The 109,411-nt window shown below is 45.5% G+C and overlaps 1 protein-coding gene across 4 annotated transcripts; it reads right to left on the bottom strand.

Annotated features, from left to right (window-relative positions):
• Positions 1 to 606: 606 nt before the first annotated feature.
• On the bottom strand, positions 607 to 72,247 carry Itga6 (integrin subunit alpha 6). Of its 4 annotated transcripts, XM_087646495.1 has the most exons (27): positions 72,175 to 72,247; positions 71,863 to 72,099; positions 39,350 to 39,474; positions 37,559 to 37,638; positions 35,936 to 36,191; positions 33,568 to 33,699; positions 30,182 to 30,392; positions 29,230 to 29,423; positions 29,005 to 29,093; positions 27,871 to 27,989; positions 23,379 to 23,477; positions 23,077 to 23,138; positions 19,008 to 19,168; positions 18,727 to 18,870; positions 16,726 to 16,841; positions 16,441 to 16,630; positions 16,266 to 16,349; positions 16,088 to 16,167; positions 15,861 to 15,938; positions 15,671 to 15,773; positions 14,316 to 14,489; positions 11,678 to 11,776; positions 11,476 to 11,586; positions 11,292 to 11,390; positions 9,110 to 9,235; positions 5,375 to 5,504; positions 607 to 3,133 (listed from the first exon to the last, which is right to left on the bottom strand). In XM_087646495.1, the coding sequence occupies exons 2-26, from the start codon at positions 72,042 to 72,044 to the stop codon at positions 5,397 to 5,399; spliced, it is 3,222 nt and encodes a 1,073-aa protein (XP_087502621.1). In that variant the 5' UTR covers positions 72,045 to 72,099; positions 72,175 to 72,247; the 3' UTR covers positions 607 to 3,133; positions 5,375 to 5,396.
• Positions 72,248 to 109,411: the final 37,164 nt, after the last annotated feature.

Below are 109,411 nucleotides of genomic sequence, written 5' to 3'. Positions count from 1 at the left end.
TCCTGAGGTCCTGAGTTCAATTCCCAGCAACCACATGGTGGCTCACAGCCGTGTGTAATGAGATCTGGTGCCCTCTTCTGGTGTGTCTGAAGACAGCAACAGTGTACTCATATGAATAAAATAAATCTTAAAAAAAAAAAAGCAAACAACAACAACAACAAAAACCTTACCATGTTTGAGTCTTTGAAGCAGAGTATCAATAAAAAGAGACGGTTCCCATTTTCTAGGTATTGTGAATAAACCACCTGTAAGACTATATTTCTATGTCTTCTTTAAAGAAAACGCTCACCTATTGCCAGCAGGTAAATAAGAGATTCAAAAGAAGATTAAATACAAACAAACAAAAAAAAACGCAACATCTTCAAACAACTCAGGAGGCCAGTAAGACGGCTCAGTAGGTACCTGCCACCAAGCCCAAGGCCCAAGCTTGAAGTTGGGTAGCACATGGAGAGAAAGAGCCAACTCCCAAAAGCTGACCTCAGCATGTGCTCTGTGCCCACACAAGTGTACGCACTAGAATAAATAAAAGGAAAACCCTTTAACCACGTTTACACTGTATCACTTTAGGTTTCTTTCGCTGCTCGGAAAGTATATGGGACACTGAACAAACATTGAAAGCTTTACTTTGGCTGCTGAAATACAAAGAAAGGTAACTCGGGTTGTCATGTATAATCTTAGATTGTGGTTTCACATACATAGTGCTGTGTTAACAAGCGATGAGCACTTTCATAAAAAAATTTATTTCACACTTTTATACAAATATCCACAGGTGTTTTCTAATTATGAAATAATTTTACAATGCTAGTTAGTATAAAAACCTATCAAATGCAAACAGACCAGTGACTTGACTTGAGATGACATTTTAAACAACTCTAAACTCAAACAGCACAACATTCTTGTTTCCTCGTTGTTGAACTCCCTCCTAACCCTTACCAGGACATTCATTTTTTTTTATAACAAAGGTCTACAAACACTGTCAAGATATCAGCTTCCTGGCTGTGTCCTTTAAAGCCAGTGTGCTAGGCTCCAAGATACCCAAGCAAGAAACTGACACTTTACACACTACTAGAACCTGTGGTAGAGAACTTTTGTAAACAAGGCATCATTTGTAAGACCATTTTTTGAGTGAAAAAGCAGAAGTAGGACCAGAATGAAAGTCTTTAATATCTTAAGGTTGTAATGTTTTATGAAAGGAAAAAAAAAAGAATTAAAACTCAAAGCAACGGTGTCACATTTAGCAATGTTTTGTTCTTTTAAAAGATGGAGAAGTGGCTGGGATCTAGCTTGGTCGCCACAGAGTGCTGGCCTGGCATGCACAAAGTCTGGGGTTCAATCCCAAGCACACACCTGCAATCACAGCCCTGGGGTGGGGAGGTATGGGGATCAGAAGTTCAAAACTATCCCAAGCCACATAAGGAGTTCAAGGCCAGCCTGGGTTACTTGAGACCAAGTTTTAAAATAAGATCGAGAACTGCTTATCCAAACCAATTAGCACCAGCTCTCGGTTGCCTTCCATATAACTTAATGATTGTAAAACACAATTTAAAAAAAGTTTTGATAATATATTCAATCTCTGTTGACTATATATAAAAAAAAATAATTGTTTTCCCCCTCCTATCATTTTTACAACCAACCAACCAAGGCGGGCCCAGGCACGCTAGGCAAGCACGTTTGCAATGAGCTAAACCTCCTGCTCCAGGCCTAAAAGTCTTATCATAGTAGTCACAAGTCACCTGGAGGAATTTAGATTCGGTGAACGATTAGGAAAAAAAGCAAACATGGGGCTTGCTGGTTGAATGAGTCCAATGATATTTAAGAAGCTAGGTGCCGTGCGTGGCATTCTGTCTGTCTGGTACGGCTGTTTTGGCGACAGATGCTCTTCAGTAGTCTCACACTGGATTGGTCTGGATCCACATGGGTACTCACGTCAGGTCCTGAATACACAGTGTTGGCAGCATTGAGCACACAGACCCTAGAGTTCGGTGAGCACGCTCACCTCTAAGAGTTCTGAAAGTTACAGCACGAAGTTCAGAAGTTCCACACAGGGCTCAAAACCATATACCCAACGCTGGGGAAGGACGAAACGTCCTACAGTCAACCCCGCTTCGTCAGACTTTCTGGGTTGGGGGGAGGGCCTGCCAGAAAGGAGATGGTATCATTTACAGGTGAGTTTAAGTTATTCAAACAACCCTTGCATGTTAATAAAGAACTTTTTCTTTTTGCAGTAAATAGTTAAGGTCAGAACAAAAAAAAACGACCTCCCAGGTTCTCTTCTCATTGCTTAATCAACCTGAAGCATCTTTGGCCTACTAGTCAACAGCAAGATGGCTTGAAGAAAAAATAAATATCATATACAAACAAGTGTAACTAGCATTCAAGTCTGTCGAACCTGTGCCTTAGTGACAAGGGAGACAGGAACCTGTGTGCATTTGGCATCAGCAAGGGTCCTCACTTCTAGGAAATGGAGAGAGAAGGCCAAAGGGTAACAACACCTTCTACTGCATATTTAATTTAAGACAGAACTTTCAATAGAGGCAAAGCTATCCATTGGCAGAGTCTTGAGCCAAGAAACATCATCTTGCAGGTTCTCCAGTCTTATGAGAAGGATGCTGTGGGAGCAGGCTGGAATGGCCACTCTGTTAGCACAGATGATGGCGGGGAGAGAACGTCCCGGGAATGCAGATGGGCAGGCCCTGCCCCAGTGTGTGGAAATCAGCCACATCAAAAACCAAGGCAATCCGGAAAGTTAAATTAAGGCAGTTAAAGAAAAATCCACTCTACTAGTCTTAAACTTGGCTGTGCAAAACAGGAGCCTGAGGTGTAACAATATCCACAGTTGAAACTGTAGGTCCGTCCTGGGTGTAGTCAGTCTCATATATGGGGCGCTGAGCAGGCTTTGAAGTCACCTGGATTTCTGAGCTGGGAAAAATAAGGGGGGCTTTGGGCAGTGAGGCTTTCTTTCCTACACCCTCCTCTATGAGTAACTTTCGTTTTCATTCCACTTCGGGGGCCACTTTTTTTCGGGGTTATCAGTGTGTTTCTCGTCGTTGATCTCTCGCTCTTCTTTCCGAATCCGCACCGCATGGTATCGGGGAACACTGTCATCGTACCTAGAGCGCTTAAAGAATCCACACTGGGAGGGGGTGGGGGTGGGGCAGAAAAAAACGAGATGGAAGTTAGTTAATCTGAACACCAGGTGCACTACAGCAGAACATGTAAGCACTCGTGCAGCTAGGTCTATCTCCCGAGTGCTCAGAAAAGACACTGTTTCCTTTAAAAAAAGAAAGTAGCCAGTGGGATATGCAGGGAGAATGGATGTGGACCTGGCAGAACAGCTTCCGCTCTAATTCTTGACTAGCAATTTAAGCATTTTGTGAAACAGTGCTTTAAGAGGAAAAATAAAACCCACCCTATAAGTAAAAGATCAAAATTTCCTATCACTAGATTGTTATAAAACATCTTGTATTTGTGTGGAAGAAACTGGACCTTGCGGTGTAGCCAAGGTCTGCCTCAAACTCATCATCCTTCCAGTCTGAAGCTCCCCTCGATATTAGGCCTGTGCATACCATGATCAGTCTAAGGGCATCCCTCTAAGGGTGTGAAGAAAAAATTACTTTCTATTTTTCACCCATGGATAAACTGTACATCAGATCACAAGTAATTTTACAAACACTATTTGGTATGCCACGTTCTAACGGGTCCCTTTAAGACGAGTCTCTCTTCCCTGGGCTTTACATCCCCTGTCACCAGGTAGACTCACACTGCAGTGCTTCCAATTTAGCAGTTTTGTTAATGAGTTACAAAGTAATTGTGTTGCATAGTAACATCAGTCAGTCATGAATCTCATGGGACTCAAGGACAGCATCACCACACTGAATTGTAGAGCACTCCCCAGTTTCTCCTCTTCCTTTAAAAACAGGAAGGAAAGAAAGGGGGGCGGGCTTTTGAAAGGGAGGGGAAGTAAAGCCAAATTATTAAAACTTATTTACTTAAAAAAAAACTAAACCAAAGTGCATTTTAAAAATATGCCTAAAATTTTTGAAGCGGAATTTTAAAACTTATAAACAAGAATTTACATTTTTTTTCTTTTTTAAAGGAGTCTTTTCAAATTTAAAAATGCAGTTCAGAAGTGGGATCTATGTAGAATGCTCAGTTAATGTCCTTATTTTGTGACAGCAACACGAATATTATAATTATATTGGAGAATGTTGTGTTATAAAATTGCCACGAGGCAAGGCAAAAATCACAATTCCAAGAGTTTTGTTTAGGCCATTTCTCCATGGTCTCATTTGTAATTCAGTGCAGAAAAAGCCACTATACTTATTATAAAATATGACTATTGTCTGTCCCATTTAAAAACAGAAGGAAACGCAGTTGGAAATGTGAAATCAAAATGGCCACATTGGGATCACTGGGTCAATGCCACGGAAAGGAACTGTAGCAACAACTGTAATCCCTCTTGCCCATAGAAAAGAAAGGGGGAACTGCCAACAATTCCTGTTTCCATGGGTTTAAAAAATCAAAGGAGAAAAATATGAACTTAAAATCAGCTGAGAGCCAAGGTGGAATAAAGGGGCTATGCATGTGAAACCCAGTCAAATGCCATTACAACATGTTGAAATAGAACCACCCTGGCACTTGGGTGTTAGAATTTTTTTGCCTGCTGATGATGGTCACTTGGGCAAAGGGCCACATCCTGAAATACTCAAGAAGCCCATATGCTGACAATGACTTTGTTGTAATGGCTTTGGCCCAGAAGAGATAGAGAGGAAAAGGAAGACACATGCTTAGCAGCGCAGGACCACGTCCAAGTCGCAGTAAGCACCCCAAGCCTGGAGCGAGGACGACAGTGAAGACAGAAGAAGAGAGCCTCTTCCCAGGAGACACACAAGCTCTCCCACATGCAGCAGGCTAAGCAGGCAGTGGACAGAGCCTCTGTCCCTGGGAAGTTCCAAGACGAACAAGAAATCTGGGCCGATTTCTCATGCGCTTTTGAAAATTCCGAGCGGGACACAACGTTAGGAACACATGGCTGGCAAACTGGCTGGCAACAGCTCTCTTAAAAACCTAATCAGACAAGCCAGCGTGGCTGCCTTCATAGCTGGGGTGTTGCTCAACAAGAGCACAAAATAACTCACCTGCCACAGAAGATTCTTTGTGCAACAACAACAACAAAACAACCACAACTGAGCTTTCAAATAAAAATAACATAAATCAATCATCAATCAATCAATCAATCAATCAATCCAAGCAAGGCAAGACACCTGGAAACAACTGTTAATGGGACAGACACAGCAAAAGCTGTCATTCTTAAGTTAGCCACCACAACCACAGCAGGTCCCACAGCTAGCGATGAAAAACATTGATCAATTACCAATTAGGGAAGTAGATCAATACTATGCATCGGAAGTAAGCCTCTCTTTATCAGACGGCTGAGTGTGGATCTCAGCCTTGTGGTAGGTGGCATCGTAATGATCTTTCTTATTTCTCTTGAAGAAACCACACTACAAGGAAGCAAGGCATTTAGTCAATTTTATAGCTTTGGGTTTGAAAGCTAAAGAAAAGAGCATCTCAGACTTTAACCTAAGGGAACAGCCGTCACCCTGTGCCAGCATTTAACAGAGTCGGCCACTCAGTGTCCCTACATGAGGACAACACGCACTGACTAACTGACTTTCTATTTACAGCAGAAATCTTAGGGTCATCCCAAAAGGAAAATATACATGCACATCTGGCTGGAACTTAGGTGATTTTTTTTCCTAGCAGGATAGACTCTAAAACGTCAGAACAGTCACATCTGCAGTCTAGTGAGACGAATGACGGGAAACAAAGCCCGTAAGATTCAGTAAAGCCAAAATAAAACATAAATACGGTGTGTTTATCTGCTTCTGTAGTTAAATTTTATTGGAACAACACTGTCTGCTGGGTACCTCTGGACCAACTGCTAGCGTGAATCACAGAATAAATTCCAACGGAAGAGTAACTGATGTCATTTCCCCTGGAATCTGAACCACCATGCAACCCTTAAGCATGAGGAACTCATGTTCCTCCGTTTAGGTCACTCTAGATGAGCATAAAAGTGTAATTCCACTCTCTGCTCTTGCTCCCTTCATTCAACAGTGGGGAATTTTCCTATTCACTTTCATCGGGCTCACAGGCTGTGGAGCTAACATTTGAAATACAACTCGGTCAGTGTGGTGGTTTGAATACGCTTGTCCCAGGGAGTGGCAGTATTGGGAGGTGTGGCCTTGTTGGAGGAGGTGTGTTGTTGTGGACATGGGCTTTAAGACCCTCTTCCTAGCTGCCTGGAAGCCAGTCTTCCTCTAGCAGCCTTCAGAACAGATGAATAACTCTCAGCTCCTCCTGCACCATGCCTGCCTGGATGCTAACATGCTCCACCCTTGATGATAATGGACTGAACCTCTGACCTCGTAAGCCAGCCCCAATTAAATGCTATCCTTAAAAGAGCTGCCTTGATTGTGGTGTCTCTTCACAGCAGCAAAATCCTAACTAATAGCTAAATAAATCTCCTGGCGAAATTGTGCCTCCCAGTCTAGCAACTCATAAAGGAAAAAAAAAAAATCTACATCTGCCTATTGCAGGGTGGGAGCCACCGACTGTACATGGTTACTCAAGCTGAGACAAATTTAAATTGAAAATGCAACTCTTCCACTGTACCAGGCAAAGGTGACTCCTGGTGATCAGGGGATGCTGCCGCTCTAGGACAGTTTCATATTACAGATCGCTGTACTGGGATACAGTGACTTAGCCTATCTCGTGTGTACTTGTGGCTGTGGCTGTCAGGGTGATACATAGCGAACACAGCCAAGTTGTAGTCACAAGAACTAGTAAATAGGGCAGAAGAAAAGTAAACCAGAACGAAGATTTGTTTCTTTTGTTTTTTGTTTGACAGGGTTTCTCTGTGTAGCCCTGGCAGTCCTGGAACTCTCTGTAGACCAGTGGGCCTTGAACTCAGAGATCCAACTGCCTGTCTCCCCAGTGCAGGGATTAAAGGCATGTGCCACCAGTGCCAGGCAAAATGAACAGTCCTAAGATCCCTGAGGACTTTTGTCCTTTACTTCTAAAGGGACTCCTGTGCAAAAGGCAGCATTTATGAAAGAGATAAAGCCAGGATTCCTCTGGTTAGAGTGGAGCTCCCCAGTAGCCTTTGACATTGATGTAGATGGACAAGCTCAGGTTAAAGACTGCTGAACTGTATAGCTTACCCAGCATCCCTCCACAGTGGCGGGGACTGAAGCCAGAGCCTAGCACAGAGTGTAAAGCTTTACTGATAAGCTACATCCTTAAACCCTAGAACCCTTTCTGATCCTTAAATTCCTTGTTTTAAATATGAATAATTTTTATAGAGAAGAATATGAAGCAGTAAGACTGATTTCCATGTGGAGGTTGAGGAAGGTATCTGATCATTTTAGAATCTACTTCAGGGTCTGGAAATTAGAACATCAAAGAAGCCAATGAGATCACTTAGTCGGATCCAATTATTAAACAGCTGAGATCCAGGGGAACGAAAGGATTTGCCCAAAATTGTACACAGCTCAAGTATCTTAACTCTGCGTCTACTGTCATGACTACCCAAGGATTCAAGACCACTAATAAGATCTGCTCTGGGAAAAGACTGGCCTTGTAGCCTCTTCCAGAGAATACAAGAACACCCACAAGTATCAAAACCCCCAATTAATTTTTAAGACCAAATAATTATACCAAGAGCCCTAATACTCATTGGCTGTATTTGACGAAGAAACCTACTGCTTGAGATATAGCTGAACAAAACATTAAAGAATCTGTGTATCAGGAAGGCTACTGGTATGGACGGATGCCAAGCCTCAGAGTATCTCAGCCTGGCAAAGGGGAAGTTGTTTGGAAGAATGGTGCGGGGCAGGGGTAGACTCACTCAAAACAGAACTCAGGAGTATCCTTTATCTGCCATACTCTAGGACACGATGGGAGGAAAAAGGTGGTTTGACCCTATCACATTCTTACTTCACCCCAAACAAACCTTCTGGAATAGACAGACACACCGGGAAGCACTCTACACGTAATGGCACTGCAATTCATGAAGCCAAATCGTAAGGCTGTAAATATCGTCCCCTCACATCGTATCAGGTTCTACCAAGTCAGTCATCAAGATGTCAGTTCCCAGACATTTCTGTAATCCGGCACTGCCCATAAGGACAATAGACCTCCATTACTCCCTGGGACTCACATGAGACCTACAGAGGCTGTAATCTATTGACCAATGCTCATAACTATTTCCTACATACTCTTTTGATGGCATAGACTCTTCATGGGGAGGAAGCAGGGAGAGATTATCGCGCGCTGTGCAGTCAGAAGATCGGGGTCTAATGAGGAACACCACATGGAGCCTGGATGTTCTCCATGTTTGTTACATGCGAAAAACCGTGAGATGGAGTATTACTCTGCCATCTTTTCCTACTACTAATCTAGAGGTGCGGGTGGTGATTCCCCGTGGCTGACATGAAGGCTTTTACGGAAGGGGGAATTAGCAGGAATTTATATTCGGATCGAACTGTTATCTGTCACTTTGGCTTAGATTTAGGGTTTGATCTTAGATACAGAGAATGCTAAATAAAGTAGTAAAATTCAAACTGTCACTTATCAAACAAGCTGAATTATATATAAGACATTAAATGTATTTTAAGAAACTTTTTACACACAAGTAATCTTTAAATGTAAATTATTATGTAGATGTGTGGGTAATTCCTGTAAAAAGTCTCCCAGATTTGCCATAATTTTATGATAAAATGTTGAGAAAGGGGGCTGGAGAGATGGCTCAGCGGTTAAGAGCACTGACTGTTCTTCCAGAGGTCCTAGGTTCAATTCCCAGCAACCACATGGTGGCTCGCAACCATCTGTAATGGGATCTGATTCCCCCTTCTGGTGTGCATGAAGAGAGCAGTATACTCCCATACATTAAATAAATAAATAAGTAAATAAATAAATATTTTTTAAAATGTTGGGGAAAAGAGAAATAATGAAAAAAGGAACTACAAGCATGTCAATATGAATCCTCGTCTATAAAAAACATGAAATTTATATCCCAAACTCAAAAGTGACAAACATGACTTACCTTCCACAGTAAAAACACTAATAGAGCCAGCATCAAAATCCCGGCAAGCACAGCCAGGAGGATGATCCACCACGCTATCCCTGAATACTGAGCTACCGTCTTTGAGGGAAACACCGTCACTCGAACCTGCAGGGCACACAAGAGAGGCCACTATAAACCAGATGTTCACACAGTGGGCACACAAGAGAGGCCACATAAACCAGATGCTCACATCAGTGGGCACTGACAGCTGCTGTTCTGCTCAACTCTGCTCTTGTACATGTTCTGAATGAAGTGTTAAGGACAGACAAGTCACTTCCTTTGACAGCCATTTCTCACAACAGAATACTGCTTCAATGGTCTCCCTCTCTCTCTGAAGATCTTACCCAGAGCCTGGGTGTGTGTGTGTTTTAAAGAAAAGTAGAGAAAACTATACAATGATGTACCCATAATTCCCTTTTGAGTCTGAACAGCTATCAGCAGCTAACTGTGTTTCACAATTACTTGGTTTGGTTTTAAATCTTGCTGTCCCACATGTGTAGTAAACATTCTATCTCCAAACTCTGCCTCCAGCCTTCAACCTGCATCCTTTTGAGAAGGATCACACTTTTAGGCAATTTTCAGCAGCGGAAAGGAAAGGGCAGGTTTGGGTGCAATTGTTCTACAAAGCCCAGATTCCAAAGACACTGAAAATGAGGGGTGAGCTTCGTAACAAAAGGGAGACATTCATTTTTTTCCCCTGGGCTATCAAACTAAAGGCCCTCGTAACAACACAATTTCCTAAAATGACTTGCTACCATGCTCTTAAAACAATATGTATGGACAAAGTAGGTTCCTTCAGGTGTAATGCAGACTCAAACTGTAGCAATGAGTAGTAACATAGTCTAAGCATGTGATCACTGGCAAACACCCATCAAAAATGCTTACCCCCAAACCTAAAACATCTTCTCAGCGATTTGTACTGAATGTCTACATTTCTTTACAGTTTTTTTGTTTTTTTGTTTTTTTGTTTTTTGAGCTGGGGACCAAACCCAGGGCCTAGTGCTTGCTAGGCAAGCGCTCTACCACTGAGCTAAATCCCCAACCCGGCTTTACAGTTCTTAATAACTTTCCCCTTTGGATTCATTAAGCTTTATGCATTTTCATGGGAGTGGCTTTCTATAGGTGTCTCATTCACCGTGTGCCAAAGGCAGAAAGGGTTCACACTCTACTGGTACAGTGAGCAGTACAGAGGCTACGTCAGCTTGCCAACTGTCAAAACATGTACCCCAATTTACATTGTAAAGCCCCCTTTTATTGAACAACAGTATAAATCACCTGGCGAAGGGATTGTCACGACTTTTATAAAACTTAGTATCAAAGGCACTATGCGCCCCATGCACATAAAAGCCCATCTTATAAAGGCAAAGGAGTGATGGTTTGTATATGCTCGGCCCAGGGAGTGGCACTATTAGAAGGTGTGTCTCTGTGGGTGTGGGCTTTAAGACCCTCATCCTAGCTGCCTGGAGGTCAGTCTTCCACTAGCAGCCTTCATTCAGATGAAGATGTAGAACTCTCAGCTCCTCCTGCACCATACCTGCCTGGATGCTGCCATGTTCCTGCCTTGATGATAATGGACTGAACCTCTGAACCTATAAGTCAGCCCCAATTAAATATTGTCCTTACAAGAGTTGCCTTGGTCATGGTGTCTGTTCACAACAGCAAAACCCTAACTAAGACAACACGTGTCTGAAGTTCTCTGAATTTGAAACCCCTAGAACGAATATCTCATTGCCCAGAGAGTGCCGTACTGACTTCCACCTGGTGTGTGTGTGTGTGTGTGTGTGTGTGTGTGTGTGTGTGTGTGTGTGTGTGTGTGTGTAGCACTTGGGATTGAACCTAGGGTGGTGGCAGGAGGCATGAGCCACATGCCCCCTTTAAACATTTTATTTTGGAACAGGGCTCCACTAAATTACCCAGGCGTGCCTTGACCTCACTCTGAAATCCACACAGACTAAAATAGTGACCGTCTTAGCTTCCTGAGTGGGTTAATTTTTTACTTCCAACAATTCTATTAAAATACAACCTCAAACGGCAGAACCTCAAACCGTCCCTTAAGGAGCAACAGGACCTGAGGGGTATGAGTACCAAAGAAGATGACGTCAGGTCGTAGCCATCGTGTAGCGAAGTGGCCAGCCCTGAGTCTGAGGGAACCGGATCTCACCTGAGTGCCCGCATGAGGGAGCTTGATATTCTGAGCGGCGGCGGTCACATCTATGGACGCCCTCACGAGGATGTCCAAGTAGTTCAGTTTGGAATATTCCTACGGGCGACGAGAGAGGTGTTAGGAAACCGACAAATGTCCTGCCATTGGCAGTAGCAAATTCCTCCAGGAGGTAGAGCCACACCTCTAGAAACGTGCTGTTCCACAGCCTGGAGCGTAGAACGAGAGAGGCCTTGCTGTCCAGCCCTCGCAGTGGACACCTGATGTTCACACACCTCACGTTGACGCTGCAGTTCTAAAGAGGAGACTGGTGGTCAGAACCCACGCTTCTGGGAAACCATCCCTTGTTCGCACAGGGCACATCCACGGCCTGGAAAAATACTCACGAGGGTCTGGTATTTTCTTTCGGAAAATAGAGAAAACTTCCTGCTGTCGTCTATCTGTTTTTCAGGAAGTTCCCGCTTCTTTCTTGAGTTGTGAGACTCCTAAAAGTGATATTCAAAACAGACAAATGCTATGTACATCTGCCTGTTATATAAGCCTCCCAAACAAAGCCAAATTTATAGCATTGGTAGTATTCAGTCCCCTCCCTCACTGTGTGGCCCACTTCAGTGCCAGCAGCCCACAGGCATGGAGGCAATGGTTAGGAGCTACGGTTTGTTCTAGCATGGGGCACTATGAGAGTATTCACCTTCTCATGCTTCTTTTCCTGTCCTGTGATAAGACACCCTGACATAAGAAGAGGCGTGATGGTTTGTGTACACTTGGCCCAGGGAGTGGCACTGTTGGGAGGAGTGGCCTTCTTGGAGTAGGTGTGGCCTTGTGGGTATGGGCTTTAATACCCTTGTCCTAGCTGCCTGGAAGCCAACATTCTGCTAGCAACCCTCAAATGAAGATGTAGAACTCTCAGCTCCTCCTGCACCAGGCCTGCCTGGATGCTGTCATGTTCCTACCTTGGTGATAATGGACTGAACCTCTGAACCTGTAAGCCAGCCCCAATTAAATGTTGTCTTCTTAAGAGTTGCCTTGGTCATGGTGTCTGTTCACAGCAGTCAAACCCTATGACAAGGGGCTTGTTTTGCTTCAAGGTTCCATCATGGTGGAGGAAGGTGAGGAGGTGAAGGCAGCTGGACACATGGCATCCACAGTCGAGAAGCAGGGAGTAATGTATGCTTGGCTAACTTTCTCCTTTCCATACATCCAGGATCCCAGACCAGGGATTGGTGCCATCGACTCTAAGGGTGGGTCTTCCCACCTCAAGAATCATTATCAAAATAATCCTTCACAGGCATGGCCGGAGGCTAAACACCCTCTAGGTGTGCTTAGTGTCTCAGGGTCTGCGGAGGCTACCACCATTAACCATCCCATCTTCCCTCCCATCATCAAAAGCAGAGAAAAGGTAAAAACCAGCAAGTATTACGGCCATTTTAAGTTCATCAATGGGGAATCACAAGTCTGTTTATTTAAGTAGTTTTTCCTAGTGTGATACTGAAACTCAGAGAAAGAAAAAGATACCTCTTCTGATCTTGTTTCTCCACTCAACCACAAGTACATCAAACTGTTAGTCTACTGAGACCAGACCTACCCCACCCCAGCACTCAGTGTCTGCCAGAGGAGACAGCACATATGGAATGTGGAAACCCATGAAGGACAATAGGAAAGCACAAGACCCTTTGTATGATCAACTCAGAGAGGAGCATTGAAAATTGAAACAGATAAGAACTTTTAACATCATGTCCTCCGTATGCAAGCCGAGTTTCTCTTATTAGCAATGTTTAGAGCATTTTGGATTTACAATTGCTGCAAAGGGACAGTCAGCATGTAATGTAAGAATAGAAGTAACAGGTCATTACGTTTCTCAATGTCGGTGAGTCAAGGAGCATGCTGTAAGCTCCCATAATACCCAGTCACTTCAGTATTTAAAAAAAGAAGGCTGGAGATGCAGCTGAATTGGCAGGATGTGTGCCTAGAATACATGAAGCCCTGGATTTGAGCCTAGCATGCATGGCCTAGCATGTACAGGTGTAACAGCACACGCTGTAATACCGGTACTTGGGAGGTAGTGGCTGGAGGATCAAGATGTAAAGGTTCACGGCCAGCCTGGGCTATATAAGATCTGCCTCAAAAACAGCCAAGCCAGGCACCACGGTGCATGCCTTTAATCCCAGCCCCTGGGAGACAGAGACAGAGGGATCTCTGAGTTTGAGGCCAGCCTGGAGAGTTCCAGGACAGCCAGGGCAACACAGAGAAACCTTGTCTCAAAACAACAACCCTCAAACCCCAACCAAACAACAGCCAAACCCCTGAGAATCTAAAAGACAAGTGACAGCCATCAATGGACAATGGAATCATTGTGGGGTAGGGGACAGTAAAAACTATCTCAAATTTTTCTCAAGAGAATACACATAGTGCTCAGTCTGGTAGTGTCACACAGTAAGGGACTCTATGAACACTTACTTTTTTTTTTAAAAGATTTATTCGTTTACTATATATAAGTACACTGTAGCTGTCTTCAGATATACCAGAAGAGGGAATCGGATCTCTTTACAGATGGTTGTGAGCCACCATGTGGTTACTGGGAATTGAACTCAGGACCTCTGGAAGAGCAGTTGGGTGCTCTTAACCACTGAGCCATCTCTCCAGCCCAACACTTACTCTTAGTAAGAATGAAAGTGTTCAAGGTCATCTGCCTCGGTACAAAGGCCTCGGCAGTGCCTTCCTAACGCTCTGTGCAATTTACGTCCACTGCCTCGTTCCCAGGGGATGTTCTCCTTACTTAGCTTATTGGGTCGTAACACTTTAGGAACCATCCTTCATCTCAACAAGTGGACAAGTGGGTGTCCTTAGTCTGACTGGCTTACTCAGCTATGATGAGAAAACTGTGACACCCAGAGAAAAAAAGTCAACACGCCACAGTGTGGCTTCCCTAGCAGAGTCAAGTCTACCCCACGCTCTCCGGGGTGGGGTTGGGGCTGGAGGTGAGGAAGGGGGACGCGCAGGAAACACGTCAACCCGTCAACATACCTTCAGCTTGAGGAAGTTTATTTCATTGTGTGGCTCACAGACAACCTGCTCCAAACCTTTGGATTCGACCTTCATCAAATAAAGCAACCATTTGCCATTGCTAATCTCCTTGGGCCACTGGATATTCAGGGTTGCCGTGCCGAGGTTTTTAAGAGGTTTACCCAAGTTAATCACCTGTCAGGAAACAACATACATCGCTACAATATCATCCTTTTAAGGCAAAGTTAAGTAGTGCTTCCTACTGCCTACAGGCTCAATACCCGGCATAATCCTACAAATCCCGCCAATGGATCAGGAACAGAGTGTGCAAAATAGACAGCTGTACTTAGAAGACTCTTGTCATATAAACAGGAGGGGGAAATGGTCAAAGAGGAAGGAATGCTAGCTCAATCCACGAGTATCTTGTTTCACAAACTCCACAGTGCAGATGCTATAGTATGTTCCTGTCAGCACAAGGAAAGCCCTGGGCGCACGTGTGAACTCTTCAGTGAGCCGAGGACAGAGCCTCTGCTACGGCCAAGGCACCCATAACCCCACTTCTGGAAAGCCTCCCTACTGTGCAAATGAAGTTGTCTCTGCCATCAGCCACATAGGGAAGGCTATGGGGAACCGCATGACAGCTCAGAGCCAGTGCTGGGAGTCGAGCAGCTTTGTACAACAGGGGTCCAGAGTGAGCAGGCAAGAGTGGCCTGCCTGTACTACCGAGCAGAGTTCTAATCCCCATCTGACAGACTACAGAGCTCGTGTCAGCCAGCATTCCTTGAGAGACCGTGCCTCTTTAGCGTGCTGGGTTAGGGACATGTCCACTCTTGCCATTTCGGGCTTTAAGCTCAATGCCCACCAGCATTTCAGGAACTCAATCTGCACCACGCTGACCTAAGTCCACGTTCAGTGTGTTAAACTGGACCCGGAGTCGCTGTGGATGCCCACCCTGAGCCCGCCATCTGTCTGCCTCCTTTGCTGGCAGATACCAAGTCTCCTCCCACCACCACAAAATTGGGCCTGCAAGAGGGAAGTAAATGGGACTATTCCTTCAGACAAGAGCATCAGAAAGATGACTTTCTAACAAAGAAAGAAATGAATTGCACATTCTGAGGTCAACTACAAATTAACTTAGAACTTTTTCTGTTCTATAGACTCTGAGGGAAAAGAAATTTTAAGGGTTACTTCTTGTCCATACTGCATGCACATTACAACTCCCAAAAGTTACTACTCTTTACTTGGGAGGATAAGGTTTCCACTGTCTCAAAACAGGCAAACATTCTCAACTGAGTGTTTCCTTAAGATGTTTGCGACTGATCATTGATTAAAACGACATGTCGACATCGTGTCTGGGACCGATGGGTCGACCTTACCCTGAATTCATACTCTATTAAACTTCCTACTTCATCTTCAGACTTCATGGCCTGCTCACCAACAACTGTACCTCCAAAATACACCTGCGAAGGCTTAGCGACTCTGTCAAATTAAAAAAACACCCGTTTCAGTGAGAATTATAAATGGTTCTTTCAAACATTGATTTGTTATGCCAAACACAACACTTACCCAGAGACCGATAAAAGCAATTCAATAACCACTTTTGCTTTCGCTGTAATTGGAGCCAAATTATCCTGATTGCTTGTTCTGAAAATGAAAGGGGAAACAATGGGGTTTTATTTGAACAGTCAGCTTTCTCATTACAATTACATTTCTTTTATGAGTTAGATCAGCGCTAATTCAGCAGCTCTAGGGTTCTCCCAAAGTAAGAATGGAAGGGTTGAAGTAACTCTTACGTTTCCAACTTCAGATTAATATCCAGATCTGTGGTGTCAAAGGTGACCTCGGTGGTACTTAAAATCAGATAAAAAGTAACCTGAAAAATACATGTGAAGAGTTGTTACCCAGGGCTGGGCCTCCGGGCATAGCACTGGTATTCGGAACAGTAAAGCGGGGTGTGGAGGCATCACCTACACTGGAATTTCTCTTGAAAGGATTTCCGAGCTCACAGTCAGCTTGGGAGCCATTCTGGTTGGCAACACAGCTCAGCTGCTTCTCCTACGGCAGAAAAGGCTTTGGGGTCATGGCTTGTTCCTGTGCTCTGTGATACTGGTTTTTCCCTCCCTGCTGCTTCCTCAGAAACACTTACAGGGAAAGCCCTCAGCTCTCTGTAGGCGGAATATGTCAGGGTGTCTGGAAACGTTGCGATGAGTTTGGCTTCGTGGGCATCGTCACCATCTTTCCGGGGATTCCTTGGATCAGAAGGGCCGTTGGTCACCGTTATTTCCAGAGCTATATCTTTCTGATCTTTTAGGACTAATTCTGGGATGCCTTTCTGACTATTAAAAAGGAAGAGAAAGAGACAATCAACCCACGTTCGGTTCCTTTTGTAACCAAAGTCTAGAGGTCTATTACTTCTGCTTGTGATTCTTACATTGGAAGGTAAGAGAATTTGTCTTGATTTCCTTCTCGGGTACCAAATTTATACTCTAGCTTAAGGTTGCTGTTACAGACATTGTCGTCTCCACATCCTTCCTTTAAGAAGTGGACCTGGAGGGAAGCAAACACAAAGATGTAAGTTCCTAAAGGTCTTCACAGTCTGCATCCCTGTGGTCTTTTACCCTCCTTTGTCAAACAGCCTGGGTCCTACTCTATCAAAGTGACATTGACCAGGTCAAGGCGGTGGGGTGCAGCAGAGCACAAGCCCCCACCAAGCCTCGGGGAATCTGAGTTCCAAACCCACCTCTGACACCTGCTGGGCTGTGTGGCTTTAGACACTTTTCATTCTGGCTTGATCAGATCATGGTCTCACGTAGGGGAGCCCTTGAAGGGGAGCTGTTTCAGTATCACGGCCCTATGCTCCCTGAAGTGAGCTATATATTTTAACTCATTTAACCGTCACAACATTCTACAGAGACCCTATCCTTCTGAGCCCATTGTACAGATGAGGAAAACCTAATTAGGAACAAGTTCTCCTCTTCCTGTTATGTTTAACTTGGCTCAGGAGCTGGAATTGTGCACAAGAACTAGTAACACAGTAACAGTGTTTCACATCACAAGACACGAAGGGTAGAAAAACATGACTAATCCTAACTGGTGACCAAACAACCAACAAAGGGTAGCGTTAGATTGAAAGCAGTGAGTTCTTTTTCAAAGCTAAGGGTAAGGAACTGTACCGGGGCCTCAGTTACCATTTCAGCAGTAGCTGGATTTTTGTTGTTGTTGTTGTTGTTTCGGTTTGGTTTTGGTTTTTATGAAGACAGTGTGTCAGGTAGCCTAGGCAGGCCTTAAAGTTGCTATATAGTCAAAGATGGCCCTGAATTTCTGGTCCTCCTGTCTCTACCTCCCAAGTGTGGGCATTACAGGCATGGACCACCTTGCCATTTTTATGTGGTGCTGGGGATGAAGTCAAGGCTTTGTGCCAGGCAAGCACTCTACCCACTCAGCCACATCTGCATTCACCAACTGGATCTTGACAGCTAGCACGTGGTGTCACAGCAAACGTGCTAAGCATTTGGGAGGCCCTGGGTATAATTCCCAGCACCAAGACAGTGACCAAGATGATGCTAGTAATAGCCAGGCTGTGGAGGCACACGCCTTTAATCCCAGTACTCAGGAGGAGGAAGAGGAAGGTGGGTCTGAGTTCGAGGCCAGCCTGGTCTACAGAGCAAGTTCTAGGACAGCCAGGGCTACACAGAGAAATCCTGTCTCAAAACAAAATAAAAAGATGATGACGACGATGACAACAACAACAGCAGTAATAACAACAACAATGCCGGATCAAGATGTCATACTTCACTAGGCTCATTTCTACTCTGTCCTAGCGCACACATCCCATATCATACGACATATCCAGCAGGCCACGGAATACACGTTCCTATAATGACTAAGCTGCATTAGACACTGAAGTATTTCGTTGTGATTGGGTTTTTTTGCTTTGCTAAGTTTTACTCTATTCCTTAATTTTAATAATAGACACGTATCATACTGTGTTGTTCTCAGTAGAATAAAGTATGTCAACTACAGGAGAATGAAGTTTGGTTAATTATAGTCTCGGTAAGTACCAGGGACCAAAAACAATGAAGAAAACAATGAAGAAAAAGAAATCTGATCCCCAAAACCCATCTTAGGTTTTTAATCTTCACTGCCAATTTGAGAGACAACTTCTCAGAGGCCAATTATGTGCATAGAAATAAGAAGAAGTGTTTTTGTTGATTATTTTTTCTTAAGGTCTCACCTTGCACCCTGGTTGGTCTGAAATTTGCTGTGTAAATCACACTGACCTTGACCTCACAGAGATCCTCCAGCCTCTGCCTCCGAGTGCTGGGATTAAAAGCACACACACGGCCACCACACCTGGCCATACATACCTGCCACAGGAAGTGGCCTGCAAAACAAACCCAACACTGGCAAAAGAGAAAGCCAAGAAGCTCACATCTGTCTGCACTGTTTTGGCTTCATTTGAATTCAAGATGGGAAGAACTTCTGGAAGTGAATTCACCCGCCGTCGAGAGCTGGGCTCCTGGATCTCCACAGAAGCCGTGATGGGGATGGGGCGCAGCTTGTCTCTGATGTTTTCCTGCAAAGGGCGCAGTGACACAGTCAGTGTGCTCAAATGCGAACGGACCTCCAAAACGATGTCAGCGCAGAGATGAAGGTTCAGAAACCAAGCGTCCCCCAGGACACCCGAGCCCTGGTCGGGTGCCACACACTCACCTGCAGCCAGAGCGTCTCCTCCATGCATGCCCGCTGCTTCTGCCTGTTCAGGGTCAGCTCCTGAGTATACTTTGGCTCAGAACCTTGGTTTCGAAACTGAACTCTTGACGACAACCCTGACTTTCTTCTTTCTTTTTCAGCTTCAAGAATACCCAAAATTGCTAGGTTGGGATGAACAAAATGGTGTTAGCTTAAAGGGCATCTACGCACCCCCTGAGCAACAGATAACGAGTTCTTTTACAGCGCTCCGCCCCATAACCTTTGCTTCTCAGAATTTGGGGACCTTTGAGGTGTTTAATCCAACTTGTTTCTTCCCAACGCTGTTACTATTTTAAAGTTAAATTCTCACTGGACCACCTGGGGGAGCTCAAGAACAAGCTAGAACCTTCTTCTGCTGAAGCTAGGAACCAATCACTTTCTGGCTGAATTTCAGGAACTCAAAGAGTACTAAAGATAACTGGAAATAGCCAATGTTCCTGCCTCAGGACTCTTTCAGCCTGTCCTCCACGACCTTAGGTCTTTGCTATTTGAAAAGGTGTCTGAGAAAGCAGGCTCCTACAAGCTGAGCTGGTTGGTATTTGCATTTTACAGAGACACCTGGGAACAAAGGGAAGGACTGCCATGAAATCACAGCTAGCTTCAGCTACAGTGTGAGTCTGTCTGGAAAAACAGATAGAAAGGTGGATAGATAGATAGATGAATAGAGAGATAGACAGACAGAGAGACAGACAATAGACGGATGATAGATGACAGACAGATGATAGATAGACAGATGGACAGACAGACAAATTGGACTGACATTTCTTTCAGTAGCTGGAAGCCAGGTGTTTAGCATAACCCAGCTTTCATACGTAAGTCTGTAGCCTGCAGCAGAGGTGGCTGGCTGCTCAGTGCCTCGGATTATGCAGCTTGGAGGCAGGCCAGATCTGGCCGTCAGAAGCTCACTTCTGGACTCTGGAATGCATTCCTCACTGGGTCACTGGATGAGGCTACTAATTATGCTTCTCATGGGCCAATACTTCAATCACTTACATTCATTAAGCACTTGCTAAAACCATCAGAGGAGAGAAAGCGCAGGAGCGTGCACAGGAGCGTGCACAGGAGCGTGCACAGGAGCGTGCACAGGAGGTCAGGCACAGCAAACAGCCTCCAGGAAAAACTCTGTTCCAGAAAATGGAGACAGCAAGCATTCTACCATTCATGCTAGGGTGAAAGAGATCTTGTTGAGGGTTTGTTGCTTGTTTGAGACAGATTTCATGTAGCCCTGGTTGCCCGGAACCATTTCTCCTTCCTGCACATCCTGGGTGCTAGAGTTACAGGCATGCACCATCGCACCTGGTTTTATACAGTGCTGGAGTCGAACCGATGCTAGAGTTACAACAGGACTCTGTGCACACTAGGCAAGCACTCTACTAAGGGAGCTACCTACACTCCTGCCCATGAGGCTGTGTGTGAATGTCCTCTTCGTAAGCATCGGAACGGAAGTTCAAAACCATGTAGCAAGGGTCAGCAGCATCCACAGCTCTAAGTCTCTACCTGACACACAAAAGCTGACTGCTTTATACTGAAGCTTGGGGGCCAGTTCTCACTGTCCTTCCCCCTCTGCACTGGTCCCTCTCCCCCTCCTCTCTACCCTCCCCAGCTCTGCCTAACTAAGCCCTAATCCCTCTTCAGATCTTGACCCAGGCTTTATCCAAAAAGCCTGCATGGCTCCTCCTGAGTCACTGAGAAAATTCTGCCTCCAAACCCTCAGAGACTACTACACTGAGACTTCCTGTCCTCCAGTGTAGAGAAACTAAGGACAAAGACTGCATCATTCTTGTTCACCACCAACTACTACAACACTTGATGAAAATATCTACAGGACAGGTGGATGGAATGAAGTACCTGGCCCCTATGCCACCCTATGCAGGGTGTGACTGATGCATGTGCATTTGCACACACAGTGTAATGATGTAATCTATTCACATAGGTAAGACCAAAATGTAGAAGCACTGACAGTTTCAATAGCAATTTCTCTGTCCATCTGAGATATTGTTAAATGTCACGGCTGCCAAACGGAATGCTTCTCGTTGTTGGCCTTCTGCAGCCTTGACATCATCCATTTATCACTGACCTGCAAACTTCACAATGAACCAGAGATGAAAGCGCCCATGCTGAGTGCCCCTCGTGGCAAAAGTACAGGAGGGTGTGGGTGCATTAAAACCGTTTATCTACCAAACCCACGCTGACCTTCTGTAACCTCCAGACAACTCACATCATCTTAAAATCCTTGCAGGTCACCTGTGCTGACCTTCTGAGGATCAAGCCAAGAAAACTCATTAAGGCTCAATTATAAATATCTGTATGTGACGTCCCACAAGAGGACGGCCAAGCTAAAATATCACGGTCCAACAGTAAGCCTACTTGTGGGATAGTGGGGTATGATTCTGAGTGTATTACACTTCTGCAGTTTACTTCGCTGTAAACTTCCTATTACTGTGGAGGTACAATGAGAGAGCTCCTCCAAGTGAAGTGGTCCACCCATCACAGGCATCAACGAACACCCAGGTAATGGAGTGGCTGCATACTATAAAAGAGACACACATAGTGTCAGATGTTGCAGTAGGGCTAGGAGAAAGCTTGTAACTCTCTCTATAAAGGCAGTTGTTGGATGAGCACACCAGTGAGATCTGACACCTATCCTCAAACAATGGTTTAAGGGGGGGAAACAGGAACAAAAAAATGTTTTCTCAGTTCTTCTCCCAGCACGAGAATCGAGTTTATTTTCATTTCTTGAGTTCATTACAAACGCAGGTAAAAAGCATCGAGGTGAAGAAGGTGTGTGTTTGCTTATCATTAGAAAACATACAACTGGGGGTTGGGTAAATGGCTCAGTTTGTAAAGTGCCAAGAAAACATGAGAAATGAGGACCAGCTAAATCTCCAGAGTATTGATTTTAAAGTCAGACACAGTGACATGCCCGCCACCTCAGTACCAGGGAGGTGGGGATGGCTCCAATCACAAAGTGTCTACTGTATAATCCTTAGGACATACGTTTGGATCCCCAGAGCCCATATGAAAATCCAAGAATGGTAGCCTGTGCCTATCAGCCCAGCCCTGGGGCTCACCTACAGCCAGCTTTCCTAAAGCAACGAGCCTCACTTTAATAAGAGATCTATCTCAAAAAATAAAAGTGGACAGCCAGCAATTACAGAAAACACCTGCAGATGATTCTCACTTCCACACACATGTGCACACATACTTACACACGCATGCACATGCTGTTCATCATGTAAGTACATGCATACACACACACACACACACACACACACACACACACACACACACTCAAATGCACATATGCACCAATGCAAATCCTACACTGAGTACCAGAGAAAGGAAGTGGAATCATTTAAAAGACAAAGTGCCTTCCATCTGCTTTTCTCCTTGATCAGCTTCATAACCCTAGACAATGATGACTTAGGGGCATCGTTTTAACTGACAGGAAAATTAAACCCAAGGGCCAAGGACTTGTCCTTTGCTGTGAGTCAGCCAGAGCTGAAGCCAGAAGCAGCAGCCAGGTCTCTGCTCCTTTGGACAAGCCTTCAGGCCCTCAAGGTCCTGTACTGAGCACAGCTTGGGTGATGGGGCAGCAGCCTCTGTGGGAGGGGCAGCAAGGCTGGTTAACTTGGCACGTGTGCCAGCTGCAGCTGCGTTCTGGCTCCCAGAGCTATCTTTCCACAACTGCCTCCCACCACCTCACACAACCACACAACCAATTTTCCACAGCGTTCTTCAGAGACTGAAAGGAAGAAGCTGTTGTGACAGCAGACAAGTGTTTTCCCAAGGCATTCCGTCCCAGACCATCTGCTCTGGAAAATTCGATGGGGACCAAGTGGAGAGCCTCCCTTCTCTCCTCATGCCTCGCCCGCCTGATTAAAGGGGAGACCACAGACAGACTTCATCCTCTAGACAAGACTTCACAAGTTCACTTTGGCCATTGCAGTTTTGTTTTCCTGTTATTTATACGGAACTTTCAACCTGGCAGAGAGAAAACGTTTTGTTTTTTAATGCACTGGGCACTTACATATTGGAGGGTTATAACCGGAGGGCTTCGCAGTATATTCAAAACAGGCTTTAACCTTGAGGCTGCATAAAATCAAACACATATTTCTTAAAAGATGCACTGTAGCAGTGGAAGACCCCACCCTGTCTGTCCCCAGCCCTCCAGTGTCCCCACTGCCCACTGGTGAGTAAACAATATGTCCGCCGGACAGCATCTCGGCTCACCCCTTTGTCCAGCACACCTTCTCAGTGGCTCGTCAGGTCAAACAAGTCATCACAAAGCTGAGAACTGAGCTGGCCCCCAGAATCACAAGAGGGACTCACCATATCCCGCTAGGTGACCCACACATGGATTTCTGGCGGAGGTCAATTCTGCTAGGAGTCACTGTGATGGTTTTCAGAATGTTAATCACTGGCCGGGATCTGTAAACAAGAGTGAAAACCCACCAAGGCCTTTTGTTATCTTTTGAGTCATTCACACATCAGGCAGTATTTGCAACAGCCCTGCCTCTTTAAAACCACAGAAGAAAGATGTGTGTAGGTTTGACTTCTTCCCCTACTATGGGAACCAATCAACTAATGGGTATAAACAATATTATAGTACTAAGACTGTACTATATTTAAAAACCATACTAATGCATGCAATGTCTTCAAGCAAATACTTTTCCATTAAACACACTCTCACCCCAGTGATCGTGCAAGTTCTTTTCAGACATGTTATCTGTTTCTGTTACGAAAACCGCCTACTGTCAAATATAAAAATATATTCTCAAATAGGAGCTTTTTTTTTTTTTTTAATGTTAACTGTTCTTTGTGGAAGTATGTCTCATTCATTAACATCTGGGGGAGGGAACTCGTCCTAACATATAAATATGATTCATTACCTGTTGTGGTGCTTAACTACGACAATGTAATGGCCTCTATGTAATCAATCATCACCAGTAGCCATGCTAACAACACTGTACAGAAATCCGTTTACACTTGAGTTTACTTATGGATAAATCCCCAGCAGCAGAGCTTCCACGAACATGTGTGTTCAAAGCCTCAGGAAGCAGAGGCTGGAAGGATGTTATAAACTCCAGGCTAGTCTAGCCTATATATGGAGTTCCAGGCCAGCTAACAAGAATCTGCCTCACTACATAGATAAACAAATTACTTTGTTTTATTTAGTTTCCAAAAACGGATACACACATATATAAACGTATACAAAAGAGCCAGGCATAATGGCACAAGTTTGCAATTCCAGCAACTTGAGGCAGGACTGTAAATGTGAAGACTTCTTGAACTATACAAGTTCAAGGCCAGTCAGTGAGACCCTGTCTGCAACTCGATACGTACCAATCCACCTCCCCTCCTCTCCCTCCCAGCTCCCACACCCAGCCGAACTGCTGTTCAGGGATTTTAGATTGCACCCGTGAGTGAGATCATGTGACACTGTCTTTCCGTGCCTGGCTTGTTTCACTTAACACAGTGTCTAACCCCATCACACCATAGGATGACAGGACTTCTTTTTTTGGTTCTTTTTTTCGGAGCTGGGGACCGACCAGGGCCTTGCGCTTCCTAGGCAAGCGCTCTACCACTGAGCTAAATCCCCAGCCCCGAGGACTTCGTTTTAATAGCTGAACTGCGTCCCCACTGTGCATACGCACATTGTCTTTATCCGTCAGCTGACGCTTAGGTTGTTTCCAGAAACGCTGTAATTAATAAACATGGAGGTGTGGGAATCTCTTGCAACTTTCACTTCCTTAGCTGATGTATCTGCTGGCTCATAGGAAGTTCCTTTACTTTCTTTAAAGAAACAACCTCCACACTGCTTTCCAGGATGGTTCTCACCAATGTAAGCAACGCCTTTGTCTACACTTAGGCCAGCGTTCACTACCTCTGTCTTTCTGGGAAAAGCTATTCACTGGCGTACGGTAATACATGTGTTTTAATTGCACATTTTTTTTCCTTTTTCTCCCCTTCCTAGTGAGTGACAGCTACCATGGGAGGCAGGGAGCCCCAGCCTCAAGGACAGAGCAACTTCCAGGTCCCCAGCCTCAGGTGTGATTCAGCTACTGTTGCCGTTGCAGTGTAAGCTGACTTAATGAATTCCTTAACATAGACACATTCCTCCCACTGGTGCTGCTTCTCTAAGGAACCCTAGATAATACAAACATGCGCCTTCCTTTTCCCCCGTGTGCCTTCCATATCTTTCCAAATTAATTCTCGGCATTTGTGGGCTTCTATGTCAGGCTATGAGCATTTGTCACTTTATCCGTTACTGGGATAAAGTAACACGACAAAAGCAACCCAAGCAACGTATGCTGGCCCACAGTTCAAGAGGATCATCCCACCACAGCTGGGAAAGCCACAACGGGGCGTGGGGTGGGGTGAATGCACATGTTTTAATGAAAAATAATTTTAATAACCTCCAAAGATTTATACTGAGACACCTAACATGTGGCTGCTAACAGGTGTTTTCCCTGTGTTGGAATCTTCCGTTCTCCACCTTAAGAACAGATTAACATCTGGGTATGGTGGCACACATCTGCTATCTTGGCCGTTGGGAGGCTGAGGCCATCTTGGGCACATGGTTAGACTCTGTCTTTAACAAAGCCCCACAGTATCTCTGCAAACAGAAACGTGAACCCTTAACCATTCCTCATCTCTGCTGTGCTTCAAACCCACAAACAATATTCTAAGTCCTACCCTTCGGTTCTGCTCTTTACCTGAAAACAGCTTTCTCCCTTATGCTCTTCTCTGGCTCTGGTGTAGACAGAAGAAGACAGCAGAGGCTTTGGCTTGAGCCTGTCATAGGCACAAGGAGCACCAGCGCCTGGTGGCTGTGTGCATGGAGGGAGAGGGGCAGGATGGGAAGAGTCTGGCTCACCTCTCACCTTCACTGCTCCCTCCAGAACTAAGAGTGAGTATATCGTTTCACTACCATGAGGATCCAGCCAGGTCCCTGGGGAGCTTGTTTTTAATAGGAAAATGCTCTCCAAACCCCAGATAGCTCTCTCAACCCTCTGGAATCTATCTATTGGTAGCTGGAGAGGGTGCAAGCCCATTCACCGGGAAGGCAGGCACCAGGAGCATTGACTACTCCTACATACCCCATCTCCCCACGTTTCCTAGTGACCTTATCCTATCATACATTCAGACAGCTGTGGATTTCCAGGACACTGACTAGATGCACTCTTGAGTTTTGACAGCACACTATATCTTTTTACTTATTGTACTTATTCATGCATTTTAAAATAAGTTGCCATCCAGGGTTTTGCATATCATAGTATTAATTTGTTCATTAGGACGTACATTTCAAAATATTTGAACACACTTGGCTGTGAGTCTGCTTTAATTTCCGTATTTAAAACATGTAACACCTACGGGACATGGCGCATAAGCAAGGACAGAAAGTGTGTCTTTTCATGCACAAGGCAAGACTGATTGGCTTATCTGTCACATGGCTAATTTCAAAGATACTTGGGAGGTTCAGGTTGGAGGACTGTCTGAGCTGAGGAGTTTAGGACCAGCCTGGGCAGCACATCAAAAGCATGTCTCACCCCAATGAAAGTATCCTATGGTGGGTTTCTTCTCCTGGGGCGTTTTTGGAGGAAGATGATATTTTAGTTGCAGAGGCTGCCTGTACACCCATAGGGCAGTGGCAGCTCTGAGCCCACGACAGGACACTACATTGCACCTTATTGCCTGTGGGACCATAAAAGGCTCCCTGGTTCCTGGTTGAGGAGGTGTGAAACCCCTGTGACCTTGAAAGGGACGGTAGGCGTTTTGCCTGACTCTCAGGAAAACAAGTCGGTCACTAGCATTCAGCCCTCCATAGATTTGTGACCACCAGTCACATAAGGGCAATGCTCCAAGCCCCACAGGTCACGTAGGTTCAAGACAGATCTCCGTTATAATGAGGTACCTAAAGGCCTGGAGGTTTAGTCAATAACCTGTCCTTCCCAGACACTCCTCCCGGCAAAAGGTTATTTAATCTCAGGCCCACTCTGAGAAGTGGGGTTCTCAGTTTTAATCATCTACTTTCCACCATGACAATAAATGCCTTAAAATTACAGACCGCCTCTTTTCATTGGGATCCGCTGTGGGGAGCGACAGAGGAGGCCTTCGTCTACAGAGCTGCAGTCTAATCTGAAGAAAGCCATCTCCACCACCAAGCCTGCAGCCTGCAGCTGCCCAGCCCCTTGGGCCCTCACTCCGTTCTCAGCTCTTCTGTAGCATCCCAGAAGTGCCTGGGTGCCCAAGAGTCTGAGAATCCGACCACCCCAGACTCCTTGTGGGGACCCACCACATCAGCTCTGGCTGTGTCCAGTCCTCGGACTGCACTTCCCTACCCAAGGCTTCCTACAGCTCGACACCTGCTCAGTGTGGACTCAGAGTAACCCAGAGATTCCTTGATTACACTTTCAATTAAACCTAGAGCTACCTAAAGGCTAGAACTACTAGCCAGCTAGTTCCAGGAATCCGTTCCAGGGCTGGAATTACAGGAGGGGCTGCTATGCCTGCCCAGCAGTGCCAGGCAAGTGACTTGAAGCCAGAGTCATATCCCCGAGACTCGAAGAAAGGTTTTAAAGATATATTTAGGAAGCAACACTTTCCATTAATTCCAACACATTTTTACTCCAAATCAGTTCAGTATTAGCAAGAAATTACATAATTTTTATCATTTACTGTTATATCCCGTCCAAAAAAAAAAAAACCTTCAAATTTATACAAGCCTTTGCCTCGATAAATAGGTAAAAATGAATAAACAAAAACAACAGAGTAAGATCATTTTGAAGCTTGTTTAACCAAAGTCAACGGCAGCACACACCTGAAAATAGTTACTGAGTCTGAGAGGGAACCCACAGCAACGTCAGGGTAGGAATTCCTGTCCAGGTCCATGTTCCCAGCGATTGAGTAGCCGAAGAAAGGCGTTGTACCCTCAAGAACCTGGAACGCATGCACAGGCATTAGAATGAACGCTGGGCCACTAACTGAGCTGCCTGGCTACAGCTGAGAGAAAAACACAAAGGCGCCAGGGAGGCAGCTCCGCGGTACAGCACTTCCCCAGGACGGACAGAGCGGGGACTGGGGTCCCTGTCACCACCAGTAGTAACAAAGAAAACAGAGAGAGAACAAGATAAAGTTCATTTAGAACAAAAGCTGATGAACATAATTATTATATTACGTTGTAGGTGTACAGATCCATGTGATTTGTTTCACCAAAGCCATCTGAGTCACCCAGTATTCCAAAGGATAAAAGCCTGGTTTGTTTATTAAGTTAATCAGTGTAGTTTAAAACCAACTCTAACTGCCCCCTCCAGTCGTATTTTCAGAACAAGTTAGAACCCTTGGGGTCTGAATTCTCTGTGTAATTACGATGTTCTATTTGTTTCAATCCTGTTTCAATCCTGTTCAAGCACACTGCTAAGGGAAGCAGTACAGGTCACCTCCTCCCGATCTCTGGGTCGAACGGTCTTCACTCCGGGTTACCCTGATTTCCTAACTTAGCTGAGACCTTTTAAAACAAGCAGGTCACTGCCTCTGTGTGAGTGTGTCAGAGCCTTCTTCCAGGGATACTGTGCAGTTGACGCCAGGCTTGAGGGATGGCTCAGTGGTTAAGAGCACAGACTGTCCATCCAGAGGACAGAGGACCCCAGTATTATTCTTCCCCGCCTTCCCCACCACCACCAGGAGGTTCACAACCACCTGCAGCTCTAGTTCCAGGGGATCGGACACCCCCAACCTCCTGAGTATTCCCTCCCATTACCCATCTCTCCCCTCTTCCCTTCTCCCCCTCTCCCTTCCCTCCTCTCTCTCATACACATAATTAGAAGTAAAATAAATAAATATTATTTTTAAATTCACACTATTGAATACTTGAAACTGAAATGTGTCTGAAGAGTTACCTAAAGCTACATACAGGCAAAAGGCTGACACTATTTTAAAGAGGTCATCTGGTTACCTGTGTTGGCTTGGTAATTATGCCAGTCGGGGATCCATGATAGATAAAAACCTTCCCCAGATCGTCATAGGGAGCTCCAACAGCAATATCTATTGACATTACATTAAAAACAAGTTATTATTTAAAAAAATACTCCAGCATCTTAAAGTAAGATGCTGTGAGTGCTCATTAGGCACACCCACCCACTTTCTACGAATGGTAACCACTTCATAACCTATCACCCACCCGGATAGCCATCTTGATTAATATCGCCGATATTTTTCACTGCGATTCCAAACATCGAGTCTTTGGTCCCATTTAGACGAACTGGCTTCACATTACTCCATCTGCCTTGCTGGTTAATGTAGACGTACACCGCACCCCCGACTTCGCCATCCCTGTCAAAGTACTGTGGCGCTCCGATAACGATGTCTTGCCACCTAAAACACAGCAAAGGGGAGAGCTAGGGACCACTGCTAAGGTGCCAAAAGGCATAGGGAAATTACTACCAATATAGGCTCCAAGGAACACAGCACAACAGAGAGGGCCTCCAATCAGGGACTCGCGTGTCATCAATCAAAATACTGAACAGAAGATCTGTGATAGGCCAAGGAAATGGTGAGGGTAGCGATTTAAAGGTAGTCCCTCGAGTCAGAGGCACAGTACAGGAGCACTTCCAGAAAGGATCTGCCATTCCATTACCATTTCCAGCTGGCCTCAAGAACTAGGAGTCCTCTAGGCAGTGACGGTCACCACTTCCAACTTTCTGTGAGACACTTGGGATGCTCGACAGCTGCCCCCTTCCCCATAAGAAACCACAGACTGTCACGTAGCTGATGCTGATTCCCTAAGTGATTTCTTCTCCAAATTTAAATCTTTAAGAAACTTGGGGTTGGGGATTTAGCTCAGTGGTAGAGCGCCCCTGGGTTCAGTCCCCAGCTCCGAAAAAAAGAAAAAAGAAAAAAAAAAAAGAAACTATGATTCCCCAAGTGAACTCAGGTGAAAGTGTAATTTTTAAAAGGTCATTATTCTGTGTCACAAGGGTGGGGGTGGGGGGGATGAATGTCAGCTGTCAATCAATGATGAAGACTGGACAGGATAGTAAGGCATTTTTTTTTTAACCAACTAATCCACAGTCCTTCTCTAGAAGCCAGTCACCAGCAACATTAGCTGGACATAGTAACAAAGATCCGCTTACCCATCTGCATTGAGGTCCACCACCGCCACGTCATAGCCAAACGAAGAAGCCAGGCCTTCACCATCAAATATATACTCAAGGAGAAGATGTGCTGACTTCATGTCTCTTTTTAGCAAAACTACAGCCCCACTGTGATTGGCTCTTGGAGCACCAGATACAAAAGTGATGTCATCTTTAGAAACAATACCCTTCCCTGAGTCCAGAGAAAAGCCTAGAAAAACAATAGACTCATATCAACCCTGAACATTAGGAGGATACCAATGTGGTAAATAATGTTTCCCTCTGGATCCCCACACACCTCTCCACACAATCTCCCATCTACATCTACATTTACTACAGGGGTCACAGTGCTAAAGGACTTGACAGGTCAAAAGCAAAGTGCTATAGCACTTTTACTGCTTTCTATAGATATGAAGACTTTTAAAAAAGTTTTACGCTATTTAGCACTTGTATAGCTTGAATTGTGAACTATTCAACCATCTTAAGAATCAATTCAAGAGGCTGGAGAGATGGCTCAGGGGTCAAGAGCACTGACTGCTCTTCCAGAGGTCCTGAGTTCAATTCCCAGCAACCACATGGTGGCTCACAACCATCAGTAATGGGATCTGATGCCCTCTTCTGCTGTGTCTGAAGACAGCGACAGTGGACTCACATAAAAGAAATAAATACATAGACTAAGAAAGAGTAAAAAAACTCTTTAAAAAAATCAATTCAAATCCTATTTTGATATTAAAACTATGACAAAGAAAGAGAAAGCCAGATACTGAAGTCCCCTGGGAATGCTACGTCATATGCTCAGTACGTTACAGGGTTCTTCGTTGACCAGTGATTTACATGAACAGCATCTATACTTTTCTGTCTAGTTGGTAATCAGGCAAGAGCAAATGCTAACACTGCTAACACATAATAGGTAGCATCTCATTACTTTGGACCAAGTCAGTTCTCAGGCACAAACATGCAAACAAACCATGCATGGTGATTCAGTCATTTGAGAACCTCGCATCAACAGTAGAGGTGAGTAAGCTGTCACTTGGATCGGTGACATACTGTTCAATGGGTAGACCGCATTGGAATGCCCAATTATAATGCACAAAGCAGCACTCTGGGTGACACTGAGGTTTGCTAGGAAAGCAGACAGAACAACTACCCATTGCCAAAACTCTTCAAACGGATCCATCTCCCTCTATGAAAGTGGCCGGTGTTAACTTCACCCCTTTTGCTGGGTTTTATTTATCAAAAGCATCACCACTACTGTTGCAGTTCTCAAATTGTGAGGTGAACTGAAAATATGATGAGCCCCAAGTTCAGAGCAGGGAGGACATAACTGAACCCAGCGCTGAAAACCACCTGGCAAGTCGAGCATGCTTTTCGTATGTGTTTCACTTGAAATGGGAGAGAAAATAAGAAGATTTATGCTCTGTATGGACCAAAAACGATTTTTAAATGACCACGAGCAAGGCAATTCATTTGTCATCTCAGGTCACAAACCTAAGTAGCTATTCATCATCACATCAGGGGACGTGTCAGGCCGCTCCCTGGGAGGCCGTGTTTTATAAACAAACTGATCGGGGTCTGTATAAGAAAGGCTGGTCAAAAACAGCAGGCCTGGTCACGTGCATGGCATAGGAGAGATTGGAGAAAAACCATTAAGCTTGGTGAGAGCTGGACCGGGGCACTGTGTCCATCCGACAAGCGGCGCTCCTTGCTAGCTGGTACAGGCTCAGGCGGATGGATCACTGCCCCCGACACCCTCTGATCTTTTAAAATGAGAAACCTCACAGACCAGCATATATATACATTTGACTTCTTTCTCAGACTTCTACTTTTGAGGAAGCCCATTCCAAAGGAGGCAAAGGTGTCTGAGAACAAAAACGAAGTGGTTCATATCCCCCTGCGTTCTACCAGGGGTTGTGTTTATAAACCCCAGGGGCATCTGAAGGACCAGGCTGTTGGGTTGTTTACCAAAGCAAGTAATATTAGATGTACCCCATCAAAAAATAATCCCTAAATAGCACACATCCCTAAATAGAGCTTGCTGCCTAATATATGCCCATGGCAACTTTTAGTTTGCTGTTATTTTCCTTGAAGACCATAGCTCAGTGTCTTGTCCCACAAGGTCACTAACAGACCTCATGCACCCAGCCAATATCCAGCCATCATCTGGATTCATCATTTTCCTGAGTATTTCCCCCTTGCTTGGGAAATTATGAATGGCATGACCTTGAGGTAGAAAATTAAGCTCCCTCAGTAAACACAGGGAGGGGCGACAACAATCTTTAATAATACTATAGATAAGTAAAACACTGTCCATAGAATCTGACTCATAGAATGGGTGTTTTATAACCTGCTGCTATAAACGTTCTCTTTGATGCTGTCTTATCTAGTTTGTACAGGGGGTGGGAATGGTGTATGAATCAGTAAGGGTTTTTTTTTTTAAAGTAACAGTACTGTTCATGTGTATTTGCACAATTAGAATAGCTTACACGTATGTTTACTCTAGCATACTGTTTAGATGTGTTTATTCATAGCAGCTTTTTTCCCATTTTAAAACCTTCCATTGTTCCAGTAATATCTCTAGAATGTGTGTATTCCCCCACCCATCACTTTTTAAAAATAGGTTACTATGTAGCTCTAGAAGATTTTTTACATTTTTCCAAGAAATGTACAGTAATTATTCTTTATGTCAACTCACACCAAGAATTAAAGCTTTTAAAAGCCTTTGTGTAATTACCATAATGTGCAGGAATAATTTAGGACACCATTAGTAATGCAAACAAGCCTCAGGAGTTAAGGAATTGGCACTTAGACACAATCTGGGTGTTCTCCAAGCTGCGTTAGCGGGTCCTGGTTGGCCTCATCTGGGGAGCCCTGTGCCACCCACAGGGCCCTCTGACATGGAGCCTCACTCCAGTCGCAGGGCCAGGCCTCAGAGAATGGCAATCACCAAAGGAGGATCTGGAAGTCCTGACCTGATACTTAAAAGTAACTTTGTGAGTGGAGCTCTTAAGTGTTTGTCTAAAAGAGGCCCTAGAGGCTGAGGAAGAACCATTCGGCCTACCCTGAACACCCAGATATTTCCTCATGGCTTCATGAAGGGCCCGCTGCAGGTTACACAGGCTACCATCAACTCAGCAAACACAGCTCCCTTCCAAATGCGAGCGAGCATGATTTTGGGGTGATGGCAGATTCTGCCCCACTTTGCGGAAGCTCAGACCAGAGGAGTCAGTCAGCAGGCAGCCTGCTTTCCCATGAGCACATTATGTCAAGCTGAAGCAAATGCGACAAGGCCCCTGGCTCCCGCCTAGCGCATTCCCAAGGCTACGGGCCCTCAGAAGGAGAGTCCCCCAGCGTCTGAGGAGACAGGTGTGGTACTTGCTTGCTCCTACCTAGATAACTGTTAGCAGGAACGGGCACGAGACTTTCGTCATGATCAGTCTCTCCACCAACTTCATAGGGCCCATCTTCAAAGATGTTCATGTCAAAAAAAGTGTTATTCTTTTGTTCTACACGAACGATCCCTAAAGGAATGAAATGGAAAACAACAAAAAATAAAATAAAATAAAATAAAATAAAGATGAGGCAAAATAAAACAGATGGTTCTAACAAACATCCCTCATGTTGTCAGGGAGAACAGAAAGAGAAATGTAGAAGGAGAGACAGAGAATGAAGAGGTGATGTTTAAGATTCTTCAACATGGTCATACAAGTTTTTTCTTTCTTTTTTTTTTTTTTTTTCTTTTCTTTTTTTGATGGTGGTAGTAGGGTTTTGAGACAAGGCTTCTCTGTGTAGTCTTGGTTGTCCTGGAACTCACTCTGTAGTCAGAGATCTGCCTGCCTCTTCTGAATGCTGATGTTAAGGGTGTTTACCACCCGTGCCTGGCTTTCAGATGGTTCATTTTCAAAGAAATGTAAGTCAAGAGGTAAGATCACTTAAGTAGCAAAAATTAGATTTAACGCTGGTACATGTTGGGATTACCACCCAGCGACCATGTCTTTATGTGAAAAAAAATTGTTCTAAGAATCTTAAAAAATCACCCATGCATTCTAATAAACTATCTTTATAACACCAAGAAGCTAGATGAAAAATGGAATGTTTGTAATCACGTGGGAAACTAATGGCTGACTTGAACTTGGAATAAATTATTTTGTTTCCTATAATTGTCTATCAAAGTCTCCTTTTCTGTAGTGTGAAGTGAAATTAAGATATCCATCTTGGGGTTGGGGATTTAGCTCAGTGGTAGAGCGCTTGCCTAGCAAGCGCAAGGCCCTGAGTTCAGTCCCCAGCTCCGAAAAAAAAGAAAAAAAAAAAAAAAAAAAGAAGAAGAAAAAAAAAAAGATATCCATCTCTTCAAACTGCTTTAACAAAAATTTCATCTTTAGGAGATTCTACAATCCTTAAAAATACTTCATTCTATTAAGCCCAAATCACAATACGACCTTTTAAAAAAAATAAAATAAATAAATTAACATCTTAAGTCAGAGTTGGTAAGTCAGAAGATATATTTTCCATGAATTAAAATGGACCTAACTGGTGTTTTTATTGTCCTGTTTTACAATATAATGGTCATCTGCTCCTGACAAAATAAGACTATTTCTGGATACAAATGTATTTCTGGATACGAAGTGTTCTTTCAGTGAGGTCAAACAGCTCGATGGGTTTGGGTCTATGAAAGATTCTATCACAAAGGGAATGACTCCCCAGTGTTATAAAGAATGGCATACACGAGGCTCAAGGACCACTTTTAATAACGGTTGGGACTAGGAGAGTGTGTGTGTGTGTGTGTGTGTGTGTGTGTGTAGTTACAGGCAGTTGTGAGCTGCCCGATGCAGGTGCTGGGAACTAACTAAGCCTGGGTTCTCTGCAAGGCTGGTATGTGCTCTTAAGCACTGGGCCATCTCCCAGCTCCTACCCAACTCCTGCACACACGCTTTATTCTGAGGATCTTCAGAAAGTGCCAGGGCAAGCCTTGGATTTTTGATTTTCAGGCCTCAACCTTCCACATAGTAAACTTTTCCTGGCTTATGGAAATATTATGATTTATTTTTATTTCTCGAAATGTTTTATTCCCAAACCAGATGTAGTTCTCATCATTGTGGATTGCGGCTAGGCTGCCTTATTATACGGCAGTTTGTCCTAGTCCTAAGTTTTCCAGAGAAACTGATGTTTATTAAAGGAATCCACCAGACTCAATGTGATCAGAACCATGGGTAATTCCTGCCCCTTCCAGTGTCTCCTTTTCTTACCATAATATAATACCTCCAACCAGCATTGCCTCAAATTGCCTCCAATTTTTGCCTCAAAATCCCCCATCTGCCAGTCACCTGCTCTTTTAGCTTCCTGTGCTTTTCTTTTAGCAGACCATGACCTTCTAAGATAATATACAATAAAACATCCACGTTAGCACAGGTCTTTGTGTATACCATCTACTTCAACTCGGAGTTCAGAGTGAACAGTTTCACCTTTCAAGTAACAAACATAAAACAGCAAAACAAAACAAAAAAAGAAAAAAACCAACAACAAAAACCAAACCCAATTAACATTCTTTCAGAAAAAGATTAACAACTTTCACAGACAGAAGAAAAACCCCCAACCCTAAAACATTTGTGTTCCTGTTAAAATCCACAGTAGAGATTTTGTTTTAATATTCTACCCGCCTCCATAAACACCTTACAGCCCATTTAAAATGAACTAAAGGATGGGGCATATTATAGAAACTTCACTGCTGCCGTGTTTCTGTAAATACAGAGGCCATACCTTTCCAGTTGTAAGTCCCTGGGGCTCCAAAAACAATGTAATGAAAGTCTTTAGTGAAAGTAGCCGCTACTCCTTGCTGACAAGAGCCAAATTTTTCATGGCCCCTCAATCGGCCATCACAGAAACTCCAGTCTCCTCCATCCATATCATCTTCAATTCTGAGATTCTGACTCAGGACGTAACACCTTCCGAAGATGTCCCGGGACTCCTGCTTCGTGTTAACGTGCTGCCGTTTCTCGTATCGATGCGCACACGTCTGCCAAAAAGCACAAATGGTAAAGCCTGTTATTTAAAACTTGACAGAACTGGGGGGCTGGAGAGATGGCGCAGCGGTTTAGAGCACCATCTAAACTGCTCTTCCAGAGGTCCTGAGTTCAATCCCCAGCCACCACACGGTGGCTCACAGCCATCTGGAATGGGATCTGATGGCCTCTTCTGAAGACAAAGACAGTGTACTCATACATAACACAGATAAATAAATCTTTTTTAAAAACTTGACAGAACCGGATCGCTGAGCAATAATAAAAAGGATGGTTCTAAATAAGATGATTAAATGTGTCCTCATCCTGGGAGAGGATCCCAGAGCACACCAATCACCCCCCACCCCAAGAGGCCATCAACAAGACAAGACCCAGGGCTTCTGCCTTACTCTTAGAGAACAGAGCCCCATTCCAAGTATTAAAACATCAGTTCATACCCACAGGCAATTCGTCTGTAAATTCACCTGCCACAGAAACACGGGCAACACCATCTTAATTGAATTGGCTTTGAGTGGCTGTAAATAACTACGTTCTCACAGAAGCATGGACGGTATTTTCTTAGGAGATAAAGCAAACACAGCGAAAGCAAAGGTGTTCTCTTTCTCCTGGTACCATCTCCTTCCTGGCAGTTGAGTCCCAGTTTGTATTCTCTGCTCTCAGACCGTTCCCTATTACTAAAAGGCAGAATTACCTGGTCCAGAAGGACAGAATATTCTCTGTTTCTACAGGGTCTCCACCATTACCCTCCATGGAAGCCAGTCTGGGTTAGTTACAGGAAGCCCAGTCTATATTCTGTCCCGGGCCCCTGAGGTGTACTCAGTGTTCACTCAGATTCTCATTGCTTCTGTACAAACTTTATTAGAGCAACTGGACTGTGAAGGACACAGGGTTCACCCTATTCCAGCCTCACGTGCTTCTAGACCAGTCTACCCAACGAGCTGCCTTCCACCCGAAGAGGTTAGGGGTGAGAGTAAAAGCGATGTTTTTATCCACGATCATTCCCGCACAGCACAGAACTTTTGTCTCTAAAACCTCGAAGGGTTCCTAGGGCAGAAATGGTGGCTTTTGGCTTTGCTTTTTTTCTTTGTTTGTGTCTGAAGAGCAGTCAGTTTTCGGGATGTTCAAAAAATGTTAAGTAAGTTCTTTGGATCTGGATATTTTAAAGACACACAGATTGCACAGCCATTTCATAGTCTACCAGGCATCATGGGAGACTCGAAACTTTGGCTCATTCTAGGCACCAGGCCCAGTGTTAGAGCAGGGTGTTTCTTGCTAAAAGGTAAACGGAGGCAGGAGTTTGGTGTCCACTGCAGTGAGCCCATAACCAGCTAACACGGAGGACGGAGCGCTTTTCCACACTTACCACCACTTTGCCCCCTGGACCTTGACTCTGGACAGTGACTCCCATCCACTGGTCTTCCTTGCTTTCTGACATAGGATCAGCTGTGGAAGAACATGGGTAACACAAGCAGACAGTTAGTGTGCCCAAGTGACCGAAAGCCTACACAGACACACAGGGTAACAAAAACCTAAGAACAGGAAACTCGGTTAATCCAGAACACTGATTTCTCTGTCAAGGACACAGAGACACAGTCGCCTGAATCTTTTATAAAAACTCTATACCTGAGACGTTTGAAACTTGTGTGACTGAGAGGCAGATGCCTCTGATACAGCATTGTAACATACAGTGTCTAAACCAACAGAGTGGGTATTTCTCTGTTCATTCCTCAATGTTTTATAGAACAGACTCAATTATTGTCTTCTTAACTGGAGAGAGAGAGAAGGCACAGAAACATCAGCATTGATCATTTCATTATCAACTTAAATCGACCACATAGCCCATATTTGTGCCTTCCTTAATGAGAATAAAAGTTAAGGTGCTATCTAGATACTAAGATTAGTTTTGCCTTTGTTCTCTTTGCATGTATCTGTGTATTTGTAAGTTTTCTGCAGTTACCGTGTAGCATTTCCTAATCAGTAACAACATGTTATCCCTAAAGGATACAGACAACAATGTGAACACAAGTCTGCCTGTCTGCTTAGGCCAATAATCAAGTTTGGTTTCCTTCAAGCTTCTCAGAACACTAATGGCTCTGCCCAGCTTACCGGAAACCAGGTGAAGTAGCTGGCGGCACATTTGGACTCCACTTCCAGCCATCCAGAGGCTTCGTAAAATGGGATATTAAAATGAAAGGGAAATAAGCTTGCCTTTCAGAGGTGGCAGGTTAGGTAAGGGTAAGGGTCTGGAGCTTAGAAGACCCTTTTGGAAGCTAGAGAGATGGCTCAGTGGTAAAGAGCACCGGCTGCTCTTCCAGAAGACCTGGGTTCAATTCCCAGCACCCACATGGCGGTTCATAACTGTTTGTAACTCCTGTTCCAAGGGATCTGACACCCTCATATAGACATACACGCAGTCAAGTCACCAATGTCCCTCCTGAAGATTTTTGAAAATTATTTTGGCTGCACCCTAGCTCATCAATTCATGTACCATAGCCTATAGGGGAGATTTGATCCATTCTGACCCATTCTCAAAGTTTTTCAGGGCCAGAGATGAAAACTGATGCTAGGGTACTCGAATAGGGATACACAAGACACTGGGTAGTCCTGATATCACAAAAACAGACAAAATAAATATACGAATAAAATAAATAACAAAGAAAAGTAAACAAAATAGTCTTTCTCCCTAATTGTTTGTTTGTTTGTTTTTGAGACCGATTCCCTGTATAACAGAGTTCTGGCTACCCTGGACCTTCTCTGTTGACCAGGCTAGCTTCAAACGTACAGAAATCCACCTGCCTCTGCCTCCTGCATCCTGGGATTAAAGGTGTGCGCCACCACCACCTGGCTTCCCCCCAAATACTTTAACAAGCAAGTGATGTGACTCCCCCCAACCCTCGAACTGCTTCTTCACAGCTGTGAATTCAATTTTGCAACAGTATCAACAGACCACTAGGTGGCAACATAAACACATCATTTTAGTTTAACTGGGATTAAACAGAAGCAGCAAGTATTTTCAGGACAAATAAACAGTCCAGCCTGAATTAAAAGTGGCCGTCTCTGCAGGAATAAGTGCTTGGGTCTCCTGTCCTGTCTGGTAGCACCTGAAGCGTGGCACAGACAGGCTGGCCAAATGAACAGTGAGGGCAGAACGCACCATCATTATCAAATACAATTCGTGTGCAAGGTCCCCGGGAGGTGATGTCACAGCTGTACAGGCCCCCTGTTCTGTTCGCCTTCTGCAGGGGAAGTGCTTCTGCCCGAGGTGCCCCCACAAGCAACCTGGTGACAAAAGAGTAAGAATTTAGAGACTTGAATGTTACATACTTTAAAAGTCTAGCCAGAACCCAGAGCTTTGGGCACCCTTCTCTGCCATGCAGCCCAGCAATCCTTCAAGCTGCTGAGGGGTGGAAGAGAACAAAGGCCCCACAGGCCTCACAGCTATGGCAAATTGACACCCGGTACCAAACAGAGGGGGAGTGGGCCGGTCCCTCCCAGAGGAGCTGGGTGCAATTATGGTATCTGAAGACACACTTCCTAGAACAAGCATGGAACACGAGACTCAACAGAACAATTCGCTCTCCCAACTTTGGGAGGGAAGCAACCCTCATGTCCTGTCTGGTAGGCACACACCCGTTTCCAAAGCTGGACCCCACTTAGGTATTGTACTGGCTGGGTTTGTGTGTCAACTTGACACAAGCTGGAGCTAACACAGAGAAAGGAGCCTCCCTTGAGGAAATGCCTCCATGAGATCCAGCTGTAAGGCATTTTCTCAATTAGTGATGAAGGGGCCGGTGGAAGATGGAGAGGGCCTCGTCCATTGTGGGTGGTGCTGTCCCTGGGCTGGTGGTCTTGGGTTCTATAAGAAAGCAAGCTGAGCAAGCCAGGGGAAGCAAGCCAGCATGTTAACATCACTCCATGGCCTCTGCATCAGCTCCTGCTTCCTGACCTGCTTGAGTTCCAGTCCTTTCTTTCTTTGGCGACGTGGAAGTGTAAGCTGAATAAACCCTTTCCTCCCCAGCTTGCTTGGTGGTCGTGATGTTTGTGCAGGAATAGAAACCCTCACTAAGACAGGTATCCTCCAGGGGACACTTTGCAACAGTGTATCTAGTTTTAGAATCCCACTCCTGCCTATGACACAATTCATCTCTTCCCTTTTTCTTCTTCTTCTTCAGTTCTATTGAGCATCTGACAAGGGGAAGCTGCATTCATTTAAAGTTCTGTCTCACTGGTTCCTGACACAAGCTCCTCCCTATCAACCAGTCTCCCACAAAAGATGTGAGACTCCACCCCAGACTTTCCCTATGGAGCCGCTCCTAAGCCTAACTCATGATCCTCAGAGTTCTGCTTTCACCAGCAGAGGGGCTGACTTGTCACATGGTTTACAACCTCTAGGGTCAGCTTGACTAAGAAACAAACAATAGAGACAGAGAGAAAGAACACACAGCAGACCACACAGAGAAGTGGAGGCCAGAGCTTTGATACCTTGCTTCTGGAAATGGAAAAACAGCTGAGAACAAACAATAAACCCTCTGAAGGGAGAGCGAGGCACACTGGGCCACACTGGGCCGCAGGAAGCCTGCAGAGTCAGGTGCAAACGGAACAACAACAACAACAACAAAGGAAAAAAAAAATTATCTAACATCCCCCCACCTTTTCCTTGCTGGAATGGATCCCGTTAAAAAAAAAAAAAGTCAATACCCTTACGGATGTGCTGCTGCAGGTGCAACAAGAGGGAAGGGAAACACATCTGCTCAGAAGAAACAGGAGCACAATGGTGGCTTCCAAGGAGACAGTGGCTGCTCTTCCTCCCAGAGGAACGGCCCCACCCCCACCCCCCACCCCGCCTGGGGCAGTTGGCACTGCCCACATCTCTCTCCGTGTCTACCCTGGAAACAATGAACCCGCACACACCAGGACAACAAGAACTGAAGTGGAGACTTATGGAAGCAATCCCCCCATCCCCGCAAATTTCTCAATCAATGGGGGTATAGGGAAGCCAGGCTGCAGGGGTCTGCATAGGCCAGGTATCCAAGTCCTGTCCCTGCAGGAGCTCATAATACCTGAGAGTTGAGCTGGCCTAGAATATGCATTGAAGGGGTTTAGATGCTTGGCGATGTGATATGGACCCTGTGCTGGGTGCTGGAGAACCAAGCAATGAGCTGAACCCTAGGTAAACAGAAGCTAAAGAGCCTGCACCCTCTGATTTGAGGAAACAGAGGCCTTGACAGAGGTTAATTATGAAGCCTTGGGACCTCACAGCTAGGTGCCAGTCAGTACAAAGATTACCTACAACAGTGTGTCTCTGTCCCTGCATAATGAAGGCTCCCCAAGAAACAAAACTCAGCACTTAAAACGTTTAGCAGAGGAGCCAACCTATAACAATGGCACACTGACATGAGAACTGCTGGCCTACTGACAGATTTAGACTGACTCCCAGCAGGCCCAACTGGAGCCAGTAAAGGTAACCAACTGCCAAGAGGCCGTTCAAAGGGCAGTTCAGACAGCCTAGACAGCTTTCCCTCCCTCCTCTCTAACCACTTCCTCTTACACACACCCAAGGGGGCTGCTAAGAGTGGCAGGCTGCTTCCTGTTTACCAGGCTCCTCCTCCAGCCGCTTACTCCTTCAACAAACATTGCCCACAGGAAGCATAAGGGATGGCCTCCCAGGTAGCTTCCACCTCTTAAAACTCCTGGAGTTTTTACCCGATCCCTAAGTAGCTCATAAAAGGACTTGGAGGGAGAGTTATCACTGAGCAAGTGCTTTGTGGAGAGGGTCACCAGAAAATGACAGCAGAGCCAACATAGGAAAGGCAGCACAGAACAGGCAAGACTGGCTTTGCTTCCCGGGCAGGAGCTCGGCAGTGGGTTTCAACCTTCCTAATGCCCTGACCCTTCGGTAAGGTTCCTCATGTTATGGTGACCCCTCAACCATAACATCTTTGCTGCTACTTCATAACCGTAATTGTGCCACTGTTAGGAGCCACAATGTAAATATCTGACTTTTGAACCAGGTGAAAGGGTTGTTTGACCCCTGAAGGGGTCACGACCGAGAGGTTGAGAAGCACTGAGATAGCAGATGTGGGTGAGTGGGGTCTGGTGAGGTGGTAAGTGGGGTTGGAGGTGGACAGCCTGGTGAGAAGACTGGCTCAGGGGAGAGGTAGGAGAGGAGGCCCACAGAGCCTCAGGATGCAGCCATCCCTTGAGCCTTTCTGAGTCCCTGCATGGGATAGGCACTCCAAGGTTTCCTGCAACATGAACAGCTGTGCAGAGGCTGGAGGGATGACTCAGTGGTTAGTGCACTGCCTGTTCTTCCCCAGAAGAGCAAAGTTCAGAGTCTAGCACCAAGTCTAATGGCTATTAACTCCAGCTCCCGGGGGATCAAAGCCCTTATCTAGTTTCCATGGGCACCAACACACATGAGGCATGGCGCGAGCGCACACACACACACACACACACACACACACACACACACACGTTTAAAGAACAGACTACGTACGGGGTTGGGGATTTAGCTCAGTGGTAGAGCGCTTGCTTAGGAAGCGCAAGGCCCTGGGTTCGGTCCCCAGCTCCGAAAAAAAGAAAGAAAAAAAAAAGATAAAATGAGCTAATAACTCAGCCAACCAAGGATCAACAAAATTCCAAACACTGGTCCTGCACTGAACACACACAGACTTGAATCTCTGGCCACTGTTCTCTACCCAACACAATAAGAACTACTTAGACAGGTATGGTGGGACATGTATGTTATCCCAGCACTGAGGAGAAGCGGAAGAAGGATCACTGACGGTCAATGCCACCCTGATATACACACCAAGTATCAGGCTAGCAGAGCCAAATGGGGAGAACCCTGAATCGAAACAAATAAGATAAAAATTCAAAAAAAAAAAAAAAAAAAAAAAAAAAAGAACAGACTATGGAGGTTACTCCGTGCACAGCCGTAGGTCTTCAGAGCACAGGGCTTTCTCTAACCCTTTTCTCCTCCATCCCTGGAGTGGGACACGCGTTGGACAGAGAAGGAAGTGGACTTCGTAGAATAAAGGAAGGAGCAGGGCTGTCAGGGAAAAAAAAAAATCTAGAGAGAAACCACAAAATAAGAGACACTCATCTATGGAGGACAATGCCAGTTGAAAGGGTGCCTACCCGGGGCTTTGCCCGCACAAGTCACACAGCGTTCTATCCCCATTTCGGATACATCCTGGGAGGGAGGGAGGGAGGGAGGGAGGGAGGGAGGGAGGGAGGGAGGGGATCCGCACTAGCGAATCCCGGGGCGGCTGCAGGAGTGGGCCGCTACAAGAGAGCCGCCTGCCAGCAGAGGGCGCCTTCTGCACCGCTCTACATTTCAAGGATACACCATGCTAATCCAATACAACACAGGTCCCAGAAACAGATGAGTAAAGTCGCCCCAACACTCAGCAGCTGTGGGGGGCACCATTTTCAGTCGCCCTGGTTCAGAGATTAGCAAAAAGGCTCTTAATCCCGCTTGGGCCTTAAACATAAAAGGTCACAGTCCATTAGCTCAGGCTATGTCTGTGAAGAACAAATAAAAGAGCAAAACTAGGCCAGTATGCAAACATCGACACCGGGGGCAACCGTCTACTTCTAATCTAAGTCATTTTAGGTCACGGTGTAGGTTAAATGCTAAACACACGTTGACTTTTGAGCTGCCAGGTGCCTGTAGGTACCGGAAGAATAGCCCATTCCAACCAACCCCTCAAAACTCGTGCCAAAATCTGGCTTTTGTATAAATCCGAAGCTTCCTCCTGGTTCCTCACAGGAAGGGCTGGGCGCCCGGCTGCCCAGACGGGTTTAGTGAGGGAACCAGGTGCTCAGTGTGCATTACTGCTTGCTTTGTGGGCACCAGATCAACTCCAAGGACCAGGGGTGCAGGTATCATGCCACTCTGTCTCTCTGCTGCCGCCGCCATACTCTCACAACTGACTGTCTCTGTCTCTCTGTGTGACTGTGACTGACTGACACACTCTCTCTCTCTCTCTCTCTCTCTCTCTCTCTCTCTCTCTCTCTCTCTCTCTCTCTCTCTGAGACATCTCTGTCTGTGTCCCTTTCTCTCCCTCTCCCTGAGACAGGGTTTCTCTGTCTAGTGTGTCAGCCTTGAACTCAGAGACCCGCTCCCCTCTGCCTGGGATGAAGGTGTGTACCACCGCGCTCTAAAGCAGAAGCCTGAACTACAGCAGCAGCTTTGCATTGGGACAGACAGTCTGGGGTGGGAGTGGGAAGTAAGTCAGGCCTTGTAGGGACGGAAGTAGTGGAAATGAACAGAACTGCATCCAAAAACCTGTTCCCATCTCAGGTCCAAAGGAGAGACTACAAACGCCCAGCAAGTGTCTCGAGGTTGGCACTAGGAAAAGCTACTTTTCAACTGCTTGCCCCAGAGCCACTAGACAGCTCCTTCTACTGAGTTTTATTATTTTTCCCATATTGAGAGGTTGGGGGGTAGGATTTCTGAGGCAGGAATTTCCTCTAATTCACCATCTTTCTTCCCTCAGCCCCCCCCCCCCCCCCCATAGCTGGATTAGAGTTGAGCCACCATGGTCACCGTCCACCGAGTTGCAAAGTTGTGCTGGAATCACTCCCTGAAGAGTTCAACATTTTGGGAAAAAATTCAAGATAATAAGACACGAGAGGCTGAGGAGACGGCTCAGTAGTTAACAGAGCTGCTCTTCCAGTGGGCCCCATGTTTGGTCCCCAGCACCCAGACTGGTGGCTCACAACCATCCATAACTTCAGTTCTAGGGGATCCAAGCCCTCTTCTAACCTCCACAGACACTAGGCACACATGGTACCCATTGTACATATAGACAAAAAAATAAATAAATAAAAAATGACTCAGGACCTGCAAAACCGCCGCATCTTTAGCAGCAAGAAATAAACACTGTCACAGTGAAAAGCAATGTCAAAAAAACACGGCAGTCACTCAGAGTGTAAATTGAGGTCTTCAAAGGAAACCCTGATTACAGGTTGAGGGCTCTGGACTCACTGCCATGGTCTGAACAGGTGATCCTAAAATCCACTGAGTGACCCACACCACCTCTCATATTTGCACATCGCCCCAATAGCCGCAATAGCCGCTCGACTTTTGCACAGCTATTTCAATCAAATGTCCTCAGCACAGTTGCTCTCTCTAAACCTTAAAGACAATAGCAGCTTTGCTTCATTGTCTTTGGCAGTAACTCATTTCCTTCAGGATTAAAGAGTGTGCCTCTAGCTACTCTGTCGTGGCAAATGTGAACCATTGCTTCATTAGAACAAGGGCGCTATTATTGCTTAATTTAAAACACGGTCTTCTGGGCTCATTTGAATGAAGACCTGAAAAACCAGGACCATGGCATTACCCAGGAAACTGTCGCTCTGATATCTGAAGCCATCCTCAAACTCTTATCTAATTTTTTAGTAAAAAAATAAATAAATAACAATGGTAAGAAATAAAAAAAAAATAAAGAACTTAGGGTAGAAGTAACAGATTCTAGACTCACCCCAGGCTACAGAAACGAGGCAACTCTCTTACTTATTCTAGGCTTAACTTCTCTTTAATTATAGATTGTGATATTTCTTAATTAACCAATGTTGGCCCTATCATCAGAAGGGGAAGCCAACAAGCCATTCGTTGCTTTGGGTCATATCGGCTAGGCTACGTTTTTAAATTCCTGAACTATTTTCTTTTCAACATTTGATAAAAATGTCAATTCCTCAATGAGTGAGATGAAGCTGCACGCATTTTGACCCTTCTTCCCAGATGTTCCTCTTCACTGTCCCAAGTCTTACTGTGCCATCTTCCATTCTTTCATACACACTTAGAGCTAAGTTGCCTTTTGTTAACCACAATTTGTGCTCCCCCTCTCTCCCCCCCTCTCTTTCTCTCTTACAGTCCCAGGTATGTAAGCATTATTCAGTGAGAGGATGCTTTGCTGAAGCAGACACATGAGAAGGCGTGTGATGTTTTGCTTGAGTGGAAGCTGGAGAGGGTGCATGATGTATGGAACCCCATAAACAGTGAGGGGTCACTCTTGCATTGGGACGCAGCACACCACTTAGGTCTCGCTGCTTCACTCGTCTTCACTTTGTAGAGAGAAATGCACCAAAGAACTTCTTGTGGTATATTCCAGCTGATTCTGGCTCCTTCCATTGACTAAAGCCAATTCAGAGGAGCCTTGCAGTTTCTGCTGGATGGAGTGTCCTCTACTGATTCATGTTTGGTGTTTGCTATTGGACTGGACTGCTGGTTATTTTGACAACAATGAGTGGAATTGCCCATTCCAAAGAACTACTACTAAACAGGTCCACAACCCCCTTTTCTTATTAACCTTCTTTCTTCTCCCCCATCTCTGGTCAGTGACTTAGAAGCAAGGTTGAAGAGTTTAAGAACACTAAATAAAGGTTTGGGGGAAAGTCTAAGCCAACAATCAATGTATCGAGGACTGGTACCAGAATTAGATGTCAGTTTCCTCAAAATGTTGAGGTCAAACACACTTGCTTCCCTCGAGTTCTATCATGTGGTGGGATTCATGTTCAGACCGTGACCTTTGTTTTCCCTAGTGTTTCTATGGCCTTTCATTTCTGGTTTCATTGCACTTTGTCTTGACTCTTAAACTCCCAACCATGCTTTGTATTAGATCAAGACCTGGCTCTGGCTTAGACTCCTGTTTACCTGTCAGGCAGCTAGGCCTGCTCTATAGGCTGTGCTTGACCTCCCTTCACTGCTACACTGGGTGATATGCTCTGACCTGGGGGCCCATGCTTTCCTCTTAGTTGGGTTTTCTTACTGACCTAACAGTAGGTGACGGATAAGGCAAGCCTGAGTATATAGACTGTCTTTATTTTCTCTCACCTCAGGGGGAGTCAAGGCATTCAACTCACCTCCTGAGAACCCTGACGGCAGTGCTGACATCCAGACCTGCGTTCCTTTGAGGGTGGTTCTTCTACTCCCCACTTTATCCCAGGCATCCTGGAATGCCTTGATCTGTATAGAAGCCTTTATCAATACGTGAGTTCTATACAGCCTCGCTCACACTCTGAAGAACATGTTCACCCCTCCCAGGACATGCCTCCTATCACACACAGACCATTTGAGGCAGCCTCCTCTCCCAGTCTCTTCCTGGAATCCCTGCTTCTTAGGTGTTGGATACTTGGGGTAATCAACATTTTTCTCATAAGTTCTTCTCTTCTCTGTGGTTTGGGTAGCGTCCAACTTAATTTCCAGTTCTTCTACGGACATCTTATAATTCTGCAGTCATGTCTGCAAACCCCTGGAAACTCATTCTCTTCTAAGTGTGCTTTTTTACATAACTCTATTTTGTGCATTTGGTATGTCCTCAAAATTCTGTGTTCCATCTACACATTCTCCTGAGGCTCCCTTTGTGCTTCTAGAGGCTTTTCTTTTCTTTCTTTCTTTTTTTACTTTTTCCATTGCTTTCCTCCACCCACTTTAATGCTGCTAGTATAAAGTGCATCACAAGAACATTTAGGTTTTGCTCTTTGGCCCTCCTTACCTCTCTAAGACCCCTTGTTTGGCCATCTCCTATTCCGTGAGTATCAGCCATTGGCTACCCACACTTCTGCCGGCTCCCATTACATCATGGCTACCACCCCAGATTCTCATAAAGTTGAAGATCACCAGAGAGAACCTAGAAGTTCATCCGGCATCAGTCAGACTGATATATAAAATTAAGTGTAGTAGGACTTAGAGGTACTACCCACAGGGTGCAGAGACTCAAGGGTCAGATCTCGAAGCTCAACCATGGTCCTGGGGGCAACAAGACAACAAAACCCAAGCTGCATGCCCAGAAGCTTCCAGAAAGTCCTGCTCTACAGTGGCCAGGAGCTAGAGGCAGTCTTGATGTGCAGTGAAGCTTTGCTGATACCAGTCACACTTCCTCCAGGACCCACCAAGCCATCATGGGAAGGGCAGCCTAGCTGGCCATCAGTCACTAATGCCTGTGGCAACAAACAAACTGAAGAGATGGCTCTTGGTAGAACATGTACAGAATACTCTCCTCCTGCAGCCACTCTTAGTAAAATGATAGGGGTTTTCTCTGTTAACCACTCATAGCTAAACTTTGCATAGAACGGGGAAGGATGGTGACATTTGGCATTCACAGATTCTGACTCCTCATTCCCAGTCCTCTCTTATGTTATCATGTCTGGTGTCAGGGAGGGTAGTTAGAGAGCAGACGATCTTCTTCCTTTGACCAGGCTGCAGCTATTCAGGGGCAAAGGGAAAACATCTTTCCAAGACGTTTCTATGACCTCCCCAACTGTGGGCAGGTGTGTTAGGAAGGGGTGGGGGAAGCACTATACCTTTCCACATAGGCCACCTTGTATTGAGTTCACTTTGCATCCCCACACTATCCCACAAAAGAGTTCTGCTCTTAGGCCTTACCATGACTGGCTGTAGCCTAGGTTTCACCAGGGCAGGCCTTGCTCTCACCTGTTGCCTGAAAGCTCAACACCCCCATTAGAAAAGTCCTAGGTTGAAGACTAGTGATAGTTAACCCAGCCTCAGACATAAAGCTGGCTGAATGTGCTCCATGCAGCATCTACTCCATAGTGAGCACCAAACACATGCTACCCTGTGTGGTGGCATTTGTCCTTGGTGCACAGGCCCTGGAGAGCTAGCTTTGCCCAGGAGTCCTATGGCCAGGCTTCCTCATGGGTAATCTCTAGCCACTAAAGCTCCACCAACCCTACAAGTAACCCCACTTCTCCTCAGCTGGGGCTCTTCAGGAGTCCAGTGAGAGAAGAACCAGTGGCTAACAAAATGGCCCCATTCTTCACCAACCCCTGGGCTTGTCAGTATGTACACTAGCCTAGTCAGATCAATGGGAAATGTAGCCTTTACTCACCTCTCTAAAATTAATTTACTCTGCTGCTCCTCCCTCCCAAGGCCTTCCTTACCCAGGGAGAAATAATGGAGCCACTAAAGCTTGCCCACACCAAGCCATGCACCCCTGCACCGGCTGTTGGACTCACAGCTCACATTGCTTTTAAGTTATTTTTAATATTATAACTGGTTTCATGCTAACATTGTCAGGTACACATCGCTTTACCTTGTCATATCTCCCCCCATAATTTCCTATTCCTATTCCTGGGTCCCTTTCCTACCTTGTCATATTTCTCCCCATAATTTCCTATCCCTATTCCTGGGTCCCTTTCCTCCCTCCAAATAGTCCCCTTTCTGCTTCCGTGTGTGTGTGTGTGTGTGTGTGTGTGTGTGTGTGTGTGTGTGTGTGTGTGGGTTGATGTCTATATGGAGGTGAAGGCTGCCACAAATTAGGTCAAGGCTCATGATTGGACAGTAAAAGGTAAGGTGGGGACAAAGCTTTTGTAAGGCAGGAGAGAAGGGGAAGGAGAGGGAATTAAGAAGGAGTTAGATAGAGAAGGACGACCCAGATCCGGGTGATCTTCAATGGCCCTAGGTAGTTATGTATATTTCTTAAGGATGGATTTCTATAGGTAGATTTATCTTATCTAGGTGGGCAGTTTATATATCAATTGGCTGTGAGTTTATTGTGTGGGTGTATTGTGGATTGAGAATTTAACATATAAACCTGATCGATAAATTACAGCTTATTGAGTCATGCTTTCACTGGGTAGTTGGGCGTTTATACTTTAACTACCAGGGGGTGGTTGTTGGGAGTGTGGGCAGAGTCTTTGGCAGGGAGCCACAATAGGTCAGCCCCATGCTGGACTTTTAGAGTCCTGATAGCTTGAACCAGAGAGTTCACGGATAGAAGAAAGTCGCCGGGAGAGATACTAACCAGAGATAAATTATGGTGAGTTTCATATGGCCCTCTGGTGCTGGAACTAACTCCAGGGAGCAGCATGGCCAGGTGCCACACTGGAATGTCTTGCAGACCGCCCTGATCTGGGGGCATCGTGGGGCCACTGAGATAAAGATACCCCGCAGTGCCATGTGGCCCTATGGGTGCTGTCACTAGCGTGGGATAAAAGGTTGCCATCCTTTTTTTAATAATTACTGCAATATGTGTGTGTGTATTGCACATATACATATACACACCATATACATATATACACATTTCATTTATACATATGGTCATGTTTTTTTAATCTAGATTTCTCTTTTTTTTAAGATTTATTTATTATAAATTTATTTATTATATATTTATTATATATAAGTACACTTGTCACTGTCTTCAGACATACCAGAGGAGGGCATCAGATCTCATTACAGATGGTTGTGAGCCCCCATGTGGTTGCTGGGAATTGAACTCATGACCTCTGGAAGAGCAGTCGGTGCTCTTAACCACTGAGCCATCTCTCCAGCCCCAGATTTCTCATTTTTAAATGGGCTACAAAGTCCATTTTGGTGACTGTCTATTTGGTGGTCTGAAATTACATTCGAGGACTCTGCACTCGCAGAAGCATATCCAATGGCACAGGGCTGCACTCCAGCAAACATTATCCCATTTGGTGTGTCCTGTTTTATCAGCCCTACGAGACAGCTTCAGAGGAACTAAATGCAAGCATACTGGCAAAACTTGGGTTTTCCTCCAGGGAAAAGCCAATGCTGTCCTCAGGTGTGATGAACACTGTTAGAGATGGCACACAGCTCTACCTAACCCCACTTGCCGCCCTTGGCATGAGTCAGGCTACCACGTGCACTCAAGGAACACTGAGTTGCCTAGGAGTCTGTTTTCTACAGGGCTGTAACAAGTTGCCAAGGCCTAAGTGGCCTGAAGCACACCTGTCTTGCCCTTTCTGTTTCCTACGCTGCCACCCTCCTTGCTTGATGGCCCCTCCATTTGTAGCATCAGCAGTTCCAAATCTTTTTTTGCCCCCATCTGCCCCATCATGAAGATCCGTCTCTGCAATCCCTGAACCCATCTGCATCATTTCCCTAACTACTAATCCGAAAGCATTTAACAGAGCATATTCACGGTCTCGAAGAGCCAGGATATGGACACTGTAGAGATCATTCTACCGTCCTGGGTGCAGCAGAGAATCCAAAATGGTCACTTTCCCAGATTCACTCTGATTTAAAAAAACAAACAAAACAAACATTCCGGGCTGGGCACTTCTAAAGGGCATGCTTCAGGTTGAGCCTTCCCTCACTCTGTACTCCAACCTCAGTGGGCTTGCCTCACACTCCAGCAGCCAACAGCTTTCTACTAGCCCCAGACCTCTGCCCTGCCTCCTCCCACAGCTTCCAGTTCTCTGCGTAATCTGTCCTGTGCCTGCCTCTGCTTTCTCATTTGCCTGTCCTTCATTTGCAATAACCAGGGACAACTTTGCCCATTGACCTCCCTCAGCACAAATCCTCCAGAAGCCAGTGTCCGGTACCCAAAGGACGCTCAATCAAGAGCGAACTAAACCAAGTAAGTTAAACAATTAGAACAAAGTCCAGGTTTAGTAATTGACAGATTGTAAAACTCTGAGAAACCTTTATGAAAATGCCTCCCTTTACCCAAGGATGGGGAATCCCACCTCAAAACCTAGTAAAGACTGGTTTTGTCTAGATTATGTAACTGGTTGTGTGACTATGTTTAAACACTGGCGGGACACACACACACTTCACTGTCTCAGCACTGGCAAAGCTGGTCTGCTACGGGCAATAGTTCATAGAAGTAGCAAGGCCTAGTCTACATTTTTTGGCTTTAACTCTGTTTAACTTTTCTGTTATCTAAAATGCTGCCTTTTGCTTACAGAAAGGCCGTTTAGTGCAGTTTATGGCACAAAATCAAATAAATTAATCCATTAAAAAAAGAAAAGGGGAACAGTAGCGTATTAGGTGTTTGCTGCAGCTCAGGAGTAGTGGCAAACCTCCCCACCCCCAAAAACAAAACATGACCTGGTGGCCAGTGGGGAACCCTGGTGGCCAGTGGGGAACCCCGCTGAAGGTGGCATTAAGAGCAAGCACTGCCAGGGCGTGGCTTCACTGCGGCTGTTTCAACTGGTAACAGAAACAAACCGATTCATTCTGTGTCCCCTTCTCTAACGCAAAGCCTCGATAGCTGTCATGAGAATATCACGCCCACTTTGATCATTCCTACTGTGCCCCATTTGAGAAGAGGCGAGACCTACAGATCCGTCCTTCACTTACAAGTGAGTTCAATTTGACCTCATAACCCAATTCAATTAACTCACTTCCCCTCTGAGTACAGTCTGCGCTTGACACAGTATCTGGCCCCTTCTCATTGGTTGCTTTGCTATGACAGAGATCCGAGCTACCCGAGGGTCATACCTAGACTTTAGCAGAATGGTTTGAACTAGTCCGTTTGTCCTCACCTTTGCCCTAACCCCAGCTCAACACCCACGGAGAAGCCTTGTTCTTCCTATGCCTAGTTATGTAATATTACTGATCTGTCCTCTAAAGGCTTCCACGGGGGCTTCAAGGAGTCTGTAAGCAAGCAGCCCTTCTGCCCTTGCAGCTCCAAGGACCTGAGGTGAGCACTGCTTCTTTGTGGACCACCTCATTTATTCTCAGTTCTCAGCTTTGTGAGAAATGCCTTTGGATACCTCAGGACAAATCCAGTACCCCTCCTCAGAGGATCCCTCCTGCATGGCTCTGGCCAGTCTCTCCCTGCCCCTCCCCCACATCTTCCTGTTGAATAAATAAATCATGCCACCCTTCCCAGTACTGAGATGACATCATCCATCTTTCTTGTACTAGAATGCCATCAGCTACCCGATGCAGGAACTCTCGTGTAGGCACATGCATCTCCCGCATCTCTGTGACTTTTCTAGGTATGGCTGGCAGAAAGCCCAAATAATGCACCAACTGTCCACATCTGTACAGCATTCGAGCATCACATACATTCTTATCGGAGCATCTCTAAGCAGCTGGAGGACAGACATCTCCATCTGACAGATAAAGGACCCAAGACTCAGACATTCCTGACATGGGTAGGTCTTCAAGCCCAAGGCTCTTCCTGCTGAGCCACTCTTTCCAGCTACAACTGGGAGCCATCCCTCTGTGTTGGAACCACACCCCGCCATCCACCCTAGGCACCCTGCTCTCTTCAATTTCTAGGCACACCCAAGCAGTGAACCTCTGCTTGATTCTGGATATCCAGCACCCCAATACACACACAGGAACTGCTTCTTCTAACCACTCCCAGGCTGCAGGCCTTACCTGTGAGTCTACCTTTCACACCCCATCTTCTCAATGTGAACTCTAGCATCTCCCCACCCCAACTTAACTCACTATCACCTCCTTGAGGGCAGGAATCTGGGCCCAGTTTTTTAATAACCTCTAGGGCCCAAAACAGCAATTAAAACCAGAAAAGGAGAAGGAAAAAAAAAAAAAAAAGCTGTCTTTAACATGTTAACTGGCTGATCCAGTTGAACAAGTATGAGCTCTTGTGGAACAGCAAATCTGTTCACCTCTACCAGGTTTTCACGTTTCCGCAGAAGCTGATAAGTCACGACCTCCATTCCAGACACCACCCACCAAGAACAAGCAGACCACCACCAAACAAGGGCAATAAGCTATTCCGGGCGCTAACGACACGAGCTATCCTGTCCATGCTCCTGGAAGGCAATCAGCACTCTGCTCTGACCCAGTGGACACCACCAGTACCTCCCACTTCCCTGAGGTGGACCTGAGGTTAAAGAGGACAAGAACCTACCCAGTCACATGGCTGGATAAACAACACTGTGCCCAGCACTCCCCAGCAGTCACATCATGTGCCGAACCACTAAATCCCTAGTCTACTTTTTGCTTGGTTTGACAGCATCACTCCAAAAATCCCCGATTAATATTTATTTACCAGAGGCGATTATAATTAAGGCCTACTAAGTGCCTAATTCTCACCAGGAGCTCCAAGAAATTGCCTGTTGCCTTTAACTAGATCACAAGACCAGTAATTTGGTAGTGGCCTTTTCACAAATTAAGAGCCTTTCCCCCTTCTCTCTGGAAAAGCATGCTGGAACTAGCCCCAGGTGCCGGTGACCACGGAACACGTGTACCAACTAAGCCGGCGGGTTCTAGTTCTTACCTGACCTGCGGTTTCCTACAGGCATGTCTCTGACTAACAGAAATGGAGCTCAGAGGAAAGGGTCACTCGAGGCCAAACATGTTTCTATGAACTATAATACCCAACTCGGCAGTCAGAAACCTCTACCTCACACCGGGGTGGGCTTTCACACCACGATCACAATTAATGAGTCACATGCCACTGACTCACAATTAAGGGAATGTCTGTGCAAGTGGTCAGACTAAAATGGAAACGTGGCTGGGGGACAGAGTTCTGGCTCTACCTCTGTTTTTGATGTGACCTTGGGCCACCAACACTTGCTTCTTATCTCCTGACAATCAGGACTTTTGTCACCTCTCAGGGATACCAACATATAAGAAAGTCAGAATAAACACTGGCCATATTTAAAGATTTGTTTATTTATTATATATGAGTACACTGTAGCTGTCTTCAGACACACCAGAAGAGGGCATCGGATCCCGTTACAGATGGTTGTGAGCCACCATGTGGTTGCTGGGAATTGAACTCAGGACCTCTGGAAGAGCAGTCAGTGCTCTTAACCGCTGAGCCATCTCTCCAGCCCATATTTAAAGGGGGCAAGAATTCCACTTCCACTCAACACAAACGTCAAAGTGTAAATCTAAAACTAGTCCCCTTAAAAACGATTCATTTGTTTATTAGCTTATTTATCAGTTTATTAAAAATGATAAACTGATCACTGGAAAGTGTGTTCCTAGATGACAAAGTCAACTCAGAACGGCAAGACACCTTCCAAGGGCGGAGATCAAAACTCTGACTTCAGAAAAGGGAAGATAGGATTGTAAGGACTGTCTCCAGGCAACAGGGATTTCAGATTCACAGAGTGGCTGCCAGAGCCGTCAACTGTGGAATTGAATCATGTCCTAGACTTGTGAGAGATCAGATGCCTGACTTTACAGTCCTCGGATCGCACTGGTCTTTTACATGAGCCCAGTCTCTGAATTTTCCTTTCAAGGAACCAACCTGGAAAGCTGTACCAGTGGCCTTCACTCTGACACATGGCGGCAGCCTAGCAAACTTCAACTAAGGGAATATGTCATTTATAACTACTTATCATTTGTAGTATTTTTATGTCCAAGTATGTAATGACCAGGACATTTCTTCACAGGAGCAAGACGATCAGTGTTAATCAAGTTTTCCTAGTAGATGTTGACAACAGATCATATTTCACTTGCAAAGGAGAAAATAACTAAGTTTCATCATTTTTCAGTAAAACGTTTTTAATAAAAACCAGGAAGAGATAAAATTATATCTAACACGCCCACAGCCGGCTGAGTGCCATACCCACTTTACTACCTTTTAGAAGCTTAGGAAATCCATATTTTTCAGTGTTTTAAAAAGGAAATTAATGGGGCCACATAGCTTATTTTCTAACTGTGATAACAGAAGCAATTCAGTTAGCAGCGCTGCTAGGGGCCGCCGGCCCATGCCAAGTACAGACTCCCTCTTTTTCCATGGTAGAAGGCTTCTAGCTGGACATAGCCTGCCCAGAGGACAAATCCTCTAAGCCCCCTTTCCCACTGGGCAGGCCACACTGGGTCCTGCTATGAGGCGTCCATGACTGCTTCTGAGAGCCTTCCTTAAGAGGTAGCATGGTGGGCACACACCTCTAGCTTTGTTCTCTGTTTCTGTCACCCCCTGCCGGGAACATACACACTGCCATCTTGGATAGTATGTGTGAGCCTCCGGTGATGGGATGACTAGATAGTGAGTCCCAATACCAGAGACCAGATACTCAAGCTTTGGTAGACCGGGAAGGCACCCAGCAAAATAGAAAACTCAAGAGGGTTTGGGGGATTTTTCTTTTTTGCTATGCTGAGTATCAGGCCTTGCACACAGCAGGCAAACGCTCTGCCACTAGGCTACACCCCCAGCTGGGTCTCTTTCTCTTAAACCTAGGTCTAGAAGTAGAATGCTGTGACCAGAAACATAAGCAGATTTAAACTCTCCGCCAGCGTGACAAACACCAAATAAAGTCATCTAAACAATTACACTGCTTACTACTCTACCACACTTGGATAGTTACAAAGTATTTAGACACCAGAGTGGTTTAGGAACCGGTTAGCCAGCACAGAGGCTACCTACTGCAGACAGATGATTTCCCCTTAGCCCCTGGGTGGTGGGGGTCAGAGTTTCCCATGAGGAGTGGACACAGCTGTGTAGAGGGACACTCCAGCTGTCCGGAGCAATATTTACTGGAATGGAAGCACTCCCATATCTTCACACCTAGTACTACTCACTCATATATCCTGGGTTAGTTGTCTGTGGGCCTATTATTACTGAGATAATGTGGTACACGCCTGCAATAGCTACTATTTCCAGAAAACCTGCACCTTGTCATCTGTACCGTAACAGTCAGGTAGAGCAAGACCATAATCAGAAATACTTAGGGAGTTCCAAGAGCGTATGTACTGTTGGCTAGATATTGACACAGATCGTGTGAAGTGATCTAAACGCTTTAGTGGGGAACCATAGTGACCCAAGTGAAATAATGCCTGATTGCCCTGCAGAGGGCCACACTCTTAATACAAGTACCCTTGGGGACAAACCACATCCAAACCATGTTTTTTGTTTTGTTTTGTTTTGATTTTTCCTTTACAGGAAACTGGTAAAACAATGGCCGCCTCTAGGACCAGCAGGGTGGCTATACACCAAGCATCGCCTCTAGGACCAGCAGGGTGGCTATACACCAAGCATGGGACTGTGACTTTCACTTTACAAACTCTTTGTACCATACAACTAGGATGCATTAAAAAAAATGTAATTTAAAATATACTGTCTGTCAACAGACACAGAGTCGCTGGAAATCTTATAAAGAAAATAGCACAGGCCGTGGAGGGAGGTAAACCTTATAATTGAATAAGACAGGCTTATACTTGCCATCTCCATTAAGTCAGCTCCAGGCAAAAAAAAAAAAAAAAAGTCACAGATTAATTCTTATGGGCCATCCCAGAGGCATGACAACCCACTAAGCGCATGTAAACACGTCCCTACTGTGCACAGGCACTGTGCGCTGACAGCCTGGCCCTAACAATAAAGCACACATGCAAAGCACAGTTTGAAAGATACTGAGAAAATAAATGCTGGTGCTTTAAGAGGCAGGCATCCCAATGCTGTACCACAAAGTGCAACCCAGCACTGGAGAGAGGAGCTCACTTCTGAGTGAGTCGGGGGGGGGGGGGGCCCCCAGTAGCACTCTGGGGAGCAGCTAAACTGTGGATGAACATTTGACACAAGGTCCTCGTCTCTCACCTCCCCCTTTATAGGAGAGTCAGGCAATTCATGGAGCTCTAGTTTTTGTAGCCAAAGCTTGGCAAGTACTTTTCTGTGGAGTCCTAAAGTTGTCTTTGAAAACCATGGATACTGCCCAAGCTGCCTGGGTCATCACTTCCCATAGGAGGAGCTGACTTTACTGAGCACAGAGTGAGTCAGCTTCTGAGTCAGGCCTCACCTTTGATCTAATCTAAAGCTATGTGGGGAGGGGAAGACTCCCTGATCAGAAAGGTATCAGAGGGCATGGGACCAACAGGACAGACACACTTGGGACTTCTGCATTCCTCATCCTAAGGCAAATCCAAGCCTACCTCCTAAGTAGGAAACGCCTGTCACCCCACAACTCTCAAAGAGAGAGAAGTTTATCGGGGCTTGCACAGATCTGCTTAAATGTACAGTGACACGTTATAAAGGCAGGGCACAGAGGTTCAGTGTGCCTCTGCTGAGGGCTGAGGGTGGGGTAAGGGCCTGAGTGGGAAGTACACTTCCTATTGTCATAAGGTTCATTTTAGCATTTTAAGTAGGGCATAAGAATCATCCCCAAAAATCTGTCATCCCATTCCTAAGACTGAATGCCAAGGAGGCTGTGGGAACAGTTCTGTTGGAAGCTATGATGACGACTTCGAAAAGCCGTAGGCCTCCATTTCTTCATAAGGGCAGTGATTCCATTTTAGAGCAGACCCCAAGTTCACCACAACTTGTGCAGGTGGTAAATAATTCTAATGGCAACAAGCTTTCCTCAAAGCATTATCAGGTAACAGTACTAGGACATGTCTGCTCAGCATACAACAGGACTCCCTGGCCTTGCACCTTGGGCTTCAATGTATCTGAAGCTACGTTTTCATTTCTAAGGAGCAACAAGTGTCAAACTCCAAGTCAAGGTTCTAAGAAAACACAGAAAAGCCTGAGCCCAGCCCATCTTCAGAGTTCCTCACATTCGGAATCCTTGATGTTCTTCCTGACAGAGTCCAATGGCTTCTGAGAAATCAGCCTAGGAGAACCAATGGATAAAGAAAGAGAGCTCCTCCCAGGTAATAAATGAACACAGCCTACAGGAAGTAGGGTGGGGCTGGTGAGTAAGAAAAGCGCTTGCTAGACAATCTAAAGATGCCTTATTGAGAGACAGCTGCTAGAACCCTGAAGAAATAGGTACTTTCTCTCGACATTTGACCCCCTAAGTTTGTCCCTGTCACATTGCATAGCTTAACACTGAGTGTGCAACTAAATGTACTCTCAGTTTCATTTCAAAGCCACCAAGAGCCAGGAAGGCATGGCGGCAAGATATGACCAACCAGCTGCTAAGATGGCTAGGTTTTTTTAATCAATGCAATTTTCTCTTCAACACAATTAAAAACTTGTCGAGACATAATCTTCTAGCTTCTCAAAGGACACTGGTGTCCTCCACAGGAAGGGCCAGACACACAATCCAACCAGTACCATTATCAATTAGGCGGGACACATTATCAAGTATGAGACTGAATTCCAACTTCTACTATAAATGTATTATTAGGTGGAACTGCACGGCCACTATGTTGGACACAGTAGCAGATAAGTAACTCGACACCCTATCCTGAATTAAAGTTTAGCTTGCTAATACCGTATGGTCCTTGTGGTCATTCGTCATCTCTAAACACCTGGTACAAAAAGTACCAGGGTGGAGGAGCTGGGAGACAGCTCAGCAGGTAAAGTGCTTACTGCTCAATCATGAGGACCTGAGTCCCGATACCCAGCACGCACATAAAAGCCAGGTACTGTGCATTCCAGCAACACCATCGGAAGTGGGGGAGTGGAGACAGACAGCTCCTTATGGCTCGCTAGTCTGGATTAAATGGTGAACTCCAGGTTCAGTAAGACCTTGACCCAAAACATAAGGTAGAAAGGAACGGAAGACCCCCACAGCAACTTCTGTTCTCTACATACACATCTGCATGTATACATACACCATGCGTGTGTGTGTGTGTGTGTGTGTGTGTGTGTGTGTGTGCATGCGTGCATGCCCACCCAAATACACATGAAGTATACAACAGCGTGAATATACTCGACACTACCAAACTGTACTTAAGAGAGTTAAGGTGAGAAACTTTTAGTCATGAGGTTGTTCATTTTATCCTTTTAACACGCGTATGATGCTCATTGGAAAGATCTGTCATTCCACTCCTACTTTCTAGGAGCCATGGATGTTTATAAGGAATTAAATCAACTCAAAGCGCCCTAGAAATACCTGCTCTTTCTAGGGTCACAAATTAAGTGACATATACGCCCAGGAGACATTTTCAGAGTACTTCCATACGCAAGGGATTTGGCCAGGGCAAGCAAATGGTGAGTGTTCTCTTCTGTGCAAACACTCCACACTAGCAGAGGCTGGACCAGTGTGAGCCTGAGGAAATTCTACGACTCAGCAAAGTGCCGTGGCTGCTCGGAATTCTGCCAATCAGCAGAGGAAAGAAAAGGCGAGTAGCCTGTGCGCCTGCGCTCCGTTCTAGGCCGCCATGTGGGGACATTTTAAGAACTAAGATATCACTCTAAAGGTCTGATTATAAAGTCTACATTTAATTCTCAAGATTGGCTATTCCGTCAGAAGGCAGGCAGTGGGTCAGATGGATGAGGCCTCAGGCACCTAACTTACGGCTCATTACTGCCTCCTGCCACTCACTGGCTTTGGGGGAGGGGTCTTCGCCATCTGTCTTCAGAAAAAGGTTACACTGGCCAGTGCATCTGAAATCATTTCAGGAAAACACTCAATGACCCAACGATGAGGACAGGTGAACATGTGTGGTTAACAGCAGAGAGTGAGGTCAGGAGCTGGAAGTGCCACTAAAAGCTTCACGTTTCCCATTTAAAAATTCACACAGTCCATCCTGCACTTTAAGGATACTGGGTTTAAAAACTTAAAACCAACAAACCAGCATGCCACTGGTTTCCATATCTTGTGTTGGACCCAGGAGAATGGATGCCAATATCCTGATTATTCATTACGTAATCCAAAGACATTATCTCTTATTGGATTACTAATGGCCCGTTTCAATAAAGAGGTTCAAAATGACAGCAGGAGGCTGGGTGTGGTGGCCATGCCTTTAATCCCAGTATTCAGGGGGCAGAGGCAGGCAAGTCTCTGTAGTTTGAGGCCAGCCTGGTCTACAGAGAAAGTTCCAGGACATCCAGGGATACACAGTAGAACCCTGCCTTAGGAAAAAAAAGAAAATTATTGCAAGACAGAACCAAAGTGCTGGTTCGTCCTCATTTTCCACCTCTCTGGCAGCTCAACAAGGTCACAAGCCATTTTAAAAGGACAGTATGCATGCAGTCAGCTCCCCCAAGGGGGAAGGGGAGGTTTTCAATGTGCTAAGCAGCAGTGAGTGTTGGGTAAACTGATTACCAACTGGGCCACGTAGCCCAGGAAGCAAGGCCCGGACTGGCCTGGTCACAAAGGGTTACCATACTCACTTCTACAACGCAAGGTATGTGACTACCATTGTACATCCTGGTAGCACCTCAGCCTGAAGGAACCATGCAGACTGTACAGTGCCAGAACTCTCTAGCTACAGCCACGTCCATTCAGGAGGAGTTCTCCCTACACCTCAAATGAGTCTCTCTCTGTAAGTCAAATATAGCATAGGGAAATGAAGACCTGCAAACATGTTTAACCTGTCCCTATTTCTCCATCTTTCGAATCCTATATTTCCTCCTGCAGACACTATGGTGGTTCCATCTGCCTGTGAACTCTAACTATAACCCTACCCAGGCAACATAACCTTTAGCCTCATCCCCAAGGCCTCCCCCGTAGAAGGACTACATCGAAACTTTAAGGGAAATACAAGACTGGTGTTCACTGGATAGGAGAGAACCTCTATGAAGAGCTCCAGTATTCACAATCCTAGAGGCAACGTGACCAGGACTACAAGTGATGGATGAAGACAAGTCGAGAGAGACCAACAGAAAGTCAAGGCGCTAGAACTGAGTCTGTGTCCCATCAGCCTCTACAACGTGGGCTTACTCTTACCAGGGTCCTAGTTTGCCTTCTACTGCTGTGATGAAGACCATGGCCAAAAATAACTTGAGGGTCTCTTTCAGTTTATGGTTGTAGTCCGTAATAGAGGGCAAGAACTCACGGCAGAAACCTGGAGGCAGGAACTAAAGCAGAAGCCATGGAGAAACAAGGCTCACTGAGCCTTCTTTCTTATACAAACCTGGACCACCTGGCCACAGGTGGCCCTGCCCACAGTGAGGACCTTCCCTCATGAATCATTAACCAAGAAAATGTCCTACAAACTTGCCTATAAGACAATCTGATGATGGAGGCCATCTCTCAATTGATACTTCTTCCCACATATGTCTAGGTCTGTATCGAGTTGACAACACATCAGGCAAGCTTCCCTGTTAAGTATCGAGTAACCCAGGCTCATGGGCCCAAGGAGAAATCCATGCTTCCCAGACCCCTTTCCACCTACCTGCCCCTTTGCCTTTCACTCTCCTTTCCTTTCTTACTGCAAGGAGCCACAGGTGTTCCAATTACAAGGCCAAGTCCCCCAACCACAGAGCGACCCCCTGCTGGCAGGCATCACAGCTGCAATCTGCCCTCCCTCATTAACTTTCATTTTCTTCTGAACCTTCCTCAGCAAACCTGCACACTCTAGAGTTCTCAAAACAAAACAAACAAAAGCCTCTCTGATGCCATTTCCCTGAGGCCACGGGGCTCTGCTCTCCTGTACAGCAAACCTCAGTCACCCAGCTCTCTCAGACCTGCTCTAGCCGCCCACCACCCAAATCTTGCACCTGAACTTCAAATTCACTCAACTGCTTACCCGTAACTACATGTGCTTGTCTAGAGATCTCACACCCAACACAACTCCTGTACTGACCCGCAAATCCATCCCTCCGTCCTCCCCACACCTTTTCATCACCGCATTCTCCCATCTGCTCATAAACCTGGGGTACAGTCTCTCCCAATCTGTGCCTCTACTCACATTCTGTCCACATGGAACCCTGCTGACTGGACTCTCAACTTAAAGGGAGAAACTATCCACTTGTTTTTGTTTCCTTGCTATGCAGCCCAAGCTGACTGCAACTTGGCAATCCTCTTACCTCAGTCTCCTGAGTGCTAGAGTTCAGGGATGTAGCACTCTGGTCAGCTCCAGCTCTCTGTTTTCACTGCTAATAGGCGGGTCTGAACCGTCATCTCTCGTGTATTATTTCAGAGCCCTCCTAATCAGTACCATTTCTTTCCATTTTTGTTCTTTTTGTCGTTTTGAATCAGGATCAACATAGCCCAGGCTCCCCCTGAACCATACAGAAGCTCCTGCTTCAACCCCCTTAGAGCTGGGATTACAGCGGCGTGCAGCCACGCCCTTCTTCATCCTCTATCTCACCGAGACCTTACTCAAGGCAGCAGCCAGAGATGATCATTTAAAACCTTCCTCACAGTGCTGAATGGCCTCCTACTTCACAAGAATAGACCGATTCCTGAAGCCCCGAGACAGGCTTCCAAGCAGACTAGTGTTCCCCTGGCTTTTCCTGAACATGCCAGGCATGGGTCTCTTGCCTTTCTCTCCCACTCCCCACCTCCACCCTCCCAAGCTATTCTTTCTAGCATCTGCTTCAGTGAAGTTATGCCTGACTGACCTACTACCACCATTCCCTACCTCATTCCCACTCCCAACCCCCTTTCTCCACTTTATCTTGTGTTGCCGCCTACCATAAAACACCTTCTTACGTTGTCTATTGTTTATCTTCTCCAGCAGAGGATGGACAGGGACATTTGTCTGGAGCAGCTCCATTACTAGAACAGTGCCTGATACACACTAAGTTTGTAGTGACTTTCTATTCAATGATTCACAGCTATAGAAAAACCAGCATGGGTTGGCCATGATTACTCTGACAGGTCCAGAACATATTCCCATTCTGATGATACCTATGATACTCAAAACACACACACACACACACACACACACACACACACACACACACACACACACACAAATGACCTCATTTTCTTATCCTGGGGCACTGAAAAATTTCTTCAGTCTTCTGCTAAGCCAGAGGTATGGTGACTCTGTGTGTGTGTGTGTGTGTGTGTGTGTGTAAGAGAGCTGGACCAACCTCTCTCCTGCTTCCCTCTTGGGTGCACTAGCTGAGTGGTAGGATGGCTCTTCAGCCCCACAATTCTTTCTCAGCAGCAGCCTGGGCCCTTTGTAAACACAGTGCAGGCATTCAAAAAGACTTTTCTTCCTAGGCAGCCTTATCTCACAGGAATCTGAGCTGACCTTACCATGTCCTTGGTATCAGGATGCCTCTCAGATCTCTAAGAGGCGCTCTGCTGACCTCTGGAGTATCCACTTCTGGAAGCACTTCTGCTCTTGAGCCTCTCTAGAAGGGCTCTGAAGGGTTCAGACCCATCTCTGTATTTCCAGGCTCATGAATGGTACAGTTTGGATGGTAAATGCCCCAAGATCCAAAGTTTTCTCCTCTCTACCTTCGGTCCCTTGGTAGTTTTGGAAAATTGCTTTGACACCTTTGTTCTACAGAAACAAGCACTGTATATCCTATTAGCAATAGGTTAGGCCAACATCTGACAGATTTATCAGCAGCAGGGAGGCTTCGCTTCAGCAAAAGCATTAACAGAGGAGCCTCATACTCAACCCACATTCCACACATCTGCCTCTAAGTCACGTGACTGAGGGCCTCTACTTCACTTCATATCATGAGTTAGAAGAAACATAAAGGCTGCTCTTAATGGAAGACAGCATGTCCTGAAGAGAACAGGTAGTTGGCTGAGGAGTCTTAGAGTAACAACATCCCCTCTGAGTCTGAGGCGTTTATCATGTCTGACAGTCAGCGCTCAGATAATGAAGACAATCCAAGCACCAGTGAATAGGCTTGTCAGCGAGGAGAAACCGTGGTGACGTCGTGACGTGGCATGGGTATCGGCAAGCAAAGCAAGCAGATTTGGTAAACGGGCAATCCTGTGCTTCCCTCAGTGTCTGCTCTCCACGTAGCTCGCCCAGCCGTCCTTCTAAAATTACCTACGGATTGCTTTCCCTTCTACTCTCAAAGGTGCATTTCTCTCTGAAGCGTTTTTCCTATTCTGTGTCTGATGTGGGTTGTTTGCCTTTTCTGAAGTTTCAGATGGTAGGACACGAAGACGTAGCCACCCGGTTGGTAGATAAGCACGCGAACAGCCCTCCTGGGCCTATCCCCTCTGGCCCTCTACACACATCTCCAGTGGTCCCTCTCTCTACACCCTGAGAGCAGAGCAGTTTTCTTTCTTAATTAACGTCCTAGGTTAATTAACTTCCTAACGGATTAGAACGTTTTCTCAGCAGTCTTGCCATGTGAAGGTTTAGAAACGGCTCCTGTCTGTTGGGGATTTAACGACATGACCAGAGAGTCAGACACTAGGACACAGGTGAGGATGATGTGAGGAGGGTCTGCTCCCATGAAAGCCGATATCCTTGGAACACATCGGCACAGGATCACCATGTAGATTTGACTATCTTCCCTTACTTATGACAGAAGACCCAGACTGGGTGAAATGCTAGTTATCACATCCTGCCATTAGGCGGACAGGGACTAAGTAGGAACTGGGCCCAGTTACCTGCCCCTGTTGTTAACTCACTCACAATCAGCCTCTAAGTTCTAAGAGATCGCTGCTCGAAAACACCAAATTCCAGGTTAACAAACCTCAGAAAATGCAGCTTCCTCACCTTCCCATGCATCCTTCAACCTTGCGTTGACAACAATTAGATGCACCATTTGTACAAGTTCCTTCCTAGCAAACGTTCAATAAACGTGAGGGACTCTGAAACACAAATCAGCACTGGCAAGAAGGGTGTAAATGGCTCAGGACCCCCACCCCAAATAGGGAGGGGCATTCACAGTCAGAGGTGTGACAAATCCTGGCCATCAGACAGCCAGCAATCCTAATGAGCCCACCCCTGTTGCTCTCCAAGGGTGTTCTCCGCAGTCACCTGGCTGTGCTGGAGCCCTTCATGCCTTCCCACACATCTGCCCACTTGTCTCCTAGGAGGACTGAGACCTCACAGAGATTTATTGATGGCATCACGGCTACAAGACAGCACTTCTGAGGAAAACAGTCCATCCAGTGCATAGTAACTGATGAACAGGAGGAAAGGGGAATGAACACACCAACGCAAACCAAATCAAAGCCAAAGGATGCACGCTCTCCCCACAAGAGGTAGGACTAAGACCAACTTGCCACACTCACCTGGGTTTCCAGGTTTATTTAGCAAACTCGATGTGTTTCCTCTGGCCAAAACTGATGTAAGGTGCCCAAGACTGTCCTTGCCATTATGAGAGAGAAAGGTTAAAAATCCTACACAAGGGGGTTGGGGATTTAGCTCAGTGGTAAAGCGCTTGCCTAGGAAGCGCAAGGCCCTGGGTTCGGTCCCCAGCTCCGAAAAAAAGAACAAAAAAAAAAAAAAAAAAATCCTACACAAGGCCATAGTAGCAAAGGACAGAACAGGATATGATTCCAACCAGCCCCAGGCTCTGTTCTTCTCCGGCACCTCACAAACTACCTTCAAATACATAAGGGATGTGTCTCTAGTTCAAACCCAGAGCTCTGTGGGAACAGAATCTGGGGTCACAGGTATGGAAATTGATGCCACTGATCTGGGACAATCTCAGGAGACTACTTTGTATGGAAGAACCCCCAGGAGTTACCCTGATGACCAGACACTGAAGAACCACAATGATCAAGTTATTTGACTCTAGGGCTGTACCCAAACCCACGAGGAAGATACAGTGGGGACCCAGCTGGCCACATACCCCATCCTCATAGCACACAGTCTTCCCACTCATCTCAGAGCCTGCCAGAGCAGTGTTAACCAACCCCAAGACTCCCATTCTCTGACTCTTGGGCCCCCAAAAGATTAAACAGGTAGTTAACAGTGCATCTAATAAGTTAAACATAACCAAGAATTAAATGGAAACTTCTAGTTCTTTGGGAAGTTAGTTATGGCGAATGGTGGTTTGCTGGGGCACACAGGTGAAAGGATATCTTGCTAAAGCAAACACATGAAAGGTTCTTTTCCTGAAGCAGACACTGGTGAAAGGACAGTTTGCTATAGCAAACATGTGAAAGGACGCTTAATGAAGGAGTATAAATATGACCTCACAGACAGTGGGAGACGAGCACTGAGCTTTGGTTTGTTCCGCCTTGCTATTCTTTGCTAAAGACACGCATGTATTGCATAGCATTGTTGAGCTCAACTTGTGGTAACACCACCATTGAGAGAAACTCACCCAAGCGAGGTTCCTGCTGCCTCTTGCTGCCTCTGCGGCCTCTCCTTAGGCAAGTTGGTGAGCCTAGTGGTTTCCTCAGGATTGATACAGCTTGCCTGGTGTCCGCCTGCCTAGAGAACTGGTCTGCAGCCGCTGAATCGTATTTAGTGTTGGCTACAGGAGAACTGCTGCCCAAGAAGGTTGAGCTCTCCTCCAAAGAACTATTGCTAAATAGGTCTGCTTCCCCCATATCCTAATTGTAGGATGATGTCAACTTTTCTCTTTTACTACTTCTGCTGGTGGTGGGCTAGAGGAGAGGTTGAATCCTATTAAAAGTAGGTTGCAAAAAACGTCTATCTACACAAGACCACTTGCCTCTCCTCACTATCAATTCCCAAGTACCCCGCATGCATTCCCATTTGGTTCCCCAGTTATTTTCAGGAGCTTGATTCTAGTTCTGTCTCTGGCTAGACTCATACAACCAGGCAACTTAGGAAATTCTGTGTAACCACTATAGCTCAGGGCAGCTTGTCTTCAGAGGTTAAGTTCCAATGCCGGCCTTCAGGGCAAAAGACAAGTGTAATTAGAAGAAGAAGGGCTGGAGAGAGGGCTCAATGGTTAAGAGCACTGGCTGCTCTTCCGAAGGTCATGAGTTCAATTCCCAGCAACCACATGGTGGCTCACAACCATCTGCAATGGGATCCGATGCCCTCATCTGCCCTCAAGGACAGCAGCGTACTCATATACATGAAATAAATAAATAAATAAATAAATCTATCTTTAGGGGGGAAAAATCACTGACAAAAAAAAAATCTCTTAGCTGGGGACTTGGTCACTAAACTGAAAAACCAAGAACCTCCATGTCTCCCTGCATCACGCCTACATGCCTATAGTTTCCCTTTCCCTAGGGACTGCAGACCCAGACCCCTGAGCAAGGAATGGCATGGCAGGGCGCCGCCCTCCTCAGCCCCCGCCACATTTAGCAAGAATAGTTGATTTCACAAGTTAAACTGAGTGTATGGTTTGACTCCTTTGTATTTGGAGGACACAGATAGGTGCTGTCTGGCAAAGAGGGCCCTCACAGAACCTATAGCCCAGTTAGAGATTACATCATCCCCTCAAGATGAATAAAGCTTAAACCTCAGAACTGCCAGACATGTGCTGCCCACATTCAAGAGATGAAGAAATTGCTCTAGGGTAGAATAGTTCTTGGGATTTTTTTTTTTTTTTTTTTTTTTTTAAGATGGGCTGACTCAGTGCAAACCAGTGTTCTGGGCGCACCTGGAAGCAAATATTATTTGTTTTGGCTCCGCTGTTCCTAATTAAAGCACAGAACTCATTGCTATATTGGTCTCAGAAATATGTTAAATCCAGGTTTTGGGGGCCACGTACCATAGAATCTTAAATGGAAATGTATTGTTCCTAATATTTCCTCTAAGACTCCTTGACGACTGTGGTTTCTTCTCCCTACTCCGGGGACTCAAGGTGACACAGAGGTTCTTAGAAGATGGCCCCGAGCCACATGGCACTCATTCTGTTGGAGGGAATGAGCTCAAGGAAGCAAATGGCTGGGTGCACTGCCTCTGACCCCCGGACAGAGGCGGTCACAGTCATTCAGTTAGGAGGAGCTTGATCCATAGCCAGTTGGAATGGGGGTAAATAGGAAGAGAGTCCGTGTACAGATACTTAAATAGATAGCCCTGACCTACATGGGAGGCAGTTCAATGAATCCACACACTAAAATACATTTCCAACTCAGCGGCTTGCCAATTCTTCCCCATCTGAAGGTCGTTTCTGATGTTTCCTCTTACGAATGGCATAAACACAAGCCAGAAATGCCACCTTCATAACCTGACTTTGATTAAGATTCCGCTTAAGTAGCTGTAAGACTTCAGGAAAGGCATTTCATGACCTTCAGCTTCTGTCTCCCCATCTACAAAGGGGACAAAGGGACTAGGTGATCTCTAGCTACATCACAAGACTGAGTAAAACCAACAATCAACACCAAGGGAGAACAGAAGTAACAGTAGACCTGGAACGCTCTTAGACAATAGCGAGGAGACCTAAGGACCGAAAGGAGGAAATGGGGATCAGGAGTGAAGCAGGCCTCGCTCCATAAATGCACCTCCTCCCAGGTGATCATACAGAGATCCACTCTTTCCCAGAAGAGAGCTAGGTGAGTGAGTCACAAGATAGATTTTATTCAGTCATCACCACATAACTTCCATGGAGGCGACTGGGCCCCACCTAGACCGGAGGATTAAAGTGCTTATCCCCAACCCCAGTCACTCATCTGTCTGCTTAATAATTGCTGGAGTCTTATGTAATTTATCTCAGGAAACCTGGAAATTTTAAAGTATCTAATTCAATGTGACAGTCCCCAAAGCTTCAACAACACCCAGTGCGTCTTGGGGCTCTCAGACACCGTATTCTTCCCTATAGAATCTTAACTAAAGGTGTTCCTGAATATATAGATGGCATTATAGAAAGTTTAAAATCCAAAATAAATAAATACATAGAAAAAAGAAAGAAAAGGAAAAGAGCCAAACCCTTATGCTATGGTAGGTTCTCTGTAGCTGTGCATTTATGTAATGGGCCCACATATCTTCTGCCTTGAAGTCAGATGTTCTACAAGTTTGATTCTGCAATGAATCGTAAGGCTGAGTAAAGTTAAGTGGCTTTGGAGTTCATAAACGTGACCGAAGAGTTTAGGGTATAAATTTAAAACAGGAGCCTTCGGTTTTAATACGAGGCAGTTTAAGAATCACAAAATGCTTACAACACCTGTATGGCGCCCGGCATCTAACACTGTCATCCTAGAGATTCTACTTTTAAATGGTCACCATCGACAGCTTCCATTTAACCAGCAGGTGTCCATGCCAGGTAGACACTGAGCAGTTTGTATGTTCTTTTAATCTTCACAACAACCCAACTCAGCAGAAACACCTCCATTCTACAGAAGAAACCACAGCTCAAAGCAAACAATTATCAGAGTCCCATCAGTCTCACTGGCTGTCACTTAGACCCACATCCTTCTCTGTAAAGGGAAGCAATGGGCTTGATGTGGGCTGTGCAAGCTGACTCTTCTGAGACGATCAATGCTATTCTTGAACCTGAGAGAATTTAAGACAAGGTGAGCCCCACAGATTCCTGGGATAGATTCTGCCTCTGAGTTCTAGGGTGTGACACAGTATCCCTTGCCATGGGTCTCTACTTATCTGAGGAGTCTTCTCCCAACCATTGGCCTCTATGGCAGTGGCTCTCAACACTCCTAGTGCTGCAACCCTTTAATACAGCTCTTTATGCTGTGGTGACCCCCCCCCCACCATAAAATTATTTCATTGCTACTTTATAACTAATATCGCTACTCTTATAAATCATAATATAGATATCAGATATGCAGGGTATCTGATATGCGATCCCTGTGAAAGGGTCACGACCCACAGGTTGAGAAACAGTGCTCTATGAACTTTTTTTTTTTTTTTTTTTAAAGAAAGGCCTTCATCTCAGGAGGACCTGGAGCAGTTGTAAGAGAAGAGACGCCCTGAAGTAGTGACAAGTTTTAGCTTGCCTTAATGACAACAGAGATTCCTGGCTAAAGGCACAATTTGAAATCACTGTCCCCAGGACATTTCTTGCCTCAGTTTTCCCCCATTACAGTGTCTGTCCAGGAAGCCAGTCTCTGTAGTCTCTGATACTGACAGAATGCTAAAGGCAAGAATGCTTTCCCTCTGTCGGCCCACATTCACTTCTACAGAAGTAAATTCAAATCCTCTGTGGGTAAATGTGTGTGTCTCTCACATAGGGTGTGAGACTTGAAATGTCATCCGTTTGAGTTGACAAAAACCAACTCTCACTTTCAGATTTACAGCTGACCAACAATTATTTTCGGGAGAATGCAGAGGCTGGCCAGGCCTGCAAAGTCAGGTCCCCTCCCTGCCTGGGACAACCCCACCCACAGTAGACTTCTGCTTCACCTAGCCGGTGTTATCAGAAAAATCTGACCTTAAGATTCTGAAGTCCAAAATATGCACAAACCCTAAAGTTGTTAAATGGCCGAAATGGGGGTTTTCTCCAGTTTAAAATCATTCTGGCCTCTCCTTTCCCCTGGGCTGGACTCTGTTCTCTCCGGTCTGTTGGTCCTGGAAGGACTTGGGTTCAACTCAAGGCCTGGGTGGAGAGGAGGACCTTTTGTTGTGAGAATGAGCATGGATCAAGAATGTAGCCCCACTGTGACTGGGCGACTAAGCTCCAGAAAATCTTTCCTGATCAAAGAACTGGGTCATGTGGGAGCCAACACTGTTTAAAAGGGAGAGCCGCCCGCTTTCTCCTGGAAGAAGCACTTGTGGGTTGACTGTCACTTCCAAACCTTCTTTTCTACGTCACTTCTCAGAAGGGGCACTTTGCTCTAACTCCCCCGTGGGACCCACCCAGCACTGGGGCCGAGGATCCTTGGATGTTGCGGCTCTGAGCTGGGAGGGGGAGCTAGCACACCGACTCCAAGAAGCCTGTTTTCACAGCTGATCTAGTAATTCTGAGGAACAGGTGCTTTTAAAGAAGCATGTGAAAGAATCTCCTGCAGGAGAGCTCACTCTGCAGGGAAAGTCACGCAGGAGAGCGAAAAGTGGTTTCCCAACTTCCACGCGGCGCGCGAACCGGGGAGGGCACAGACGGCCGAAGAGTTTGAGAAAGGCCTGCATCTCCCTGAAAGACTTCCCGCAACCCTACGTCCCACCACTATCCCAGGCGCACACGTGAGGCTCAGCAAAGCGTGCCACCTGCCGGGGTCCCTGCAAACTAAACCCGGAGTGGAGAACGGCGGAAAACACTTCGGGGGAGGAGGAGACACAAGTCTCCTGGGGCCTGGCCTGGGGTCTATCCCTTCGGCTCTCCTCGCTTCTCGGAGGCGCCAAGTGCAGGGCGCAGCGAGCCCGGATCTCAAAAGTCTTGGGCCGAAGAAGTGCGAGCCGACAGGGAAGGGCAGGGCAAGGCAAGGCAGGGCAGGGCAGGGCAGGGCAAAGCAGAGCCAGGCAGAGCAAAGCCGAGCCCCGCCAGCCGGCGGATAGGCTCTGGGCACGCGGGACGGGCGGCAGCAGGGCGCGCCCTCGCTCTCTCTGGCGCGGCGTGGCGCCCCGGTGGGGATGGGAAGAGTCGGGGAACTCACAGCCGCTTGTCCTCCGGCTGCAACTGCCAGTGCATGGCGAGCGAGAAGCCGAAGAGGCTCCCGGGATCCCCCGATTTCCGGATCACGTTGTCCTCGCGGGTATCCAGGTTGAAAGCTGTGCTCAGCCGGGCCAGAAGCCCTGCGGACAGGTAGAGCAAGCACAACTGGCCGGCGACCGCCATGGGCGCGCGCGGTGGGAGGGACCCGCGGAGCTGCTACGGCCTCTGTGCGCGCGGGCTCGGGGCCGGGGCCGGGCTCCCTGGCGCGCCGCTGTGGCCACTTGGCCTGGGTCGCCCCTGCGCGCGGCCCCACCCCCGGCCGGCTCGCGCTCTCTGTCCGGCAGCTCCCCCACGCCGGTAGCTAGCAGCCGCTCAATGAGCCCGTTGTTCTCTGGAGACTCTCCGGCGTTTTATCGAGTGACGGGGACTCCAGCCCCGCCCCGCCCCGCCCCACCCCTCCCTAGGCCCCGCCCGCCACACGCACCTTCCTCGCCGGCCCCGCCCCACAGGGGCGCGCCGGCCACAGCCCTCCCACCTTCCCCGCCACCTGCCCGGAAGCGTCCCGGAGCCCCGCAAGGCTGAGTCTTCCTACCTGTCATTGAAAGGCCGGCCGAGGTTCCTGAAGCCAGCAGTTCTCCGAGCCTCGAGGCTGACTTGCAAAGACTTACCATTCTCCAAGAGTTCAAGACGCGCCTAACTGTGCCCAGCTCTTGGGGTTGGGTTGATGCTCCCTAGGGACCCAAGCGCAGAAAACGTTGCGCTGGTACACACTTCCGTAATGCTGTACTACTTAAAAGTACACTCATCTGTTTCATTCAATCCTCGAAGTGGGTTTCTCTTTGCTGATAAGGTAAAAAAAAAAAAGTCAACTAAGATTTGGTGGGAAGAACCCCTAGGTAGGGAGCGCTGAATCTTTCTATATTGGGCCCTGGAGCTCAACTATTGTCCCCTTTTCTTACCCCAGATGTCCTACATAGATAAGAGACAGCTAGAGGTCCACGTGGGTGGCTTGAAGGCTTGAGTCTCTCGGGCATGGGGTGGGGCTTTCCAGGGAGGTGTTGGCTTTTGAGACATGTTTATGTTAGGATAGAAAAACTTGTTTCAGGGACAGTCAGAATTTGGCTGAGAACAAACAGTGTACATTTTGGTGAACCATTTTTTTTTATTACCCTCTGACTTTAGCTTAGCAGTTTTTTTCCTTATGAATGTAGAGACAGCGAACCACAAAAGCAGGAGACTATGTGTCAGCAACCCAGTTATCAGTAGGAAATATTATTTTCTCTGGAAAAGTTGGTTGTTGCGGATGTTTCCAATTACAGTTGTTATTAGGTAGCCACTCTGCCAGATCTTGATGTATATCAATAAAGAAGCAATATACTATTATAGAAAACATGTTAACATTTTGACATGCTTTAATATAATCAGTTTTCTTCTTAAAATCATGTACAGTTGTGCCTGGGGTCTTGGTTTTCGGTAACTTGATAAAGGGGCTTTGTTCTATTCTATCTCCTATCGATGCGTTAAAACATTCTGACCAAAAGCAACCTGGGGAGCAAAGGGCTTGTTCTATCTTACATTTCTAGGTAACAGTCTATCACTGGGGGACTCGGGACAGGAACCTGCAGTAGAGGCCATGGATGAACACTGCTTACTGGTGTGCTCCCTCTGGCTGTGTTGAGCCAACTCTCTTATACAAGCCAAGACTGCCCAGGGCTGGGTAACAGTCACAGTAGGCTCTACACTCCTGAAGCAGGATAGGGGCCTTTCCTTGGAACCTAACATCCACACATAGGAAACGGAAGCAGGGTGCAGTCCCAAGGAAGACCCAAAGTGTCCTTCTACATCTGTACCAAGAGAACAGCCGGAGCTGCTCAGAAAAGCTGTGTGAACGTCATATGGGATCTTTACAGGTGGCAGCAGCTGCCAGAGTTGGGTCCCCAGGAGATGTGCCACTTCCCACCAAACACTAATCTTAGTGCTAGCCCAGGGTGAGACATAATGGATCTAAATGCAATCTCGAAGATCACAGAGTTTGAACAGCACTTCTGAAGGATGTTGAGAAACCGTTGGAAATGACACGTAGGAAATGTCAGCAGTGTGATTTTTTTAATGCGTGTTAGTCACTGCCGTTTTCTTCTCTCATGTTTAGCACCTACTATCCCTGAGAGACAGGTCGAATGGGTGATGATTGGGCATAATGAATCTCAAGGTCATGGTCACCTTCTTGATTTCAATCCTCGAGTTGACATTTAAGCATTTAATCCCAAGGTAGTTCTCGGCCAGGAGCCAGTGATGTAGCTGCCGTGTTGCTGAAATACTTCTGAGCTGGTTAGAAAAGCTGTGTCTGACAGCCAAGCCCTGCACATGTGTCCAAGATCCATCAGATTCTGCTCAACTCCAAGCCCTGGTACTTCATCTGCTCCCTCTAGGGGGTCATGCTCAAGTCATGTTAGCCAATGGCCATTCTGAGCATGCCTCCTCCTTCTGAGGCTAATTCTAGACTGCGGAGCACCGGTCCGTCCCTTCCTTAGACATATTTGACGAGCAACATATGAATGGTCATTGTTGCCTTCTTGATGTCAATCCTCAAGTTGACATCTGCATTACATTAAATTAAATTTAAATATTACAAATGCACAGTGCAGATCGAACGATACTTGTAGAGACGAAACGCCATCTGAAGAAGAGGGACGAGATGCTTGTCCCGGGATGTGCCTGCATTGGGTGAGAAACTATCAGTCATTGTGCTTGCTTTCCACAGTTGTTGTGCCTGTTTCCCACCTGTTACCTGCCTAGGAAGGCAAGCATCCTTGGTGTTGATTCAAATTCTCAGACTCCTAACAGAATCTCTTTGAAGAGTGTCATTGCTTCCTCTGGAAATCACATGGCTGGCCGTGAACTTCCATAGATAGTTGAAGATGACTTTGAACGCGTTATCCTCTTGACTCCACCACCAAGTGCTTCAGTTACAGGTGGGACTGTGTCACTAATCCCAGTTTTTCTTTCTTTCTTTCTTTCTCTCTTTCTTTCTTTCTCTCTTTCTTCCTTTCTCTCTTTCTTTCTTTCTTTTTTCCTTGAGTTTTTATTTATTTTTATTTATTTTTTATTGGAAATATTTCTTTATTAACATTCCAAATGTTATTCCCTTTCCCAGTTTCCTGTCCGTAAGCTCCCTATCCCTTCCACCTTCCCCATAAGGGTGTTTCCCCCCACCATCCATCCTCCTTTACTACTCCCCCCCAACATTCCCCTGCACTGGAGGTCCAACCTTGGCAGGACCAAGGGCTTCCCCTACCCCTGGTGCCCAACAAGGCTATTCTCTGCTACATATGTAGTTGGAGCCCTGGGTCAGTCCATGTATAATCTTTGGGTAGTGATTTAGTCCCTGGAAGCTCTGGTTGGTTGGCATTGTTGTTCTTATGGGGTTGCAAGCCCCTTCAGCTCTTTGAGTCCTTTCTCTAATTCCTCCAATGGGGGTCCCGTTCTCAGTTCAGTTGTTTGCTGCTAGTGTTTGCCTCTGTATTTGACACGCCCTGGTTGTGTCTCTCGGGTTTTCTTTTTTCTTTTTGATTGTTTGGTGGTTTGGTTGTTTGTTTGGTTTGGTTTGATTTTTTTGGTTTTGGTTTTGAAGCAAGGGTTTCTCTGTGTAGCCCTGGCTGTCTTGGAACTCAGCCTAAAGACCAGTCCTATAGACCTGGAACTCAGAGATCCTGCCTCTCTGATCCCACTGAGCCCAAGTGCTGGGATTGAAGACCTGTGCCACCACCACCTTGTTTATTTACAGTTTTTTAGTCAGCTTGAGACTCAGTTATTATTTCCATTCCAAGACTGAGTTGGATATAATACACTGGGAAGTTATAAAATAGAGGTTAAAGGTCATTCTGTACCCACTGAGGATATTGCAGTCTCTGGGGCCGAGTGATGAAAGGAACTGAGACCCTTAAGAATTATGAGGTAAAAACAGAGGGAGAGAAGCTCTTAGATTTAGTGGGGGAAAGTTGAGACAGAAAGGTCTGTCACTGGTTGCAAATTGATGTAGGAATAGGAGTGCCCAGCCTACTGTGGATGTTACCAATCCTAGGCAGTTGTCCTGTGTTATATATGAGAGCTGGCTGAGAGAAAGAGACAAGAGACAGAAGGAGATAAATAGGTGTACAGACGGAGAGGATGGTGTTAAGATTTCAAACCTCGGGGTTGGGGATTTAGCTCAGTGGTAGAGCGCTTGCCTAGGAAGCGCAAGGCCCTGGGTTCAATCCCCAGCTCCGAAAAAAAGAACCAAAAAAAAAAAAAAAAAAAAAAAAAAAAAAGATTTCAAACCTCGTGATACAGGCTTACTGAGCATCCAGATCAGTGTGTGTGAGTGAGTGTGTGTCCATGTGTCTGTGTACATTTCTATAGAAAACATACGCATTGCAAAAAGAGGCTCTGTAAATTTAGTTACCTGAGAAAACTACTTTGTTTAAATGAAGGCTCAGGAGGATTTCTATGAATTGGAGGCCAGCCTGGGCTACATAGCACAAGCCTGTCTCAATCCCTCCCCTTCTCTAAAAAGGCTTAGAAAACAGAAAGAAATATGAGAGTCTAATTATACTATCTTAGAAGAAACTTTTACATACTGAAAATCTTCACTGAAAAGGCAGTGAGCGCTACGAGTAGAGATGTTCACTCAAACGAGAGTTTTGGAATTCTTAGTTTTAGTGGTATCTTAGTTTTACCTGTATACTTGCCAGATAAAAATGTTATTTATTTAATATCTCAGCATTGGTAGGGGAATTTTCAGCTATTGCTAAAGTACTGGTCAGCCATTACTTTAGAGAAGAACTGAGACTCTGTGTGTTGTATCCAATATGGTCTCTGCTTCCTGGGAACCTGAATCACTTTGCTTTAGAGAATATCCTATTTGCTGCTTTCATGCAGCATAGAAATCCTCACATGCCAGTGAAACATTTTAACTCAAGCTCACATTTCCTGGGATTCCTTCAAAGTGAGGTCATGTGTCAGAGGTTAGCACAGTCTGTGGGACCCTGTCCTTGCCTCACTTCCTGCCTCTGCCTTATACTAACCATGTGGCCATTTTTCATTTTCTCAGCTGTGCGGGGGGGCGGGGGGGGGATGACCTGCCTCACAGGTACCTTGCTGTAGAAGGGATTAACAGAGTTAAAGAAACATAATGTGTTCATAAGGTCCCACTAGAGCCAACCTCCACTCAGGCTCCCGCTTTCCCATGTGACAGCTTTCAGGAGCTAGGCATCCTGACCCATATTGTAACTTTGTGAATGAAAACTAGACATTGAACCGTTTCAAATGAGGCTATTCTCAGTGACATGAAGTTGTCTCATCGTGCCTTTTTTCTCTTTATGTAAGTGTTAGGAAGTTTTCTCTTCCATACTGAACTGTAATACTTTTAAGTTGTTGTATTTGGTATTTTATAGGTTACATCATTCCTTTGTTAAGTGGCTTAGTTACTTATTAGTTGTTATACATTGTATCTCACTGAAACAAACATCTCTTTGGTTGAAGTCAGGAGAATCTCCCTGCCAGCTGTCCCTATTTTTAACACCCAGATCTATTTTAAAGTAAATTGCCCTTGAATGTTTCTAATTCATTTACAATGAGGTCATTAAAATGTTATAGACTGCAGAGTATTTCATGGTGCCATTTTAGGGTGAGAGTCTCCCCCCCCCCTCCAGAGAAATTTTCTAAGCCAGGAAGCTACATTTACCAGCTAGAAACAAATTTAAAGCTTAAATGAGCAAGTTCCCAACTCTGAGATGAGATCTCCACATGGCAAACTTGGTTCTCCAGCCCAGACACTCACTATTAGAAAGAAACAGGAAGCTGTAAGTTTCTCGTGTCCTGCATAGTACAATCTTGAAAAGGCTAAGAATGAGTTATTTTGGATTTAACTCATCGAAGGGAAAAAAATTATTTGCTGGGTGAGTCAGCATCTTGTCTCCATGACAAACTGAGCAAACGGCCTAAGGAAGGATTTATCTTGGTTTACAGTTCAGAGGCTCCAGTCCCTGGTTTGTTGACTTCATTGTTTCTGACGAAGCAGAGCTTTGAGATGCAAGGGTGTGGGAAGCACAACTTTGGACTTCATGACTACCCGGAAGTGGAACAGAGAGGGTCCAGAAGTACCTTCTTGGGAGCAAGAAGTAGCCCCAAGGACAAGTCCCCACTGACCCACTTCTTCTGAGTAGGCCCCACCCCCATAGGATTCTATCACCTCCAAATAACTCCATCGAATTATGAATCCATCAGTGGCTAAATCTGAACTTCAGGACCCCTTTGCTTCTCAATGATTGAACCAGCTGGGGAGCAGGCCTTGGAACACGTGAGCTTCCGAGTTGGAGTCAGATCTAAAGCAATATGTGCTTTCTACAAAAATGTGCTGATGGGAGAGGGGGATAGTAAAAGACGGGTTGATGGTGGGTAAGTAGTCTCTGTCATGTGTGTTAGTTCAGGGTAGGCAGCTAAGCCTCACCCACTGCCCACCTCGGAGCCTGGAACAAACAACCTCTCTAGCTCTCACGTCTCTTCCCTTTTCTCTTCTGTTTTATAATTTATTTTTATTTTATGTGCATTGGTGTTTTACCTGCAGGTATGTCTGTGTGGGGTTGTCAGAAGCCCTGGAAATGTTACAGACTGGTGTGAGCTATTGTGTGGATGCTGGAAATTGAACCTGGATCCTTGGAAGAGCAACCAGCGGTGCTTAACCACTGAGCCATCTCCTCAGGCCCCAGTTTTCTTTCCTTTTGAGAAAATGTTGGACTTCGGTTTATATTTATTTAAGTGTGTGCTTGTGCACTGTGTGTGTGGAGGCACCTGTGGAGTCTAGATGAGAGGGCCAGGTCTCTGGAGAACTGGAGTTACAGGTGCGCCACCTGACTGGGCCAAAGCCCAGTCTTCTACAAGAGCAGGAAGAGCTCGAAACCCCTGCCTTGTCACTCCCGCCCCTTAAGACTCAGGATTCTAATCTGTAAAATGTTCTGAATGCCTACCTCACCAGATTGTGAGGGAATTAAGTGAGATTCCATATGGGAGATGTGTAGCCCAGCATTGACTCTTAAATACTTGCTGAATACAGCAGTAGCTGTGAAAACAAAGGAACAGAAAGCACCTTAACAAAGAAAGTGGGAGACTTCGATCTTCGGGCTTTAAACACTGACACTATAGGAATGCGATCACTTAGAGCCACAGTTCTCTCCTCTAAACGGACAGTAGGAACCGTTCTCTGTGGTTAGAGCTTGCAAACAGCCCCTATCCTATTCTCGGTGCCTGCGGTTGAGTAGCAACAAGCTTGTGCTTCTCTCTGGTTCTGGACAGTTTCCTCTGTCTCGCCAGTGTTTGTGGAAGCAACAAGGTACACTGAATTTGGCACCATAGATGCGGAGGAGAATGTTGCCCAGGGGAAGAGCGGGCTAGGAGGCCTGGTGGGAGAAAGAGGTGAGAGCAGAAGGACTTTCCCAAGCGACTCCTGAATCTTCCTCTTTTCACAGTTTGGTCAGAGGAAGACTTTATGTGACGAATTGTTCACTGCCAATGGAAAACTCATCGTCGGTCGACATTTTCTTTGGTGATTTATGTTCATAATACACACTGCTGCAGACACTGAAGAAGCTTATGCTACTAAAAGAACGCTCTATTGTGCAGAGAAATCAGACCTCTCACCTTCACATGCCTTCAGGATCTTTGCATCTGAAGCTGGGTGTGAAGACACGGGCCTCAAATCCTAGCGCTCATGAGCTGGAGACAGGAGGAACAGAGTTCGAGGCTGCCCTCAGTAGATAGTGTAAGTCCACTTGGGCTACAAGGGACCCTGTCTCAGAAAACAGAAATTAAAAAAATCAAACAAACAAACAAAAAAACAAAAGAATCTGGAAAGCAAGCCACTTGCTTGTGAGTGATTAAGCGCCTACTAGGTATTTAGTGGGTATCTTCTGCAGGCGCCTTAATGAAACATTCAGAGGCAACTCAATGGGTTCTGCAATGTGGACTGCTTAGAACAAGTAACAAAGAGGGAAGAATGGGAGAGCCGGACCACTGGCTAGCTCAGCATGTCCCTGTAACAATGGCTTTGCTGTCCCCAACCACATGACCAAAAGCAGGGCCCAAACGTTTCTATATTAGATGATGCATTTCTGGCCATTCCCTGGTGACAAAGGAGAGAACTTGACTCACTGATGTTTGTATCACGTTTTAGTTTCAAAAATCTGTAGAAGTCAGGGCATAGTGGAGCATGTTTGCAATGCTAGCTCTTAGAAGGTGGAGGCAGGGGGATCAGGAATTCAAGGTCATCCTTGGCTCTGTGACAAGGCAACCCAGGCTAAGTGAGACAGTCTCAAAAGCAAAACAAGGAACAAAAATCTATAGAAACCCTGAATCTGGTACGTCTGCTCAAGGCCAGTGTCCTCAGCCTATGCCTACAGACATTGACACTGGGATGTCTGTAAAGAGAAGCTGCCTGTATCTGACCAAATTAAGAGCCAGGATTTCCAGACTTCTGACTTCATAAGCCAGCCCACCCCTTCAGGCCCCTCTTCAGCCTTGGCAGTCAAACAGTCCACTGAGACCCCATTTCCTGCTTCCAAACAAGGAGTTGTACTGGATTCCCAAGTGTGATCTTGATCCAGTGTGTTTTCTGACAGGAAATTAAAAAAAGCCACCAGCAACGTGTTAGGTTGGGGCCATTTGCATATAAACGAATGCTCCTCCATCTATCTTCCTGCTCAGAGCAGGATAGAAACTTAGGAAGCCCCATTGGGATGTGTGCCATCCTAGAACCAGAGGGGACTTTTCCAGCCTGGAACAGTCCTAGGAACAAGAGCCTCCAGCCATTGTTCTAGAACTTTACCTTCCTCAAACCATTATAAATGACTCATCTGTAAGTGGGAGTAAAGAACTGGACACAGGGACAGTTACCTCTTTGAGTCTGAAGGGCTAGAATTGCCTTATTTACACTCGGTAAGTGACCAGAATGCCATGTATTTCTTTGAGTTCTGAAAAGGGCTGGCTAGGGCAAGCTAAGGATAGCTCTCAGAGGTTATAAACAATTTCTATCTGGGTTTGTTTGGCTTTTTTTTGAGACAGGACCTTACTGTGTAGCCCAGGTTGCCTTCATGCTTATGACCTTCCTGAACCTTCTCAGTGCTGGGATTACTGGAATGTAGGAGAGCTGCCATCACACCCAGGCTCCATCTATATTTTTTAAACCATTAAAATTCAGGGAAAAGTGTTATGTATTATTTTATAAATGTATTCCAAAATTCAAATAACTTCAATTAACTATATACACATGTATCTGTGTGTGCACGTGTGCATGTGCGTGTGCGTGTGTTCCAGTTATTTTTCCACCTAGGATAAAAATTCTAAGAGAGAGCTGGGGGAGGGGTGGCGAAATGCCATTGATCCCAGCACTCAAGAGCAGAAGCAGGTGGGTCTCTATGAGTTCAAGGCCAGCCTGGTTTACAGAGTGAGTTCCAGGACAGCCAGGGCTCCACAGAGAAACCCTGTCTCAAATAACAAAACAAAATAAAAATTCAGAGAGAAAGATCCTCAGTAAGTACACATCCTATCTATCTATCTATCTATCTATCTATCTATCTATCTATCTATCTATTGATTGATCGATCTATTGATCTATTAATCTATCCAATCTCTCCATTCTTAGGTCATCATAGTCCTTGGTACCTCCAGTTGAGCGCTGTGTATCTATTTACGTGTCTTCATGCTATAACCATGTCCGTTTCTTGGAACTGGGGACCACATAAGTCCCATTTGTATCCACAGTGCCAAACACCAGGCTGGAACATAACAGTTACACCTAAGGCTGAGCAATGATGAGGTTGGTAAGATGCTCGACTGGTAAAAGTGCTTGCCCGGAAAGCCTGAACACCTGAGGTTGTGGTTCCTGGAACCCATGAAAGGTAGAAAGAGGAACTGACTCCCCGAAATTGTCTTCTGGCCTCCACACACACTCGGCAGCAGGAATGCGCCCACACACCATGCGCCCACACACAGTAATAATAAACACGACTTTTGAAAATGAGTGACTATTAAGGGCTTTCACTAGTCATTTTTATACGGAGACTCTTGAGTTGGTGGTGGGATTGTTGTCTGTTTCAGGAAATGAATCCCCACTGCATTCTATGCTTAGAGTGGAACATGGCCAACTGTACACTGTATCCGAAAGGCATAGCGTCCGTCCTTTTGGACAGTAGTCCCTAAGGAAGTGGAAAGCCCCAATTCAAGTCAGCCAATAGCATCAGGGCCTTAGTCCTCTGAAGTTATCATCCAGCTAAAAATTAAAAGGTGCCCGGGAAAAAGTGGAAGCAGAGCTGATTATCTGGAGTGGGAATTCTCAGCAGAGAGTTTGGAGAGTTTGAATGGAGAGTAGAAAAGGTGAGAATGCATTTAAAAAAAAAGGGGGCGGGCACCATGTCTGCAAATCTAGAAGTCCTTTGAACAAGGCAGCAGGATCCTGGGAGGATCAGTATTGTTTCTGCTGTCCCAGAGCTCACAGAGCTGCTGCCTCCACTTCCAATCCCATTCCTTCCTCATCACCCAAGGTCAACACATGGAGGCTGGACGTAGGAAGGAAATGGTTCAAATGGTCGACTCCCCAGACGTCCCTCACTGATCACCCTACCCAACAGCAAATCACTGGACCTGTCTGTCACAAGTGCATAGGCCTGAATGGAAGGAAGCTTGTCAACGGTTCCTGGATGGAGATCTGCTGTGAGTCTCAGAGCAATGTGACTGAGGTCTGTGACCTCGAAGGACACTACAGATGGGATTTTCTGTTGCAGTGACAAGACTGAAGGGAACGGGCTTCACGTCCCACCTGCGGTGTGGTACGATATCATTCAATGCCACAGAATCCCGGGGACCCACGTCATAAACAAAGTAGTGGGGCCACAGAAATAAGATGGTGGGCCATGAGGAAGAGTAACAGGGGCATGCAATGTGCTAGTCCCAGAGTTGAAGCCAGACTCAATTTTCTTGGTGATTTACTCAAGGCTGATAGTAACAATTCCAAGCAAGTGTTGTCTATTCCAAAGCTGTGTGGTTACCCTGACTCATGTGTTCGCCTTAATGGATCTTGCAAATGTTACTAAATATTATTAGGTACTTAGTGTTTATTGGGATTAAAAGCCAAGATGTCGGGAAGAGGGGCCTCAACTGACCCAAATTTAGTGCTTTTGTTCTCAGAGAAACTTAAACCAAGCCTGGCAAGAAATACAGAATCTTTTGAATAAGAAACATGCCTTTTCCCCTTGGGGCTATGTAAAGGATTCTTAAGAATTTCCTTCTATCTTTTTCCCATTAATGGGTAAGAGATTTGAAAAGTACTGGATTCTTTTTCTCAGGCCACAAGAAGAGAGCTGCAGCAATCTGGTTGGACACGGATGATACTTATTTATTCTCTGAGTTTCCACCTCTCGTCTCTAACCTGAACTGGCCTTGGAGGAATAAACATGGAAGAAATTTTCTTTTCATTTTCTTTTTTCCTTTTCCTTTTTCGCTTTTGTTTTTGTTTCAAGGCAGGATTTCACTATAGCTCTGGCTGCCACAGAACTCACTGGTAGATCAGGTTGGCCTCAAATGCCTAGAGCTCAGCCTGCCTCTGCCTCCTGAGTGCTGGGCCATTATGCCTGGCTTGTGGAGGAGATTTTCAAGTAAATGGTCTTAAAACTTACACCCGGAACTCCTGGAACACTGAGTCTTAAACTCCAAACCAGCATCTAAGGAGCCCACTTCCCACGGTTGAGTAGATGTAAACAATTCAGAATGGGAGAGACCCCCCACCCCCACCCCCAAGCACAGCCTACCAGTTCTTATTGATCATGCCAGGATCTTGACAGTGGAGCTATCTTGGACCCCATAAGTGTGCCTAGCTACGGACTTAATACCGCTGGGTCACCATGGATGATACTAAACAGATCAGAAGAGTCACCCAGCCAAACCCTACCTGAATATCAGACCCATAGAATTGTAGGGATTAATAAAATGATTGTTTCAAGCCATCTATTTCCAGGGCAGCTTATGATGAAGCAGTGGGTCTCCAAAACAGAAGCAGTCCAGTGTTCCCATAAGGGGGACCTCTCTGTGGGACAGTATCAGCCTCTATTCCATTGGCCACTTCCTCTGCCATTTTCACAGAGGGATTAAGTCCATAGTGCTAGGCTAAAGTAGACTGAGCCGTGGAGCGATGCTGTCCGAGAAATGTTATTGCTTATCCTTGTGAAAAAGTGACTAGAAAGAGTTTGGAGATAGCGATTTCACGGCTGCATGACTAGTAGAATCAAAGCCTGTGCTGATGGGGTAGGCTTTGCTCAGTTTCCCTCAGTCTCTAGCTTAGGGTCGGCTGAGAGAGCTGGAGACAAATGCCAACTATGCTCCTCATTGTGTGGTGGGTGACAGCTTCCACAGACCCCCCACAGTGCTACCCACTTCACTTTTAAAGAGTTTTGTTCTTGCCCTTACTGTATCTAAGTCAAGCACATCCATGATCACATGCCAGGGAGATGACTCGGCCAGTAAAGCACTTTCTGCACAAGCATGAAGACCTGAGTTTGAATTTCCAGCACTCACACAAATAGGTAGTATGGCATAGTACATCTGTAACCCTAGTAACAAAGCAGGCTACAGACAGGCAGATCCCTGAAACCCATTACCCAGGCAGCCCAACCCAAGGTCCAGTGAAAAACCCTGTCTCAGCAAGTAAGATGGACACAAAGGGCACAGTGGCACATACCTTTAATCCCAGGGGTTACGGATCAAAGACAAACGGATCTTGGGGAGTTTAAAGCCAGCCTGGTCTACATGGTGACTTCCAGGACAGCCCTGCAAATAATTGCAGACTTCGTGGTTAACAGGAAGGCAAATCCCCGAATATCATTTCAGCACAGAAACCAAAGAGTGCAGCACGAGGCAGTGGTCGAGAAAACGTCCATGATCCTCACAGAAGCCTCCCTCTTCATTAAACAACTTGTGTGTTTTCCCTCTGCAGCTCTCATTTTGTGAAAGGCTTCGCTGCCTTCTGTGTGCCATGAGCAGACAAGCTTATCGAAATGAACTGTGAATCTAATCAGTTTGGCACTGGGGTTTCGTGGGAGCCATGGAGACAATGGCTGGAGTTGTGTTCAGCTTCACTGACTCCAACTGATTCCCAGTTTGGTTCATTTGTGCAGAACAGTTGGAGATACAAAGCCAAGAGAGCTTCATTTCCAGAGAGCGGCTCTACCAGAGGCATGAGCTGTTGGTTCTCCATGAGGTTCACTGTCCAAGCTCCCACTTCGTCATTTTATCTATGATAAAGCACCTCTTTAGCTTCCTCAATTTCCTTTTATTTCCCCAACAGTCAGTATTTCTAAGGAGGCTCTGGCAACCGTGTTTCGAAACTTGAATCCTAAGGAGACAGAAACAGAGAGCTCGCCTCTACAGCAGCGACTGAAGTGTTGCATATTCATGAAGTGATGAGCCACTTGTTTTTAAGGCGTACTCGTAATGCCCCATAATACTTCTGAAAGTGGGACTTGCTTTCAGTTCTATGTCTCACTGGCGCGCATCTACAAAAGCAGCCAGTTTAGAACATGAAGTTCGCTCTCCAGACTGGAAAGTTGAGGAGGCTACAGCGCGGGAGCCCCCCTCGTCCGCAGTCTCCTGAACCGCACACGCTTAGCTTCCAAATGGAAAAATGAATGGCTATTCACCACAGTTCCATCAGGAATGCCAGGTTCCCATCATTCCCCGGTACTGGGAAAAATACTGTGTTAATTTAGGGAACTTTCTGGCCCTGGGCATCTCGTATTTATACTCTAGCGGAAGCCTCAAGCGGAAGTGAGTGGAGCTGATATTCGCCTTGTCTCCTCTTGTCCCTTTTTGTCCACGAGAAGGGGGAAACGCGCGTGTTCTTGAAATTAGCAAATGTGAAAACATTTCACGCTAAGCAAAATGCTTACCACCAGTTCTGAGAGACTGACTACAGAGTCAGTGATGAGTCCTTCTGCTATGAACCCTCCGTGAGACGAATATTTTGAGTGTGGCAGAGCCAGGGAGCAGAACCTTTACAACCAAGTCCAAGATGACCACAAGAAGCACCACATTTCATTGTTGAGCAGGCTGTTGACAGTTCCCAAACTTGAATCCAAGAGTTCAAGCTGTATCTATTCTGGCACAGACTTTCCCACCAATAAACTAAACTGACAGCTTCAAGTCACTGTATCTAAAAGTAATGGGAGTGTGTGCACAGAGAATGAAATCATTACAAGATTCAAAACATTTGCTTTGTGAAATACTTCATATTGAATTAGGGACATTTTAACTGGAATAAATTAAATTAAGTCTTCACTTTGGAGGACAACAAAAACCATGCAATTGCTCTCAATTTGATCCTAGGCAGTTGAAAATATTCATATCAGAAAAGTTTCTCATATATATATACATACACACACACACACACACACACACACACACACACACACATATATATATATATATTTTGCACCTGAACTTTATAAGACTCCCCCCTTTTTTCTTTATGGTATAAAAAAATCCATTTGTATTTTCTCAACAAAGAACACTCCATTATCAAATTCGTGGAATTTGATAATTAAAATTAGTTTAGGCAGTATGACTGACACTCAGTGGTAGAGTATGTACTGAGCACACACACAGTCTTAGATTTGAGTCACATGTTCACAGAAAAGGAAAAGGTTTTAAATCAATTATAATAATAAGAACTAACATCTGTAAGGTTTTTCTGCACAATATATACTGTTCAAAACACCTTAGATTAAAAAAAAAACACCTTAGATTGTAAATTAGTGTATTTTTTAAAATCTCCACATTATCCTGTACTATATACTATATGTATATATAATATACATGTTAACAACAGTAACATATAACATGTATAGTATATGTAAACATATATGCACTATATATGTAAACATATGTGTATATATAATATATATGTAAACATATATATATATATAATATATATGTGTGTGCACTGTTAATGATCTCATCTTATACATTAGAGAAGTGAAGAGCATCAGGGGTTTAAGAGTCCCCGTGGTTCAGAAGCACTGGCGAGCACACACAGCTAAAGTGTACTTTGAAGGAAATTGAGTGGCTAGATCCTTAGTTCTCAACTATTGCTAGTAAAGAGAGAGTTAATGGCAGGAAGCAGGAAGCAGAAACCTATACCAAAGTCTGAGTTTGTTTCAGGAGAAACTTGAAGTGTACATGTCTCTCAGCTCTCCTATAGCCACCCCTGTAAAGGAACTTAGACCTTGGCATATCATGCTATACATAAAATAGAAACATGTAATTAATTATTCATCTACCCGAGTAATAGTATTTAATTAGGTTTTTGTTTGTTTGTTTGTTTGTTTGTTTGTATTTTATTTAAAGATGGCAAAGGAACTATATGATACTCGTGGCTTAAAGTTTTTGATATAGGAATTCTGAAGGTCAGAGAAACTTGCTGCTACCAGACACTACAGAGCTAACATAAAGTCCAATGCTGTGTGTGTTATCTTGAGGAAACTAAGGCCCGTGGAGAATGATGAACAGAATCAGAACCAAGTAGTCCTTCTCCTTCATCTCAGCCAATGTCTTCCCCAGAAAACCCAGTTAGGACAGAAAGTAGCCTGCTTCTCCACAGCAACCCAACCCCTGGGAGCCTGTTGGGTCCTGTAGTAGACAACCGTCATGGATCTATCTGCCCAGAAACCAGGAAGCTGCAGAGGAAATGCTTGGTGGAGGTGAAGCAGCTCAGGGCCAGCACTTAGGCCTCCCCACTCGGGCTGCACTCTCTGCTTTCACAGGATACAGTGACCGAGTTCCTTGCCAGGCAGTGTACCATAATACTTCCCGACCCAGGAGCTCGGATAAAAAGAAACATTAAAACCCAGCCTTCTTGTTCGTAGACAAAGGCTCTCCCTGGTTTGTATTCTCTGGGTCCTCTGGGTCCTCCTAACATCCATCGACTCAGATGGACGTATCCTAATGCGCCTTGAATCTAGTTTAATATTTTTTTTTTACAAGTGAATAAAATTACTTTAAAGGAAAACAGTGCTGCTTTGTAAGATATGAGTCACATACTCATTATAAAACAAAGAAACTTGGACAATAGAAGTATCTGAAACAGAAAGTGACATTTTCTACCATGTCCAATACCACTCCCTTGAGATAAGCATTGTTAACTGTTAGATTTACATCCTCTCCTTTGTGCATATCAGAGGATATTTATAAATATTTGGCTTTCCAACTTTGACTGATGTCAAAAAAGCTCCCTCCTAGAAATCGAAAGTCAGACTTCTTCCTTGCAGAGTGTTAAACCCCATTCTGGAGAGCCTACATATACAGACCATAAGTACAGGATGAAGATGGACTGACTAGGCTTCCACAGGTTACCTCAGCCATGCAGACAGCTCAAGTCTGATCACTTAAAAGCAGGACTTAGCTCTTAGATATGTCACTAATACAAGGTATGGAATGTTCTTCCAGTTCTGGCTAGTCTGCTGAGTTTCAGAAGGGCCTCAAGTACAGGGAAGCCGTGTGTGTGTGTGTGTGTGTGTGTGTGTGTGTGTGTGTGTGTGTGTGTGTGTGTGTGTGTTCGGTACTCATTATTACCGTATTTAACACTCACAAATTGAATTTGCACAACCTCTCTGGTGGCCTATACTCTGGCGATTTCTTTTGGTTAGAACTGTAATTATAGCTAAGGTGATGTTTTCTTGCTGTTTTAGGGAGGTGGCTAGAACTTAGTGTGATGTAAAAAAAAAAAAAATCTCTCCAGTCTCTCTATGACTAAGAGAAGTTCCCACCCAGATACCTGAGGGTTGTGCCTCCACATGCCACAGCTGAGGCAATGTATCCTCAGGTGCTATTTATCTGCAGGGCTCCACAGGCTGCTGAGGGACTTGGGGGGGAAACCAGAAGCTTCCCACGGTAAGCATTTGCCCCTCCAAGAGCCTATAATTAGAAGAGGTAACACCAAGAGGCTTGGTTCTCTTCGTCTCTGATTATCAGCTTCCAGTTGGAGCCCTGTAGTTGAATAGGGAAGGCCTGTGGGGTGAGGTGCAGAAAACCCTGCACTTAGCACAAGTCCCAGATGACGCTCTCCTCACTGTGGCCTGAGATATGAAGACGTTTGATCCAGCCATCCTCACAAAACAGGCAAAGTCAAAGGGGTGGTTTACGTTATTGCATCCAGTACACCATCTTGGGCACAACGTTGACCTCTGACCTGAATCTCATCCCCACTTTTACTGCATCCTCTGTGTCCGCCTCAGTGGATTCACCTTCAGCATAGGGTCAACAACGCTTGTCTCGACAGCAGGCGTAGTGCCAGCAGTTGGTGCTGAAATACAGATGAATTGCTTGTTTGGAACAACTACAAAAGGACCCCCCCCCAGTTTCTGCTACTATATTTAGACAAGAAACCAACAAACAATTACTACTTCAAACAAGGTAGGGTGTCATTTCTCAAACTGAGATGAATACGCTCTGAACGAGAGCAGGTAAACCTGGGGCTTTCCTCTGGACCATGATCTAAGAAAAGAAATCCAAGAACGTTCCAGGCCACCGGGATGACCAGCTTGTAACCATATGCCGCCTGGAGTTCATTATCTGCAATTTCAAAAGGAAATTGTGTTAAACTGTTGAAGCCACATTGTACACAGTGTTGTATACGGGACATGCTAAACTGACCGGACAACTCATCAGTAGATAAAAACAGAGTATGGGCACTGACAGCCAGGAAGAGAGCGGTGGCAGTCTGTCAGATTCAAGATCAGAAGAATCAGTCACCGACTGAAGTGTGAAACAGACACGGCTTCCTATTGTTCAACCCCACAGAAGCACTTTAGATTTGAGAGAATGCCATCTGTCACAGTTACATATCGCTCGTTTGAATTTATGGATCCTAAAATTATGAGTGTTTAAAATAGATTTTGGGCTAGGGGCACAACTCGGCAAACGTTCAAAAAATATTTACTTTTATTATTCTATTTGTGTGCGTTTATCTTTGTGGTACGTGCACATATGTGTGTGTGTGCATTCTGCATGTGTGTGGACATATATATGAGTTCGAGTACAATTATCTGTGACTGCATATGGAGACCCAAGGTTGGTGCCAGGAATAATCTTGCGTACTCTTCCAGCTTATTCTTTGAGGCCAAGTCACCCACCGCTCCCCATATGGACATAGATAGTCTAGCCACCTTGTTCTGGGGACCCACTGTCTCTGCCTTGGAAGCTATGATTATAAGAAGGCTGCTAAGCCCACCCAGAATTTTATGTGGGTTCTGAGGATCTGAACTCAGTCCTCACCCTTGCCAAGTGCTTGAGCCTCTTATCCCTTCCCAAGTCATGCAACATTTATTTTAATTAGTAAACACAGTAACGGGTTTCCTAGTGGGGTCAGTTGCAAACTAGTTCGGTGGTTGGGCATTTTGGTTGATTCCCACCAATCTTGCTGGCCACCATCCCTTATCACTCCCATGGGCCCCCCAGCATTCTCTGTTCCATTTTTTATATCACATGTGTTCTATTATCCTCCCCAACCCTTTCTCTTTAAGATTCTTTCCCATCTATCTCCGAGGCTCCTTCCTAGTTTCTTGGCCTCCACTTGCATTCACACCCACGTAAATGCACATGCACAGCAATTAGAAGCAGGGATCTGCATGTGGGCTAGAACGTGCGGCATTCGTCTTTCCGAGTCTCCTTTGATGAGTTTTAAGTAGAGATTTGAAGCTTATAGAGTTCCCTAATATCGGTTTTCTTTTTATTGAACATTTTTCAAATACTCATTTACTTTCTCATCAAACATTATACACCAACTTACGTTATAGGCCTGGTGCAAGTGTTAGGAGTAGCAGTCAATCTATCTGTTTCTGTAAGAATATCATGTTGAGAGTAGCTGGAGAGATGGCTCAGCAGTGAAGAGCACAGGTGCTTTTCCAGAGAACCCATGCACCAAGCATACATGCAGTGCATAGACATACATGCAAGTAAAACACGCATACACGTAAAAGCAAGTAGATATTTAAAAAGAGAGTCCCGGAGCATTGAAAACAAAGTTAAACGAGGGAAAATATATATTTTCCCATGTATTTAAATTTGCTATTACACACACACACACACACACACACACACACACACACACACACCCCAAAAACAAAATAAGGAACAATGATGAACAAAATCATTGCCTTTTGCCTACATCTAGGCTGGCACGGCTAAGTGTTGTTTCGTTATATATAGTGTTAGAGAGCCGAAACCAGACCAGCTGAGCATGGTGGTGCACTCCCAGCACTCGGGAGGCAGAGGCAGGCAGATCTCTTGTGAGTTTGAGGCCAGCCTCATCTACATTGTGAGTTCCAGGACAGGCAGAGCTAGATGAGGACGCTGCCTGGAAAAGCCAAATCAACCAAACAAGCAAGCAAAATGCTGTAAACTGGGTGGCTTCCAAACAACAGACATTTCTTTTTCTAGAAGCTAGGGACAAGCCAGGTCCATCATCCGGTGAGAACTTGGTGCTCACAGAACTTGGTGGGCGTGGAGGAGACAGAGAGGAGAGAAATCCAATGGATGGGTCTTTATTTTATCACACTTCATATCTTCATATAGAAACAGTATTGACTGACATAACTGATGTCTGCTGCCTATTCATTCCGATAACTGGCTACTTCATAGTCCTTTTCGCTCAAGTCCCTCTAGCAGACAAAGCCAGTTTAAGTGATGTCATCTGTTCAGAAAGGTTTCAACGCACTTATTTTGGTTACACTTGCATTCAATTTTTTAATGTAATGTTTGTCATAATATAAATATCTGGAGATACGACTGACTGGTAAAGCCGTCGTCTCGGAGCGACGTACCTGGGGCGACATACCCAACTACTCCAGGGCTTTCGTCTTAATCTGACGCACGGAGTTTCTCGGTCACTTCTCTCGGTTTAGACAATCTCCTAACAGATGCCTATTATCTACAGAAGAAATTATTTTAAAATTAAATATTCGCACCATACTAAATAGCGTGTTACAGAACAGGAACGGAGGCGGTCGTCAGGCTTTCTGTGGTATTGGTTTCATCAGGCGTCATGATAACACTGAGTGACAGTGGGCTGTGCCCATCTCCAAACAGTGACAGGTCAGAAGGAATCTGGTCACTGCTCACTGCCGGGGCCATGTCAAGCTTGGCTTTTGGAGCCCGGGAACCCAGGCATTTTTGTTCCGTTTGCTCACTGCTCTGGCCCAAGGAAATGAGTTGGATGATTGCCCTCTTTTTTTTTTTTTCAGAGATGCCATAGATTAATTTTAAAGACTTTCTTTCATCTACATAACAGAATGAGTTCAGATAGCCTTTTAAGCTATTATCTGCACTTAAGAACTTTGTGCGGGGAAAGTCATACCAGCCATACAAAAGGGGCCTGTTAGGAACACTGAACAATGAGAGCTTGACATTTTTTTCTCCTTCTGCCTCCAGAAGAAAAAAAAACCAAAGCAACTATTTTATTGCATTTATGTCTTTCATAGAAGAATGTGGGGTGATATTTATACACCAGCAAACTGCATGGAAAGGCCTGAGCGAAGGCACTTGTTCTGGGCGAGGAGAAGAGAGGGGAATCCAATGAATGCCTTCATTCCCATTGGGTTGCAGATAACTTTGTGATCTCGTAGGCGCTCAGGCTGCATGCTTATTTAAATGTGAGAAAAATAAGTTCTACGGTATAGGTGAAGAGCATCAGGGAGGCAGACGTTGGAAACGGTGTGCAATGTATTTCACATTCTGGCCGAAAGTGTCGCTGCATATATACATATTTTAAACAACAAAAAAAATTAAATTTTAAGAATGACTTTGCTCTCCCAGGTAAATGGCTCTTGGTTACATTTTCACTTCTGTTTCCGCCCCCGACTTTATTGATTTTGGTTGAGCGTGTGTGCACATTCTTGGAATAGAAATTGCTCTAATTAAAAACCGCCTGAGCCAGAGAGGGTGCCGTGGCTCAGGAAGCCCTACTCTTAGCTCAGCAGAGAGAGCAGTTGGTGGAAGGGTTTCATGTCCTGCTTGCCCTTCCAAGGGAGCTGCGGTTTCTCCAGGACAATCTCTTCTTTGAACGTGACATGAAAACACATTAGTGCTCTTTTAGGAACAAAGAAATATACATAGGAAATAGAGACATTGTTTTATCAGAACCTCATCTTCTACACTGACGTAAGCTGGCTGGAAATAAAAGCGTCCCCTTCCGAGAGGAAGGTGGCTTGGGTCTGGTTTCTCCATACTTACCACTTCTACTAAGTCCACTGGACTTGAGAAATAAGTAGACGCCTGGACCCACTTCTTCCTTGCTTGGGTACAATCTAATCTTTCCTATAACTGGCCAGGTTACAAATGCTAACCACACCATAGGCAGGAATGGCTGCCACATAACTAGAGCTTCTGTTGGTCTCCTTTATCTGCACTGCATGTGACACATTTAACCAGATTGAAATGGATCCAGCCTCGTTCCAAGCGAGGGAGAGTTTTCACTGTTGAAAACAGGAAAGAATCTTCCCTCATCTTGTCCTACAGAGAGAGGTCTGAGACAGCCAAGGATGTCTCTCTCCATCAGTCTACTGACCCTGGTGGTTCATCCATTTGCCCGAGGTAACCTCTCTAGCATCCCCCTTCTGAGGCACTCTCTAGTTTCTTTTCTTCTGGATCCTCTTCTTGGATTCCATTTCTGACTCTTTCCTACCAGTGTGGACCCGATGCCACCTTATCCCTATCCTTGGACCAAACACTAGCCCCACTCACTTGTATCAACCACTCTGAGGTTTTGGCTCTAAGTCTCCTTCCGTTCTCCAGCAAAGACATAACTCAGGACAAGAGGACTGTGAAACACAGGGAACACCCAGACTGTGTTCACTGACTCTGGGTTTGTTTTATTAATCTTAAGAGCAGGAAGTCTAGTTGTGCTATTGTTTCAATTGTCTGGAACCCAGGGATATTTAAGGAACATCCAAGCCAAGTGTTGACAAAAGTCACATGGCTTTAATTACTATTAAAAGAACCAAGTTCTGCAGGAGATACAAACAAACAGGAGTGGAACAATCTTCCATTCATCTCCTAGGGAGAGGTATGTTTACAGATCTTTTTCTACACTTATTGACCACCTACTGCAGAATTCAGTAACTGAAATTACTGGTAACAGAAATTAATAGAGGCACAGTCAGTTACCACAGGAACTTCAGAGGAAGTGAGGCATGTCCCCAGATGGCAGTGGGGCATTGAAAGATATGTGTGCCAAGGGTGGCATGGACCCAAGGATAAGCTTAAGAGACACTGAGTCCCCTGAGCATTCTTAGAGACGCTCTATGTATGTTCCAGACACTAAGAACAGAGCTGAAAAGATCCCTGTTTTCCAGCAGTTTCCTAATTACAAGGTTAGTAAAAAAGCAAATAGGCATGTGAAAAAACAAAAACAAACAAACAAACAAACAAACAAAAAACCGTAGCAATGGCCAACAGGGGATAATATGGGTACAATGGGGCTCAGAGTTGGGGTTCAAAGCACATGTGACACTCAAGACTGTTCACTGCCCCACTGGACCAGACTCCCACAGTTTACACAGCCCCCTAAATGGCCGTGATGTTTCTAGGCCAATGTGGACAGTGGGGAGCTTCCTGGAGGACGTGAGGCCTGAGTAGACACTTGAGGACAAGTGTAACCTGGCAAGAAAAAGGCATTTCAGACAGAGATATCAGCACAAGGAGATATTTAGCGATTTGAAAGTCCCAGACACGTCCTTGGGATGTGACATTCCTTGACCACACACCCCTGGGGAGCATACGTTGGGGCTTATCAGAAGCAAGACCCTGCAGGAGCGACGTGTAAAGATAGCCACAACTCAGAACACACACACACACACACACACACACAGAAGCTGTCACTAACCAGGAGCCCAAGACACACCCAGTGATGAAAACCAACAAGGGAGCCAAGGATGAAAAGGGAGAGGAGACTGGTAAGTTAAGAAAAGCAAGCCAAGAACAGAGGGTGAGAAGAAGAAAGACTGCCTCAGGAGATTTCCTACAAATCAAACAACAAACTGCTCTGTTCTTGTGAGTGATGTGGCTGAGCACATGTGACCAGGGCCGCCTAACAGAGAGCTGACGACCCCCTTCACCCCTGGGGCTTGCTGCAGTCTTCCTCAAGGGAGCATTTCTTTCAAGGAATAAGGGCAAAAGATGCAGGGCAGGTACAGGACTGTGTGTCTCCTTTTTACCTTTCGTATGCCACCTGTGGGGGATGGTGAAGTGCACATGGGTTGGCCTCAGGACTTCCTGGTGGAGGTGTACAGGGGAGTTCTTCTGTACCTGGCTTGCAACGCCCTAACAACCATTGTCTCTGTCCATGAGAAATGAAGGGCTCCTGGATTCCCCTGTCATTTGAGCTAATTCACATTTTTGCTTCGGCTGAAGTCTTCCCAAAAGGTCCCCCTTAAGCCAACAAAATCTTTCAGCTACTAAAATAATGGTTTTAAGTGACTGGCATTCTACTTGGTTACTAAAGGCTTCCTTATATGGTCAGATCCTACATATATATGCTGAACCCTCACAAACAGAAATATTGTAAGGTGGGGGTGAGCCAGCTTTCACAGAAAGCACTCAGTTGTGGCTTATTAAGGAATTTCTGGCTCAAAGTTCATGCTAACAAAAATGCTGTTTTTTTGTTTTTTGTTTTTTAAAGTGTCTCCCAGAAATATTTTACCTGAGCCAAAAACATTGCCCAATTTCTTCTTTTATTCCAGAAACATTTATTGAGCAAGTCCAGGTCAGGCACCTGGTTAGTTCTAGGGCAAAACAGCAAAGCAACATCCCTATGTGAAGAAACTCGTGGTCCTGAGGGAGACCGACATGAATAGATCCACTTGCAGAGAGCTAGAAGCTAGGAGATGTGAGTGCCCAGGTGATCCCTAGGCAGGCAGACCTCTGCCTGCAAGAAGAAGCAGAAGTCGTCTTTCCAAGTCAGGGATGAACACATCTCCAGACACACAGGTCCACAATCTATTACAAGTATAAATTAAGGTGAAAAGGACTCCCGGAGCTTCAAGGCGTTTCCCTACTTTGGGGCAGCAGACAGGACTCCTACGCTAGGCACTGTTGCATGCTCCGTGTTAACTCAAAGTTCTGAGGATGGAGCTCAGGTCCTGAGGGCCCGTGGGAGGCATCTTTACTCACTGAGTCATCTCTCGGGCCCTTAGTTCTTGCCTTGCTATATCAAGGAATTGCTTAAGGACTAGAAAACAAAGCTGGCGGGAGCTCAGCATCACTGCAGCCAAACCACTAGAGATGGAAGCTGGTGGTGGTCTGAAAGCTATCACAATTTCTGTACCAACTGGAAGCTTTCCAGAAAAAAAAAATCTATGTCCAGTTAGTGTGGGAACTGGAGGAAAAGTTCATTGGAAAGCGCGGAGTCTTGACTGCTCTGAGGAGATTTCTACCTAAGCCAGTTTCAAAGAGCCATATGAAAGATAGGCAAAAATGCCCCCCAGAGGCACACCCTGACGGTAGTACATGACTCTTTCCAAGTGAAATTGTGGGTGAGAGGATCCTTGTGAAATTGGATCTCAGTCAGCTGGTAAAGGTTGGTTTAGACAGAGTACCAGGGAACAATGTTACACAGAAGGTCGAGACTATTTCTGATGTGTATGAGAATTCCCTAAGCAAGGGCATTAATTTTGAATCCCCAGGGTTTCAATTATAAACAGAAACAATTAAATAAAGTAACATTAACAGTTTAAAAGAAAGGACTACAAACAAGAAGGGTTTGGGGGTCCAGTAAAATTTTCTGTATATTTAACCAGGTAAGTCTTCTCACATTGGTTTTTATTTGCATTTGTTTTAGGAAGTAGAGAGCTTCTAGGCCTTTTCTGTGATGTATGCTGAATGACACTTGGTTATCTCTGAGGAAAAATAAAAATGTTATCCTTCATGCACTACAGCATATAACACATGTATGTGTGTTAACTCATTAAAAAAAAAGCTTTGTTTTAAATAATATAATTCAGGGGTTGGGGATTTAGCTCAGTGGTAGAGCGCTTGCCTAGCAAGCACAAGACCCTGGGTTCGGTCCTCAGCTCTGGAAAAAACAACAACAACAACAACAACAAAAATATAATTCAAAAAGTTAAAGGATATTTGTATATACTCTATTTAACATGGAACTTTTTTATTATATATTTATAATATATATATAATAGTGAGCATGGTTAACACAGTTTAAGCATTGTAGGATTACTTCCACATAGAAGCCTTTGAAATCTTATTTGCAAGACTCGAAACTAATGTAATCAAAATTGTTACTCAGCAACAAACGTTAGCTCTGGCTCTAAAGATGAAGTCAAGTGCTTTCCCCTTACTGCTCTCTTAATACCTAATGGCTCTTTATATTTTGACCTTCAGGTCTCACTTTTCCTGGAAATGACTAAAAGTCCATCATGTAGTTCAAGCAGGCAGCCATTCAGAAACACCCGTGGCATGCTCAGAACTTCACACAGTTAATTGCCAAGGGCTCCGTTCTGGACCTTCCGATAGTTACTAAGTGAGAAGTACACAAACACAAACAGATGAGCCTCCACTTTCGACAGGGCTGTGTGCCAGTAAAATCATCATTAACTCAAAATCGCATCCAATACTCTTAACCTATTAGGAACATACTTAATCCTGGCCTAGCTTAGTGTCCCCACAACACTTAGTCTGTGGTTGGACAAAATTATCCCACATGTGGTGGTTTGAATATGCTTGGCCCAGGGAGTGGCACTATTAGGAAGTGTGGCCTTGTTGGAGTGGGCGTGGCCTTGGTGGAGGAAATGCGTCATTGTGGGCTGTAGGGGGTGGTTCTGATGCTTTGTTCAGGAATCTTCGAGTAAACACCGAAGGTCCTGTTCCCCAATGAGTTCTTGATCCACCAACAAAGATGCTAGTGGCCAATGAGTTGGTTGGAATAGGCAGGACTTCCAGTCCCAAACCCCATCCTCCACCCCTTCAGACAGGCTAGCAGACCCAAGGGAGGAGAAGAGGATTGACCACACTTCAGAATGAGAAAGAGTCGTTAGTCGTGTGAGATCTAGGGCAGAATGGCCATTGGCTGCTTCCCCAACTGGGCCTGGGGTAGCAGGTAGAGAAATTATAAACACGACTAAGCTGAGGGTAGATTTTAGGGTGCAGAACTAGGACTAAAGGTAACCGAGCAACTGAGCTAAGGGCAGAGTTAGAGGTGTTGATCCGGGGGTGAATAGGATGGCAGGCTAGCTGAGAGGCTTAGAAAAGCCTGGCCATTGAGCTAAAGCATATCAAAGATGTGTGTGTGTGTGTGTGTGTGTGTGTGTGTGTGTGTGTGTGTGTGTGTAAAACAACAATTGATGAAAAGGTGGTCATGAATCGAAGAGGGTTTGTAAGGAGGAAAGAGAAGGGCAAAGGAATATAATTATAATCTTAAAATTAAAAGAAATCATTAATCATTAATATCATGGTACATGGTAACAGACAGGCAAGCACACATACTAATACCATGGAAACAAAGTATATAAAAACCATGGTTTCTAGATCCTTCACATTCTAGAGTAACGGAGGAGCCCGTGTCATTTTAACACTGAAGAATGTTTTCAGACTATCAACACGAAGATCTAGAGCCAAGTGTACAAAAGTGAAGAGGGGTGTTTGGAACCCCTTCCAAGAAGTGGGATTAGCACACTCTTGAAAGATGTCTCTATTACCCCTGGCATGCAAGGCCACTGGAGTCAGATGGCAAAATCAATCACTGAGGAAACAGATTCAGACCAGCTGGGAAGAACTGGCTGGATTCCTTCTCCCTGGAATGGCCCGGGAGGGGCACCCTAGCCAGGGATGCCCTCTATTTACCCCCTGTCCTTTCAGCTGGTTCAGTAAACACGTTCTGGGATTGACTGGCCTATCCCTGTCCCTACACCTGTGTCCTTTCCGAATGTACAGAGAGAAATGACCTTGGGATTATACCGTGCACAGGAGGGTAGGAGCAGAGGACACCAGAAAATCCCCAGTGAGTTAGGAAATGGGTTCTCCATCTCACTAAGCCAAAGGCCAAGTGGTTTCATATACCAAGCTCGTACTTAGGAGGTAGTGATAATTCTTCACAATTAGTCCTTTCTTCCTGCTAAGTCTCCAGGAAATAAAAGAATCTGCATCAGTGTAGGTTCAAGTCACTTGGAAATTGCCCCTCCCATTCTTTTCAGTCACTCTAACTAGTTCCCTACATAACGTTATTTGAGGGTTACCAACCTTCTCTAACGAATACTTTGATGGACTGTAAAAATATTGTTAGAGGAAGGTAGGTATCCAGTGATGGGAATCTAAGGGTCCAGACAAGTGGTCTGCTTGTCCCAGGTTACTTGAAGTAATCTTGAAGACCATAGTCAATCTTGGGATTCCTTGCTCTCACAACCTCTTACATAGGCCGCAGCTCTCACCCCAGCAGTGCATACAAAGAATGAAAGCAGTTTATACTTGTGCAGATTTTCTTTATGTTAGTGAACTTTCAGGTACATATTTCTCTTGACAATTCAAATATGAGCATCAGCTCGGCCCCTTATTGTGCTTAAGTTTCTCTGCAGGGCTTTATTGATCCACACCTACCTACCCCGCAGGATTCCTCACACACGCAGAAGGTCTGCCTGGAATCGGCCCAGAGCCTGTCCTCCTGAGGGACAGGGAGAGGATACCACCCAGAGAGCTCGTGCAGGCGCAGTCAACTCCTGGTGTGCTTCGCATCTGTTCCCTGCCCCTGGCAGGGACTATCACTGGAATTCGGCAAGAAGGCTGAGGGTAATTACTTGCTCTGGGGCTGACAGCTGTTAAGAACTTGTGAGGGAGTGTCAGTTTTCCACAGGCAACTGCATTTCTGAGAAAATGGCCTGAACATGAAGACGAAGGAAAAAAAAAAAAAAAAACAACAACTAGCACTGATTTCTCTTTTATGAGAACAAGCTGTTAAACCTGAAGTGGCATAAGAGTTCATAAACCCCTTGATCCTCCACTCTTGGTACATTCCAACCACCCTTGACTAAGAAGTAGGTCTGAACTATAAAATAAACAGTTGGTAGAGCTTTCCCTGTCTCCCCTCCCCCCAAAACACACACCGAGAACCTAGTGAGCTGCCTTAAAGATCCCTCAATCGCAGGGAGGAAGGAGTGAAGACACATATCTGAAGGATGAGGCTAAACCACTGTGGCTCGTGCTCCGAAGCCGGTCTGTCACTTGTGTCGGGCGATGCTAGCAGACGCATGCGCAGTGGCTGGCACTTTGAAAGTGATGAAAGAGCTATCTGAAACAGCCCTGCAAATAAAGAACATATAATCTGGAATAAGAACTAACCCCTTGGCAACAATTAAAACTCGAAACAAGACAGAGCCCTGCCCACAATTCAGAGATTGCCATGATGGCAGAGTGTTGGGCGCAGAGAGATGGCTGAAGCTGGAGCATTGTCCCCAGACTCCTCTCCACCCCAGCCTTCCCATTCAGGCTGCCTCTTTCCTATGTTAATGGTTCCTGAGAACGCACTGTGGACCTCCTACATGCCTAGTGATGGACTGCTGGCTTGAACGAGCTTAGGTTAGAAGGTGTCCATCTCAGTGGCACATTTGGCTCACCTGAGGACCTCTAAAAGGGACCTAAGAGTTAGCCAGACCTTAGATCGACCCAAAGTCCCCATTGGTATCAGACTGTAATGGACAGCTGGGTTGAGAACCACTGGTGTAAGCAATGAAGGGTCATTTGCTTCCCCAAAAGAGAAAGGACCAGACAGGCCAGGTAGAGCTGCCCTTAGACATCATGAGAAGCAGGACCCTAACCACAGTCAACGCCTTCTGTTACACTTCTTCCATGGTCTATTGCATTTTAGACCAGTCCCTGATGAGCAGAATCATTATGGTGGTTCTGACCTACACTTTACTGAATAGAGAGGATAGATCTGTTCTGTCTGGATTCTTGTTTAAAGCCCTGCATCCTCCTCAGGATGGAGGTGGACAGAAAAAGACTCTGATAGCTCCCTAGGGGCATGTCCTTACTCTACACCAAGATGTTATCTTTGGTCCAGCTTGTTTCATGATAACTTTCTTTCCCTGGGGGAGATGAAAATAAAACCTAGCTATTCAAAGTATTGTTCATAGACCAGCAGCTTGGGCAGCACCTCAGAGTTTCTTAAAAATGGGAATTCTAATGTGTGTGAATTATATCCATATATATATATATACACATATATATACAAACACATATATAAACACACACACATATGTATATATATATATATATATAAAAGTTTTGTTATTGTTTCTTCTGTTTAGTGAAAGTATGGGCATTTCATCCATTCTCAAAAAGATGACCTAAAGTAGAAAAGAGATTACCAGGAAATGGGAAAGGGAGTCTGGAGAGGATGGAAGGAAAAGGGTTGGAGTAAGACTTGATTTATGTGTGACACATGTGTATGTATGGAATACACAGTGAGCAATGTGCAGCGTGTGTGTGTGTGTGTGTGTGTGTGTGTGTGAGAGAGAGAGAGAGAGAGAGAGAGAGACAGCAAGTCCCACTCATGTTTATAACTAATATGCGTTCATAATTATAAATTTCAAAAGAAGAAAGTATAGCTATCCCTCCATCTTGGGTCAAGCCCCTCTCTCCTCCACAGCCTCTGGTAACACTGCTACTGACATCAGGTCTGCGGAGCCAGGTTGCCAAGAAACCCAGTCACTCTTCTCTAGCTCTCTCTCAAGAGCTGGCTCCAGTCAGGCTCAGGGACAGTCTGTGGTTTGCTGCTGTAGGTGATACGAAAGAGGTTTTGCTTTGGGCCAAGTAGGGTCCTGCAGCTGGTGCTTATCAGCCACACCCTGCCACACACAGATGTGTCCACCCTGACCTTCCTGGCTGAGGACGTGTGGGAACTCTGAGCTTCCCATGGAAATGGAGGACAGAGTGGGGAAGTAAGTCGGTTTAGGAGGGACGGCACGCTGCCAGCAGTGCATCCCTGTACGTCCCCAGCGCAACTGGTGCGGGTCTGGCATCCTATCGGGACACTCTGCTCGTCCATGCCCTGGGTCCTCCTGTGAAAAGACAGCCCACCGGGGTTCTTCTCTCACCTTTGCCTTTTCCCAGCCATTTCTTTTTGCATTCCAAGGAGGAGACATGTCAACTCATGGGTATGAAATAGATATTAGTTTCAGAAATAAATAGGGGAAGAAGTAAACAAACAGCGCTTGTTCATGTACGGAAGAACGGGCTCAACTTGGGTTTCCCTTTGCATTGGCAGAGGCATAGCTTCACGTCTGGGAAACAGCATGGACTTTCAGCCGAAAGTCATCATTTTTGTTTTAGGTGGTTCTTTGCACTGCCATCCTTCAGAAACAAGAACTCCTCCATATACCTGCGCTCGCAAATTCCACTTTTTAATTGTCCCACGTAAGGGCTTCAGGAGGAGTCCGTGCTTCGGCCTCCCGGACTGCTTGCCAGCAGTGCGTATAAAACAGGAACACGATTTCTCCTAATTATTCGAGCACTTTCATCTTAAGAAGACACGCGTTTCTGTGGTCTGAATCTGAATGAAAAGAAGCATTGCTTCCTTTGATAGAAAGGCCAACAGAGCCCCTGGGAAAGGGACAGCTCTGCCTGAGGCCACACGATTAGTAAGGGACAGTGGTCTGCCTAGCCCCTAAGCTGCTTGAGGTTGAACCAGTTCTTTGTCCTTCCTTATCACAGGGTAGGGGGCTGAGAGCTCAGTTACCAACCATCGCATAGGGTCTCGTGGCTGTCCCTTTCCTGGGACTAGAAGGTAACCTACCAAGGGTATCCTACATGGTTCTGGTAAAAGATCTTTGGTGTGATTCCAGAAGTCGGTACAACACTGACCCAAAGTTACAGACCTGTTTTTTCCAAAGTCCACTTTTTCTGTCTCCCTTCACCAACTCAAGCAGTCATGAAGAGGATTTTGCTCAAACTTTCCAAAGTAACTTCCCCTTTGGCTGATACCAAGCGTGTGTAGCTTCAGGCCAAGGAATACTAAGTTTATGAGCCGCTAAAAATAGACAGTTACAAGAGAAACTCCCTCCTACGCCTCCCACTGGCTACATACAAAGACACACACTCTCCAATGAAGAAGGGTGGAAAAAGCGGTATATGCTCCAAGCTACACGCTCCAAGCTATGGTGTCACCCATTGGGAAATCACTTTAAGAACTACACTGCCATTTCAGGAGTGGGCCTGACCCAAGTGTTACCATTGGAAACTACAATGCCCGTCAGTGCATTTTCTAGGCCTGGATTCTACTTCCCACAGCTGTACTGTACTGCCAGGACTGACAGCCAGATTGACAAGCCCAACACGGGTCTTTGCTCTCTTGCAGACTCTCAGCTCTTTGGAGAATGAAAGCTAGGTTTAGTGCATAATGTCTATTCAGGGTCATTCCAGAACATTTGCAGCAGGTCAGACCAGTTACAGAGACCACCCCTTGTCTTCTTGTCCAACATCTATAGCTGGCCATTTTGAGGGATCTGTTCACTTTATAGGGTCTGGAAAATTACCAAGGTAAGTGTTATCCTTATGTTTCAATGTTCTAGGTTTCCTGCCAAGCACGTACCAAGCCACATCCCTAAGCCACATCCCACTTACTTAAAGACTTCTAGATGTAGGTCACTGGGGTGTCCACTAGGCCTTTGTAACACTCTAAATAGCACTAGAATGAAATCGTTGACCATACCAAGAATGGAGCGCCTAAGTGTTTATGAGAACCGTTGTTAGCCCTGAAGCAAATGGCTTTCATGCAGATATGTTGGTGAAACACCAAAGTTACACAGTGTGAAGAAAGTGTGAAGGCCTGAAGAAGGCAATATCTTTTCCCTCTATTGCATCCAGAGGGTGAGTGGGATTCTGTTGTTCCCTGAAGAAATGGTTCCAAGCTCTACCAAACATTGATTTCTCTCCGCCTTCCTTCCTTCCTTTTTTTTTTTTTCTTTTTTCTTTTTTAGTTTTGGTTTTAGTTTGGTTTTTTGAGACGGGTTTTTCTGTATAGCTCAGAACTCACTTTGTAGACCAGGCTGGCCTTGAACTCACAAAGATCCACTTGCGTCTCCCTCTCAAGCACTGGGATTAAGGTATTCACTATCACACTCTGCTCCATGTATTTCTTATACTTGGGCTACTGCATACTTAACACACACATATGCAGACAGACAGACACTCACACACATAAAATCTTTAAAAAAAAAAAAGATGTGCAAAGGGTGTGGTTAGAGAGATGATGGTCCAGTGGATAAGAACACTTATTACTCTTGCAGAAGACCTGGGTTCAGTGCCAAACACTGGCATGGCAACTCACAACTGTAAGTCCTCAAGTCCCAAGGAATCCAACATCCTCTTCTGGTCTCCAGGATATTAGGCTCATACTTCATATGAGTAGGAAAATACTTATATACATAAAATAGAACAAATACACCTAAAAAATTTTAAAAAAGAAAAATTGTTTTTTTTGAGACAAGGTATCTCTCTATATTCCTGGCTATCCTGAAACTCACTGTGTAGGCCATGCAGACCTTGACGGAGATCTGCCTGCCACCACCTCCTGATCAAAGGCAAAGGTTATTGTGCCCACCTAAAATTTAAAATAATAGAAGACAAGTGCAGGTATGGCTAGGAAGACATGGAAGTTTAAATATTCAAAATAAAGCAATTGGAGGCATTGCTCATGTTAGACACCATGTTTTACTCCAAAGACTTCTCATAGTTGAGAACGTTCAGTTCTGTCATTGTTACTAAAATTCCTTCCCCAGGAGAGACATAGAGCACCATCTATCTCTCAGAGTTCCAAAGATAAACTGAGGCACGATTCTGCCAAATGTCATTCCAGAGAACCAATGAATTTCCTGGGCTTTCTTAGGCATGAGTTATTTACAGGAGTGTGGGCATCCCCCCTCCCCCAGTAGGCTGAATCTAATAGAAATGAGGGTGTCTTTGTAGCCACATAAATGGCATCTTTCCTGGTCTCTACCAGCTCAACACCTGCCCAGACTTGTGCAGTAGGGAGTAGCTGGATACTCAGAAAAAAAAAAAAAAATCTCATGCCCTATTCTGTCCCTCTGGACTAAACCATCAACCAGCTTGTAAACCATTAACCAGCACAGCTGGTTAGCATTCCCCAAGATGGTGGTTGCTTGGCTTGGAGGATGGTCAGAGAATAGTCCTCCGTTGCCTACACAGGCACAGTTAGCAAGTTAGGAGCCGGCTCGAATCTGCATCAATGTCTTCTCACAGCGAAGGGGATTCTTAAAAAGCAAAGCTTAGAGGATTTAAGTTTTCTTCCTATTTTTATTCACTGTGAAAGTGGAAAGGAAGTGTTGTTGATGCTGTCGCTAATGTATCATTATAGGATTAAAAGAGGAAAAAAAGGGCAAAGGCTGAGTAATTGTTTATGTAATTATTTATGGCTTATCTAAGATCAAAAATGTTTAGGCCCTCTGAAGCGAAAGGGAAGCGGTTGTTTCCTGTACACAAACTTGCTTTGTCACACTCCACAATTTGAAGACCATAATAAGCAGTATAGGACGTGAGGGCTTCTCCCCTAGGAGATGGGTAATTCCTTAAAGATCCTGGACTGAGCTATTTGGTTCCAAGGGGGCCCAGGTTTCCCTCGCTGTGACCATCACGGTGCTGAAGGCGCTTAACGGAAGGAAAGCTTCACTCTTTCCCATGCTGGTGGAAGTTCAGGAAAACTGGGGCTTAGGAGTCCGGAAAGCGATGGGAACCAGCAAATTGCTGTAAAGCAGATGTCAGCCTGACTCCACCTCCAGTCTTTCAGGCTGGGTCTTGTGGGAACTGTGTCCTGAGAAACTGATGAGGGTTAAAGTCCAGCAGTGCCTCATGGCCTGGGTTTGAAGTTCAAGGGTTTGGGAAGTACCCCACCCAGATCCAGAGCAGTGCTCAAAGGGTGGGAAACTGACAAAGGGGAGGGGACAGGAAGGCCAACGTGACCTCTGCTCACTTTTGCGGGCTGTTCTTCTGTTCATCTCTCCAGCCATAGGCAACTTTGGACAGAGGACCCTCCCTCAGCATAAAACCACATGACAGTGTAGGTTGTGAGAGACCGTCCTCAGAGCCAATCAAACACCATCTCGAGGAGTCCCATTGTGTGCCCTTGCCACGTCTCCGAAGGAACTAGAATTTCTCTGCTTTTTTTAGGGGCTTTCCACACACTTGGCCCTCTGCCTGGAAGACTCAAGTGCCCCATGCCACCTTGTACGTACCCAGAACTCACTTTGTATGCAAAGTTTTTCCAGAGCCGTGGACCAGCAAGACTGGATTAGGTGCCATTCCCCCTAGCATTCCCACAGCCCCGTAGAAAAAACACATAGCCGTTACTGTTTACCTCAGAAAACCTGGATAAGCATTCAACCATCTTCCTAATTTGTGGAACACTTCGAAAACAATCTTACTCAGAACCCATCCTAAAAGGGTGGATGGTTTGAGGAGATGGTGGAAGAGGGATGCAGTGCTGGATCCCATCCACAGTGCACCCACCCCAACTGGAAAGCACAGTGCACACATCCTTGGGGTGGTTTTACTGTTTATCATAGCAGGGGAAACCCAGAGATCTGCATCCGAGGAATGGGAATGGAATGTTTCATGTGAAGGTCTCATATGTCAATTTTATAAGCCCCATATATAAAACCAGTGGCCTTTTAAATTTTATCTATCTTGGGGCTGGGGATTTAGCTCAGTGGTAGAGTGCTTACCTAGGAAGCGCAAGGCCCTGGGTTCAGTCCCCAGCTCCGAAAAAAAAAAAAGAACCAAAAAAAAATTTTATCTATCTTTATCTATTAAAATATCAGTCCCTGGGATGGCAAGATGGCTCAAGACATACAGGCACTTGATTGTCAAGACTGACAACCGCCTTTTGATTCCCAAGAGACTTATGGTGGAAAGAGAACCGATTCCCACAAATTATCACCTCCATGCACGTCCCTTTCCAAATAAATTAATGTGAAGTATGAATTCCTTAAGGGCAATATCCCTGAACTAAAGAACATGTGGTACAGAACAGGAATGGATGGGTAATGAAGAGATCACACGGACATGCAACTTTGGCACTAAAGAGATAAGAGACCTGGTTAAAACAAACAAAAACAAACAAAAAGCCCGGAAAAGGAGTTGTTTTTTTTTTTTTTTTTTAAAGAACCAAACAAAGGAGGCCAAGAATCTAACTGTAGAGTATTCTGAGCAGGTACAGAAGCACACAGCAGCAAGACTGATCCCTGCCAGAGCAGGGCTCAGTTTGAGGCCCAGGATGCACCGCGCACTGTAAGGGTTTTCCGGAAAGTCAGTGGAGGGGCATTCCAAGCCTGACACTTAATGCTCAGAAGATTCTTATCTGTCTCTGACTTGAGTGGCTTTCTCAGACCAGAGAAAGAACACCAGCAATCTGAAAGGAACTTAATTGGCCTGGACAGTGCCAATAGGAACATGCGTTACCATGGTAGCTAATGCGCACACTCCTCAATCAATAATGCCGCCTTATCTGCTTTCTAAAGAAAGGATAAATGGAAGAAAGGAAGGAAGGAAAGCCACCCGTCCTGCAAAGATGCCCCCTTGTGCCGTTACCTTTCTGGATTCTTCCGGTTGCCTGAAAAGCTGACAGGTAATTATTTGGATCCCAAAGAGCAAACAACTTTCACTTGATCACAGGGGCTGCTGGCATCTTGCAAGGAAACTTTGCGCTCTGTTTGACTGCTGGAAGGTGGAGGGCATTTTGAGTCACCAGAGAGAATTGGGAGAATTATTCAGAGTCCATTCCTGATGACATAGGTAGTAATTACAGAGGAAGAAATGGAAACTCGAAAAGCTCAAAGAAACGAGTTCTGCCTTTAAAGGCAGGGGATGATCTTATCATATTTTACGGTGACATTACATGTGGATGCTTTTAAAACTTCTCCGGTGGAAATGGTCTGGAATCGGGACTCCATTGAAGATTAAAGGGCTTGGGGCGGGAGAGGGGATGAACTTACGTCTTTGTTTCATTGGTTCGGCTCCAGCTTTTCTCCTTCATAGAAAACAGACACAGGGAAAAAAGCTCTGAGGTCATCGTATGGATGCCCTGAGGGTCAGAACCAGTCTATTCTCTTCGGGGCTGGGTGAAGTACTCTTTCAGGCAATTTTGAAAGAGTTTAAATAATGCAGCTCCCACCACTTCCTTCAGCAAATTTTAGTATTCATGGGCTTGAGCAAAGGCTTTTTTTTTTTTTTTTGGTAGCTGACCAACGACTCCTCAGGCCATTGAGCTACAAACCTTGGTGTTGTCACACTGAAATAGGGACCATGCTAAGAGGTGGCTCCCAGGATGCCATACATCAGGGGCGCTTTTAGGTTTCTGTGGAGTGGTATAAAATTTTGTTTTTTTGTTTTTTTTTTTAATATCCTTTTTTTTTCCTGAGGAGGGGTGTGTACTTGTCTATTGGCAGCTGAATGCAGATGTGCATATTGTGAACGAAAGCATCTAGAAGCCAGAAGACAATCTTGGATGTCATTCCTCTGGTATTGTCCGCCTTGGCTTTTGAGACCGGGTTTCTAGCTTTGGCCTAGAACTTGCCAAGTAGGCTAGGTTGGCTCTGCTTCCCCAAAGCTGAAATTACAAACTCACACCACCACATAGGGATTTTTTTGGTTGGGATCTGAGGGGGATCAAGCTCAGGTCCTCTGGCTTGCAAGGCAAAAAATTGTAAGAGTCAAAAGTTAAGTTTTAAGTTTTAATTACTGTGTTTAAGAGATCCATGAAACAAAAAAATCTGTTGCTAACCTGTACGTGCCTTGCCCAAGGACAGATCTTTCCTGAAATGCTGGGAGCTATTGTCTGTGGGAGAAAACACACCAAGTGCTTCGCTACCCTAAGCAAGGTTGTTTGGCCCAACTATACAGGATGTAGCTGTAAGGTACATAGGCAGGAAATACGTCAGGATGTATGCTTGCCCTTGACTGGATGTAAGTGGGAGGGCCTAAGACAGGAAGTGCTTCAGGATATATGTTTGCCCCTGGTTGGACCTCCTGGGAAATAAGTTTGCCTTTATAAGCCTCTGCAAAATATGACTTGTGGACATTTTCTGCGACCCAGGAATGGGCCTGGCCAGAGTCTATCGTCTTCACCAGTATTTAATTAAAGCTTGCTTCAAACGTGGATCAAGACTGTGGTGGTGGGATTAGCAACATCATATCAAGTTATCACTTTTTATACTTGGTCCTGTGTCCTAGAGGAAAGCATCAAGTAAACAGCCATGGGTTAATTGAGATTTATCTTTAAGCCTCGTTAAGGGACACACCCTCACAGGGAATCTATGCTTGAAATTTAGAGGATTTGCTCATGTCCAAGCAGGGCCTGTTGTAGGTACACTGGCTGGCAGGGAAGCCCGAGGGCTCTCAAATAAAGCAAAGATGTGAATAAAGAGAAGGCACTGAGCTGGGAGAAGATGACAGTGAGAAAAGTCAGT

The sequence above is a fragment of the Rattus norvegicus genome, chromosome 3 (assembly GCF_021556685.1).
Source record: "Rattus norvegicus strain SHRSP/BbbUtx chromosome 3, alternate assembly SHRSP_T2T, whole genome shotgun sequence".
Lineage (NCBI taxonomy): Eukaryota > Metazoa > Chordata > Mammalia > Rodentia > Muridae > Rattus > Rattus norvegicus.
Note: the sequence above shows the minus strand (reverse complement) of the source record. Positions and strands in the feature narration are given on the sequence as shown.

Bases quoted from the DNA above. Each gene is read 5' to 3' on its own strand.
- Itga6 (XM_087646487.1), bottom strand. From the start codon at position 72,044: ATGGCGGTCGCCGGCCAGTTGTGCTTGCTCTACCTGTCCGCAGGGCTT. The intron at 37,639-39,349 runs GTGCGTTCTGCC...GTTCTTCCACAG, and splicing joins AATTGTATTTGATAATGATG to CTGATCCTATGTCAGAAAGC. The intron at 29,424-30,181 runs GTAAGCGGATCT...GCTGTGTTTTAG, and splicing joins GTGGACCTCAATGCAGATGG to GTGGCAAGACATCGTTATCG.